General features: G+C 46.5%; 7 protein-coding genes across 10 annotated transcripts; 4 read left to right on the top strand and 3 right to left on the bottom strand.

The window, feature by feature from the left end:
• The first annotated feature begins 1,131 nt into the window (after nucleotides 1–1,131).
• On the top strand, nucleotides 1,132–20,682 carry ANXA5 (annexin A5). The gene is made up of 12 exons (XM_034063168.1): nucleotides 1,132–1,253; nucleotides 4,544–4,628; nucleotides 5,722–5,816; nucleotides 6,501–6,614; nucleotides 9,059–9,149; nucleotides 10,107–10,186; nucleotides 10,640–10,696; nucleotides 13,648–13,741; nucleotides 16,114–16,209; nucleotides 16,760–16,818; nucleotides 18,910–19,032; nucleotides 20,124–20,682. The coding sequence occupies exons 1-12, from the start codon at nucleotides 1,245–1,247 to the stop codon at nucleotides 20,184–20,186; spliced, it is 966 nt and encodes a 321-aa protein (XP_033919059.1). The 5' UTR covers nucleotides 1,132–1,244; the 3' UTR covers nucleotides 20,187–20,682.
• An 18,983-nt stretch (nucleotides 20,683–39,665) lies between these two features.
• On the top strand, nucleotides 39,666–44,992 carry RCHY1 (ring finger and CHY zinc finger domain containing 1). Its single transcript, XM_005143014.3, has 9 exons — nucleotides 39,666–39,725; nucleotides 39,812–39,931; nucleotides 40,052–40,167; nucleotides 40,261–40,339; nucleotides 40,949–40,993; nucleotides 41,096–41,154; nucleotides 41,890–41,916; nucleotides 42,494–42,614; nucleotides 43,598–44,992. Exons 1-9 carry the CDS (start codon nucleotides 39,669–39,671, stop codon nucleotides 43,724–43,726), a joined length of 753 nt encoding a protein of 250 aa, XP_005143071.1. The 5' UTR covers nucleotides 39,666–39,668; the 3' UTR covers nucleotides 43,727–44,992.
• An 8,988-nt stretch (nucleotides 44,993–53,980) lies between these two features.
• Nucleotides 53,981–67,745, bottom strand: PARM1 (prostate androgen-regulated mucin-like protein 1). The gene is made up of 4 exons (XM_005142998.4): nucleotides 67,632–67,745; nucleotides 56,745–57,392; nucleotides 55,427–55,505; nucleotides 53,981–54,556 (listed from the first exon to the last, which is right to left on the bottom strand). Exons 1-4 carry the CDS (start codon nucleotides 67,678–67,680, stop codon nucleotides 54,472–54,474), a joined length of 861 nt encoding a protein of 286 aa, XP_005143055.3. The 5' UTR covers nucleotides 67,681–67,745; the 3' UTR covers nucleotides 53,981–54,471.
• Nucleotides 67,746–71,777: 4,032 nt separating this feature from the next.
• On the top strand, nucleotides 71,778–75,983 carry BTC (betacellulin). Of its 3 annotated transcripts, none has more exons than XR_004549605.1 (6): nucleotides 71,778–71,887; nucleotides 74,705–74,800; nucleotides 75,028–75,145; nucleotides 75,250–75,392; nucleotides 75,682–75,789; nucleotides 75,878–75,983. XR_004549605.1 is itself a non-coding variant. In XM_034062707.1 (6 exons), the coding sequence occupies exons 1-5, from the start codon at nucleotides 71,815–71,817 to the stop codon at nucleotides 75,785–75,787; spliced, it is 540 nt and encodes a 179-aa protein (XP_033918598.1). In that variant the 5' UTR covers nucleotides 71,778–71,814; the 3' UTR covers nucleotides 75,788–75,789; nucleotides 75,878–75,983. The 3 variants fall into 3 exon arrangements, 2 of the variants coding, with proteins under 2 accessions (XP_033918598.1, XP_033918599.1); XM_034062707.1 differs by having other exon boundaries at nucleotides 75,250–75,396; XM_034062708.1 differs by lacking the exon at nucleotides 74,705–74,800 and having other exon boundaries at nucleotides 75,250–75,396.
• On the top strand, nucleotides 75,934–78,134 carry LOC115945481 (uncharacterized). Its single transcript, XM_031043608.2, has 6 exons — nucleotides 75,934–76,059; nucleotides 76,152–76,596; nucleotides 76,724–76,819; nucleotides 76,905–77,102; nucleotides 77,526–77,642; nucleotides 77,832–78,134. Exons 1-6 carry the CDS (start codon nucleotides 75,934–75,936, stop codon nucleotides 77,975–77,977), a joined length of 1,128 nt encoding a protein of 375 aa, XP_030899468.2. The 3' UTR covers nucleotides 77,978–78,134.
• Nucleotides 78,135–80,375: 2,241 nt separating this feature from the next.
• GSR (glutathione-disulfide reductase) lies at nucleotides 80,376–85,564 on the bottom strand. Of its 2 annotated transcripts, none has more exons than XM_034062752.1 (13): nucleotides 85,406–85,564; nucleotides 84,541–84,567; nucleotides 84,251–84,339; nucleotides 83,793–83,862; nucleotides 83,348–83,495; nucleotides 83,206–83,260; nucleotides 83,017–83,116; nucleotides 82,453–82,539; nucleotides 82,133–82,294; nucleotides 81,797–81,908; nucleotides 81,586–81,717; nucleotides 81,274–81,407; nucleotides 80,376–80,651 (listed from the first exon to the last, which is right to left on the bottom strand). In XM_034062752.1, the coding sequence occupies exons 1-13, from the start codon at nucleotides 85,532–85,534 to the stop codon at nucleotides 80,502–80,504; spliced, it is 1,395 nt and encodes a 464-aa protein (XP_033918643.1). In that variant the 5' UTR covers nucleotides 85,535–85,564; the 3' UTR covers nucleotides 80,376–80,501. The 2 variants fall into 2 exon arrangements, with proteins under 2 accessions (XP_033918643.1, XP_033918642.1); XM_034062751.1 differs by lacking the exon at nucleotides 85,406–85,564 and adding an exon at nucleotides 84,923–85,373.
• A 45-nt stretch (nucleotides 85,565–85,609) lies between these two features.
• Nucleotides 85,610–99,723, bottom strand: PPP2CB (protein phosphatase 2 catalytic subunit beta). The gene is made up of 7 exons (XM_005142997.3): nucleotides 99,457–99,723; nucleotides 90,621–90,830; nucleotides 90,191–90,364; nucleotides 89,544–89,633; nucleotides 87,883–88,044; nucleotides 86,910–87,028; nucleotides 85,610–86,353 (listed from the first exon to the last, which is right to left on the bottom strand). The coding sequence occupies exons 1-7, from the start codon at nucleotides 99,556–99,558 to the stop codon at nucleotides 86,281–86,283; spliced, it is 930 nt and encodes a 309-aa protein (XP_005143054.1). The 5' UTR covers nucleotides 99,559–99,723; the 3' UTR covers nucleotides 85,610–86,280.
• Between the last annotated feature and the right edge of the window lie 18,603 nt (nucleotides 99,724–118,326).

Genomic DNA, 118,326 nt, shown 5'->3' with positions numbered 1-118,326 from the left:
TTATGAGCAGCTCACTGTTCTCTTTGTGCATGTGTGGAACACCAATTCAATGGATTAGATTCAAATCACACTTCAATAAGTAAATCAGGCCATTTTAGCAAACCTTTTGATCCTTGGCCTTGCAAAGGAAGCCAGCAGGGTGGATTTCATATTTTTGCTGAACTCTGTGTGCACTTCTGGGCAACAATAATGGTCAAAATACTTAAACTGACATCACAATTTGCATTTCTGCTAGTGTTTCCCAAGGTAAACACAACTCACTTTAAGGCAGAAGTGATAGTTACGTGTTAAAATGCTCACACAGTGAGATAACATTCATGTGTTATTTTGGCAAAGGCACTTAATTCCATTTGTGTTGCTGTATTTTTTTCCTTCTTTCATCTGATGCTCAGCTGGATTGCATTTGTATGGCTGAGGGAGTGCATTTCTGCTTTAGATGAGTCAGTAAATAGCCATGCACGCCGCATCCTCCTTGCTCTCCCAAAGTGGATGTATCTTCTCTATACCTGTGTCAGTGAAACGGTCCTGCTGTAACATGTTGAGAACTAGAGAGTATCATCACACTTATCATCAGTCTTATTGTACTGATAGTCTAGAACTACAGCCCTTACATTCTGTTCCAACGCTGTGTTTATTTTACTGATGTTCTTAGTTGGAAGCTCACCTCGGTCAGCTAAAGAAGGGCTTGCTTTACAATTCAGTACTGACTTGCCCTTTGGTTACAGGATAAGTGGGCTTGAGCCCCTGCCGGCCGCTACGGGTCTGTGAAGCGGCGGGAGGGAAGGCTTTCTTTTTGCTCCTCTCGAGCTAGCCCAGTTCATTCGCAGGGAGCCAGAGGTGCCCCGACCCGCACGGTTCCCTTCGGCAGCCAGCGCAGAGCTTGCAGCGGGCTCGCAGCGCAGGCGGGCGGGGTAAGCGTGTCCCGGGGCCTGGCTGGGTGCCTCTGCCGGCTACCCCGGCTGGCCTCCCGCCCGGGGTGGGGCCCGGCCTCGCCTGGCTCCCGGATGAGGCAAGCAGCGGAGCGGGGGGCTCCGCCTTCCCTCCCTCCCTCCCTCCGCTTCCAGTGCTCTCGGTGGCTCTGTGAGGCGCAGGCTCAGCGGATCGGCTGTCGGTGAGGGCGCTGCCCGCGGCGAGGGGGCGCCGGGAGGGGCCGCGGGGTGGGACGGTCCGGTCCGGGCTGGGCGCTCACTGTCACATCTGCCATTGCAGGGTTGGATTCGGACTCGGCCCCGCGAGTACCAGAGATGGCGAAGGTGAGGTGGGACGGGCTGGCGGCCGCCGCGGCCCCTCGGTGGGCTCGCTCCTGCCCAGCCAGGCTGGTCCCGGGACATTCTCCTCTTATCTGCCTCCTTGCTTTTCCTCCTTACCTCAGTTTCGTCTCCCTTAAATCAACCCATCCCTACGTGTGGGGAGACGCGGAGGGGAGTGGGACAGGGAAGACAACTCATCATGTGAGGCACACGTCAACCAGAACCGGGGTTTTTTCCTGCCTGTTTCCACTAGTTTGGCCAAGTTTTAGTGCCTGGGTGGAGGCGCCTTCCACTGGAGCAGGAAGAAGAAAGTACAGCCGTGGCTGTGCCCTGCACATACAGGGTCTTGGTATCCCCTATCGAACTTGATTTCTGTCTGAAATCCTTGCAGCTGTTGTGCAGTACTTCGTGGGGTTTTTTCTTCCTTCGCAGCCCTTGTGTTGCTGTGGTTTGAGCCTGGATTAAGGCTTGGAAAACAGGGTGGACTCCAGCGTTTGTTTCTGTAGTTGCATCAAATGCAGTTGGTGGTGTTTTAACACTCCTGTGAATATTTACTCGTATCTGGATTAGTTTTAAACCAAAAAAAGGGTACTTAATTTAAAAAAAAAGTTTTATTTTTAACAGCATTATATTTAATCTTTAAAGTTTTTGGACACACTCATGGGTGGCTAAAGAGTTTTCTTTTTTTTGCCTTTAAGCATCAGGCTTTGTTTGTAGGATGCATCTTAGGAAGAACCCAGGCCAGTGCAGGGCATCTGACCAGCCAGATCTTAAGTTGACAGCCTTTTATTATGGTGTATGTAGCATTGCTTACAGGCTTGAGATTAGCTTCCTTTACTGCTTCCTTTTAGTAAAAGCGTGAACATTTCAAATTGTCTTGTCTCTTCTAGAGAGACACAGACTTTAATTCTTGATCTTTGTAAAAGGAACATTTAATTCTTCACTGGGGCAAACCAGTTGCTATTGTCTTCACATGGTAGAATTTTCTACTGCCTGAGGTAACACTTTGAGGCTGGGTTACAGACTGTGATCTCTCTCGTACTAGGTAAGCCTTATCCTCCAATTTCCACCTTGTAGAGTGCTGCTTTCCACTTAAGTAGCATTCTTTGCCTGTGTGATTATGCAGCCATGAAAGACTGGAGTATTAAATCTTTGTAGCCTGGAACTAATTTTATAAAAATAAAAGTTTGAAGAGTGAGCTCTGTTCCTTATGCCAGGTGGCTGTTCTTGTGCCATGATGTAGTGGTGAGAAATGAAAATTCCTAGCAATCATGAAATGTCAAGTGTCAATTGACAGTAGTTATTCATATGTGCAGCTAAAGGTTCAGAATTCACAAAGGCTGCACAGCACAGTGTACTGCAGTTCAGTTTAGTCTAGATACAGAATAAAACCTTTGAAGCAGGTAAGTTATCTTTAGAGTCTTGGTCACTGAAGTATTTGTTCTTGCTCTGTTATGGGAAGATTTTTTTTTTTTTTCCTCCCAGAAAGACCTGAGGGATTTTGTGTTTTTCATGTCTGGGACAAAAAGGTTCATTCATTCTGTAGGAAAACTACAGCATGCTGTAATGTGCTGTGCAGGCTGGTCTCTCCATGCCTGTGTTTACCTGCTTTCTTTGGAGAAACACTCTGACCTAACAAGCTGTCTCTTCTCACATGGCTGTACATCCAGTGGTCTTTATTAATGCATAGATGCACATGGTACAGTTTCTTCCTGCTCAATGAACAAGCAGCCTTGGAAATGCTGTTGCCTGCTTCCTGATTCAGAAATCTGTGAAGAAAGCAACAAAAAAGAATATAGTAGCTTGCATGCTGGGGACTTAACTGTTTTGGTCTACTACTCTCAAAATTTTCTCTGAACATGAAGTTGGAGTATTTTGTGTATCTGTTTATAAATGGCCAGGAAAGGGTTGCTTGCTGCTGGTGAAGGTGTGGCTGCTGTATGCTGTATCCGGAATTCCTGTTCTGCCAATGGGCATGTGTGACTTGGAGCACAGGAATAGTATTGCCAGCTCCAGTAAGGATTCAGAGAATTGTTTCTCATATTCTGAAGTACGAACACTTTTTCAGCATCAGGTCCTAAGGACCTGTTTGGCATTGTTGAGGTTACTTGCAAGGACAGGTTCTCTGAGTGCTTTTGCAGATGTCTCTGCACCGGTTCCTATGTTGCTATTATTCGCTCTTCTCCCTTTCTCCAGCCCCCTCACTTGCCTTTTTTTTCTCTCCTTCCTCCTTGTCTCCATGGTGTACTGGCTCAGAGTTCAACACAGAGGTTGTGTAACTCCATTTTTTTTTGTCAGGAGTTTAAATTTAGTGGGACAGATGTGAATATAGCCTGCTGACCAGAGCTTACTCCTTCCATTTAAGTGGACAACCTGAAGCATTACTAAGCTTAGAGAGGTTTCTTTTAGAGCCATCTTTGTAGCTGTGTATTTGCGTCAGCTCTGTGCCTGTATTCATCAGCTCACAGTGTAATTTGCATCCTGCTGCCCTTGAAATTGTGGTAAGGATGTCATGAAATAATTATGTATTTCTTCAGTTATTTTAGGTTTAAAGCACTAAACTAAACTAAAGTTTGAACTTTTGATCTCTGTGTGGTCTTCAGTGGCAGGACTTTTCCATAAGGGTAATGAATATCCTTTTGTGTTTGGCCCAAAAAGAAAATCCCATGGAAACCTAGTGGAATTGTTTTTGTGCTGGACGGGCTGATCTGTTATCCTTATGTTTTGAACTGTTACTTATTTTTAGCTGCAAACTATTATGAGAAATGTAGCTGAAACACTTGAATAAAGAGTTGCTTATGTCAAAAGAAACATGGTGAAAAAATCAAAAGCCATTGCAGTTCAGTAGGTCTCATTTGCAACGTGATGGAAAAAAAATCAGTGATAATGGCTGAGAGCTGCAGTTGTTTTTTCTGGAGGGGAGGAGTTTGTACCTCTAAACGTGTCTTGGATCTTTGTGCAGCTTTTCTAGCATACGTGATTTGTGCAATTAATTTCCTGAATTATCTGAACAAATAGTATTTTCTTAGTAATTGACATGCAAACTACCATTATGTAAATATACCTGAACTTAGCTGGTGTGCTGCTAAGTAAAACTACAGTAGTACCTTTTGAGGGAGCTGTCTTTAAGTACCCATGGATTGCTATTGAGTTAGACACCTGCAAGGAAAACAATATCATCTTTCAGATTATGGATTCAGATTTAATCTGAGCTGATGTATGGAGAGCTAAAAGAAGCTATCCTCTATTTCATGGCTTTCCCCCTTTCCCCCCCATCCCTTTTTTCCCTCTAGAACATGAGAGGCACCGTGACAGCCTTCTCTCCTTTTGATGCCAGAGCTGATGCAGAAGCTCTTCGTAAGGCTATGAAGGGACTGGGTAAGAATAATGTATTGCATGAAAAGGGAAGGGCTCTCTCTCATTTGTAAACATCCTTTCTGAACTCATTTCTTTTCTGGTCAGGAGATGAGGGTAGGGCGTGCATTTGTGTGCTATGGAATGACAAACCCAGGAGTGCGTGGGCCTGGGCATGGCCTAGCTGTGGCTCTGCTGCTCTCAAAGATGTTGATTTTTAGGTTAGCATAAGTGGGGAAAAAGAAAGGTGGTTTGCACCTTCCCTATTAAAAATTGATGCACCACAGGCTTCTCTGCACTCCGAGTTTTATTACAGTCAGCTAGACTGTGGCGACCACTCTCCACAGGCAACCAGTGTGGAGAGTTACGACAGTACACTGGAAGCTCTGTGCTTGGAAAATGTGTGACAACCCCCTTGGTCTGGAAATGCGTAAGCACATCGTGGTTACTGTGAATAAAGAATGCAAGCCCACAGCATGAGTGTAGGCTGGCAAGTGCTTTACAAACTCATACTGTAGCTTTCTGCCCCAAAACTGCCCTGCAGGAGCGAATCTTAACTTGCTGCTTTCTTTGAAGCTGCCTGCAGTAGGAAGCAGAGAGAAGGGAAGAAGGGAAATGTGATACGCCTCAGCCTATTGGCTAATTCCGTAGGGTTACTAAATGCTCCTATGGGCTACTTTGTGAGCTGCTGTATATGAAATGGGTCATATGCACTTCTGTACTCTGGGATGTTTGGGTTACTGGACTGAGTTTAGCTGAGAGTCCATAGATTGTTTATTCTAAAGAAAATATCTTGGTAAGCCTAAAGGCAAGTCTGCTATGTAGAATACAGGCTCTGAGTAAATGCTGTAGCTGATGCCTGGGGTGGTGGGAGCAGTGTCTGGAGCAGAGCACAGAGGGAGAGCAACACTCGTGTCTTCCAGTCATACTTTTACAACAGCCGGACACCAAAGCTGCCGCCTCAGCTTGGGGTATGGTGACATTTGTTACCTAAATGCTTCTGCTGTTTGTCAGTAGACTGTTATTTTCAATGTGTCTTTCATTGCCTTTTGAGTTTGTGACACAGCTGTTCGGTTTTTAGAGTGCGTTTGTAACTCTGTGTTCTTTCTAACTTCAGGGACTGATGAAGAAACTGTTCTGAAGATCCTTACCACCAGAAACAATGCTCAGCGTCAGGAGATTGCATCTGCCTTTAAAACCTTATTTGGCAGGGTGAGAAGAAGAAAAAAACCTCTAGAAGTGAACCAAATGTTACTTATGATATTTACTTAAACCTGTGAGGCACATTCATTGTGTTCCCTGTAAAAGGTTACTTTGCAGAAAATCTAGTTTTGCTTCTGTCCCCCCCTCTCCCCACCCTGCCATATCCTTAATTGCTGGCTAGATTAGAGTATTCCTTTTAGGCTAGCACAGGGAAATTGCTTTTTTTTTTTCTTCTGTATTTCAGTCCAGTATGCCCTAAGTAGAGTTTTGTGCAGAAGCTCCTGTAGGTTCCTCCTAGTATGCTTCTAGTACTAACCTCATTCTCACTATGAAAGGAGTTACCAAATATTTTGATGCAAGGTCTGCAATGCAAGGTGATAGCAAGAAAAAATTTTTCTAGAGCTAGAACATGTGACAGAAATAAAGCAGCCCAGTACCATAGGAGAGAACAAAACCGAATATGTTGGTTGATAAAACCCTAAGTGAGTTCGCACTACCTTTCAGGGTTTCCACATGGCCTTTTCTTCTGCCTGATCTGGCTACATTAGTTTCAGTTCAGATACCAGTTAAAACAGAAGCCCTGTCCCCTGTGCTTTTTGATGTGTCCACAGACTCTTCCAGCTTGCAGGCACACATGCATCCATTTGAAATGGTCAGTCCTTGTTCATCACAGCACTGTTTGTTCTGCGTTAGGATCTTGTAGATGACCTGAAATCTGAACTCACCGGCAAATTTGAAACACTGATGGTATCTCTGATGAGACCAGCATACATTTTTGACGCTCATGCACTGAAGCATGCCATCAAGGTAAGAGGAGTGAAGGAAGGGAATTCATCCATTAAATGAAATTTGTTGCTCTTTTGTTGTGGTTTGGCTGGTTGTTTTTTGGTTTTTTATTTTTAGAAATGAACATTTGGTAGGTAAGAGGAGTTCTAATAAAGTAGCCTTTTTTGTATATTGGTTGTAATTAGGAATGTTATGCTAACACCTGCTGTTATTGCTAATGCTGTGGTATTGCCTCGTTTGTTACTCATCCTAATAACTCATTAGAGGTAGCTTAGAAGTCTGTTCAGTGTAATGTTCTATGTGAAATTATTTTCATGAGAAACTAATCTTAAGAGAACACTGTGGCTGTAGTTTCAAATTAAAATCTACACAGCACAATTTTAAGGCTTGCTCTTTCTGATTTAAGTGCAATAAATAGATGTTCACGTTGCTTTTAAATTCTTTTTGCTGCTAAAGTGCAGTACTTAAAACCAGTGGACACCAAATCTTTCTGCTGTGAGCAGCCTAGGTTTTATAGCTGTACAGCTCTGGCTGCAAATTAGTTAAAGGCATTTCATTAAAGTGTGATGTTACTTGTTTGTCTCTTCTTGACTGTTACTTGAGGGAGTTGCACTGTAATCCATTAGGGGAACAACTCTCCCTAGTGTTTTTTCCCTCATGGATGTGTGTAACTCTAAATTTGATGGGCTTGCCTACTTGTGTAAACTAGTGTCACCAAAATTGTGAGGGGATATTATCTGTATTATTGAAGGTGTTCCAAAAGCTGCTTCCAAGGATACAGGAGGAAGAGTTGGTAACCCTGTCAATGTTACCTTTCAAGTGTTTCTCTTTAGTTGAATACATTTAGTGCCTTTCTGGGAAGGCCAGGTAAATAAGCAATTTGCAGTCTGTATGTGTAGATCTTTTAGTATGTTTTCTCTCATGTGGTCCTCATTTTCCCCCTGTGTCACACCTGTCTGATATCATAAGCCTGTGGGAATTGGATGTGCCTGGATTATTCACAGAAACTGTTGATTAAAGTAGGGGATGTTGAACTTGACTAGTGTCAGGTAGTGCTTGGTTGGGTGACACACAAACTCCCGAGGTCCTTGATGACCAACTGGTTAATATGTAGGCTTGAGTCAACTGTGCAAGCTTGGCGCTCATGAACCCATGACCCAGCAAGTAGTATCTCAGACAACAGAAACTTTAATCCTGGACATTTTCTGTGATGTCTTTATATGCAGTGGGGGAAGGGAAGATAACACCTGACAAAGAAACTGATAAGGACCTTACTGGCTAATAGGGAAAAAATGCATTCCCAAGCTGCTCTTGTTGACATAGGAGTCAAAGACTGACAGGGAAATGACAGAACAGATGAGTGTAGGGGGAAAACAGAGATAGTGAAATAAGAGTGGTTTTGTTCTCAACACTTACAAAAATGATATTAAACACAAGAACATGGGATTTCACAGAATGTGTCTGTACAGGAAAAGGTACTAGCTGCAGTTCAGCTGAGGTGGATAACAACAGTAAAGAAGATGAGAAAGCAGAGACTTTGGTGCAAGATAACAACTCAGCTAAGAGCCTTAAGTCTGTGCCAAAGATTGTCCTACCAGTTTTCACTGCTATTACATGGGTTAGAATTAATACAACTGTGCCTTTCGCACTTGCTCAGTGGCATGTTCTTGGAACAATGTGTATTTTGAAACGATTATGTGTAACCTGACAGATTTATATTCTATGTGTATCTATGTATGCACTTGAATACATTTGTATGCGGTTAGTATTCATGTTTTCTTTACAGGAAAAGTTTTAGATAACATACTGAAGCAAAAAAAAAGACAGTATTGTATTTCAGTATTGCTTTTTGAAATTGCTCCTTTGGAAGTGTAAAGAGCAATGGCTTATTCTTGCAGACAAAGACTCAGACTTGTGGAAACAAGATATTTGTTTGGCTTTCTTAAATCTTATCCTTGTAAAAGTGAAGAGTGCCTGTTATGCTTGCTGGAATGAGTGCAGCGGCTTGAACTGTCTGGGTTAGCAGTTCTGTTGTAAAATGTGTTTGTTTGCAGTGGAAGAGAGTGTGGGTTTAAAATAGCACAATTCATGGAAGGCTCTGTTTGTGTATTAGTTGATGAAAGAGTATATGAACTAGAGCTAAGATGGAGACTGTTAGTCTGTTCATGCACTTACCTTGATGTCATTGACTGTAATAGTGAATAACTGAGCCATACCTGGGTGTGCTTGAGCATGGAAGGACTCATGTGAATCTTGCAGCAGTGAGCCTTTAAGTGTTGGGTTGGTTTTGAAACAACCAAGCTGGGAGTGGAAGAAATTCTTTCCAAATCCCCCATAATATACCAGAAAGAAGAAAATAGTTTTTCTTTTTTTGGTCCAAGCTGATACTTGCTTTTGATTATCAAAGGGGATTCTTCTTTTCCTTTTGTTGTTCTATCAATTGATTTATACTTGCACCCCTGCAGGGAGCAGGAACCAATGAGAAAGTGTTGACTGAAATTCTCGCCTCCAGAACACCTGAAGAAGTGCAGAATATTAAACAGGTTTATCTGCAAGGTAAAGTTCTGTATGAAGTAAAGTTCCAGGGTCCCTCTTCAGTTCTCCTAATAAGATTTTAGTTCATCTTTCAAATAAGGTCTGTCTGTAACTGATGGATGTGTTCAATAAGTGGGATTTTGTTCTGCTGTGTTGCAAAAGTTCAGATTGAAAGAAACTAGAGTTTGGATAATAAGCTAAAATAGTTTTTATGTCAGGGTATGACTGCATGTTAGGGTGTTAGAATTCTTTCAAAATGCATTTCTTTCTTTCACCAGTGACCTTCGTCCCTTTGACTGAAAGGGGATTTTTAGTAATTGGAAACTAGGAAACTGGTTTCACATAAAAAAATGGAAGTGATTTTTTTTGCATTCTGGTCAGCAAATACATTTCTGCAAAAGCAAGTACATTTTTTCAGCTGTCCCCAGGGATACCTGCTTTTACCCTTTGATTGTGAGGCTGGTTTTTGTGGGGTTGGGGTTTCTGGGGGTTTTGTTTGTTTGTTTGTTTTCCAAGGCAGTGTTTAATTCAAAACATTCCTTTTACCCCTATGCAGATTCCCGCTATGAAAGAAATTTTTGTGTTCGTATGGTTCATGGTGAAACTTAAGGTCTCCAAGGGCAAAATTTATTAGCACTACCCTGGCCTCACAGTTGTACACTTGTGACACTACTATGTTTTAGCGTAACTCCAGATCTGTATCCTGTTTAATTCCTGAAAGAATTGAATCTCTGCGTGTAACCTTGTATTTAAAACTATTTTTGAGTAATCTGCTCTTGCTACTAGGTGTGAGATGCTATCTCTTTTATGATAATGTTAGCTTATAAGTGAAAGCAGACTGTGTCCTAGTTGTTAAAGCTGTGTCTGATAAATGTTTCTACAATCTGTGAGTCAAATTAACTTTTAGCTTTTCCTTGCTTTCTCCTCAAAATAGTGAGGAAGTCTGTAAGGTGGTGAACAGGTATTGCTCTTTTGCAGAGTATGAGGCCAACCTGGAGGATAAGATCACAGGAGAAACGTCAGGCTATTTTCAGAGACTGCTGGTGGTCCTGCTGCAGGTCAGTATCTCTTTGCATATGGGCATGTATGTATGAGTTTCACTTCTATTTTCCTGTCTGATGTGTATTTGTCACTTTCTGCTTATTAAGGTGGGATTCTAGATAGACCTGGTGATAGGCAGGGTCAGTTCTGAAACTGGGTCACTTCTGACTTACAGGGTCAGTTTTAAGCTCTGTTATGAGTCATTTCCACATCTGCTGAATTGAGAGACTTCTGTACTGCTCACAGATATAGCAGAATACCTGCTATGTTGGGTTTTGAAAGCAATAGGAGAAGAGAACATTTGTTTGCTGAGGACATATATAAGCAGAAGGTAAAAATAAGGTGATTTTGGAGGTGTATTAGGGGTTGACTTCTCACAGTTCCTCTTAAAGGCTCAGTATAACAGATAAGTTGTTCTTTGATTCAACTTTTGATTCTTCAGTTTAATAAGTTTTAAAAATTCTCTTTAGGCAAATAGAGATCCTGATGGCAGCATCAATGAAAGTCTGGTTGAGCAGGATGCTCAGGTGGGTGAATGCCTTGGGCTTGGGGGCGTTTATGCAAGTTATCTTGCAAGGAGAATATAGATCTGGACTGCAGATGTGACAGAGAAACTCTTAAGGTTCTTTGTGTGTGCTGCTTAATACATTTTCCTGGTTTTTTTTTTATAAATTCTGTGAACAAAACAAGTATCAAAACCTGAAAAATTGGTATCAAGATTTTTGGCACTTTGACGTTACTGTGTAAAGTGTGTCTTGTTTTGCTTATTACTTAATGAGGTACCTGAATGGAACAGTGATTAGCTCCCTGGAAGACAGTTATGGTTGCTGAGGCTTTGTGATGCTAAGAGACTGACTGCTGGAAAACTCAGAGATATTAATGGTTCATTCCTTAATGCCTGACTTGAATTTCTTTTTGCATTCAATCCATGTGTATCATGTCACATACGTGTTGTAGGGAAATACTAATGCTATTGAGTGAGGGATGCCTCCATAGAGGTTGGCATACTAAAAAGGTGAAATACACCAAATGTTCTGCTTTACTGTAATCAGATGGCAGCCTATGAATTGCCTCTAAAGTGTTTCTGGGGACCTGGGTATTCCCTTTTGCAAACATTGTCTGTGATGTTGCCACTGATCACTAAGCCTGTGTTCTACAAGAAGAGGAATCCCAGCAGTTAGTTAGCACCCTTGATGCGGTCTCTTGCTGGACGCTGTTGGCTTTGTTAGTTGTAGCGACATTCAGTATTTCAGCAATTTGATTGCAGAACTCATGTAATGGCTATTTCTTCTCAGTTATTTCAGATAACTCTGGGATAGACATTTTCCTCTCATAAATTGTCAGTTGAAATGAAAGAAAACCTATGGATTGTTGAAGGTGACAAGGAGAAAAAGCAGAATACCAGATCAGTAAAGCATTCTCCTGTTAGCAGGGCAAGATGAAGAGACAGACTGGCAAAATGCATTTTACTGTCACAGCCTATCCTTTTTTATGTGAATTCAGAAAACATTGTTATCCTTCTATTCCAAATAATAGTGGAAATTGCAGTTTGAAAATTGAGGCAAATGTTTGCATCATGAATTGGAGTGTTTCATGAAATTGTGTCAGTCTTGTGTTTAGCTGGGCTTACATAATTGAGGAAACCTGTGAACCACTGGCCTTAGTAGGTAGATGGATTCCTTTTGGTCTCTTTAATTGAGTTTAAATAAGCATGTAAATTTAGGAGGCACCATACCTAAATGTTGAGAAAGCCCGGTTTTCTAAATGGTTTCTGTGGTTTGTTACGTGCATTTGGCTCGAGCTGGGACCCAAACAGAGAGGTCTTCTCTCTCAATTCTGCATTCAACAGCCAGCATAGCTGGAACAGATTCAGATCATTTTGTAATTTCTATTGCCAGGTATAGATGGTCAGAATTGAGGTACATGACTGTGCAAATGTAAGACTATTTTTTACTTCCCAGTGTCTCTCTTGATTAATATGTTATTCTGGGAAGCATTTGATACATTAGAGGGCAACCTTTCTGCTCAGTGGTGACTTCTAATTTTTTTTGGTCTATGATTATTAAAAGTGAATTCAAAGCAGTTGGGGAATGGGCATTCATAGTACGAGATAGTGTGAATATGCATGGAACTTGCAAGACTGTTCTGAGAATGCTTGTAAGAGAAAATTCAACTTTTCAGAAGAGATTTTTGGAATATTGCTTTAAAAAATTAATGCAATTGACATATATTTTGGGTATTGCACAGCAGCAAGGCAAGTTAAAGCTTAGAGCTTGCACAAAATGTCATTCACAACTTCTGGTATTTCTAGAGAAATGCATTCCTGGTGTTCCTAAATGCTGTGCTGGAACATTTGATATTGGATGTAGAGTGCTGGTACTCATTTGAAGATCTTAGTATATATTATTTTAATTAAATATCCTTGCAATGTCTTGGTAGCTTTTCTTTCCCCCTTTTTGTAGTCTGTGCCATTAATATGAAGTAGAGGAAACAGCAGTCAGAAATTTGGTTTGAATAGGATGGTGGGGCAAATATAAATAGGAAATTCCTTAACATTCCATTCAGGTTTTATAGCATGGACAGACAGATGGCCAGCAGCATTGCTGTGCATCAGATTTGTTTGTGGGAATTTTCCTAAGAAATATTTTGATTGTCTGAGTATAGGTAGGTGGTAACCTGTTTGCCTGTCTTCTGCTCACGGAGGAGGGAGAATAGGGACAAAATCTTTCTCCTTACATGGTATTAGCACACGATTTGGAAAAATGCTTCCAAGTATCAGGAAAAGGAACTAATCTCATTTTCTGTGGGTGTTTTTTTGATTCCTCATTTCACCCCTCCTGTTGCTCATTCCAGCTCTTAGAAGTGCATTACTTTCCTGGATGCTGCTAATGGCCTGGTTGTTACATTGTAGAAAGACTTGCCTGAAGAGCAATGAATGTGTTAAAATGATTAAATAAATAAAATTTGGTTTTGTAGGACTATGAATTTAGCAGCCCATAAATTAATTTCCAAGAGTTTGTAAATGCAGCTTCCTGTCATTTTTGAAAAACTTCCTTCTGAGGCAAATTAGCTTGGTTCTCCCATTGATAGGAGTCATCATGAAATTTTGTTAGTCTGATTTGAAAAAGTGGAAGGAAAAAGTGAAAAGGGCAAGAAAAGCAGTATTGGGAATGAATTTTCTCCCGTATTATCACAGTTTAAGAAAACTCCAAGCTAATTGAAGGGACTGTGCACATAGTCAATTTTAGGGCCTTAAGCAGTATTACTCATGTAAAGGCTTTCACAATCAATTTTAGAATTTCTCATTTATTTCTTTCAAAAGTCAGTTCAGGCAATTTTGGTGTTGGGTTGTTTTGCACACCCCACAGCTATAGCTTGTTGGTAAGTTTAATGCTCCTCAGAGTGAGACAAAGCTTCTTGACAGGGTGTGTGGGCACATAACAAATGCTGCTGTTTTGATCTTTGGAATTTACAACAGGTTTTGTTTAGAGCTGGGGAGCTGAAATGGGGAACAGATGAAGAAAAATTCATCACCATCTTGGGAACCCGAAGCGTTTCTCATTTAAGGAGGGGTAGGTAGTATGGTTCATGTGTGCTTGAAAACTTTTGCCTGAAGTCTCAGTATTACTCAGCTGGGGGTAGTAATGGTAGAGAAGTTGTTTCTGGTACTGCATTTGTCAAGACGAGAAATCTCTAATAGCCTACTTCCTATACTTTTTGCTTTTAATTTTGTCCTCTGTAGTTCAGTTCCCCACTTAGCAGTGGTTATCTCCTGCTGGAAGGAGTAGTGCAGTAGATCTGAGAGACACTGGCAGTGGTTTTTTCCTATATGTTTTTTTTTTCCTTTTGAAAGAGGTCATGGCAATAGAAGTGATGCTGAGAGTCTGTTGTGAGTCATCCAGCCCTTTTATAGTGCATATTTTATTAGCTGTCAACAGAAACATAGACTCATAGAATAGTTAGGGTTGGAAAGGACCTTAAGATCATCTAGTTCCAATCCCCCTGCCATGGGCAGGGACACCTCACACTAAACCATATCACCCAAGGCTTCATCCAACCTGGCCTTGAACACTGCCAGGGATGGAGCATTCACAGCCTCCCTGGGCAACCCATTCCAGTACCTCACCACCCTCACAGTAAAGAATTTCTTCTTATATCCAATCTAAACCTCTGCTGTTCAAGTTTTAGCCCATTACCCCTTGTCCTATCACTACAGTCCCTAATGAATAGTCCCTCACCAGTATCCCTGTAGGCTCCCTTCAGATACTGGAAGGCTGCTATGAGGTCTCCACGCAGCCTTCTCTTCTCCAGGCTGAACAGCCCCAACTTTCTCAGCCTGTCTTCATATGGGAGGTGCTCCAGTCCCTGATCATCCTCGTGGCCTCCTCTGGACTTGTTCCAACAGTTCCATGTCCTTTTTATGTTGAGGACACCAGAACTGCACACAATACTCCAAGTGAGGTCTCACAAGAGCAGAGCAGAGGGGCAGGATCACCTCCTTTGACCTGCTGGTCACACTTCTTTTGATGCAGCCCAGGATACGGTTGGCTTTCTGGGCTGTAAGTGCACACTGCTGGCTCATGTTAATTTTCTCATTGACCAACATCCCCAAGTCCTTCTCCGCAGGACTACCATGAATTTCCTTTTTGCCCAGCCTGTAGCTGTGCTTGGGATTGCTCTGACCCAGGTGTAGGACCTTGCACTTGGCATGGTTAAAACTTCATGAGGTTGGCATCAGCCCAGCTCACAAGTGTGTCAAGGTCCCTCTGGATGGCATTCCTTCCCTCTAGCATATCAACCGAACCACACAGCTTGGTGTCATCGGCAAACTTGCTGAGGGCACACTCAATCCCACTGTCCATGTCAGTGACAAAGATATTAAACAAGACCGGTCCCAATACCGATCCCTGAGGGACACCACTCATTACTGGTCTCCAGCTGAACACTGAGCCATTGACCACAACTCTTTGCGTGTGGCCATCCAGCCAGTTCTTTATCCACCAAGTGGTCCACCTATCAAATTGATGTCTCTCCAATTTAGAGACAAGGATGTCATGTGGGACAGTGTCGAACGCTTTGCATAAGTCCAGGTAGATGACGTCAACTGCACCACTCCTGTCCATCTTTTCCATAGCCCCGTTATAGAGAGCCACCAAATTGGTCAGGCAGGATTTTCCCCTAGTAAAGCCATGCTGGCTGTCACCAAGCACCTTGTTGTTTTTCATGTGCCTTAGCATGCCTTCCAGGGGAAATCTGCTCCAATATTTTGCCAGGCACAGAGGTGAGTCTGACAACATTTTTTCCCCTCTTCCTTACCCGTTCATAAGCCTGTTTTATTAAGCTGTTTAGGCCATTGGAGATAATGACAAGGTATGTTTTGAGGTCCTTTCCAAACTGTTATTCTCGAGGCTGAACAGTCCCAACTATCTCAGCCTCTTTTCATAGGAGAGATTTACAGTTCCTTAATCATCTTAGTGTCCCTTCACTGGACTCCATATCTCTTTCGACCTGGGGGGCCCAGAACTTCAGGTGTGGCCTCACCAGTGCTGAGCAGAAGGGAAAAGTTTACCTTCCTCAACTTGCTGGCAATGCTTCTCCTAATACAGCCCAGGATTCCATTTGCTCTCTTTGCCACACTGGCATGCTGCAAACTCACATTCAACTTGGTGCCCACCAGGACCCCCAGCTCTTTTTCTGCAAAGCTGCTTTCCAGCTGGTTGATCTCCAGCAAGTACTGGTACACAAGGTTCCTCCCCAGGTAAAGGATTGTGTTCTATAGTAGAAATATGGTAGGAAATATGTATTAAAAATAGAGAGAAGAATGAGTGGATGATAGTATTTGAACTGTGGATAAGGAGATAAAGGAAGCATTCAGTTGTACTGGGGATGATACTGGGAAAAATGCTGGCTATACAGGGGACTAAGCATACTTTCTGTTTTGCAGTGTTTGACAAATACATGACTATTAGCGGCTTTCAAATTGAAGAGACCATTGACCGTGAAACCTCTGGTGATTTGGAGAAGCTGCTCTTGGCAGTTGGTAATAAAATCTTAATCTAGATCTAGAGCTGGCCTTCTTCATTATTCCCAAGTCTCCTTACACTGAAGCTGTTGTAGGAAGTCCATGAAGGCATGAAAACATGGTTTATCTTTTACAGTTAATCACCCGAGATCCATTTTGGTATCTAGAGAACAGGCCTTTATTCTGCCTTTAATAGATGGGGAAGGCGGGGATAAGTGGACCAGGAGGTGGTGGTGAACAGTGTTCTGTGTGGTCATGTGCAGCACTGTCAGAAAATGAGACAAAACTGCTTTTGTATTTCTGGTATTGCACTCAGGACAATGTAATAGTAGACTTCTAACTGGGAGTAGAATTTGACTAGCAAAATCTGTTTTCCATTAGCAATACATGATGCATTCTAAGTCTTGGAACCCAAAGAGTTGTAGCAGAGGAACAGACTAGCTGACAGCTGTATACTTTATTGTCCACACTGGGGAGAATGATGCAGTAACACGCACCTTGTCTTGACAGTGAAAGATTGTTCTGTGTTGAAACACAGTCAGTAATTTAATCCTTTGCCTTCTCTCAGTGAAATGCATCCGAAGTGTACCTGCCTATTTTGCTGAGACTCTGTATTATTCCATGAAGGTATGTACGTGTTTTCCATGCATCTTCCCATCTCCCCCAGCTACAAATTCTCTCCCTTTTGCTTGTTCTTCATTTCTTCTTTCACTGTAAATTCCAACAGCATATACTAGGTACCTGCAAAAGGTTTGGGGAATGCAGATCTAGGAGAGGATACAAAAGATTAATAAATTTGTCAGACTATGAATGTTTTACAGGAAATACTAGTCTTATCAGCTATTTTTGGACTTGGTCTTGTTCCATTGGGAAATGTCAGGCTAGATCCCCTGGGAACTTTCAGCTAAATAAAGCCTACAGTGTTCTGTATAAAAATATGGTGTTCTGTGTAGGTGGTTGATATATTAAGGAAGTAAAGATGACCAAAAATTATATTGCAGCTTGTGCAGATTTAGTGCTTGTTGTTTTGGAGATAAGGTGTAGTTATCTTTCAAACACAGTTTGATGACTGTCCATCCCATCTTGAGAAGGAAAAGAAACTCTTTAGAAAAAAAGGAGAGAGGCTTAAATCACTACAAGTGATTCTGCAGGGGAATCCCTTCAGCAATGCAGCTGTGTTTCTGTTGGCTTTGCCTCCTCTTGGATGGGAAGAGGAGGGGAAGCAGGGGAAGCTGCATTTTTAACTCACAGTGGCTAATATTAATTAAAACAAAGGTAGGTAGTCTGTTGTTTTCAGATTATCAGCTTCCATGAAGAGTTCCTCCCTTCCCCTTGCTGGAAAGCCCTGTATTATGTCACCAGATGGTTGCATTGAGGTGTCAGTATGATAATAAGTACAAAAGAAATTAAATGATAGCTTAATGTTTAAAAGCTGCTTTACTGCTTTTATAGATACTAATGTAAAATAAGGTTCAGGTGGAAAGCACCAAATATTATACCAGTATGCTAAGCTGAATGAGGAGGATTACTTTTTTCTTATCTATTTGTTAATTTTTATTCTTTAAAGAATGCAATAGAAGATATTTTCCTTTAGGTTTTAGACTCTTCTACACTTCTATTACAAGAGGTTTGATTAATGGCTGCTGGTGAGATCCTCAGTTGTTTTTAATATAAATAAGAATCACCGACCACTTCAGATAAGAAAGATCTTCATCAATTATTGCATTGGCAGAAGAGTTTGTACTTCTAATTAACCAGTTTGGCATGACAAAATTCTACAATGAGCAGTTTACTTTCATGATTGGGTGTGGAGAGCCTGACTTTACCGAATTCTAATGTCAAATCCTAATCAGAAGCCATTGGACTCATGGCATAACTTTTGAGCAGCTTTAGGGCATTTTTAGATGTAATTCAAGAATATTACATCCAGTCGAAGGATTGAATGACCGTGGACATTAGGCTGAAGATGATCGTGGGGACTCTGCCAAGTCCTTCCTTCAGGTGCATTAGCAGGTCAGCATGTGAAAGTTTGTATCACTTCAACTTGTGTTCAGTCTGACTTGTTTGCACAGGAGGGGTTGGGATGCGAGTCTGGCATAGCCTGCCAACGCAGAACTTGAAAATGTTTAAAGCAATAAAGTTAGGTAAGAGTGGGGTGTATCTGTGTGGTTGGAAAAGGTTTATGAAGGTGCCTTCATAATTAATCAGCTGGATGAGTTGAGGAATGAGTTGCACTGCCTATGTCTTGTTGTATGATGTTACATGGTTTGTATTAGTCATTGTTAGGGTTTATGTACCCGACTCCAGAACTAACTGCAATTCTGAGTCTTGGACTATGTTGAAGGAGTGATTTGCATGTGGTGATGGTCTGTACTACTGTGTATTCTTGGAACTTGGTTATTTTATATTTATATGGGCATTCACAGTGAAGCCTGTGAGATGTAATATGAAATAAGATGTCTGACCATATGGTACTTCATAGAAGTCCAGGGATTAGAGCACCTTGCATGGCTAGTCCTCTGTTCTCCGCACTGCAGTGTGAATGTCCCAGATATCCTTTGTTTTGGAACAGAAATGTAATGCAGGAGTGTTTTGAGACACTACTTGTTGCACTTGGTGTGTCCATGTTGCACCCTAGTTGTTTGTATGTGTTGTTTTGTTACAGCATCTCTCCAGAACAAACTCCACTCTTAATATTATTTAAACTTTTCTGTTTAGGGGGCTGGCACTGATGATGATACCTTGATCAGAGTCATGGTTTCGAGGAGTGAAATTGATCTGTTGGATATTAGACAAGAATTGAGAAAGAATTTTGCAAAATCACTGTATCAAATGATTCAGGTAAAATGACTGTTCTGTTGTCAGGGAAAACGGGTGACTGAGATGTCATTGTTTCCACTGTTTATTGTTATGGGAGGGGGCAGATGTGAACAGTACACTCTGAGAGCAGTGGTGGTTGGTCTGTAGTTTTGTGAAGTACCCATGTCATTTAAGTGGGGCATACTTCCTTTGAAAAGCTAAAACTTTGTTTCCAGTGTTCATTAGGAGACAGTTGTGGTTTTCTGAAATCACAATTGCTCATACACCATTTTTAGCTACTGCTTCATTTTCTTTTTCTTGTTTGGGTTCCTTCTGATTTTCAGTGCTTCAAAGATGCCGGCTACAAATAATACTGGGGTTTGGAGTCTGAATTACCACAGGGTTGAAGTTTAAATCTTGGATTGTGGTGTGGAATCTTTTGCACCATTTCAAAGTGGAAAGCATTTTACTGTGGAATCAAGTCTCCTTTGAGTGGGTAGAGGGAGCAGGAAGGGAAAGAGCCAGTAAGAAATCCAGAGGCAGCTGTTGCTGCAAGGTTGAAGCCAACATGTATTTATTTCCTAGGTTTTTTGGGGGTATTTTGTTGGATTTTGGTTTTGGGTGGTTTTGGGTTTGGAGTTTTTTTGTGTGTGTGTCCTGCTTTTTAGGATTTTATGTTATCATTTCCTGGCATCATTTTCTCTTAATTGCTTTTGACACTGTTGGTTGGGCTCATACAGCTGTCCCGTGAGATCTGTAGCAAAGCTTCCCATCAATTACAGGGAACAGGGCTGGGGCCTTCCCAGTGATGGGAGATACACTTGGCACATTTGAAGGTTGCTGCTTTTGGTGCTGCTTTCAGCATTTCCTTTGGACTTCCTCACTTGCAGACAAATACATTCTAGTATGCAATGGGTAGTTCAGTTCTAGTAAAGCTTTCGGAGGTTTTTTTGTGTTTTCAAGTCTGTGTAAATACAGCTCTAACGTAAGAGACAGAGAATTTCCTTGGGTGATTCCTAACTGGAGGAGAGTCATCAAAGTGGATTTCCTGTGGGTGGGACAAATGCTGGTTGCTGCTTTTCTTCAGATTTCTGTGGTTGTGACTCATGGTGACTGGTCTGTTATATTAACAGAAAGATACATCTGGGGACTACAGGAAAGCGCTCCTGCTCCTTTGTGGTGGAGATGATGACTAATGGTGGCAGTAACATGAAGGATTTGTTGTACTCCAGCTTTGCAGCCCTTCAGTTAGCATGTTTAGCTACATTTTTGTATCTCAGTGCTTTCTGGCTGTTTGAATTTATACTAGTATTGCACTTACTAAAAATGAGGGTATTGTTACCAAAGTGATAGCTGATCCCTCCTGCTCCTGACATCCCAACTTCAAGGAATTTAAGTGGCTTCCGTGATATGCGAGAGTCATGTTCATGGAAGATGGGTAGTGAGCACAGAACCTGGTTCTTTGCAAGTATTCTGCTGAAATAAGAAAAAAAAAATCATGTATTTCACTAACAATTTGAAGATTATCTTTTTTGCTTTAGTTCCTTACATTTCCACTGAATGTTAAGCTAGCTCTAACATTGCCAATGAAGAGAAGATATGTTTGTATGTAATATTTGAATGAATTTGCTCAACATAATGCAAACAATCATTGGAAATCCAGAGGACCAATAAATTTTTTCCCTCTTGGCAGAGTTGTATGTGGTTTTTAATGGGCAAAAAAAGCGGTTTTCCCTCTGGTATGATTCCACTGCTTCAAACTTTTGGTTTATTTTTCCTTCTATTATGCAGGCTTCTAAGTATATAATGTTTTGCAGCTGTAGGTCTTGATGTCTAGTCTAGTATATAGGTCCAAAGCCCGCTTTGGCTCATCCCCAGAAAAGTCTGAACCCTCAGAGGCCTTTCTAGGTATTGCTGGCTGGCCCCTGCATCAGAATGAGTGTGCAGTTTTATTAGTATAAATGCCCGAGCCTCAGGTGATGTGAGGAGGCAGACCCTCATACCACCCAGGTCAATGTTGTCTGTGCGGGGACACCCGCTAAGGTGGAGCCTCCCACCTCACACTGCCATGAGGATTCTCAGAGCTGGTTTCCTGATCACAGGGTCCTTGGGGTTGGTGAGATAACCAAACATCAGAAATATCCTTTACTGTATCTTTTGTTACCTCTATATTTTCCCTGTATTAATAAACTAGTTACGATTCTTTACTGTGTTGCATTTCTCTCAACCCAGAATCCTCAAACTCTGTAACAGCTTTAAAACTTTCATATTGAATAAATGTAAAGTTTTATTTTTTTATACTGTAATTCTGTCTCTTGCTAATAAGTACTTGGTTTCCAGTGTGAAATGTGAAAGCTCTTTTTATAAGTAAATATGTTAACTAAAGCCTGCTCCACTCTAAACTTTGTTGTCCATTCTTACACGCATACGTTCACTATTTCCTGCTCATGCACTCTCACTTTATCTGTTTTCCCTGCTGCTTTTTTTTTTTCCAAATGTAAGAGTTAAAGACTTAAAAGCAGCACAATTTATACATACATATATATATATATATATATATATATAATGTGACAGTTAAATGGTTTTCTTTGATCTTCCTGGACAGTTTACTGAACTCTCTCAATCATTGCTGTATATGGTTTGCATTTCCACCATAGTTCAAACTGATATACCTGGTGCTGCTGTAATCCTGCCCTGCCCTCTTCAGGCTACGTGTTTCCACCTCTCTTGACAGGCTGGCACTGAAGCTCTTCTGACCCATTGGGTGACATGATCCAGGGCCCTGGGCTGGCAGAATCCAACCACACAGCTACAGCCCAGTGCCCTGAGTAACTCCCAGGGGCAGCTGTGAGGGCTGCTGCTGGAGGAGGGAAGGGCTAGGACCATGTGCAGGGTAAGAAGACATTTTGTGGAAAGGGAGATGGGACTCAAGATGGGTTGCTCTGGATTGGTGTCTTCTGGCACAAGCTGCACCTGGGATTACAAGAGCATCATAAAATTAGCAAAGGGATTCTTCAAATTGTTTTCTCCAGGTACAGACCCAAAATAAGAAATTCATATTGAATGTGAAGTCAAAGGTGGTGCTTGAAAGCCAACTGCATGACACTCATAACTTTGCCTTAATTGTAAGGTTTCCTCTTCCAACATTTTTTTTTTTGGCTATGAGGGAAACTGGGGCAGAGCCCAAATATCCAAAAGTTACTTAAAAATGAAACCCAATGTAATAAAATACATTTGAGATGTTATGCATAAAACCTTAAATACAGTCACTGTAGATGTATCTAGGCTGTTTGTATGTTTTGTTACTGTACCAGTTGCAAACTTTGTCTGTCTATATTGTGTTTACCAGCTTGTCAGAGTATTGTGTTTTGGAATATAATCAAATGTTTTCCAAATAATATGCTATAATGGTAACACTATTCAAGCAGTAAGATTTTTATTTAGGTATTTCTATTTAGATCTTTAGGTGTTTGGCAGAAGAAAAAAACTGTGTTCAGATTTTGTTTTCTTCCCTTTCCTGGGATTAATTTTAGCATTTGTCAGTTTTGCTTTTGCTCAAGTCTTTACAAAATGTGTTAGCAAGGACTGTTAATTTGCAGTTAGTCACCCTTGAGTAACATGGCCAGCTGTACACACTACAAGCCTAGCATATAACCACTGCCTAGAAATATCTTGTGATGACAGAAAGCTTCTTTGGGCTTGGGTGTGTATTTGGGTTGTTTGGTTGGGTCTTTTGTTTGGTGGTTTGTTTTTTTTTTTTATTTGTTTCATTTTTGTTTTTTTTGTATTTTGGTACTTCTAGTGAATTACTATTTACTGAGGTAAAGTCATGCACAAAATAATTGCTGCTGAGCAGCTGTGAAAATAGCTGTGTGCAGTCAAAGCCACCTAGAGATAGTTGTCTTTTGTGTATGCTTGTTGACTTATCAAAAAATTCAAATAGGTTTAGGAACAAGATTTCCCCTACACCTTCCCACAAAAGCTGTGCTGGCTCTTCTGCAGGGTCCTCACCCCTGATATTCGTGATTATGTTTTTATCCCTTTGTTCAGTGTGGATGTCAGAACCACTGGTCTGCAGCTTCAGCCCAATAGATCCCTCTACAATCTTTGCTTGAAATTGAATCCTGTTGGTTTTGCCTGGAGAGCCTTCTTTCCCTCCTCCTTTGTCTCTCTTTGCCCTCCCAGAAAAGTGTTTTAGGAGCTACTATTCTGCTACTAGGAATATGATGCTCCTTTATCTATTTGTTTTAGCCACAAAGTGTTTACCTTAGCACTATTGCATACAATGTATTAGACAAAAAAAAGCTAGAGTTACTAGCATATTGATCTATTTTTTCATCTTTTTTTTGTTGATGCATATAAAATTACAGTTTTGATTTATCTGAATTCATGATAAGAGCTTGTTAAACTAAATCTAGCTGCTTATTTTCTTGTTCGGTAATTCAGTAGTTTAGAGAAAATATTCTGGCTGCGGCCCTTTAAATCTAAAACCAAAATAGAAAAAAAATTACATGTACTGAAGCATAGAGGTAATTTTAGGAATTAACAGGACTTTGTGGACATGTGTCATTGGATTACCCAATGTGGTGCTGTTCATATGTTTCTTTATCCCACTTCAGCTCTGGTAGCTGAAGTTGCTGTGAACATTTATTTACTTCAGTCTGGTTTGAAATCAGTAATTTAAGAATGAGTCAATGCCATGCCCAAAAAGCCTAAGCAATAACTTTTGTTTTCTTCTTTTGATTTAGTGTACAGTACATCTGAAAGTCCTAGATCAGGGTGTCCAGTGCATTGGTGAATTATTATGTGGAAGAGGGTGGGTGACAGCTTTTGCGTTTTGAATAGGTGTTTTTGGTATCTTTTAGAAATGCCACCTGATAGCATTCAAAGCTGGTGTTTTCTTCCCCTGACCATCCAAAGAGATGGGCTGGGGAGAGGTGGGGCTGCTCACCTGTGACAGGGTGCAAACTCTTTTACTGCATGTTCATTCCCAACTTGTTGGAGAGTTATTGAGCATGGAGAAATTAGATTAGAGCCATCCTTAACTAATTCAGATGTTGGTTTCTCTGCTGAAGCTGTTGATAGAGATGCTGATTTTTTTTATCTTGCCAGAAGTATAATACAGTGCCTCAGAAATTAGACCTTTTCAGATCTCAATTGATGTTATGTTTTCCCATTTCATCCATGTGACCATAGCTATACATTTGTCCATTCTTTAAAGAAATTAATTACTCTGTGTAATAGCCCTGCTCCAATGCCTAGGACAGGAAGAACAGGCAGACTCTTCTTCCACCCAGCATTTAAGGAGAAGAGAGGCAGCTGGTGCAGAACATACAGTTGCCCTGGATTGCTTTCATCAGAGATAGTAACTTTCCCCTCTGAAATGAATCCTTTCTGTGTCTTGCATGTTTTAAATGGAAGAAAAACCCACCAACAAAACACCTTCAAACAGATGTTAAAAATTATGTTGTTGCTGAAAAGAATCCATAGCCTGGAATAGGCACATGGAATGTGACTAAAAAGCACTTTGTATATAACTTTACGATCAAGTGCCTGTAGTTCATTACCACTGACACTGCATTTGTGACCTGTAAATGAAAGACTTAATCTCTTTGACCTAATAAAGCTTTTAATTATATGGTTACTTTTGTCCGATCATCTGCAGAAATGTAGAAAACTCATGGAGGGGTCTCTGGACTAGTCATCTCATTGCTGTAAAGGGTTCATGTGCTTTCTGCAGTCAGGGTCATGGCTGGTGGCACTGCACAAAGGCAGACTTGTGGACAGATTTGTTTTCTCCACACAGTTTTCAGTTCACTAGTTATCTTCAAACCCACAGCCGCCTGAAGAGAGGCCCAAGTTTTGCATCCCAAGGACTGATGATTCTGATGTTCGTGTCTGGCTGGGTGCAGCACTTGTGGGTGTCCCTTTCTAAGCTGAGCTTGGCACCCTTGGCTGAGCATCCCTAGGCTACTCCCTGCCTGGCCAGCAAGAATTCCCTGCCTGCCTGTCAGTGCACTTACCTCCTTCAAAAAGCAAATAACAACAGAAGATTTAGTTGTGGTTTCAAGAAGTATTTCCTGCTATAATCAGGAAAAAGAGAATTTGAAAGGCTTGTTTCTAGTCTCTTAGTGTCTGTAGTAAATTCATATAGTGAATGAGTTCAGTTCCCCTTTCCCAAATGCGTCAGGAGTGTCATTTTCTCCAGGTGGTCCCTGTGACATTCACCATGTGGGCAGTGGATGATGCTGTTGTTCCAGGTATTCTCATGCAGGCGATGGTGCTGCTCAAGATTATCTTATTCTCTCTCAAATCACTTGTTTGATATTTGGGGGGGTTTTGGTACTTTTTTTTCCAAGTTGCTTTTTCTGGTTTCTTCTACCTAAATTCAATTTTTTGTTGTCGTATTTTCAGAATCCTTTAATATAATCATGGTTTTGCTATAAAATGAGAGAGCATTGATGTGTGGGAATAATGAACAATTAGATACAAAAGCTGGGTTTATGCACATGACATCTTTCTTAATGTTGAATGCTTACCTTGTACATACACAATATCCACTATTCCTCTTCAGTCACAGTTACAAGAAGTTAGAAAATAAACAATTGTTAAACTTATGCATTTACAACTTGTGAGTTTAGTGGAACAGATTTTGCTGTGCAGTATTTTATATACAGAGATGTCTAAATTCAAGTCCCTGAATTACTACCATGTTTAGTAAGCCTGTAGCATTCTTTCATGTCTTTCAAGCACTTGTGTAACTGCCCTGCACTGTCCCAATAAATTGAATGGCTATGGAGGATCTGATATCTTAGAAAGTAACTGTGTGATTAGCAGGAAAAGCTCATTACACTCAGGCAGTGAAAATGGGTAGAAAGATGAGGTTTTGAAATCTTTTTTAATTGAAACCAGTTGTGGTAACAGAGTTGGCACTTGTGCAATGTGATGACAGACTTGGAGCAGTGAAGAGGAAACCTGCCATAAGGTGTGGACTGATCTAGTCTGCTACCACAGGAAACCTTTGGCCATTTTGTTGTACAGGCTGCTGTTGTCTGAGGCATTGTATGTCTGATGGGGTTTTTTTCTGTCAGATCTAGCTTCTAATTAGCTAGAGCAGAGCTGCTGGTCTTTGTTCCAACATAACTTCTGAAGAGTTTTTAATGCACAGAGGAAAAGCATCCACCTCTTACCAGAAGGAGCAATAAAGTAATCATCCTCAGATTTTTCTGTAGTTTCTTAGGGGATGTTCTAGATTTAAAGGGTTAAGTGCTGTGATACTCTGGGTATGCAAAAGTTTTAGCCCAGTCCTACAACACTAATATTTAGTTAGCATTTATCTTCCATTGGTATCAAGTTGTTTCTATGATTTTATGATTCTATTCTATGTGAAATGGGCTCCTAAATCTTTCTGGATCTAGAGCATGTGCTAACAGAATTTCATCCACATAATTGTCTAATGGTTTTTAGCTGCTTCTAGCCACCATTTTAACAGGCAACAGTATGGTAGAACAAGAAGTCCCAAGTCTTGGTCATTCTTTTATACCCATCTATGAAGTCTGTCATGACAGTGAGGTAACCTGAAGGGAGGAAAAAAAAAGACAGCTTGTGTAGGTGGCTGTTTCCACACATCTTGCCATAAATGTACTTTACACTTACTCTTCCTGTTCTCAAAGCCTCCTTCAGTAATATCAGGCCACAGGCAGCATAGAATGAGGCCTGAAAGGCATAAAAGTATCTCTGAAATCCAGTGGAAATGTTACTGGAAGTCCCACTTTATATTATTTGCCAAGTATTAATCCCATTTTATGTTCTTTCATGCTGACTGCTTTATCTTTGTATGTGGAAATATTAAATCAGTGAAGTTAATCTGTGGATGCTTCTAAAGCTTCATTAACTATGTTTTACTTTTTTATCTGTGCTTACCCTGCTGGTATTTTATGTTTACTTTCAAAAAACAGTCCTCTGATGACAAGGATAGATGGAGGAAATTAAGGATTTATAGACCTGACTGTGCTGGCACCACAAAGTGAATACAGATACTAAAAGATAAAAAAACCCATTAATTTTTAGTGTGATTTAGCAATAGCAGCTTAGAAGCAGAATGATTTTAGTGTTGCCATCCACTGCTGCTAACAAATAAATTCAGCAAGACAGTATCTAATCACAGTTTATCTTTCATTGTATTCACCATCTCAACAGTACTGCTTGCATTTTATGTAGACTTCACTTGAAAATGTCTCTTGAAGTTGTTCCTTGCAAGGCACAGCCAAAAATTTCCTTCTAGTTGACATGACCTGTGGAAAGAATGAGGCTGGTGTTGTGTCCACCCCCTCTTCCCTGCTGCTTTATGTTAAGATTTTAAAACATTTTATGGATCCTGTCATCTTCAGGTAATCTAACTTGCTGCGTCATGAAGAGCATCTGCAGTGATTCTCCCATATAGCTGGGTATAAAACATTTGTTAGCCTTAAGGATATAGTGTAACAGCCGCCTCATAATGCCATTCACAGTGATATAAACTGACATTCTCTGGCTAGAGGAAACAAAAACCAGCCAAAATGATGGCTTAATTATTTAACCTGTTTGCATACCATTTTGCCTTGGGTCAGAAGCAACTGTGTCACCTTCACTTAAGGCTGGCATATCTTGATCTGTGTGTATTTGGAGCCTCTGATCTAACTTGCCAGATTCCTCTGTTGCAGAGTAGGATCCAAGCAGCCCTCCCAGCATGTGTGGTTCAAGATAATACTGCATTCCAACAAACAACTTGTCACAGTTTGCTTCAGTCCATGTGAAGGCAGAGCCTTGATATTATTGTGGCCTATCAGCGATATATGCTGCAATAATATTTTGAGATTGGTGTGAAATCAGGTGTCTGCAGGAGTGCCGAGAATGGTGGTAATAGAATATATCGAGTTATATATAAATTAAATATATCAAAATATTACTGCAAAAAAGAACCAGTTAAGGGAGCTATATAAATGGAGGCAAACACTCGAAATAGCACTCCCTCTCCTGAAGATTACCCCTGCTACTGAGGAGATGTTATCCCTCGTGGCTCGAAGCAACCGGGTCAACAAGCGAGGTAGAGAGGTAAAATACAGTGGAGAACTGACTCCTGTCATTGGAGCTACACGGGAGTACTGGAAGAACTGCCTCAATACTCAAAGGGATTTGAAAGTCCCCTACAGAAAATATACCCAGGGTTCTAATTGGAGGGATAATATTAGTACAATTAATCCAAAACTATTAACAACAGAGAAATGGAAAGGATTCCACCCTTTTTGGCACACCCTAGACACACTGCTTATTGTACTTATGTCTACCACAAATATGGGCTAAGGGAATGAACTACCAACCCCACCAACCTTTTAAGTGGACCCTACTCCGATTTGAAGATCAACAGGTTATTACAACCCAAATAACACCGGGAGAACCACGTTTTAATGCTACTCTATGTCAGCTTGTCCCGAGACCCCAGTGCTGGGAGTACCTGGGATTCTATATGTGCCCTAGTTCAAATCTGGAAAGGGATTTTGTAACTACCCTAATCAATATTACTGCAGTTATTGGGGTTGTGAGACCATAGCCCCTGGTTGGATACCGGATAGTGGTATAGACAAATACCTAACAGTTAAGTGGGGTCCATATAGGTACAGACCACCACAAGGGTGGGGAGGACGTGGAAACTGTAAATGCCTCTTCTTAAATGTCACCAACCCCGGAGATGTAGGATGGATAATTGGAAGAGTGTGGGGAGTGAGGTATACAGAACCAGGGATAAATAAGGGCAGTTTAATCCTCATAAAAAAGGAAGTAGTCCCAAATGATCCACTGCCAATAGGCCCTGACCAGGTATTAAGTGATGATTTGGCCGGAGAAACAATGGATAGTACAATGAGAATTCCTAAGATAGACAATATAACGATAACTCCTGAAATGAAGATTACTCGAATCACCCAAACTCCTGATGAAACCCTTGGGAATAACCCAACCCCTAATGAAACCCCTGAGAATAACCCCCTTTGGAAGTCAGTGCACGCTAGTTACCTGGTGTTGAACAAAACTAATCGAAATCTTATGGAACACTGTTGGTTGTGTTATGAGGTGAAACCACCCTTTTATGAAGCTGTGGGAGTAACCAGGAAACCTAGATGCATAAATGGTACTAACCTGGCACAGTGTATATGGGACACAGAAAAACCAGGAATTACATTAACTCAAGTGACGGGAAAAGGCTTGTGTATAGGAAATATTCCAAAACACAAAAGGTGATTATATACTAATACTGATAGGAAGGGGCCAAAAAGACCCAAAGAACCTGCAGAATGGTTATTTCCAGCTAGTAACACCAAGTGGGTTTGCTCTGCTATAGGAGTTACACCTTGCCTATCGTTAAAACATTTTAATGAATCCTCAGACTTTTGTGTTCAAGTAACAACAGTCCCTAAGTTTTTTTATCACCCTGAAAACTTTATTTACAATTCATACATTACTCAGGGACACCACCTGACTAAACAAGAATCATTTACTGCATTAACAATAGCCACTTTAGTGATCTTAGGGGGCGCGGGAGTAGGCACAGGAGTAACCTCATTGATACAACAAAGCCAAGAATTTAAAGCACTAAGGATAGCAGTAGACAAGGACCTGGTAAGAATTGAGCAGTCAATAACTGCTTTGGAAAAATCCGTTAGATCGCGGTCAGAAGTGGTATTACAAAACTGAAGAGGATTAGATTTAATGTATTTACAACAAAGAGGGGTATGTGCAGCACTTAAGGAAGAGTGTTGTATATATGCAGATCACACAGGAGTGGTACGGGATACTATGACCAAATTACGAGAAGGCTTGGAAAAAAGATGAAAAGAGCGAGAGGCACAACGCAGTTGGTATGAATCTTGGTTTAGTCAATCTCCCTGGCTTACAACCTTACTGTCAACAATAGCAGGTCCCCTGATATTGATCATATTGGGATTAACATTTGGACCATGTTTTTTTAATAAAATATTAGAAATTGGACAAAACAGACTCGAAGCAGCTCACCTATTGCTGATAGGAACTAAATATGAACCTATAGAACAAGAAACTTCATTGCTGTTAAGCCAAGATGTGTTACGATGATTTGATGAACAAAAATGATGAAAAAGGGGGAAATTGTAATGTGTGGGGTTTGTTCATCAAGAAGTTTAAAGGGAAATATTGCTTGCTACACTCTAAGACACTCCCTGTAACTGTCACTGTGTGGAACCATATTCCTTTTTTTTGTAACTATTGTACTTCGTGAGTTATAAAGGGGAAGTCAGTTGTATTATTACACAAGATTATGAGAAGGAAAAGGGGGGGGTTAGGTAGTTCAAAGTTATATCTTGTTGCAAAATATAAGGGATGGAGGTTGCGATAATAATGAGGCTGGTAATGGAAGCTTCTTGAAACCTCTGGGAACTTCTTGAAACTTCTGGACGATGAGATCCCAGCAACAAAGGGAAGCAATGGAGAAGAGCCACGTCAACATCCGGGCGAAGAGAAACAGCAGGATTGGCTGAAGCCTTGAACTGAGAAGTATAAAGGACAACCTCCCAAAGACCCGGTGTGCATCTTGGGCCGAGCGGGGACTCCCTGGCGCACCCAGCGCTGTTTTTTATCTGCTATCGCTTGCTCAATTTAATAAAATTTATGTTTTAAAACGAGATTGGCTCACTCATTGATAACAGTGGGTTTAGAGGCACTTGCTCTGATTCCTGTTTCAAATAAGTCTCTCTGTTAACACTCTTACACATGGAGTTATACAAGATCCAACAGCTGTTAAGACTCCTGCTACTACAATTAGAGGGGTAAAATTAGATACCACCATTCCCTTCCATTTTCCAAACCAAGATTCCAGCTATCCAACGAGGGAACTGTCTATCCCTGAATTTTCTGCTAATTCTTCTGCTAAGGTAGTAAGGCCTTGGAAGGCTCTGGTTACGGTTCCATCTGGTGCTGTATTATTTGAATAAACGTGCAAAACCTATTCCCTAGCATTAGGCAAGTGTAAGCAAAAGGCTCCAGTGTTGAATGGCTTCTTTGATGGAACAAGTGGCTCCAAAAGCAGTGGATGCTGGCCAGCTGACTTGTGAAATACCCTCTGGGTGTGAGCAGGTTGCATGTGGGTAGCAAGAAAGGGGATGTGCTCCTGAGGCAGAAAAGCTCTCTTTTAATAGTCAATACACAGCATGTATCTGCAGGGTTAGCCAGTGCCTGATGCAGACTCGTTGCTCAATAATGTTCATGCTCGGGAGAAAACAAGGGTTTCCCAAAAGCAGTTTTGGATGTAGTAGTTTTAGAAGCTCTTGGTGCTGATCTCTCCTTGCTTCCACTGGGATCTAATCCTGTCGAGATAGGAGATAACAAACTTCAGACAGAAAGCAAGTCTCTCTTTGAGAGTCCAGGTGAGACCTTGAGAACACAGGTTCTCCAGCTGCAAAAAGCATCATGTATCTTTGTGGAGATAAAGAAACTTTCAGAAACCTGAAGTAGAGTAATGATGAAAAAGCACTGTACTAACAAGGTTGCTATTCCTTTTACAGAGCCTTTGCAACCCTACCATTGCTAGATAGTGACATGGTTTTGTGGTGGACTTGGCAGTCCTGGGGTAATGGTCTCTTCCAACCTAGTTGATTCTATGGTTCCATCGGTAGCGTGCTCCATAACCTCGTGGCCTAACTCCCAGACTTCCTTCAGACCTCTGGAGAAGAGCACAATGAGCCATGCAAATGCTCCTGCAAGTAAAAAGTCCTGAGATGAGTTTAGTACCGGTGGTTCTGAAGAGGCAAAGTGAAGTTTAGTTCGTAGAATCATAGAATGAACTAGCTTGGAAAAGACCAATTTATGATTTGCCAAATTTGGGTTCTGCTTTCCTGCAGGTAAAGTATGTCGGTGTCTGAGATACTGTGATTAGCTCCAGTTTCTCAGGTAAGTACACTTGTGCTATTGGCTGCTCTTATGGTAGCTAAGTTCAGCAGTCTCAAAGGAGTGTTCTTCCTCCTCCTTCATCCCGCTGCTCTGCCTGGGGTAGGCATGTAGATGCTACCAGAAGTGGTCTCTGCTCTAGAAAAAGCTGATAGTATAAAAAAGGTGAGAAATAAACAGCAGCAAATACAGTGCAGAGTTTAAATGACTTTGACATGAAGCAGGAGGTCCAATTGCTATAAACTAAGTCTGTGAGCACAGGCCTGCAAAGCCATAACCGGAACAACAGTTTCCTTCTCCAAATTCTGTTAAAGAGCCTAATCTGGCCTTTCTGTGTGCAACTCTCTGGACTCAGTTGTGTGAGGGATTATAGTAGCAGAGCATTACAGTTACTTAGGGACTGTGAAGCTGAACATTTGCTGCCAAGTACTGCATATAGAGTGGGATACCAAAACCCACTGTGAGTCTGGTTCCCTGAAAGGAATTGGTAGATTCCTGTCCCTATTGGAATTCAGATTGCTCCTTTTATGATCTTTTTGAATGTGAAAACCAAAATTACCTTGTTTTCCAAAGAGAATGGAAAGCTAAATTCTATAAAAAGGTGAAGCGAGCGCATTCTAGAGCCATGCATAGTGTCTGGTGCTACTTATAAGACCCTGTTTGCAGAATGATGCTGTAACCATCAGGCAATAGGAAACTAATCTGTGCCTATGGATATATAATGTTCTCTTGCTGAGGGTAAGTTCCTAAAGTTTACAACCTGATGGGTAAGAAAGCATGGATGTGCCTCTTCTACCCTTCCCTTTCCTACCTCCACATTTTCTGGCCTTACCGTTTCAGAGATTTCATTAGCTGCTTTGAATGCTGACAGACACACATGTGCTGGGCTTGCCTAATGCTGCAGAGCGCATTCCCAGGTCAGGAATGAAAGCTCAGAACTGACATCATTTGCCCTGCCCATAATCTATCATTAAGGGAATTCGACAGAGAAGCAAGTCTCCCAGTGATGGAGTGCATCTTGGCTGGAGCTGCAGCTGGACTCATTTACACATCTGTCAGTTTGGAGGCGGCTCGGCTCCTTTTCCTCCCACTGCTCCTCTCAGCCTCCCCTACTTCTCCCCTCCTAAAAGCAAATCTCTGCCCTCTTTCCATGACTGGGGCACTGGCCTGAGCCAGCCCTTGTGCAGAGCAGTGTGCTGGGTACAGATTCTGTATCTGAAGGGAAGGGTTTCCCATTAGAACTTAACATGGCACCTTCAGAGACCTTTTTTACTTCCAGTACTACTGGTAGCGGGAAACTGGCTGTTGACATCTTTTGATGTCTGACCAGCAGGCTCAAGAGATCCACTTGGGTCCGAGGTCCCTTTGTGGAGAATGATGAAATGCAGCAAAGACAAGAGACAAGGCTGGATGCTATCAGAGCTTTTGCTGCCTTTTGCAGGCAGAAATGATGCAGAAATCTGTATTGTATACTAATCTAAGATATTTTTTATATCCCTATCAATTACTGCTAAGGAGCACAGGTATTCTTGAATTCCAAACAGATATCTTTCTTGAGATGAGCTACCTAGATTATAGAATCATAAAATTACAGATGGAGATGATGTCTTTGTAAATGTCTTTGTAATCATGCTGGGAAACCTATAGCCATGGGGAGGATGGTGCAACAAACTTTGCATTTACATTTTGAACCACTCCCCTGCATCTCATTCATCTGATAAGCTATGACAGTAAACTTCAATGTCCACAGTGGTAAAAGGTCAGGCACTGTGTAACATCTGCCTGTAGAAGAGTAGCTGAATGCTCCCCAGTGAATCCTTTGCAGGTTCTACTAAACTGCAGCCCCAGTGTGACTTAATTTGATAGAAGACATTGTACAGCTGATCAGCTGTGGGGTCTCTATAGGACCCTTCTTGAAGAAACCAGTTTTGTTTTAGGGTACGTGGGTCTCTTCTAACGTGGCTGTAGTGATTACATTTTCTGCCCTATTTTTATTCTTGCAGGCCTTGAAGCCATCCAGCCACACCACCATCCAACCATGCCACCATCCAGAGCATAGTGAGAGCTGTCAGTGTCATCCCAGGCATTCCTGAGCCTTGCTGCATTCCTGGCAAAATGTCTTTTCTTAGTATCTTATTCTTTGATGAAAATAAAAATGTGGTTCTTAAGGTGTACCCCAACATGACAGTGGAGTCCTGTGCATGCAGATAACATCTCAGGATACCCTTTTGAAATGCTGAGATGATCACTAGCTGTTGGGGAGGGCAGGGTGGGCTGGGGAGTGTTTCACAATATGTACTTTTTGTTTGCACTGCCAGTGCATTTTGTTTGGACAAAGAGAAAAACAGTATAAGGAAATCCAAACACTGGGGATGAAAATGGAATGGCAATTCCAAGGAAAGGGAGCACAGACTTCATTTGTCTCTGGATTTGACCAAGACACGAGTCTTGGGAATGGGAACTTTCTGTTTCTGTTGAAATCAGAAGATGGAAGAGGAATTTGCAGAAGACTCTTCAAGATGTTTGAGACTGTCAGAAGGACATCTTGATTTATTTTTGTACAGGGTGCTGGAAGCAGCAGCAGTAGCTGTTGATTTTTGTCTCTGTTCTTACAGTGACTAAACGGGAGGGAGAGTCAAAATATATTGGTCTGCATTTTAAAGCTAAGCTTTCTGCCTTAGGTTATTGACCAGTGCAGCAAGGATGAAAGACAAATCCAATATCCTAAGAGCCTTAGGTAATACAGCTTAAGACATGTATTCCAATGAATATACACTGACTAAATGTGTGTATTGTTTTTCCTAATTCAGCCACAGATCTCAGTGCCCCCAGTCGGAATAACATAAAGTGCATTATGGCTGACTGCAGAATTGGGGTATCTCAAAATCACCACATCTTCCAGAAACCAGAAATGTCTTCCCAGCTGCTGTGGAAGCAGCATGCCAAGGGTGTGAATATATCCCACTCAGTGAAGTGGCCAAGGGACTTGTTCTAGAACACAGTTGCAAATAATCTGTGAGTAAATCATGGCAGGCAATTCCTGACGTGAAATTATTGAGTCTGTAATTCTTATCTGTAGGCCTTAGCTACAATTATTTGACCAAAATTGCCTCTGTTTTGATGGTTACATGAATCAGTAGATTTTTTTTTCTTTTTTCCTTATCTCAGTTCTCTGACAATCAAATTGTCCATATTTATGCTGTCAACTTAAGATTTTCTTCTAAAACTTCATTTGAGAAACTATGACCAAGAAAGAAAAATCTAATTGATCTCAGTCACAGCTGCAAAGAGTTTGTTCTGTTACAGAGTAAATGCTCACAGAAGTACTTTAGACAGAACCCTGGTTCTCTTTCCAGCACCATGATCTGTAGAGGATGATGGTTTTAAAAGCGCTTTTGGCTGATGAGAGCAATGTTTTAGTTTGCAATAAATGTTAACCATCATTTTCTGTAAGTTACCTCTGTAACTGACTCTCTGAAATAGTGTGCTTAGGAGCCAATATTCAGAGGGATTATATTAATTCTCCGTCACCATGAGAAATTCTCTACTTGGGAGTGAGCAATTCCTCAGTGGATTGAAAATGACAACAGGAAATGACTTTTTGCATATTCACTCCTATTGAAGACCAACTTAAATGCTTGGTCATTGATTTCTGTATGTGGTCACTGGTGCTGTCATGTTTACCAACCTGAGTAATATGCATGTGCAAAACCAAGCACAAATTGTGAAGCTCTGTAGGTTAGGGTCAAGGTTCATTTGATCCACTTCCATATGCAGGAGAAAAGCCATATTGTCTGTGCAAATCGACTTAAATCTTTGCAAATAGACTTAAAAACAGGAGGAAAAAAAATGGTGCTTTTCTCCTGGCTAAGCAGACAGTTGCAGGCAACCACGAGCTTTTCATAGCTGTGTCTTGGTAATGGAAAAGAACCTGCCTGGTGCAGGGCTATGTGAGCTCCTGTCCTTAAGGACAGGCAAAAGAAGTGATGCACACCACAGGCTGCCCTGTGCCACTGGCTAAGCTGGAAGCAGGCTGGGATTCTCAATAGCTGTTAGGCCTGGCAAGCAAACCCAGAGGCAGCAGTTTCCAATACCTATTCTTTGTGAGAGCTGCACAGATAAGTCCATAATTTTTAACAGTTCAGCATGACAGTGGCTGCTCTTAAAAACACAGAAGCTCAAACAGTAAACCAGCTCAGCCTAATCTTCAGTTTGTAGAGAGCTTGTGGCAAAACAGGTTTTATAGAACTTGACAAGGCAACCTCACCTTTGTGCAGCATGTTCTGTTTCTTTGCTCACAGTGAGCTGGCTGGTTGGTGGTAAGTAGCTGTTACTCGCAAAATAGTTTCCTTCACAGTGTTTTTAAGGCTCTTGAGGTGTCCTAAGTAGAAAGGTGGGAACTGCTTGGTAGCCCTCAAGGTCTGGATTTCTCCCCTCATCACCCAGTGCTAGGATTACAGAATGGTTTTTCCAGACTCCACCTTCCCCAGTGCAGCACAGCCAGAGGAGGCAGCTTTGTGACTCCTCACAGGAGGGCTGGGGGGGGCCTCATCCCACTGCAGATGAGACTGGTGCTTCAGAGAAGGATAGTCGCCTCCCCAGGAAAAAGCTGGGGAACACAGACCCTGCAAGGTAAGGAGCTTCCCACTTGCTGTGGATGAATTGGAGCAGAAGATGGGGACCAAGCCAAGTCCCCCTCAGTCTGTGAATGGTGTCTGGCATGAGCAATGCCAGGAACAGAGCTCCTCAGAGGAAAATGCAGAGTTCAGATGCACCCTTGCCCAACCCTTGGATGGCAGTGGAGTTCCTCAAACCAGAACAGGGTGTTTGCAGCCAAGCTTCCCAACTTATGATCTCTGGAACAGAGGCACTAAATAAATACAGGTAGTGTATGTAACTTTGTACTAGCAGGGACTTCAAAATGATTCCCAACTCATGCTATTAGCATAGGAGGTGAGGGGGCTTTTCCCACCTGCTCTGTTTGAAGTACTTATTCCTCAATAAATGGCTCTGCTTCCCATCTAGTTATGTGGTATCTGATGCCTGGATGTTATTTTAGTGGCTGGCTCATAAGATGGGCAGGAGAATGTCTCAAGCTATTCTTGGTCTCTCTTCAGATTGGCTCTTTGGAGAGCAAAGTCCTCAGTGAGGAGCAGCCCATGAGGAGGCTGCTGCAGGAAGCTCTTGAAAGTGGCAGTGACCAGCTGTCTGCCACTGGGGTAAAGGACCAGGAGAGGTTTTGTACCCTGTAGGGCTGCAGTGGAGCCCAAGCAGCTGTGAGCATCCTGGGTTGGGGTGCAAGGGATGCCCCTGAGCAGCTAAGCCTGCTCCTGAAGGCAGCTGCAGGAGCAGGTGAGGTGTAGGGGGAACTCCCACCACCCACTGGCTCTGTGGGGTGGTCCTGGCAGGGTTTCGGCCACATCCCCTGGCAGGCTGGGGCCATGGAGCCTCCACAGCACCTGGGATTGTTCACTGCACCCATCCCATTGTCTGAGAAGAATAGTGGCTTTTGGTGTGTGATAAGGGCAGATGCTGGTTTGGAGGATTTTCGGAAAGCTGCACTTTCTTTTGTTGAACTGCTGCCCTCTTGGAGGTTTCTTTTCTAGATGAGTAGTGAAGAGAGTGGATGGCTGCTAAACTTGCCTTGGTGTGCTACCAAATATGTGATGGAAAACACCTTGGCCTTAAAGAAAACATTTGTGTAAGAAATACAACGTTTAAATGTGGAAGTGTTCCCAGCTATTCCTTTGAAACCCTTGCTAACACTCAGCAGCGTGTGTGACCTAGTGTTCAGCAACTTCCCCCAGTGTGTTCATTTGGATGGCTGTTTTTTGGGTGTTCAAGTGGGCCAGCTGATCGGCTGCTCTTAGTAGTGAAGGACACAGCAGCAAGCAGTGGGTGAGATGGGTTGCTAGTGGCATGGGAAACGGCCTCTGTGAGCACTTCACAGCTCAACGAAGTGCACAATCCCTTAAGGAACATGGCATTTATGTGTAGAACTTGGCATAGCAGGCTGTGGGGAGAGACGAGCACCACTTTTGTCTTGGGACTGCCAGGAAGACTATTTTTGCTTAACTGCCCATAGTCAGATCTGCAGTGTCCCTCTGTTGTTCGCAACTCTGTTTTCAGCTGTCAGCGCTTACCCCACTGCATGGTATAGTCGATTTTGGAACTTTAACTGTCTTTCCCATCAATGTGGAATATCGTATGGATGTCATTGTCTTTAGAGCTTTGTGGGTATCCTGCGGGTTGATGTGCATGTTAAAACTTGCAAATAAAAGGATATTTACATCCCAAATCCCTTGGTACGAGTACAAATGTAAGCTGTGCTCACTTGGTCTTCCCTGGAGTCAGTGTTGTGTCAGCTCACTTGTAGTGGCAGCATTACCTGCACTGAAAAACAGGACTTTTAAATCCATTTTTATTTAATAGTTGATATCAAGTTTCTTGCAGCCATTTACAAGTGCAGGTTCCCCTCAGCAGCACTTGCACAGCACATCGCTGACCGTGCCCAGGGCAAACATAACCACTCTGCTTGCCTAAAGTGGACCTGCTGAGGATTTCCCAAGCTGAAGATGGACAGAGCAGCACCTAGTCAGGACACGGAGCTTCTCACAGCATCACGGCTTAGCACTCACTGGCTGTGGGTCCTTCCCTTGGACATGGCAAACAGTCCCATTCTCTGCCTGTGAGCTGCTTCTGTGCTGCATCAAGATGTCGGGGTTTGTTATTTGCGGAGGGGGGACCAGGGAAGACAATGGAAAAAAGGGAAGTTTTAGTGGAGGAGGGGAAAGGAGAAAGTTTTTTGGGGAAAAAAGGAAGTTTTCTGGCAGGTGGGAAAGGAAGGCTGGGGTGGGGAAAGGGTTTGGAGAGGGGAAAAAAGGTGTGTGGGGGACAAGGTTGTTGGGGAGAAGGGACAGCAAGGAAGGTTCTAGGGGAGGTGAAAAAAAAGGAAAGCTTGGGGAGTGAAGGAAGATTTTAGGAAGGAGGGGAAAAGAAAGTTTTATGGGGAAAAGGAAAATTATTAGGGGAGGGGGGAAAAGGAGGGCTTTGGAAAAAGGTTTGGGGGGGAGAAGGAAGGTCTGGGAAGAAGATTTTATGGGAGAGAAGGAAAGTTTCAGGGCAGAGCGGGAAGAAAGGTTTAGGACAGAAGGGGGAAAGGTTTTAGGGGGAAGGAAGCTTTTGGGGCAGGGGGAAATGAGGGCTTTTTTAGGAGGAAAAGGAAGGTTTAAGGGGGGAAGGGCTTTCAGGGAAAGGGGAGGAAAAGGAAGGGTTTTCTGAGAAAAGTTTACGGGGAAGGGGGAGTAGAAAAAAGCTTCTAGGGGAAGGAGTGTTTTGGGGGGAGGAAATGAAGGCTGAAGGTGGAGGAAGCTTTGGGGGGTGAAGGAAAGTTTTAGGGGGAAGGAGATCGTTTTTGCAGGATGGCAAAAAATAAACCAGGAGGTGGTTTTGGGGGAAAGGAAGGGTTTAGCAGAGGGGGTAAGAAGAAGGGCAGGGCTTGGAGGAACCTGCCAGAGGCAGGGGATTGGAGGTGGATGAGCTTCCAACACAAACCATTCTAAGGCTTAGGAAGGGGGAAGAAGGAGTTCGAGGAGAGCAAGACCCAAAGAGGTTTTTAGCGAGACACCAGGCTGCGGGAGAGACGAACTTCATCTGCCAGGAGGGGGCTCGCTTGCGTCCGCTATTCCGGCAGTGGGCGGGGCGGGGCGGGGCGGGGCGGGGACAATATGGCTGCGGCCGGGGAGAGAGGCTGCGAGCACTACCAGCGTGGCTGCTTGCTGCGGGTGAGGTGGCGGCGGGGCAGAGGGAGGCGGTGGGTCTTGGCGTTGGAAGGTTCATTCCGAGCCGATCCATTCTGTGCCGTTCGTAGGCGCCGTGCTGCGGGAAGCTGTACGCGTGCCGGCTGTGCCACGACGGCGCCGAGGAGCACCGGTTAGACCGCTTCCGTGTGGCCGAGGTGAAGTGCACCCGCTGCCGCCTCCTGCAGAAGGTGGGTCCGGTGGGGAAGCGTGCACCGCCATCTTGCGGGGGCCGCCATGTTGTGTGGGGCCGGCCGCGTTGCTAACGACCCTCTTCCCGGCTCCTCCTCATCTTCCCCGTGCAACGGCAGGCCCAGCAGCGTTGCGAGGGCTGCGACAACCTCTTCGGCGAGTACTACTGCGGGATCTGCCACCTCTTCGACAGCGACAAGAAGCAGTACCACTGCCCCGAGTGTGGCATCTGCAGGTACGTGAGGGGCCGACGGGACTGGTGCACCCTGCTCGGGTGAAGAGCGGAGCGGGGAGGGAACCGGCCCTGACCTGATGCTGTTCTCCTCAGGATCGGGCCAAAGGAGGATTTTTTCCACTGCTCAAAGTGTAATTTATGCCTGAGCTTGAGCCTTCGAGGAAAGCACAAGGTAAGAATACACCTGTTAACTGTGTGTTCTGAAAGGAAAACACCCTGAAAGTGAAAGCTGACAGTGCCTTGTCTCCATCCGGGGCCACACAAGCAGGGGGAGCAACAGGTTCTCTTTCTCTGAAGTTCTCCTAAGAGCAACACAGAGCACATTGGGATGGCTTTAGAGCTACAGGAAATAAACACCTTGATCTCTTTCTCTACCTGTTAAAGGAGCTGGTCTGAGATCTGATTTGATTACTGATCTCAGAGCATGTCAGTTTGAGCTACTCGTCCTGCTGCAGTATAGGTAAAGCTAGGCTGCTTGCAGAAGTTCTGGGACCCCTTATGTCTATGTTCAAGCTGTTTGGTGTTTAATATGGTTAGCCACCTGTTAGTTAGAATTGTAGAATAGTTGTGGGTTGGAACGGACCTTCAAAGGTCATCTAGTCCAACCTCCCTGCAGTGAGCAGGGACATCTTCAACTAGATCAGGTTGAATTCTCACAACTTCAAACATAAATTCAAACACTAATGTTTCATACATATTTTCTTATAATTTTTAAAGTATTTTAGAATTTAGGAAAAACACTAATGTAGTAGAATAACTTTTTTTTTTTTCCTTTGCAAAGTGCATTGAAAATGTCTCCAGGCAGGACTGTCCAATATGTTTGGAGGTGAGCAGCTGCTTTTCATCTCACGGGTTTGTGTGTGGCTGTGTTTTTTACTCCAACTGAATTAATTTTTTTGGCTTCTGTCTGATGTTTGCCTTGAAACAGGATATTCACACATCTCGTGTTGGAGCACACGTGTTGCCTTGTGGTCACCTTCTGCACAGGTGAAGCATTGCAGATACTTGAGAGAGGGGAATAGCTGCTGCCTAGTCCTTGGTGTTCTTTTGGCAGCACTACAGGCCTGGTTAGTCTGCATCAGCTACAAACAGCTGGTTTCGTAGGGACCCACATGGTAGGGATCAGTCTCTGTTTCATTGGGAAACTCTTTAGGAAGGTTGTCTTCCTCACGCAGCAGACTTTGGTGGTGGCAGAGGGACCTGTGTACTGTTCATTCTAAGCTCTCCTGTGCCGAATTTCCTTCTGTTATTACTTAAATTTCAAGAAGTCCCTCCTTGGTGCAGGAAGCAGTTGCATGATAATTCTTAGAGGTTGGTGGCAGCTCATCCATGAAGTTTTAGATTATTTCTTTAAGACATCCTTGTCTCATCCCCCACCCCCATTTTCTCTGTGCACTGAGTGAATGGCTTCCCTGTTTCATGTAGGTCTCTCCAGACTAAGTCTTCCAACTCCTGAACTTACCTTGTGATGCACCACGTTCCATTTTTTAAGCAGACTTGAACCACACAGACTTTTTCATAGTATTGACTCTTTTCCTTCATGTTGGAAGACCTTAGAATGGAATCAGATGTGCTGGGAAGCTTTCTGTTCACTTGGACTCAGGCTGTTTTTTTAACTTCTGGTTTGGGGCACACTTCTGTGTGCCTTTATTCAGTCCAAGTGTGTTACTAGTCAGTAATTCCATTCTTCTTACTGAACTTCTCACTGTGTTTTCTTTTCAGAACATGTTATGAGGACATGCTGAGGGAGTAAGTGTTTCTAAATGTCTCTTATTATTGTTGTAGTCCAAACAAATTGCTTAGAGGCAAATATCATGATGCCAGTCCTGTACTAAATACCTTAAAGCAAACTCCTGAAGGGATAAGGGGCTTTTAATTTCCAGTTCTGCTTGCAAGAACTTCCTGATTTCGTAGAATCAGAGTGGTGTGGGTTGGAAGGGACCTCAAGGCTTATCCAGTTCCAACTTCCTGCCACAGGCAGGGACACTTCCACCAGACCAGGTTGCTCCAAGCCCTGTCCAACCTGGCCTTGAGCACTGCCAGGGATGAGGCAGCCACAGCTGCTCTGAGCGCCCTCTGCCAGGACCTCACCACCCACACAGTGAAAAACTTTTTCCTAAGATCTTACCTCAATCTCCCCTCTGCCAGTTTAAAGCCCTTCCCCCTTTTCCTGCCCCTACATTCCCTTGTCCAAGTCCCTCTCCAGATTTCTTGTAGGCAAATTTGTGGTGTTTTCCTTCAGTGTAATATGAAACTTGTCCTTTTGGGTAGACTTGTTTTATGACCCCTCTCCATCTTCTGATTTAGCCTTTTTTTCTCCCTGCAGAGGTTATAGATGTCCTTTGTGCATGCACTCTGCTTTAGATATGACAAGGTACTGGCGCCAGCTGGATGATGAAGTAGCGCATACTCCTATGCCCACAGAGTATCAGAACGTGATGGTGGAGGTAAGAGACGAGACTTGAAACCGTGCCTCTACTCTTAGCAGGTCTGTGTCTTCTTACTGTTGGCAGTAGAGGGCAGTAGGACCTTGTCCTGGATCAGAATTCAACTGGGTGCTTAAGAAATGATGAAGAAATGTCATGCGTGGGCTTACAGTATTCATTTGCTGGCTTTATAAACACCAATAAAAGAAGCAGCCCCCACCTGCACTCCAAAAATACCAGCCCCAGAACTACAATCTCAGTGGTGTAAGATCACACAGCAGAGAAACAGCTTGGTCTTTGGAAGTGTCTTGCTTTCTCTGGTAGTGTTATGCGATGTCTTAGTGAAAAGCAGGAACATTTTGTTTTTAACAGCTTGGAGCTTTGTGTTTCAGAGTAAGATTGGTGGATTTTCTGTAAAAATCTGAAGCTGTTGCTTTGTACAAAGCTAGCACACAGAGACAACTTTGTTTTCTTTTAGCTTCTTTGTGTTAATTCAAAACCATGAAACTCATCACGTTGCAGCTAATGCTGCATTAAGCAGCCTAGGTCATTAATGTTGTAATTGCATCTGCTATGGTTTAGGTGACCCATCCTGCTAGAATTTTTATTTTTTTTTAAATCTCTTTCCTGTCTCTTTTGAGAAGGGCACTTGTTTGCCTGCCTTCAGTTGCAGACCAGCTAATGCTGCTAGCTGCTGTTAATGTGCCCTCACTTCACCTGAGGGCTTCTCAAATTGTTTCTGACATCAGGAGAAGCCAAAGACTGTCTGTCCCTGAACTATGCAAGGAGTCACCTAAGGAGTAAATCCTCTGTGATTACACAGTGTGATCTGAGTGTTACAAATGGAAAAGTTAAATCAGCCCCACTGTCTTTAAGACATTTTCTGCTTTGTCCCCACTAGCAAAGGACTTCTGTGGTTGCTGGAATCATGGTCATGGTGGTCATAGTACTGCTGAGCGTCCTGCTGGTGCTAAATCCTCTCTCTGTCTTTTCTGTATGCTTAGATCCTTTGCAATGACTGCAACGCCCGCTCTACAGTGCAGTTCCATGTCCTAGGCATGAAGTGCAAAAACTGTGAGTCGTACAATACCACCCAGTATGGAAGATGCAGCCTTTCTTTGGAGGAGCAGTGACTAAGACAGGCTCTGGAAAAGAAACATTCCACCTTGGAAGAGATTATTTAAAGAAAAAAAATTAACAATAAGCAAATAACCTACTTGTCAGTAAAATTTTATTCCAAATCATCATGGCACAAGTGAAGTGGTTACAAGATTTAATTCATGCTGGTGCAAAGGAGTTCTGATACCTGCACCCCCTCCCCGGTATGTGAAGCACGGCGTGGGCAGGCCCTTGGGAAGCTCTCCACCAAGTGGTTAGTTTCTAGGGAATGGCACCCTTCAAAAAGGCTGTTTGCTGCATTGGGGACAGCCTGGAAGAATAACTACCTGGGAGAATGAGGAAGGACAAGCAGCTGACACAGCAGATGATGTTCTGGGGTGGCTGAAGGTTGTGAATGTAACAGGAGGTGGAGGTACAGCTATTCTGGTGTCAGCTGTTGGAGAAAATGAACTTGTGAGAGTGGCCTTTTTACATAAAGCTGACATCCACAAAGTTTTATGCCAGTACATTTTGTTCCTTCTAAATCATGTGTTTTAGTGCCTGTGAGCAAGTGGCTGCTGAGGATGAGCTGTCAGAAATGGCATCTTTGGGTGATGAGTACCCTAAAGACCTAGCTGCAAGGCCACCCTTCTCCCACAAGCACCCATTTCTTCCTCATTTTGCTTTATTCCCTTACAAAGGCTGAGGTGCTGTGAGGTTTAGGCAGTCACACAGTGTGATGTTTTGATGGTTCAGTAAACGAAAGTGAAGCACATATATTTGTCTTGTTAGGACTGGCATCGAGCTGAGCTTGAGACATTTGCTAAAGCAGCAGCAGTTCATAGGCACTTGAGCAGTGCAGGGACCAATTTTTTGTGGTTTTGTTTTTTTGGGTTTTTATTATTTTTTTACAATGGTATCTGATTTCATTTGCAGGGAGAGGATGGAGGAGTGCTTTTAGAAAACAAAACCCAACAAACCTTCTGACCTTTCCTCATGTAATATCCTGCCCAAGGTGTTTTGCAGCCTAAATGTTACAGCAAATTCTTGGCTTCTGAGAACTTCAGAACATGCAAATAGTTTCCAATAATAAAATAGATTAATCAAGTTACTCTTCATGTAGCTACTTTTTCTAACCTATAAACCAGCAGCTTTTCTTCTTCAGCTGATGGTGCCCTTTTGTGTATGAAATAGGAGTGGTCTGGAGCTTGCCTTTCCTGGAGTCTCTCTTCTGAAGCACTTTTCTCTCTGCTGTAAATCAATGTAAACCAGCATCTCTATTAAAACAAGTCACGCCATAGGCTGTGTGCTTGCTCTCTTTTTACTCTGTGAGTAAAACCAACTGAGTTTAAACTATGATTCAGTACTGAGAAGTAAGGGGTTGATGAATGGCTATGTGAACCATGGATCTCTGTTACAAAAAAGAATGGTCTTAATAGCCCAAATACTTCTGTGGGATGAGAGGATGGTGTCCCCCCACCACTGAGGCTGAGTTTCTCCACCCTCCATGTCATTTTGAAGCGTGGCTTGGTTCCATGTTGTTTTCCCATCTGCATGAGTGGGTTTGGGTTGGATGTTCTGGGAAGTGCCTCTCTGAGGGGATTACAGGCTGGGAAGGGGCTGGGTTGGCTATGGGACTGTGAGTCGCTGCCATTGACTAATGAGTGAGGTGTTCCTTGGTGCTGCCATCTCTGCTTGACCTCAGGCTCCTGCAGATGATAAGAAGGAGTCTCCTCTTGTGCATGGATGCCACTTTGGTTCCTCAATTGAAGCTGCCAGCAAGACTCCCTACTGTACTGGAGCACCATCTAAATGTGTATTGTCACCTGGGGACTTTGCTTCCTTCCCTGGATGGAGATCTGCTCTCAGGTAAGCCCTGACAGGGCTCATACCAGCCTGGAGGAGTTGTCATCTCAGAGCTTTGGGGTCTTGAGACGTGCCCAAGGGTTTCTTTAATCAGGAATAAGCAGCAGCCCTGAGCATGCAGGGGAATTTGAGTGTCTGCTGCCAGCTGAACTCACACCACCACTATCACCACCAGTGCTGCCTAGGGCTGGAGGACATGGCTGAGGGCACTTGTCTCCTGCTCTCCAAAAAGCTCCAGTCCTGTGTTGACAGCCAGCACCTCAGCACAGTCTGGCTTCTCAGAAGCAGGATGGAAAGGGTTTGGGTGATGACACTTAAGTGTTTTCAAGGTGCTTTTCTGTTGCTGTCCGGTAGGTGACTTCCCTGTGACAGTTAAAGGACAGGCAGGATTAAATGAACTGTAAATGGGATAAAAATGTGATATCACAGGATGGTTTTGAGATAAATCTCAAAAAAGGGATGTTGAGGTTTCTGTATTATTAAAGCAGTTATAGAATCATAGAATGGTTGAAAAGGACCTTAATATTATCTAGTTCTGATAGTCCCTTGAGCATACTCCTAGCTGATGCCTGAGAAGCAAGTGGGCTTCCATGTGCTGAGGTTTAGGTGGTGGCTGGAGAAGTAGAGGTGGTGTGAAGATGTGTTGGGGGCATCCAGCATAACTGGGAAAAGAAACAGTCAATAAATTCCTGTTTCTATTTAAAAGCCACTAGTGGATGGATGCTCAGAGGAAGGTTGGGAAGCTCTGTCTAGTCCTGGTTTTGGGTTCCAAAACTGGGGCAGGCTGTCTCTGCAGATGACTGTCCCCAGCTAGGTGATTAATGAGTGCTTTGAGATGATGGCAGAGGTGATAAAGCACTCTTTTGGGTTGCTCACAAGCAAGTCATGCATGACATAGGGTTGTTGAAGGTCCCTGTTCCTGAGAGAGTTGGTGTAGTTCAGCCTGGAGAAGGCTCTGGGTAGACCTTTTAGCAGTCTTCCAACACCTAAAGGTGCAAGAAATCTGGAGAGTGGCTTTGGACAAGGACATGTAGTGACAGGACAAAGGGTAAGGGCTTTAACTGCCAGAGGGGAGACTGAGATGAAATCTTAGGAAGTTCTTTACGAGGGTGCTGAGGCCCTGGCACATGGTGCCCAGAGAAGCTGTGGCTGCCCCATTCCTGGCAGTGTTCAAGGCCAGGTTGGACAGGCTTGGAGCAGCCTGCTCTAGTGGAAGGTGTCCCTGCCTGTGGCAGGGAGTTGGAACTGATGAGCTGTAAGATCCAACACAAATGAGTCTCTGGTTCTGTGATTAGTCAGCACCTGGTAGCTGTTGCCTTTAGAAGGTGAGGAGATGCTGAGCACGTCTGAAGTGCTGGCATAGGACACAGGCTTTAACTTTCCTTTTGCGTGTCTCTTAAGGATTTACACTGGCAGGTTGGAGATATGGAGGCTGTAAGGTCCACACTGTGCTCTTGGAAGCTGCATTGGCAGTCCAGTGCCTGTGCTGATGAGCCTTGGGGCAGGGATGCTGTTATCCCTCTGGGTCCATCACACCTCATACTTCTTCCTGGCAGGCCACCTCCCTCTGAGAGGAGCTCTGTGGCCATGAAAGCCTCTGTGGTGGCCATGTAGGACATGAATTTCTGCAGCTAGAAGCAGCAATAAGTCCTTAATAAAGAAAACAAAAAAACCAAAAAAAACCTCAAAAAAAAAAACAAAGCTGGAAAATTCTCCCTTCGAGCAGCTGCCAGGGAGAAACAGATGCAGCAACTTGTTCATTAACTTGATGAAATACATGTTTAAAAAGATGCATTGTTCCAGGGCTGCTGAGTTCCTGACCTGGAAAATCCAAGTGAGGACAGCTAAGAGAGGAGTGGATTGGTTGGGGTTGGTGAATATACACTAATGGTGGGTGTTGCTGCTGGGGAGCACAGGGGAACAACACAGGTTTGTCACTTGCCAGAGCTGAGGCTGAATTTCTGTCCATCTTGTAGCTCCCATTTCCAGAGTGTTCTGCTCATTACCAGCATATCATTTCCTGTTTGTGGGATGGGGTTTTGGTGGTTTGTATTCTTTTTTTCCCTGCAAAAGTACTGTTCATGCAGCTAAAAAAAGACATGGAGCAGATGGGAAGCCAACTTTGGAAAACTCCAAAGTGAAGTAGCCTTTGAGTGTGTTGCTGGTTGTAAAACCATGCTGGTCAAGTCCACAAGCACACAGATTTGATGATAAGTGGCAAGTTAGTCTTATCCCAGCTGGCAATATGTCGATTTGGATTCCAACCACAAGAGGAGGCTGAAAGAAAACCCCTAGTTGAGCTGAGCTTTTGGGAAGCAGCTCCCTCTGCAGCTGGACTTCAGTTGAGAAGGAAAATGATCTTGGGGGTGGGATCTAGCTGATTTTGACCTTTTGCTGTCTTGCTTTTGGAATTTGCCTCTACAAAGTGAGGGGGGCAGCTGGGGAAACTGATGCCACCAACTGAACCACTTTATTGTGCATTTAACTTGGCAGCAAGCCCTGAACTCCCTTTGCCAGGGAACTGGTGTTGCACAACAGAAAAAAGAATGGCTTGCAGAGGTGATAAAGATAAATGTGGTGTATCAAGACAGTCAGAGAGCTGTTGTATGGGGTATATGTTGTAAGGTGGTGCACTGAGCTTTGCTGCCCTGATTTATGGAAATGCCAGATACAGTCTCTTCTCAGAGAGGATAGGAATGAGAGGCATGGAATCCTGGAATGTTTTGGGCTGGAAGGGACCTTAAAGCTCATCCAGATCCAACCCCCTGCCATGGACAGGGACACCTTCCACTAGACCAAGTTGCTCCAAGCCCTGTCCAACCTGGACTTGAGCACTGCCAGGGATGGGGCATCCATCCTGGGTAGCAGTGCCATTGTGCCAGGTGGGTTTAATTCCCTCATTCCTGGGCTTCACTTCCACCCTCCCAGAGTCTAGCGCATCTGGGGATACTGGTCCCCTGCATCCTGACCCCTCTGCTTTGATGGAGAGGGTGTTCCCAGTTTTGGGTGGAAGGATGGGTGTAATGACAGTGGTGTGGTTTTGTCTTGCTGGCAGGAAACAGTTAAGTGTGCTTTCATGGCCTTGGGTCCAATAATACCATTCAGGGAGGGAAGTTTAATTGCATATTAAACCTCGTGTACAGCCTTCCTTTCCTGTGGGCTCTTCTTGCAGTGGTTGAATCCCTGGGGAATGGGTTGTGGATGCAAGGCTGGAGCTGAAGGGGTGCTGGAAAGGTACCCCAGAGTGGTGAGTGCTCAGCTGGTGGCAGTGGCTGTGAAACTCAACCCTAAGCTCTATGGAAGCAGCAGCAGCAGTGTGTTTTCAGTCTGCATCCCTGGGAAGTGCTTGGGGAAAGGCAGGGAGAGCTCTGCAACTGGCCCCTGCCTCTTGGGTGGGAGAAGAAACTTCCCAGAAGCTCTGACTTTCCCCAGGAGCCAAGGCTGAGGTCTTGCACCTGTCTGGCTGCAGAGAAATTGTCTGGCTTTTTCTTTCCAACTGGAAGCAACACTGTTAGGGAAAGGCTCATAACGTTGTGCCCTTTGTAACTCATACAGTTAGCAGAGCATCTGCCTTTCCGCCTCCAAGTACGGTTGGCTTCATCCAGGGCTGTGCTGGGAGCTCCACACCTGAAACATGGTGACTTCCTTGCATTTTCTCCTTGATGGACCCTGTTGGAGTTTGGAAACAGTTTGCACATGGGACTTATAACTTTTTACACTGCTGTGAAATAGTTGCTCTCTGGCACTGGAATGGATTTCTATATCTTTAGCAAGGAGCTGGCTCTGTTCTGGGTGGCAGAAGCTAGAGCAGAGCCTCAGGGGAATCTTGGGGTACTGGTACCCCACTTTCCTCCTCTTGCTCCTCTTCTACAGCTTCTGAAGACAGGAGTCCCTTGGGGCGGGTGCAGTTGCAAGTGCAAGTCATATAGAATCACAAAATAGTTAGGGTTGGAAAGGACCTTAAGATCATCCAGTCCCATGGGCAGGGACACCTCACACTAAACCATATCACCCAAGGCTTCATCCAACCTGGTCTTGAACACTGCCAGGGATGGAGCATTCACAACCTCCCTGGGCAACCCATTCCAGTACCTCACCACCCTAACAGTAAAGAATTTCTTCCTTATATGTAATCTAAACTTCCACTTATTTAAGTTTCAACCCATTACCCCTTGTCCTGTCACTACAGTCCGTAATGAATAGTCCCTCCCCAGCATCCCTGTAGGCCCCCTTCAGATACTGGAAGGCTGCTATGAGGTCTCCATGCAGCCTTCTCTTCTCCAGGCTGAACAGCCCCAACTTTCTCAGCCTGTCTTCATATGGGAGGTGCTTCAGTCCCCTGATCATCCTCGTGGCCTCCTATGGACTTGTTCTAACAGTTCCATGTCCTTTTTTATGTTGAGGACACCAGAACTGAACACAATACTCCAAGTGAGGTCTCACAAGAGCAGAGTAGAGGGGCAGGATCACCTCCTTTGACCTGCTGGTCAAGCTCTGCCCTTTGAGCAGATGGGATATGGTGAGTGGAAGAAGTCTGGGTGCTCTTTGGGAAAAAGCACCTTTTTAAACCTGTGAAATAATTGCAGAATATTGCATCATCTGAAGCCTTGTGAGAAATGGTTAGGCCTTCAGCACTTTTTCTAGTTGTGGTCCATTGAGATCCATGGGGGAGCTAGCTCTAGGCTGGCTGCTGTGGCCCTCATGGGATGGGAAACCCCTCCCAGGCTCTGGTTTCATAGAATCACAGAATGGTTTGGGGTGGAAGGAACCTTGAAGCTCATCCAGTTCCACTCCCCTGGCACAGGCCAAGGACTGTCCATCCTGGCCTTGAACACCGTGAGCTTTAGCACAAGGTTTAGCAGGAGAGGGTGAAGGTGTTTTGCCAACAAGCTGTTGACTTATAATTTTAGGGGGGAGTTGGAACCTATATTTTTCTCTATTTAAGCACTGGGAACCGCATCATCATCACCACTCAACCAATCCAAACAGTAAAAGGGCTAGAAACAAAAATGTACAACTCTTACTATAGCATCCATGAAGGTGAGTTGGATGGGCTGAAAGCCAAGTGGTTTTAGTGGAGGTAGTTGTGAGTCATGGCAGCTGAAGGGAGAGGGTTTCCCTGAGCTGCCCAGCATTTGTGAAATGATCTTTGAATAAGAGCAGCATCCAAAGGTGACTGCAACCCATTGGTGTGCACTACATGGATGATGGAAACAAATCCAGGAATGGACGATGGAAACAAATCCAGTGGTCCTAGCACTACCAACTTTGAAGTGGGTTTTGGATGGGAAGTTGCTTGTTGGAAGCTGGGGTGCAGTGCAAGGACAAGGGGATGCCTTCAGCTTAGGTCTGAGCTGCTGATGTGCCCTGCTCTCACCCAGGGAGTAATTACTTCATCTAATGAGCATTGTTGCTCCTGGAGGCTGCAACCAAGAGGGATTACCTATCATTAATCCATTAATTTTACGAAGAGGCTGAGAAGATGACACTTGGAAACATGTTGATGAGATATTTGCATATTCATAAATGAGCAAAACAAAAGCACAGGGAGGGGAGAGGGAATCTGGAAATGGGGGTGGTGAAAGCAGCATGTGGCTCCCTGGTGAGGGCAAGGCAGGAGACCTGGGAAAGGATCACGTTACCCGCAGTGCTGCTTCCCCAGCAGCTGCGGAATGGGATGTTCTGCACAGAGCTATGTGAACTATGTTTTTCTATATAAATAAAATATCTCTGAGATTAAATTGAGCCAAAGCAGGGTGGAGGAGGGGTGGGAAGCCTTTGGGGAGAATGGGGCTTGCTATTTTTGTAAATAAAACAAGTTATTCTCATCTTTCTTAAAAAGAGAATGGAAAAGGGGAAGTAAAGGCTTTTTGAATAGCATGTTCTGGCTATTTTTTTCCCTTCTTCCCTGCCACAGTAGTATGGGAAGACAGAAATCCCTGGATAAGCTGGAGGGTCTGAGGTGAGGAGAGGAGTGTTTGCAGCCCTCACATGGAACACAAGCATCCTTCCTTTAAGGCCATCATCCCTCACCATAAAGTGCTTTTTCCGCATGGCAAGTGCATCTAGGATTTCTGCCCTGCACCTGGGCCCTGGCCAGCATGCAGTGCTGTAGCCACAAATGCATTATCCATGTCACAAGGTGGATGTGTTACAAATAAATGGAATATAGAGTCTGGAGTGGTCACCCAAAGAAGCCCCTTGGTGTGGTCTCAGCCCTGTTCCCCTCTGCTCTGTGTTAGAGCTGCCTGCACAGCATCCTTCCTCTAGCAGAACCCAGCTCCTGGTACCTCTGAAATTCCCCAAATCCATTTCAGGAGGGTGTGCCTGCCCGTCTGCAGGTCTGAGGCTTGGGTGATGGGCTCAGTGGCTTGAGGCACGTATGGAGGTGGGATGTCCATCCTTTATTGTTTTACGTACCTGTTCAGTTAGTGTGCTAGGGCAGAGGCTTTGCCTTGCTGCTTATACCACCCCTGGGTATAAGCAGCAAGGCAAAGGGACAGGGGGCAAAGAAAAGGCACTGGGAATAGTTTCTGGTTCCCAGGCTCTTGTGAGGAATCTCTGGGATATCCCCAAAAATACCTACAGCCTCTTCATTGCATTGCAGGCAAAAGAGATTCATCCATTTTAAGTATCCAAGGGTAGGGTAGAGCAGGAAAGCAGATCCCATGTGCCAGCCTTGTGGGCCTGCAACTCAGCAGTGCTGGGGATGAGATGGAGTCTTTGGGTTTTGACACTGATGTAGAAATGAAGTGTGAATGTGCATGTGGTTTTAGCCCATGCTAATGAGGCTCTGGGTTAATTCCTTGAACAAGCCTTCCTCTTAGAAGCTCTCAGTATCCTGCAGAAGCTGATGCTTGATTTGTGTTCTCCTTTGTAAATAAGAACTTTTTCTCCTGGGGATTATATTTCTTTTTAAGTGAAGGTGATGGCTTTTCCTCTCCCTTTATTCCCTCATTTGAGCAGAGTGATTTTCTCATAGTTCAGGGTGTTGCGTTTGGTTGTTTTTTTTAACGCCTGCTCTTTGCTGTTGTTGGACAATATTGAGCTGTAGTTCAGGAGAGGTTTAAAAGCTGAGTAAAGCAGATGGACTCCCTGATGGGCTACTTCTTGCTGGCAGGACCCTTTTCTGAGGGGGTTTTGGGGAGGACAGGTGTAGCACTGCACCATCCAGTTTATTTCAAGACAAGATTGTTGGGGGGGGCGTTCTTATTTTCTAGTTTTTCTTAGCCAAGGTGGCCTAATCTGCTACTTCTTGGCTTCCAAAAGGGTGAAAGGGAGTTTTGCTCATTACAAACATCCTCAGAGCCTGAGCCACTGCTGTGCTTGTCTCAGCACTGCATTCCTCTCTTTTCCACTACCTCCCTAATCACATCCTATCTCTCCACAGCTTGATGGGAATAGATGGCAGCATGGTGTCTCAGTGAAGAGGGCAAGTGGGATAAAGAGCAGTCCTACCATAAATCTCATCCCATATATGCCCCCAACCCCAACAGTTTCCCAAGCTGGCTGTGTCTTGAAGATGCAGCAACCATACACTGCTTTATTCTGTTTTGACCCTGGCTTCAGCCACATGACCAACACTAATATAATAAGAGAGATGAAAGGATGGGCTTAAAAGGAGTCTAATAAAAGGCCAGGAAGGAAAAGGAAAATGCATAACAATTACATTTCCTTTTGGGAAGTGGAGCTGGAGGCGATGTCCTCATTTCTCCTGACCTTCTCAGGTGGTTGTTAAAGTGCCAGCTGCATTTATTGCTCTTGCTTGCTGAAAATCAAGAGGTGATGCATCATGCAAATGTCCTGAGCTTTGATGTTCCCCAGGACTCTGAGTGAATGGCAAAGCCTGTTTTCCAGCCTGCACCATTGATTAACCCAAAGCAAACCATCGCCTGCATTTTGGGTGAGATCTGTTTGCATCCCATAGGGAATGATGGCTTCTTGCTTGGTTGCCCTCCTTCTAGCAGTAAATGCTGTGCTGCTTCAGATTTAGCAAGGAGGTATCTTGGAGGATATTCCAATGATCCTCCCTATGCAAGAAAACTGTCAGGAATAAAGAGCAGGGACATAAACTGCTGCAAAATGGTGCACCTCTACCTGTGCAGGGGTGCTGCTGTCTTCCCCACAATCCCTCCAGAAACTCACTTGTCCCACATTCATGCTGAAGGGCTGTGGGAAGAAGCTTATCTACAGCCTCTGGAGTGATGGTGACCAGCGCCGGGGGTCTGCTGGGGTGCCCCAAACCTTTGCAACGTTATTTAGTGCTGATTTATTGATCAGGGGCAGAAAGGGATGTGGGCTGAGGTGGTGATGTGTGCGAAATAGGGCATCTCTCAGCCCAGGAGTGTGCATGGTCAAAGGACCTTCCCACAGGCTCCCAGGCTGTGTTGGGTGGTGGAACGAACACAATTAAATAAAAAAAATAAAGAGAAATTATAAACTTGTGTACAGAAGCACCTGCAGGAAGAGGGACTGGTGATGGAGCAGTCCCATAACTGCTTCTGGTCCCTGGCAAGGTGAAGGATGGATTCCCCAGCAGGGTGACGAAGGGAGGTAGGAGGAAGGAGCACATGAGAGCATGGGAGACCCCTTCACACTGCTGGCTCTGGCCGTGGGCAGCAGCATTTCAAAGGATGCCATGGCACTGGTTGAACTTCCATCCTCTCCCTTTACTCCCCCCGTTCACTTGGGGAATTTGGGTTCCCTGCCTACAAACCAAGTGGCCAAAGTGTGCCATGACGCAGAGTTTCCTCCACAAAGGCCAAAATTCAGGTTTATTGTGGGTACTGCATGCCCGCTTGGGTGGGTCAGACCCACCATAATCCAGCCCATGGCAGTGGCATCTCTTTGACAGTGGATGCTCTGCTGAGGAAGCATTTATAAATTAAGGATTTATTCTTTCTCCTCATCCCTGCTAGGAGTCGTCATAGAGAGGGTTGTTGTAGTTGCCCCAGGAGCCGTAGTCATGGTCATCCAGAAGCCTGCCGTAGGAGGAGTGCCTGCCAAGAGAAAGCAAACCACCCAGTGTTACCAGTTCCTTTGCTGGTTTATTAGGTATTTAACCATGGGGTGAAAAAGAAATGCATGCGAGTCCTCACTAAGTTGAGCTGTGGGATATTTGAACAATAACAGCAGTACAGAAAATAAGTCCAGGTGAGATTTTGCCCCTGTTGAACCATACTGGGACATGCCAGGAAATTAAAACAGAGGGAACAGAGCTGACAGAGGGGACATCTAGATTAGATATAAAGAAGAAGCTCTTCCCTGTGAGGGTGGTGAGGTCCTGGCACAGGGTGCCCAGAGAAGATGTGGCTGCCCCATCCCTGGCAGTGTTCAAGGCCAGGTTGAATGGGGCTTGGAGCAACCTGGTCTAGTGGAAGGTGTTCCTGCCTGTGGCAGGGGGTTTGGAACTGGATGAGCTTTAAGGTCACTTCCAACACAAACCAGGTTGTGATTCTATGAAAACAAGACCTTTGCTGGTTTTGGTTGACAGCAGAGCCTCATTACAGATGCTCAGCACTGGGCTGTGCTGCTGTTTATTGTCTAAATCATAGCAAGACCCACGGCAGTAGCTTGCCCCAGGGATAATTACTGGTTACCACTGTGCTGAAGAGCATCTCCAGCATTTGAGTGAGGCTGTTGTAAAATGAGGAAGAAAAACTGCTTTTCCACATAGACAATGTGGAAAGCGGTAGTGGTAGTGGTAGACAATGCAGATGTGGCAGGTCTAGAGGCTGCATGTCACCCTGTGGGACTTGGGAACAGCATCTCAACAGGGCTTTGCCCCTGAGCATCACCCTTGTGAGTGCAGCCTCAGAGGGAAAGGGGCCACAGTTCAAGCCAGGCAGGCACCGCAAAACCAGCCTTACCTGATCTTGAGGTACGCTGCTGCCCCGAAAACCAGCACCACCACCACGATGACTGTCACGGTTATGGCCACAATGCTCCCTGTGGAGAATCCATCAGAAAAAGCAGCACTCACCCCATCACCATCGCAACCACCCCACACCCCAGATGCTGCAGTACACCTGTGCCAGCTATCTCTATTCCCTTACTGCTTCCCAAAAGGATGGTGGCACCCCTATATTTTTGCTTCCCATAAAGGCAGGGCAGGTGGATTTTGGCTTTGGGCTTTGGTTGAGGACTATGGACTTGCCTCTTGATGTTCCTCCCAGCCTCAGACAGCATTTACTACTGTGCCAAGGGTAGAAAGTGCTCCAGGTCCCTCCATTTTCTGACCTTATGAAGCACTTTCAAGCTCTCTGAGTTGCAGAAGAGGACAGCTGAAAGCTAGTGTCAGGTTACTGAGGTCTCTAGGAGGGAGAAGTAAAACCTACGTTTTCCTAACTCAGCCTGCACCCACTACCCAGCAGTTGTTTCCTCCCATCCTTAAGGGTTTCAAGTCAAATTTTCAAGTAAGAACTGTATTCACATCTCTGGGCAACTGGGTTTGGTATCTATCACTCCTTGTCTCCAGCAGTGAAGCAGATGACATAGACTACTCCAAGAACACTCAGCTATTGCTAAATGGTTCTCTCAAGAAGTTGGCCACCTCTTCCTTTCCAGTTCAGGGGGGAGGTCTGCTCCTCTTGTCTAAGCACCTTGAGGTTGACAGGAGGTGATCCTGCCCCTCTACTTTGCTCTTGTGAGACCTCACCTGCAGTATTGTGTGCAGTTCTGGTGTCCTCAACATAAAAAGGACATGGAACTGTTAGAACAAGTCCAGAGGAGGCCACGAGGATGATCAGGGGACTGGAGCACCTCCCATATGAAGACAGGCTGAGAAAGTTGGGGCTGTTCAGCCTGGAGAAGAGAAGGCTGCGTGGAGACCTCATAGCAGCCTTCCAGTATCTGAAGGGGACCTACAGGGATGCTGGGGAGGGACTGTTCATTAGGGACTGTAGTGATAGGACAAGGGGTAACGGGTTGAAACTTAAACAGCAGAGGTTTAGATTGGATATAAGGAAGAATTTCTTTACTGTTAGGGTGGTGAGGTACTGGAATGGGTTGCCCAAGGAAGTGGTGAATGCTCCATCCCTGGCAGTGTTCAAGGCCAGGCTGGATAGAGCCTTGGGCAACATGGTCTACTGTGAGGCATCCCTGCCCATGGCATGGGGTTGGAACTGGATGATCTTAAAGTCCTTTCCAACCCAGACCATTCTGCAATATGGAGGTGGTGGTGCTCACCTGCACTCAAGGCACGCGGCACCTCTTCCATAGTGATTCCAGTGGAGAGGGTGGTTTTACCGGTGGGCATAGACTCTTCTGCCACCATGGGGCTTGTCAGAGTCACTGGGGGGGACGTTGGCTCCACGGCCAGGCTTGACACCATGGGCAGTGTTCCCAGGGAAGGGACATCCTTGGTCAGCACAGGTGGCTGGGTTGTGGTGGGGCTCATGAGGCCAGGTGTTGGGGACAAGACTGTCCCAGGGTCACTGGTGGGGAGGGAGGAGGAGGATGCAGCTATACCCGTGGTGTTGGGAGCTGCTCCCACATCCATCGTGCCTCTTGCCGTGTCCGTAGTGTTTGCTGTCTGAAGACTTGGGGCTGTCTCCAAGGTCATGGGCCTAGAGCTAGGGTTGGTGACTACAGGTGACCTGTCTGCTATGGTGGTTGTGACAGCCGCAGTGATGGAGGCAGGAGCAGGGGACAGTGCTGCTGTAGGGGTGGATGACGAGGATGGCCTTTCTTCAGTGGGTTCCATGGACATGGACTGGCCAAGAGCTTGTGTGGGGAGAGCTGCATCCCTGGAGCTCGGTGCCACTGGGATCCCCTCTGAGAGGAAGGGAGGGCTGATGAGGGTGAGAGGTGATGCTGTGGAGTCATCACCCAGTCCTAGGAATGAGACAAAGGCATATGAATAACCGGGAAATCCTTGGGGCAACTCAGGGTTTTAGGATGAAGCTGGAAATATGTTTATTGTTACTTAAAATACCAAGAGCCATCTAAAAGAGATGTATCTGCATAGCTAGAGGTGAAGTTTAAACCAGATCAGTTCCCCAGCATGGGTCAGCACTGGTTTTCCCCAAGGTTAGGATCCCCCCATTCCCCAGCACCCCTTACAGCTTCCCAGCATCTCCTCCCAGTAGCCAGCACAGCAGCAGGAGAGCGAGCACCTCCTAGGCAGCAACCACAGCACAGCTGGGAATAATACAAGATGCCTCTTTCTCCTCTCCCCCCATTTCCTTGTGCATTCATTCATTTGTCTCTGTTTCTTAGCATGAAGATGAGTCATTTTTCCCTTTGACCCCACCAGCAGATTGCTGGGGCATTCCCCTCCCCCTGTTTCTGCTCTCCAGGGTTAAACTCAGCACCAGGCCAGTGCTAGCAGCTAGCTGCCTTGGCACAGCTGGGCAGAGGGAAGAACATGCCAACACTAAATGACATCAGGAAGGATTCTTATTCCCATGCATTCATTTATTTACACCCCCAGAGCATCCCAAGCCCAGCACTGGGAAAAGCAAGAACTTGCTCTGGTGCAAACAAGCCACAATGAGAGGGACTTCACAAGGGCTTGTAGTGCCAGGACAAGGGGGAATGGATTTAAACTGCCAGAGGGGAGATTGAGATGAGATCTTAGGAAGTTCTTCCCTGTGAGGGTGCTGAGGCCCTGGCACAGGTTGCCCAGAGAAGCTGTGGCTGCCCCATCCCTGGCAGTGTTCAAGACCAGGTTGGACAGGACTTGGAGCAACCTGGTGTAGTGGAAGGTGTCCCTGCCTGTGGTAGGGGGTTGGAACTGGATGAGCTTTAAGGACCCTTTCAGTTTTGAGTGTGAAGGACAAAAAAACCTCAGCAAAATCCTGGTTTGTGGGAATGCTGAAGCGAAACTCTCACTCCAGTTCTAGAGACAGCAGCTTGGTACTTATCTAAGTGTGAAACAACAGCACTGAGTGCACAGACAGCTATCATGGTAGCATTTTGTGAGCAGGAGCTTGCATGGCTGGGTACCACTGATTGACACATGAGGGTCTTCTCTCTGCCACCAAGCCACCTCCCAAGGAGATGTTGTCAACTACCACAGCCAAATCTGCTGTCCCCCAAAGTCAAACTGAAATGCTACCCATGCAGGTGACACCCAACAAGAAGTGACCAAAGCTGCACTAGAGATGTGTTTTCAATCTAACAGGGTTGCTCCTGCCCCACCACACAGCTGTTCCAAGAAACAGCAGCATGGGAGGGACTCAAATGTGGGAGCAGGGGCCGGGCAACACATGATTCCTTCAGCAAAGCCCCTTGCTGCCAAGCACCCAGGAGAGCCACAAGGCTCCCAGGACACTGACAGCACCTCATGCTGAAGGAGAGATGGAAACACTTAGTGCCTGTGTATAGAAGCAGTGGGATGAAGCATCAGTGAACAGAGACTCAGTAACTCATATTTTTGGGTGTTTTCAGCCATGAGTGCCAACAGAAGACTGCAGGTTTCTAATATGGTTTCACTCAACCTGCACAGCGTCAGTGGAGGAGGACAGCAAAAAGAACATCTCAGCTGAGGATCTCCAGCTCACTGCAGCAAGCACTGGGTATGCAACACCTCTAATGAAGATGGTTTTTGTCTAGGAACTGCAAACATGTTTGGCCAGGGATTTAAAGCCAGCTTTGGGGCATGGCTTCTGCTAGAGCCCATGGCAAGTCCCTGGCACGCTTGACCCCATTTTTTTTTTCTGGTGCTATAGAGACACTGATGGATATCTACATTTCCCAAGCAGCAGGGTCTAATGCCTCAAATGCTATTCTCCTAGGGACACCTACTTGGACATGCCTCTGAGCTTGTCTGTTGAGGCCCAAGACTGATAGACCTTAAAATAAGGGAGGGGAGATGGATGACAAGCTGGAATCTGGTTACCAAATAAGCCACCAGGCTCAGCACCCATGGTTTCCACACCCAGGCCAACCACAGCAGCAGGGAAGCACCCAGACATCCCCCTCCTCCTTCCCAAAGCACACCAGGCTCCTGCTGTCATCAAGGCACTGATGTCTTCTCATCCCAAGACCTCACATCTCAGACTTTCTAGTTAATAACTGGGAGTTACTGGCATGTGAACTTGAGCTGCATTGCTGTGATAATCCTGAGCTTAAAAGCCATTAGTGCAGATGAATGCACTGGTTTTCACAGCTTGGCTTCACCCACAGCATCTCATCAGGAGAAAGCCTGCCCACAGCACTGGCTCCCTCCAATAAACCCAGTGGGTCTCCACTCCTCCTGCCCTCTCCTTCTCCAGAAGCTGGTAGCTCCCTTGCTCAGTTCAGGCATTGCAACACCATAAACCAAAACCAGATGATCTTAATGCCCTTTCCAACCCTAACCATTCTATGTTTTGCTATGCCATATAGTGGCAGAGTATGAGGAAGGAATGATGCAAAATCTCCATCTCCTTTTTGAACAGAAAGAAAGTGCCAATGCCCTTTCTAGCAGGTAGTTAGTCCACAACATGGCAAGAGCTGAAAGTACCATCAGCCACAATCCCAGGAAAGCACAGCCTACTTGTTTTTATGGCCGAGGGTGGGACATGAAATCCCTGCCTGGATTCATGAGGAGCAATGAGCAACAGGGTCTTTCTCAAGGTTTTAACACCATATAGCCATGCTGGGCAATATGCAAGAGGAGGCATGGTCTCTGCTGGAGAGCAGGTCTGCTTTAGAGATGCATGGGTGGAAAGACATATCAGCAATGCATCTTGATATAAAAAGCTTCTGACCTCAGATAATCAGATTATTTCCCCTCCCAACACAAGCTACACCATCACCGAGTCAGCCTGTCCCACCAGCAGTGGCACAAGGCACCATTGCTGCAAGTGCTATTACAGCAGCAAACCCCTCATCCTCTGCAGTGCTGCCTGAAGGTACCCAGCTGACCTGGCATCCTCTTGCTAATGCTCGCAGCTCATGCATGCCCCAAGCACGGCACTTAACTGGTTTAAGAGGTCTGCATTGGAGATGGTTAAGCCAAGGCAGAAATCAGATGTCATGTGGTAGCAGAGGGTGCTGGAAGAGCTGAAAAACCCACACCAAGCATCCGCTTGCTCTTAATGTTCTGCAGATCAGGGCTCAACATGTTTCAAGGCCAGGCTGGACAGAGCCTTGGGTGACATGGTCTAGTGTGAGGTGCCCCTGCCCATGGCAGGGGGTTGGAACTGGATGATCGTAAGGTGCTTTACAACCCTAACCAGTCTGTGAGTCTATCTATCTGTATTTCCATAAAACAATCTTCTCTCCCCCACACTTGACAGTGCAGATGTGACTTGTCCAACAGGAAGCAGACAGCCTCTGCAGCCCATAGCACAACTCGCTGCTGTTACATCAAGCCCAGCAGGACCCTCCCAGGACTGTTAGCATCTTGAAAGTTTATTACCTGTCTAAATGTTGATGCTTCCAGTCTTTGGACACCAAGATCAGCTCTCTGCAAAGCCACCCTACAATCCCATGTTGCTTGCTTGTGCTTTGAGTCAGCAGGGCTCTCACGAGCTGATGGACATTGAAGGCAAACCAATAGGGACCTCAAAAAGCTGGCAGTGCTTCTAGCCAGGGTGAGTCAGGAAGTTTCCAATAACATCTAAGGGGTATAAACTGAGAAGGTGAGCCAAAACTGGATGCAGGAACAATCCTTGGCCACTGGCTGAGTGCTCCCAGCCAAGTCACAAATCACAGGGACATCTCCCAGGAAAGTAAGCACAGCCAAAGGCTACTCATCCTAAAGGCAATGCAGGCTGCTTCTACCCAGGTTAGGATGAAGGGACAAAGAGGACCTGGCTGAGAGCTCCAGATGTCCTCATGCCACTGCTCATGGGCATCCTGCCCCACAGGTTGGTGTTGCCTGTCCCCAGGAAGATGGATGGCCAGAAGAACACCCAGCTTGTCTGCAAGCCCATTCCTCTACAAACACATCTGCAAAAGGAAAGTAGAGCTTCTTTGTCCAGCACCTGGACCGTAGGAGGAGCAGCTGTGAACCAGAACAATGCACTGGAATAAGGGACAAAAAAAGCAACTGGAAAAAGTTATTTTAGAACCACATGGCTTCAAAGGCTAAAAAGGCCCCAAACAGGGGCAGTCAGAGGGACTGGAGGATGTTAGCTGTCAAAGGATGCCAAACGTAGCTGGCCATGGGGAATTTGCCCATTGCCTAATTCACTTAAGGCAGTTGACCACCCTGCTGGAATCCAGCTTAGAGGAGAAGGCAGAGAACTGCAAGGGCAAGGTAAACAACTAGAATAACAGTAGTGTCACACTTCACAGCCCCGCATGAAAGGTCCTTTTTCTAGGTTGTCTTCTCTAGGAGTATGGAAAAGAGCCAGGAACATAAACCCCAAACCCCTGTAATTCAAATACCTTGCTTTTAAGGAATATTAACCCTAATCACCTGCCAACCCAAGGAATGAACCCTCCACCTGATGGGTTATCTCCCTCCCTTATTTGCATGCTCTTTTCCTGGCTTCTAAAAGCCACAGAAAGGTGAAGGTCTCAGTCTTACAGAAGCTGAATGCTTGGGAAACTGCTGCCTAGCCTGGCAGCCTCTCCAGCAAAGCATTTCTTAAGCACTCTACAAGCAATCACAGCAAAGCTTTAAAATTGTTTTGCCAGCTGAAACAGCATAAAACCCCCCAGAATACATCTCTAGCCCAAGTGAATGACATCACATAGAGCAGTCATGCCACAGCAAACAAACATCCACTGATAAAGCAGAAATGGAGCTTTTAACAAGCTTCACTTCATAACTCATCTCATCTGATATAACTGTCAGAAGCACCAGATGATCTAACCCACACACCACATGCCGGCTGAATTAACTGAGGCACCCGTACCCCAGCTGCCAAAGGTGGTGCTCCTCTGAATACCAAAGCCCCAAGGATAAAGGTTTCTGTAACATCAGTATTATTCAGATAAACATTATACTATTCTCCAAATCAGAAATCCCCAGTAACCTCATTATATACCCATAAGAGCTATCTAGGTAAGATAAAAAAGGATATTGATACTACCCTATCCTCTGCTGTGTGGATATTAAGGAGCATGTTAAGTTTAAAATCAGCACAAGAAACAACTAGAAGCAGCATCAGAACATCAGCCCAAAATGAAAAAGAATGGATTAGAGACAACCTACACACAACACAGGTTCAAGACTCACCCAACACTATAGACACAGTTATCTACCACACAGTTGAGACAAGAAACTAAGCCCCAAGCCTGAGTTTAAACAGAGGTCCCAGCCCAATGGGCAGAGGGGTGTTGTGAGGGAGGGGGGAGGGATCCAAGGTGAGTCTCACTGGGGTGATTAGGGGCTCTGACAGAAAAGCTGGTGGCTGGAGTTCTGTCCTTTCTGTATCAGTAAGGTAATGGAGAAAACATGGGAGATAATTGATGAGCAGTGGTACCCATAGAGGAAAGCATATACAGAGGAGCAAGTTTCTCTTTTAACAGTTTTAGAGGAGCACCTGGACCCTAAATGCCAAGGTAAGCTGGTGTCTTTTACTCAGGGTGATGTTTCTGGTGGTGTGTAATCTTCTTTGACCTTCTCCAGGTCTTCCATTTTCCTGGTTCTCCCCAAATAATGATGATAGACTAACCCTAACTCCTTTGGTCCTGCAGCATGTGTTGGTTTTATTACTAGGGTCAATGATGAAGAGCAGTAAAACAATTTATATTTAAATATAGGGTGAGGACTTCCTGTTCATAACCTTGCTATCTTGGTTTTGGTTTCTGAGGCTGGGAATTCTCAGACCTTGTGCTGTTCTTCTGCAGTTCCCTTCCCCCTTGTTCCTGCTCAGGTGTAACTTGAATTGTAATTGCTTCTCAGCTATAAAATTGCCAGTATCTAGCTGTGGATGGCAAAAGGTCTTCTTGTAGTGACTAAGGTTAAATAAAACAGGTTGTTGCTTTGGGGTAAACTTGTTTTTCAAGCTGTTCAGCAGTGGGCTGCGTCACCTTCTCTATCACCATATGATTTGGGCTTTGGTGGCATTCACGTCTCTTCTCTCTAATTGAAGAGCCTCATCTGCACTACATGAGGGTCTGATTAAGCTCTGTACTGATAGGGGAGAAGCAACAGGGAGGATGTGGTGGTAGTTTTGGACTTTGACCTTGGGTCTGTGCCCTTTTAGGGCACTGTTGGAGAGCAGTGCCTTTTTATATTTGAGAAATAAGACTGATGGGGTGGTCTGGGAGCAGCTCTGCAGGGTCTAAGCAGTGTCTCAGACCCCACAAGCTTTCCATGCTATCCCAGAGGGAACACCTTGTTAGGCTCGTACTGGGAAATGGTAACTCTTGGTGACATCTCTGTCTGCTGTTGAGCTTCAGTGAGTAAATTAGGGGAACAAGGTGGGTCTCCGGGTCTGTAGCAAAGCTTCACCGCTGCATATGTGTGCTAGTGACCTATAATGCCAGTAGGAGCAAGAGCACCCCTGGGTGATGTTCTGCTTCCTTGCTGCCTGCTTGGTTCCTGCTGTATCCCCATTGGTTTCCATGCCAGGTTGTGTTGGTATAAAGCCAATTGTCAGAGGAGGAAGAAACCAAGTGAGAAAACCAGGGGCCAGAAACATCAACAAGTAAAAGGCAAAGCACTCCAGGAGCTGCATAAAGAAGCCAAGGCCATCAGATCAAATAAATCTGCATTTGCTCTGCTTTGCTGGCAAGCCAGGCTGGCTTCCTGCATGATTAGTTTTCTTTTGCTGCATGGCAGTTAAGTGGTTTAGGTCTAACTGCTCAGGAGCCTGAAGCTTTCTGTAGCCCAGAGAAACAGCTACGCAATGGAAATGGATGTGCTATCTCCATGTGTCCCTCACCATCCAGAAGCCCCATCCCTGAGGGTGATGCTGTCCCAAGCATGCAACTCACCAGGACATCCTGGAAATGTCCCTTGGCACCCTTCCTTGAGGGAGCAAACCCCCCCATGGTTGCTGCTGAGCAAACCATCTGTACACACGCACCTCTGTGGATGGTGGGGTTGTACCAACATCTCTTGTAGAAGTATGTCCTGCTGTTTGCAAAAGGCAAGAACAGAATCCATGTGGCCAAACATGTAAAGCTGGGGGCTTCAGGCAAGATGGCATGGAGAGGGTCCAAGCAAGGTCTTCACTGGCTGTTTGGTTTCGGCCCCCCTTGAGAATTACTCTTTTCCAGGCTATTACATAGGAGGAAGGAGCTAACATAGGGACCTGGCTCGCTCCTGAACACTTCCCTGAGGAAAGCCATGGCAGGCAGATTGCTCTGGACAAACCAGATGGACAGCTTCACCACCCTGCAGCCTCTGCTCCTCACAGCTAAAAATGATAATGCCAACTTGTAAAGTAAGGATGGTTGCTTGCATGGTTCCTATCACCTGCTCTTCCCCTGCTTGGGGTGAGTGTTCACATCCTCCTCAGGCAACTCTCTGCCCTAATGCCCAAACCCAGCAGCAAGGGCTGTTGCTTGTACAACAAACCCATTTTTTACAGCAGCTGTGGAGCTGGGTGGCCACACCACCCTCCACACAACTAAACCATTATGTTCCCATCTCAACCCTACGTGTTGCTTAATTATTCTATTCATTAAGTCCTTGATCCTGAAGCTGCAATGACATTATGGCAGAAAAGAAGATGAGGAGGAGTCTTCACAGCTTTTTCCTCCTTCTGAGAGTGACTTGTGGCTATCAGTCAACTGATGCAGCCAGAGGTGACTGACGAGGACTTGGGGTGGAAAGCCTCTGTGCTCCTGGAGAATGCCTCCTGGCAAGGCCTGTGTCCCCACTGGGGTGGGCTGGCAGGCTGTCACCTCGCATGGTGGCTTTAGCTGATTGCTGGGAGCTTTTTCCCTCATTAAGAGCAGTAGCTGACAGCACCAGCTCATTCTAAAATGACTTTTACTTGGTATAAATAAAACATACTTTAATACTGCATGTTATATTTTTGGAACATGCAGATATGTGTTATGCTGTGCTTATTTCCCTGGGATGTTACATCATAGGATGAGAAACTACTTGCCAGCTCCTGGGGCTGTTAACTGGCAGATGAACCTACATGCCCTTGGGCTTGGGCCCTCTCACAGTGCGTTTTCCCAAGTGGGTATCTTGCATATGATTCTTGAGCCGGCCAGCCCTGTGTCAAAGAGCAGCTCTGCCCAAGTGACAATGCACCAGCTAAATCATTTTCCTGGCTAGCTGCTAATTATTGCTTCTAGGGGCAGCTGTCAGCAGCATCAGCCCCATCCCAGCCTTCCTCAGGAGGGGAAGGAATTGGGTTCAGCAGAGGAACTTTTTAGTATCCTCTGCTATAGAGGCCAAAGCTGTAGTTTGCTCATTTAGGCTGGGAGAGGAGATAATTAATGACCCATCTCCCCTCTCCTTCAGCTCATATATTGGGAAGTGGGGCTGGGAGTGCTCAAAGCTCCATCTCCTTCACAGCAGCTCAGAGCAGCCCATGATGCCAGGCTTAGAGACCCTCAAGAAGCAGCTTTTCCTCCCCAGAGGCTCCTTGCAGAAGCACCCAAAGCCTTTAAAGCTGAAAGCTGCCTCTTGCAAGTATCTTAAAATGTCTCAGCTGCTCAGAGCAAAGCAAATTCCTTAAAGGGGAAAACGGGCCTGGGGCTGGGCATTATGTCAGGGCAGCAAAGCAGGTTTGAAATGACATCCAGAGTGAGAAGTAATAACAGGATGAAAACTTCCTTGTGTGAGATGCTATTATTTCATTACGTGGCCAGGCAAAGCCCAGTCTTATTTTAATCCTGCCCAGTGACGTCCTCTCTATCACTCAGTCCTGAAGAATGAGCTCGAAGCGTATTTAAATCATGCTTATTGTTTTCTCATGGGTGACAAATATAGACTTTAAGTCTTATTTATATGGAGACAAAAAATGTCTTAGAAAGCATCTGAAGGATCTGGGGCTTGGAGGGTGTTTGGGAGCAGCCTGGGAGCCACAGGGTTGTACTCCAGGGAAATTTTTCCTGGGTCTTTTGCCAAGCTTTGCTGGTGTTGGTGCTTTAGAGAGGGATGGTCGTGGGAACAGCCTTGGGTTTGGCCTGGGCGCTGGGAAAAACCCGCCTCCAACCCCAAAGTGGCCAAGGGCTGACTCTCAGCCGAGGCTTGTGAAAGCAGTGACCAAACTGGGGCCACTGTGAAGGAGGCAAGCAGCATCCCTGTGGAGTAAAATGTAGGCTTATCCCCCTCCCTCCCAAATGCACTTGCTGGGAAAGCACAGAAACAAGAGCTAGTGCAAAGTCCCCCTTTCTGAGGAGAAGGATATAGCCAGCTTGCCCTCCTCTTCCACTAGCGGGGTCCCTCAACAAGGGAAGGTGATATGGCCCAGGATGATGGTTTGCTGCTCCTATGGACGTGGCCTCCCCAGCTGCTGTTTTGGGGGCATGTCACGTCAATCTGCTGCAAGCCAAGAGCAATTTAATAACAACAGTTTTGCTTAATGCTTTTCTCCTTGTGTGTGTTCCCATCCCCTGGTTATGCAAGTGTGTTTTCCATGTTTCTGAGCAAGCAGCTCTCCTTGTTGTTTATTAAAACACCAGCCTGGACAGAAGGGATGACCTGTGCATGCTGTCATTTGAAAGTGGTCTCTGTCGTGCCGGCCAGGGACCAGACTGTCTCCTTTCTTAGTGGAGGAAGGATGTGGAATTGGGTGTTTCTGTGAGACAGGGGAGGTTGATATTGCGGGGGGGGGGAGAGGGGGGGGAGATGCCTTTAGCTGGGCGCTGGGTGTGCAGAAGCCTCTGCTCAAGGCCAGGGTGAGAGATAAAAGCTCCTTCAAAGCAGTGACAGTGTAGGAAGGGGGTCGTGAGGCTGAGGGAGGTTGAGCTCCAGCCGGGTGGAGGGGGGTCCCTGCGAGGAGATGCTGGGGTACCCTGAAGTTGTCCCCCTGCCAGCCGAGGACCTATCTAGCGGGCTGGTGTGAGGCAAAGAGGGGCGAACCCCCCTCACACGGCCTCAATGGTGTCGGGGCTCCTGTGGGCACGGGTGGCACGAATGGGACCGTTGCGGGGGGCAGCATCCTGCCTCCGCCAGGACGGTGTTCCCGGCGAGGAGGGGGCTGCCTTCCCCCTGTCCCTATCGCGGCGGTCCCCGGTTCCCCCCCGCGCTATCCCGGTGCGGCGGCGGGCGCTTACCTGAAGGGAGGAGGAGGAGGGCGAGGAGCAGGCGGCAGCAGCAGCCCATGGTGCCGGCGGCGCTGGCAGCCGCGGCGGGAGGGACGGACGCACCGCCCGCTCCCGGTACCCGCCCGCCGCCGGCCCCGGGCCGGCCCCCGCGCCACCGCCCCGCTCCAGCGCCGGACGGACAGCGGCACCTGCCGGCACCGGGCACCGCGCCGGGGTACCCAGTGCCAGGGCAGCAGCAGCGGTACCAGTGACAGGCTCCGAGCAGCCCACACTGGGATGCGGGGATAGGCTTTCTTAGGGGCCTGCCGGCTCCGGATGGGACGGGATGGGATAGGGTAGGATGGAATGGAACGGAATGGAATGGGGTAGTATGGAATGGAATGGAATAGGATATGATATAAATAATAGAGTAGGATGGAATAGAGTGGAATGGAATGGGATAGAATGGGACAGGACAGGATAGGAAAGGAAAGGAAATACAAGGATAGGACAATATATGCTGGAATGGGATAGGATAGAATGAGACAGGATAGGATAGGGTAGGATAGAAATAATAGAACAGGATGGGATAGGATATAAAAGGATAGGATAGCATAGGATACCACAGAAAAGAATAGAATAGAATGGGATTGAGTGGAGTGGAATGCAATTAAATATGATCAAATGGAACAGGAGAGGATAGGATACAACAGGATATGATAGGATATGATAAGTTACAGTAGGATACGATAGGAAATATCAGAACCGGATAGGGTAGGAAAGGATAGGATGGAATTGAATGGAATGGGCTAGAATGGAAAAGGATAGGGGAGGAGAGTGTAGAGAATAATAGACTAGGATGGGATAGAATGGAGTGGAACTGAACAGAATGGGATAGAATGTGATAGAACTGGAAAATATAGATCAGGATGGGATACAATGGAATGGGACAGGATAGGATAGGATATGGTAGGGTAGGATAGGGTAGGATAGGATAGAAAATAATATAATAGGATGGAGTGGAGTGGAATGGAATAGGATAGGATATAAAAGGATAGGATAGCATAGAAAATAATAGAATAGGATGGGATATCATGGAATTGAATGGAATGATGTAGAACACAATATATTAGATTAGCACAGAATAGAAGACAACCAGATAGAACAAAATGGGAATGGACAGGATAGGATAGGATAGGATAGGCTAGGATAGCATAGCATAGAAAATAAGGGAGAAGAGAGGAGGGAAGGGAAAAGGGAAAAGGGAAAGTGAAAGGAGAAAGGGAAAGGGGAAGGAAAAGGGGAAGGGGAAAGGGAAAAGGGAAAGGAGAAAGGGAAGCAAAAGGGAAATGAGAAAGAGAAGGGAAAGGGAAAGGAGAAGGGGAAGGGAAAGGAAAGGGAAGTGGAAGTGGAAGTGGAAGTGGAAGGGAAGTGGAAGGGAAAGGAGATGGGGAAGGGGAAGGAAGGGAAGGGAAGAAAGGGAAAGGAAGGAAAGAAAGGGAAGGGAAGGAAGGGAAGGGAAGCAAAAGGCACCCTGCTATGGCTGGATGGGGTGCCCCCATGCCCTCACTAAGCCACACCACATCAGGAGGGGTCTTGTGACTGTGGCAGGGGATACACTGGGTATGTGCATCAAGAGGAGCCAAACCAGAGCCATGCAGCCAGGTTCCTGCCCTTCCACAGCATGAACAGCACTCAAAATGCAGCTCACAGTGCCCACAGAACCCGTCCTGGGGACACCCTTGGCACAGCGGAGGTACAAGGGCCATGGTTCTACCTGTTTCCCTCTGGAAAGAGCTTTGCTGTGGGTGGAATATTTTCAGGCTGAACTTGTGTTCTCTATGAGCTTTCTCATGCTCACTCTGGAAAAGGATGTCATCAAAGCCAGGCCTGGGGTTACAGAGCCGTCCACCTGATTGAATTGTGTGGCCATCTCAGGATGGATGCTGGCTCCAGGCCTAAAACAGCAAGACACAAAATCCAAGTCAGCTGATGTTTCTGGAGCAGCCAGCATGCCAGCTGCCTTTGGCATACATTGAACAGCATCTCAGCTCCCCTTGAAACCTTTCCTCTGCCTGGGAGGTGGAAAAATAACTCTGGTACAGCTGCAGGAACTCAGGAGCTGCATGATTCCACTGCTGCTGGCCTCCCAGCTCTTGCTTCGGCTTTGTTTTGCAGAAGGTGCTGCATGTTCCCATGGGCAGGAGGAGGTTTCCGAGGAGAGGGCAGGGCTGGGCACAGACACCACTCCCCACAACGGCACTGGGTGTGGGGGTCATGCCTGCATGGTCACATGTGCCTGATCACCTCTGCCTGGTTCACTGGCATGGTGACATCTGTTGATCATCCTTTCTTGGTCTCATCAGTATGGTCACCCCGGCAGAGCCACCTCTGCCTGCCTGGTCACTTCTACATCATCATATCAGCATGGCCACCTCTGCCTGGTCTCTTCCCTGGTCACCATGGGATGGCTAGCTCTGCCTGGACACACAGGTCCCTGGACCTCCCAAGGGCAGATGTGATACTCAGGGTGGCAGTGAGGGCAGAGGGCATAGGGGCAGCAAGATGTCCCTTTTTCGAGATATCTTCTGCCAACCCTTCCTCATTCCTACTGGAGAAGGGAAACCACTGCCTCCAGTGACGTCTGCCTTGGGTCTCCTAAAAACTCTTTAAAATGTTTTTCCTCCCCAATTTTACCCAGATGTGAAGGATGACAAAGGAAGACCATTTGCTTTTTGTGGCCAGAAGGATTTTGCTGCCTGCTCCTTCCCTTCACCTGCCCCATGGGGATGAAGCTGGCTCCTCTTGGGTGTCCCATCTAACATCCCAGTGCCAGCTGCTGGTTTCCCTCATCTTTCCCATGTCGCTGCTATCCCCAGCAGAGCTTTGCAATGTTTCTCTAGTGGTTTATCACACCCTGCCTGCTTGTGGGGTGTGGAGACAGTGTTCTCACAGGAGAATGGATATTTGGTACATGAGCTCTGAATAACTCCAAGGGATACAGCAAGGCTGTGGGATGCCCGAGGAAGCCTAAGCAAGCAAGGTAAGAAGAAGCTGTAATTCACTGACTTATGAGAACTGTGGACTGTTGGCAAGCGTTCGAGGTCAAGTTCTCACACCTGTGCTTAACCAATTATATGTTAGTCACTAAGGGTCTTCAGGACAAGTATCCAATCATGATATGCCAAATTGCTGTAGGTGCGTGTAAGCAATAGTATATAAGGAGTTAATGCTTTGCAATAAATGGCTTTTTGTCTGATCATATTGGTCTCTGACTGGGTCCGTTCCGTGGCAGTGGGGGGCAGGGGTCTTCCCCTACCACCAGCCAGGAACTGGGGTGTCCACAAGCAAAGGGCTGATGGTGCTGGCATGCTGGAGTGTGCAAATGGTTTTCTGGCTGGCCACAGTGACAGGAGCTCACTCACCCCTTGGCCAGTGGCCAAATGGCATGGCTGGGTGGCTGCCAGTGCTTGCATTAACAGCTGCCAGCTTGTGGTTTGAGGTCACCCGTTCTTTCCAGTGTTTCATTTCCACTTATTTCATGCCTGTAATGACATGGAGCAGGCCACAGCCCCACCACCCCACCCTGCCTGTCCTCCTCTGCTGGGAGAAGCTCTCTGGCTTTCCCTGGGGCCTGGACAGCATCATCATAGCACCTCATCCCCACTGAGCGTCCCCGGATGCCAGAAGGGGATGTGCGAGCATCCCATCACCACTGAGGGCTTCTCCTCCTCCTTGGGACATCACTCAGACGACCAGACACATCGTCCCAAGGGACTAGAATCATCCTCCTAGGCAAAAAATAAACCACAAGGCCAACGTGCAGAAGGTTTGTGCCAAGGCACAGCCTCTCGCAAAATAATTTGTAGCTGCTGTCATTCTCTGCCAAGGGCTTGGGGAGGCTGTTTTATTAGCGGCTCGCTACAAATAAATCTCTCTTTTCATAGCATGCCAGCCAGGAGTGGAACGCCCGGAGCCACACTTGGGACAGGGAGGGATGGGGGGGTCTCTCTGGCTCCCTGAATCCCCAGGGATGCTGGAGTGAGGCTTCTGCTCGACGCTTCTTGTGCTCGCTCGAGGAGAAAGAAGGAGGAGGAACAGAAGGAGGAGGAGGAAGAGGAGGAGGAGGGCGGTTGTGCCGGCAGCGACCGCCTTCGTCCCGCCCCACGGCAGCCGCCGGGCATCTGGTACCGGACAAGCGGCGGCTGCGCGCATGGAGGCGGCGGCGGCCCCGGCCCCGGGCGGCGGCCCCGGTACCCTGTTGCTCTGCCTGGCACTCGCCTCCGGTAAGCGCGGGGCACCCGGCGCGGCTCGGCTCGGCTCGGGGGTCCCCTGCTCCGACACAGTCCCGGTGCTGCCCCTATCCCATCCCGCTGTTTCCCGGTGCCACGCTGGTCATCCTCCACCTACCTCCCGGTGCCATCCTGGTCCCCTCCTGTGTCTGTTCTGGTGCTACCCTATCCCGCTGCCCCCCCACCCAGTCCCAGCCTGCTGATCCCCCCCTGTTCCCCTGCCCCATCCCGACGCTGCGCCTGTCCCACCCTCCTACCCACCCTGGCGCTTCTCCAGTCCCACCACAGTGATTCCCCGTGTTCCCCGGACAATTCTATCTCAGTCTTTCCCCCATGCTCAGTCCTGTCCCTGTACTACCCCGTGCTTCCCTGCACGCACCCCATGTGCCTCCATGTCCTGTCCTGGTAACCCTCACTGTCCCATCCCAGCGCTCCCCTGTACAACTTGGCTCTGGATCTCTGAATCCCTCGGGGCCAGGATGGAGCCGGGGTGCCCTGGGTGGATCCTGGAGTAGGGCTGGAATGCGACACTGCTCATGGTATACCCGTGGTTTGCCTCCTTGGCAACGCCAGGGATGGGGAATATGGGGGGCTGCCGATACCTGTTCAGCAAGTGCACAAGTGTCCCGGTGTTAGTTCCCAAGTGCGTGGGAAGTGGGAAAAGCTGGATGCAGCTGCCTGCTCAGGGCTGTCAGGAGATAACCACAGGCTGAGCTGAACATCAGCCGGGCTTGATGATACCCAGGGCATCGGAGCACTTTGGGTTTGGCCCTTTGGCAGAGCTGGTGCCTGACAAAACCTGCCCAACCTGTGTTGGCAGGAGGAGCTCCAGGGTGGCCGACATGCTCTGGGGCGGTGGTGCCCATCAGACCAAGGCGATGCCACACGTGGTTGCTTTCCGGCAATTCGGGCTTTCCCAGGATGGTGTTGGGGGTGTTATGGCAAAATAACTTTGTGTTTGGGATGATTGTTCCTGGGTTATCTCTGCCTGCCTTACACAGCAGAGATGGGCTCTCAGTGTGTCACAGAGATGAGGCTGTTTGCACCCACTAGGTGCTAAGCTCAGGGGATTGGGGGTCAATCCCCCCCCCCCCCCCCCCACGCCCCCGGAGCTGGAGGTGCCATCGGGGCTGTCCTCTCCAAGGGGCTGCCCACCCAGAGGGTGCCAAAATCCGCATCTGGTTGCAATAAGGGTGGGGATCTCGTCTTGGTGGGGATCTTTCCATGCTGAGCTGTAAACTCGGTCACTGGGGGTGAAGTCAGCCTCCCTCCCTGTGCTGCTGCCTGCTGGTTCCCAGGGGAGGGGCAAAACCACCCCATGGCTCATCCCTAGCTCCCATCAGGCAAATCCCACTCAGCTGCCTGGTCCAAAAGGGGCTGCATCCCCTCCCCGATGGGATTCTTCAGCTGGAGAAGCCCTGGCAGAAGCTCAGCCCTGTCCTTGTTGCAGCTCTTACCCAAAGTGTGTCACTAGCTATATATAGCCAGGAGGGATGTGTGTGCTGGGAACATCTCTGCCGTGGGATGGGGAGGACATCGGAGCCTTGGCACCTTCTCCACTGATGTCAGGATACTGGATAGGAACATGGGAACCAGGCTATGCAGCTGCCCAGGCTTGGTGCCCAAAGTCCCCCTTTCCAGGAGACCTTGACGTGGGCAAGCTGCAAAGTACACCCACTCAGAACAGGAGCACCCATCACCCTGCCCCACCAGGCAGGATCTGTCCCCACTCCGCTGAGTGCCACAACAATGGAGTGAATCCCTGGGGAGGGCTGGGCTGGGAGCGGGACCGTGCTGAGTCAGTGCTGGTATGCCAAGATCTGGTTACCGATCCGGTTACTGCCGCTACTGTTGGGACGTATTGGGTCTGAGCCAGCCCCCAGCTTTGTCCCATTGCCACAGCAAACATGATTACCCATTTTCCAGCTCGATCCATGCACCAGTGCAGCAGTGAGTGATGTTGTGGTGGGAATTTAGCTGTTGGACACTGGAAACAACTGGGCTTTGGTAGGTGCTGACTTGCAGCGCTCACATCTCCCCACTCCCATGGCTAGTGTGCTTTTTAGAATCCCAGAATCCCAGACTGGTTTGGGTTGGAAGGGACCTTAAAGTTCATCCAGTTCTAATCCCCTGCCATGGGCAGGGACACCTTCCACTAGACCAGGTTGCTCCAAGGTTGCTCCAAGCCCCATCCAGCCTGGCCTTGAACACTGCCAGCGATGGGGCAGCCACAGCTTCTTTGGGCAACCTGTGCCAGGGCCTCAGCACCCCCACAGTAAACAACTTCTTCCTTAGATCTAACCTGAACTTCCCCTGTTTCAGTTTAAACCCATCACCCCTTGTCCTATTGCTACAGTTACCGACGTATAGTCCCTCCCCAGCATCCCTGTAGGCCCCCTTCAGATACTGGAAGGCTGCTCTGAGGTCTCCATGCAGCCTTCTCTCCTCCAGGCTGAACAGCCCCAAGAAGACCATGGTCTTCAGAAAGGGAGCTGGACCCCTCTGGGGATCCCCCCCCCCCCTTCATCCTCCCTGTGCACTGGAGCTGCTGGCTGCCCACAGACTGTGCTGTGCCCCCTACACCCCTCCCAGCTGGCTCCAGGATGCTGATGCTGACTGGAGGAGGCAGACAGGGACCAGCTTTCCCTTCTCCTCACCCTGGGGAACAGCCAAGCCAGTGCTGCTGGGGAAGGGGGGACTCTTTGCCAGTCCCCTCCCTATGGCCAAGGCCAGGATGAGTGGCTGCAGTGGGTGGTGGTGGTGATGCTCTAGCCAAGCTTCACCCCCTGACCCACCTCCGTTACCTTTCAGGTTTGGCTGTCTTTGGTTGTGTGGGTGCTGACACAAATGTCACCACTGACCATGGAACAGAGGGATTTACCTGTGGCACACCCCGGAGCTGCATGGGTACGGTGCAAGGATGCTTAGGGGAGCTGGTGGCACCAGATGGGAGCTGAGCAATTTAAGGCAGAGGGCTGGGATAGAGAATGGATGTTATATCTACCACAGCTACGCAGGGAAGTGGCATGCCACAGCCAAGAACACACACTCCTGTGGCTCTGGATGGACCAGATGCTCTCTGAGGAGAACTGTAACCCCTGGGGGGGGGGGGGGGGGTTTCCTTGTCACCCCAGGGAATGTGACACACCTGAGGCGGCAGGGACACTTCTCCAAGTGCCCAGAGGAATACAAGCACTACTGCGTCAAGGGGAGATGCCGATTCCTCATGGCCGAGAAGACACCGGCTTGTGTGTAAGCCACCGCTGCTCGGGACATGGAGAGAGGGAAGAGGAGGGCACCATGGTGGGGTTTTGGACATCCAATCCATCTTCTGCCTCCCCTGTGCCACGGGGTAGGTGTGAGAGGGGCTACACGGGGGCTCGCTGCGAGAGGGTGGACATCTTCTACCTGCGAGGCGACCGGGGACAGATCGTCATCATCTCCTTGATTGCTGCCATCGTCACCCTTATCATCCTCATAGTCTGCGCCTGCCTCTGCAGTCAGTATGTGGTGGGGGAACAGGGCGAGACATGGGAAGAGGAAGCCCTGGGTTATGTGGAATGCTGCCCACCTCCAGTGGCTTCAGGAGGTTGGGTTTAGGGGTCCCTGTCCTGGCCTCTGAGGGTGCTGGGGGGGATGTGAGGCATTGTCTTGGAGCTGGACACCATGCACAATCCCACCAGAGCTTCTGTGGGTGAAAGTGGAGGGAGGAGGAGCAGCAAAACTGCCATGCCTGGTTTTCCTTTTGGGTTTTATGTTGGTTTTCATTATTCCACCCCTCATCGAAGCCACTGTCGGAAGCAGCGCAGGAAGAGAAAGGCGGACGAGATGGAGACATTAAACAAGAATTTGCCTTCCAAAAGCGAGGATGTGCTGGAGACAGGCATTGTGTGAAGGTACATGGGGTTGGTGATGGCAACTGGTCCCGGGATAACAGGAGGACCCCCACGAGGGGCAGCTGCTCTCCCTCTCCTCTCTCTGCAGGAGCTCCAGGTACCTGCAGGCGGGTCCCGGACAGATAGCAGCACCGGCTGGCTCGAATGGCGAGGGCTAAGACTAACGGCGGCGTTAATAAAGGGGTGAACGGGAAGGTGCCCATGTCTCGACTGGTCCTTGAGGGGGAGCGCCGCCGGGTCCGGCTGCGGGTGCTGCGCTGCTGCCCCGAGGCCGGAGGTGCAGCCCACCCCTCTGCGTCCGCCAGGGGGCGCCGCAGTGCGGGGCAGCAGAGGCTTCAAAACCTCCCCCCCGTGGCCAGCAGGAGGCGCCACCACCGCGGGAAGACCTCCCTGTGTCTGGGGGCTCTGCTGGGCTGCGGCGCTGCTGCCGCGCCACGGATCCTCCCCCGGTGCTGCTGCTGCCGAGCCGGCGGGTCCGAGGCGGAGCCCGGACCGGGGGAGCTGTTCTCCGGTCTCACCGGGGCGGTTCCACACACAGAGAAGCGAGAGCGACGCCGGCCCCCGCCTGCCCTGGGCAGCCTCGGCATCCCCGGACGCTGCCGAGCAAGGGAAACGGGGAAAATGGGAAGAACCGGCGCTATTCTTTGCTTCTTCCGCTGCTGGGCTACGGTGAGGGTGCGGCGGCACGAGCCGCTGCCCGGTTACCGCTACTCGCAGCCCCGGCTCTGTGTGTGAGACTCCTGCCGGGAAGCACGGCTGAAACGGGCAGGTACCGGGGGTCGGGGCTGCCTGCGCCCGCAGTCACTGGTGAGCGGGTTCTCTCCCTCTTCCCGGGGCGGGACCATCCATGGGTTCCCGGTGACTTCCCCGGATGCTGAGGGTCTCCCGGGGTGGCCGGTGACCCCTCCCGTTGCCGGGCTCCTTCCTCCCGAAGCGGACACCGGTTGTTGCTTTTCTCCGGCTCGTCTCCGCAGCGGCTTCGGCAGGACAGAGCTTTCCGTTCGTCCGGCTCTGGCGAGAGCTCGGACGGGTAAGTGTGGGAGCTGCTGGGGGAAACTGGTTTACACTGGGGCTACCCTGAGTGGAGCTGTGGTTTGACCTAAGCACTTTTTCAGCTCGAAAGAGCCTGCGGTGGAAGCAAAGGCCCAGAGCCCCGCACCGGTTTCTGGAGCCCCGTTGGTGGCTCTGTGAAGCCCGGCTGGACACGGGGAGAGAGGGCTGCCCCTGTGCTGCCGATCCCTCGGGAGCTGTCGTTGACCCCGGTAGTGCCGCGTGGGGAAAGCTCATTCTCACCGAGGAGCACGGCCCGAGGGGTGAGGACACCTCTGTGGGGTGAGTGCCCCGACCCTGTGCGGTGGGATCGAGGAAATGGTGCCGCAGGAGGTACCGGAGTCCCCGTTCAGGGTGTCTGGAGAGATGGGAGCGGGCGCTGTCGGGGTTCGACCCAGACCCTCGGCACTCACAGGTGCCGGTCCCCGTCTGAGGCTGCCGGGACCGGTCTGTGCCGCTGTTGCCGCTTAGGGCCGGAGGGTTTTCAGCCAAATCCTGGCACTCTCCTGCTCTTCCGGAAAGAACCGGGACATTCCTGGGGTCCCAGCCCCGCTTCTCCCTCCCCGGGTGTCTCGGGGGTGTGGGGCCGGGCAGAAATGCCGGGGTTGGCCGGGGAGCAGCTCCGGGACTCGCTGTGCAAGGGTGTGCTGCCAGGAACTGACTGTGCCACCTCTGTTCCTGCACAGGGATGGACACATGGATGGGCAGAGGAGCCCCAGCCACGTCGGGAGCTGTGTGTCGAGGCCGACCTAGCCGCCTGACCTGCCTGTGCCCGCCCATGACAGTGCGAGTGCCTGGCTCCAGTACGGACACGGCCAGAGGTTGAGGGTTTGGGGTAGCTTTTGGGTAGCTTCCGTGTATTTTTGGAAGCTTTTGGGTTGGTTTGGGTTGCTTTTCATGGGTTTTTGGGGTAGCTCTGGGGGGTTTTGCGTTATTTCAGGGGGGTTGTGTGCATGGAGTTCTGTGTTGGTTTAAGTCCCCGTTTCTTTCAGGCTCAAGCTCATTTATGGCTCGGGACACTGTTTCTGCCTGCCTTTTTTTTCAGGCCCAGCCACTGGATGGGTCTAGTTCCATTATGGCTGCAGTTCATGTCCATCTCCAGCCCCAGCTGCTGCTTCAACCTGCTTGTGCTTGTTGAACTAAGTCTGGCTTATGGCTAGGTCATAAAATCAGCCACTGTCACGATATGTAGATGAATATGACCTGTCATAATTGCTCACTCTCTAGCCCTGGGCTAATGAGTGCCCAAGACTCTTACAGTGGTTGTACATGCCTTGAGTAAATAGAGTTGGAGTCCAAACCCAGCGTGAAAAGCACCTTTCACCCCAGAGACTACCTCAGACACTGAATTCAGGCGAGTGTGAGACCAACGTGACTGGACACCCCCTCTGGTCGGGATCCATGCACCAGCCTATCCCGCTCCCACAGCCCAACCCCATCCAGCCCAGCCCTGGCTTTGACCCCAGAACCACCCGACAGGGTCTTGCTTCTGAGCCCAAAGGTGCAGGACTCAGGCCCTGGCCCAGCCCCAGGGCTCCGTTCTGCAGCCAGGAAATGCCATGTCCATGCTGCAGAGCCCCGACCCCAGGTCCCAAGTACCAAAGCACCCTCCTGAGCCCCCAAAAACCTGGTGCTGAGCAGCAAAAGTCAGGGCCTGGTCTGTGTTTCTGAGCCCCAGCATCAGCCCAGTGAGTCATGGCAAGACTTTCGTACATGGGAGTTTTGTTTCTAAGCTCTTAACCTGTTTCTTGAGCAGCTAAAAGCACAACTAGGGCTCTGCCTGAGCCCCAGAACTGACCGTCTGAGCCAGATTCTGGTATGTCAGGCTTGGTCTCCACTTCAGAGCAAAAAACCTGGTTTTAGTGACCCCGGTTTCGAGCCCCCAAACCACAGGACTCGGTCTCTGTTTCTGAACCCAAACCGGCCCCAGGAGCCGGTTGCCTTCCAGACTCCAGCTCTCAGGACTTTATGCCTCAGCTCCGAGCCCGGTTCCTGGCCAGTCTCAGCCCTCGGTCTCCGCTCCCGGAGCGTGTGCCGGAGCAAGGGGTGCCCCCCTCGGGGACCAGCCCCACGCCCTCGGGGAGCCTCAGGCGGGCCCCGGAGCCGGTGTCCAGCCCCGCAGAGCTCGATTCCCTCCGGGACCGGGGCCCGGACCGCTCCCAGCAGCCACATTCAGGGAACGCGGGGCTCGTTATGGATCCGCAGCACCGACCGCGGCCGGTCCCGGTCCCCGCTCTGCAGGGCTCTGCTGAGCCGCAGCCCCAAAGCGGCCCCAGTCCCGGAACCAACGGACGGCTCGGACGAGAGCGCCGGCACCGATCGGCCAGGATTCACCCCCGGCAGCCGCAGCACCGCCCCCCCCGAGCGCTGCAGGCAGACACCGAGCAGCCGCACGGGACAACCCTCAGGGCCTGCTCCGCGCATGCGCTCAGGGGGAGGAGTCTCAGAGGGCGGAGAGGCGGAGCTTGCAGGCTGAGCGGCCTCCTGGCCGCTGGGTCCTAGCGTCCGCCGCCCGGGGGACGCGGTCTCACCAGGGCTCCCCGCTCTCAGCATCCCTGAGCTGTTTTGTGGCTGTTGTTTTGTTGGGTTTTTTTCCCTGATTTCCTCCAAAAAGGAGGTTTCTTCGGGCACTGAGCCCCTGCCGATGGCTGGGCTTCCTTTTCTGGAAACTTCATTCATTTATGAAGCTTTCATTTAAAAAGAAAAGAACCCAAACCAAACCCACCACTCACCAAATGCCAGAAGATGCTGACTGCAGGGGTAAAGTCTCCATGATTCAAACGGAGCAATTAACTGAATTAACTGCAGCTGACACTCCTCTAATGTGCTCATCTGTAGCACAGCCAGGGGAAATCTCATTTGGTTCCCTTAGCAGTAAACCATGAAAATCGTTATTTGTTCACAGATAACTGAAGATACCGGTAATATTCAGCATTTTGCTTCAATTGAGACCAATATACTCTTTAAACACATACTGATGGTGTTAGGATGGGGGGGGGGGGGGCAAGGGGGGAGGGGGGCGGGGATTTTCCTTCCTCCTGGATGGAGAAAACATGGCAAAGTTTGGAGCTGCACACATGGGCTGAGCACCAGGAGCCACTTCCTTCAGCCACAACTTAGGTTTTGGGGAATTTTCAACCTCAGATACTTTGATTTCATGCACACCATTTATTTCCACTTCTCCTGGCCAGCTTTGCTTCAAGCTACCTCAAAGGTGTGGAAAGCTCAAGAGCCAGATCCACAATGAGCAGATTGAGCTGGGGCAGTGGATCTGCAGCCCCTTGGGTGCAACAGGGGCTGTTGGATGCAGGATGCATCCCCATCATCTCACATCCAACAGCAATGCTGATACGCCCCTCCACAAGCATGCAGCAGGGGACAAGAACCCACCTGGGGTACTCCAAGGGTAGTGAATGAGTACCCCAAGCAGCCAGGTGGTGCTGGGAATGGTAGAGGAAGAGCCCAGCCATGTGCAGCCTCCTCCTAAATCCTTAAACATGGCAGGAGACAGGTACCATAAACTGAAACATAGAGCCTTGCCAACATCACAGTATTTATTTTGTGTGCCAGTCTTACAGACCCCTTTCCACACAACCGTCTGACAGCAATGCATTCTTTAAGACATATCTAAAGGTTTTCCCCAGCCGCCTGTGCCTGCTGCCTCAACGCAGTGTCACCAGCTCTTCAGCAGAAGTGGGATGAATGGCAATGGTGTTGTCCAGGTCAGCCTTGGTGGCCCCCATTTTGATGGCCACAGCAAAGCCCTGCAGTATCTCATCGCAGCCCAGCCCTTGCATGTGCAATCCCACCACCTTTGGGGAAGAAGAGAGAGGCTGGATGGGACACAGCACTGGCAGACTGGTTTGGGCTGGAAGGGATCTTAAAGCTCAACCAGTTCCAACCCCCTGCCATGGGCAGAGACACTAGGCTAGGTTGTTCCAAGCCCCACCCATGGCCTCGAACACTGCCAGGTTCAAGGGCATGGAGCCTTGAACCCAATGGGTAGCCACTGGGCAAGCCTCAGCTTCTCTGGGGAACCTGTGCCACTGCTTCACCACCCTCACAGGGAAGAACTTCTTCCTAATGTCTAATCTCAGTCTCCCCTCTGTCAGGTTAAAGCCATTCCCCCTTGTCCTGTCCCTGCAGGTCCTTGTCCAAAGCCCCTCTCTAGCCCCTTTAGGCATTTGGCAGCTGCTCTAAGGTCTCCCTGGAGCCTTCTCCAGGCTGAACAAGCCCAGCTCTCTCAGCCTTTATCCAGAGCAGAGGTGCCCCAGCCCTCAAGAGGATCTTTGTGGCCATCCATGAATCTAGGGTGAATGCTGGGCTTGATGCTGGGGGAGCTGGATCAGGTCAGACCTGACCATGGGGATACAGCTGTGGTCCTTTCCATCCCCATGCACCGCGCAGTTTTCCCCCAACATCCCCTCCACACACCTTCTCCTCCTTGCCAGCACACACCACCTTCATGACACACTTCACCTTCCTCTGGGTGACAGCATGGTACAGTGGGTTGAAGGATGTACTGTAGATCTTCACATTCTCCTTCCCGTATGTGGCCATGGCTTCGTCTGCAGCAGAAGACAACACGTGGGTGAAGGGGCTGCGCCGTATGCACGAGGTACTTATAACAAAGGACTCAAAGCACATTTTGCAAGGCTCAGACCACTTGCTGGAGATCAGATTGTTTCCTTGAGCATCAAATCACCATCTCTGAGCCACAATGTACCCAGCCCCCTCTGTCCCTACCTTCAGTGAGACCCACGGTGCCAATGGGTGGGTGGCTGAAGACAACAGTGGGGATGTAATTGTAGTCAAGCCGGGAGTCCTGCTTGCCCTCAAAGAGCCTGTGGGCCAGCTTTCTGCCAGCTGCAATGGCCACTGTGGGGAGCAATGAGGATGAGGAGCCTGAACTGTGGCACCAACAGGCCAGGAGGGGAAGGTGGCACAGCCATGGTACCTGGGGTGAGGAGAGCTCTCCCACACACATCCCCGATGGCATAGACCCCTCTCCTGGTGGTGTTCTGGTATTCATCCACCACCACATGGCCTTTGGCATCCATCTGCACACCCTGCCATTGGGAAACAGCAGCTGCTTTTGGCAAAGCGTGCCGGGCGGGATGGGATAAGCAATGTCCGTGGGGGACCCATGCTGGTGGCCACAATGCTACCAGCCGCAGGGAGATCATGGTGGGAATACCATCCTATGGCAGGATCTGGAGACCCATGGGACCCCAGAGACCCGTGGGTCCCCAGAGACCCAAGGGACGTCCTTGCACCAGTGCTGCCATCTCACCACTCGGTCCAGGCACAGGTCCTGGGTGTTGGGTTCCCTCCCCACAGCCCACAGCAGACAGTCTATGTCCTGAATCACTTCCTCCGTTGGCTTGTGGCCTGGCATTGAGGAGGTCACTGTCACAGCCAGCAGCCCAGAAGGGGACTTGGTGACCCTCTTGACCTGTGGAGGACAATGGGAGCCACAGGGGAAGAAGGTGGCAACAGCTTTTGCCTTATAACAGGTGACAGTGGCCACACTGCAGAACCAGGGATGCCCCAAAATGCCAGCGTTCCCCCATCCCTGCCCCTCCAGGAGAGATGAGAAAAGCATGCCCATACCTGTGTGTGTTTCCAGACATCCACTCCGCTGTTCTCCAGCTCCTGGGTGCAGTTTGAGCTGATCATGGAGTCGAAAGTCCTCAGAACCTGGGAAAGGACCCATCAGATGAAGGTCCACAGGTGAAAGCACCACTGGGCAGCCCCCTCCTCAGGTATTCCCCTGTGCTCATGCCCTATCCAGGCCCAAAGAGGTTTGGGGTGTTAATGATCAAGTTCTCCTGTGTCTGCTTTTCCTTTAATTTGCCGGGTTATTTTATTTTCAAGTCAGGGTTTGAAATAAAGCTCCAGTAAGCAGGTGTGGCAGCAGGAATGCCAGGCACAGGCTGATGCTGCCAAGCTGCCTGGCAGCACACCTACACTCTGCTCCTCCTTACACCCATCCTTACACCCATTGGCATCACACCACCATCCTCTGCACCATCATTCCCACTCTCCTAAGCCTGCCATGGCTCAGATCCTCCTTTAGAAGCTCAAATGGGAGCTGACAAGCAAGAAACTCTGGTGAGGTGGGATGGGACTACCGGGTGACAAGCATGGCTGGGGACAACCGCTGGCAGGCACTACCTTGTCCTGGCGGATCAGCAGGGATGACTTTGAGCCCAGCGTGGAGAGGATCCCTGCGATTTCCACTGCGATGTAGCCGGCACCGACAATCACGCTACGCCTGTAGAGAAGGGGTGATGCCGTGTGCAGGCATGTGGAGCTGCTGGTGGTGGTGGCAAAGTGGTGGTTGTAAAATGAGCACCATTTTACCTGGGCAGCTCCTCCAGGTCAAAGAAGCCATCGCTGGTCATCCCCAGGCTGGCACCTGCAAAGCAGAGCCCCTTTCGCACCCCTTCCCACCTTGCCCTCCCCAAAATTCCACTTTGCTTTGACAGAATTCTGTCAGGCTCACCAGGAATTTGGCTGTCAGAAGGGACAGCTGGGTGCCCGCCTGTGGCTACAAGGATGTGAGGAGCTGTGTATCTTTTCCCATCCACTTCAATGGTAGGCTCAGGATCAGCAGTGAACTTGCCATAGCCCCGAATGATGTCAATGTGAGCCTTGGTGCAGTAAGAATCACAGAATGGCTTGGTTTGGAAAACGACCTTAACATCATCCTGTTCCAATCCCCTGCCATGGGCAAGGATGCCTCACACTAGACCATGTTGGCCAAGGCTCTGTCCAGCCTGGCCTTGAACACTGCCAGGGCTGGAGCATTCACTTCTGTGTGTGATTAACAGCAGGACAAGGTGTGAGAGCCAGCTATTGGAGCCAGAGGGAAGATGGGCTGGAAAAGTGGCTGAAAATACAACAGATCCTACTTCCCCACTCAGCTTGCAGGACAAACACATCCTCACCTTCTTGAGGTTATTCTCATAGATCTCATTGAGGCGCCTCACGTAAGCATCACGCTTCTCTTTAATGGTTCTGAAAGAGAACAGGGGCTTATTGCCACCATAAGCAAATGAACCTACACACCTCAGCAAGAAACAATTCAATCCCTTCAGTACATGGCACCCACACCACAAAATAACACAGCCCCCAGTTACCCAGTCTTCCCCACCAGTGAGATGTTTTTGTGCCTGCTTTTGCTGCATCCATCTTTTCCAGAGTCTTTTCCCACCCCTATTCCAAAATACAGCAGGAATCCAGGCTACATAACCACCTCATCATCCATCTACAGGAAGCCTCAAAGCAGCCAGGGACCCTTTGGGGCAGACTACATACCATGGGGTCAAGGTGCTGCTGTGTGGGTTCTTCCCCTGGGAATCGCACCAGGAGATGCTTGATTCCATCTGGCTCTTTCCATGCTTACCTCCAGTTGAACTTGATGCCAGATGTTTCGAAGCCATAGTCAGCGTGATCATGGACAAACTCCATGTGGACAGCCGCATTCCACATCACCTGCTCACGCAACCCGCAAGTCAGGATATGGGAAAACCGCAGCCACCCTTCCCAATGCTTTCCCTCTTCCCACAGCAGCCCACAAGACATGGATGTGAGTATATCACAGCATTCTGATGGCTCAGTATGCCCTGAGCCCCTACTTCCTCCCCACAATTCAGCAGGTACCCACACCAAAGCCAGCAATGAAAGCACCCTTACCTTCTTCGGCACACATCCGACATTGACCTAGAGGAGAGGTAAGAGTAAGTCTTGGCATTTTAAGGCTCAGTGTTTCAAAGGGGGTGCTCTGAAGAGAGCATCTCTCAACAGACCGGTACCGAATCCCAGCTCTGTGCTCAGAAAAAACGTATTAGGAATTATAGGTCTTTAGCAAAAGATGGTTGTAAGTGCCTTCAGTGCCTCAAGGGCTTGCAATTTGCCCGTTTATGCTCACTTCCTTGAAGAATATGGAAGGGGCAGAGTGCTTAAGTGTGTTTTTTTTCCACTGATAAAGAAGATTCACTGGGAGAAAGGGATTTGCCATCCCCTTCCTGTCCAGGAAACATCTGTACAGCAACTCTTTCATGGGAAACGCACTTACAAGCAGAAAACTCCATCCTGCCCCTGGCATTCCTGAGGAACAAGTTTGTTTTCTCTGCTCCCTGTGCCTGCCACATTCTGCTTTGCTGCCGTTCAGTTGTAACTGAGATCAGAGTTGTGCTGTGCAGCTCCTGACTCACCAGCATCCGTTTATCCTCCACAGAACAGGCAGGAAGAGGGGGATTAGAACTAGATGATCAAAGGTCGTTTCCAACCCAAAGCATTCTATTATCATCCTCACACTTGGGAGTAGTACTGGACCCTTCCTGTTTCCACGCAACTCAGCATGACACGGCAAATCCTCGAGCAACGCTCCGTGGCTGGAACAGTGCTTCCTACCCTCGCTTCCCCAGTGGACCGGGATGAGCCCCAGGGATACAGGGATGAGACCAGTGGGGCACCCAGTGCTGCATAACTCCGGTATCCCCATCCACCGCTCATGCTAGGAGCGTGTTCCCCCCCCCGCGGGTGCCCCCGGACTCACGCAAGTGCCGCCTAAGCGATGCGGCTCCACCAGTGCAACGCGGGCTCCCAGCTCGGCCGCCCGCCGAGCCCCTGCCAGGCCCCCCGATCCACCACCCAGCACCAGCAGCTCGTAAGCGGCAGCCGCCATGGCCCCCGCTCGGTAAGGCCCTGCCGCTCCGCTCCGCCTCCCCGGTCCCGCCCCGTCCCAGCACGGCACCACGGGTTGGGGCTGACAATGGCAAGTTTATTGGTTCAGGTACAGCGAGGAGGGTTGCAAGCAGCTCAAGGACAAATGTAGGGTGGGCGTGAGAGGGAGAGTAACAAAATAAAACAGCAGCAACAGAACAAAACAAAATAAAACGGGGGGGGGGAGAGCAGGATAGACACCAAAAGGGAACAGAGCTAAAAAGATATGGTTTTATCTGTGTTATGACAACATACTCCCAGCAGGAATTGCTTCCTTTCTCCAGTTAAGTCAATGGGTCTTTCAATAAAATAGTGTTGGGGGGCAGAAGTTAGTATGCATTTCCCTCACAAATAAACTCTAATTCATGCCAGTTAAACACTAGAACTAAAAATGTACAAAGAAGCCTCAAAGGAGATGAAGTGTTATTAGAGTTACCTTTTCCTCTCTGAACAGTCCAGAAGAAAAAACAATGACTACAAATACAGCAGGCAAACTGACTGTTGGGCTGATGGGGGTGGGATATACATAGTGTTGTAAGGAATTCAGTCTCAAGTTGTGCTAAACTCTCTTCATCCTCTGTATGGCACATTTTGGTCCATGATGGGGATTTTAAGTTGAGACGAACCCTGATTTCTTACAGAAACGTGTAAATATTGTTGCTCTTTAAAATGCCAGGTGTACTTCCTTCTACAAAGCTTAGGAAAGGTTTATAGGAAGTAGTCTGGGGTACGACGGGTCACATGAGGCTCTCCACGGCGAGGTGCTGGGTCAAACTGGAGGCTGCAGGAAAGAAAAGGGGATCATTTTCCCTCTGTCATCACAAGGTATTTTCAAATGCCACAATATATACTAGACTGGTTCTCCTGCTGCTGTCACTTTACCCATCCCAGCTGCTTCCACGTAAGATGCTCCAGGTGCCCAGACAAACATCTGTGGGAATTAAAACTTATGCAGCCCATCACTACTTACACACAAGCTCAGCTGAATGCAGAATTCAGACTATCTCACCCACCTTTACAAAGCCTAGTGCTACCAGAAAGAAAAATAAATACATAAATCAGTCTGTGCTCTCCATGAAGCTTGGGTGATGGAGGGATTAAGGAAATGCAGAAGCTGCAACTCTCCAGAGAGCCAGGAATGTAAGATACCGCAGTACCCAAGCTTTTAAAAGCTTAACTCCCTACTTATTAGATTTTCTTGCAGGTACAGCACACAATGTGAATTCCTGAGTGATCTGATGTGGCTTTTCACAAAAAAAGCCCTTTGGAAAGGATCCGTCATTACTCACAATACAGGATAGTTAGGAAGAAAGGACAGCCCAAGCCAGGTTACTCACAAGGAATATTTTAAAGTGTCATCTAGTTCCATAATAGCAGCCTGGTTCCCACAACGATAACAGTAATTAGGCGCACTGAAAATGGTAACCACGTTTCGGTCATGGCACCAGTTATAACCCTGCCAGGAAAGGAGAAAAAACAAAAAGCATCCGTTAAACCTCAACCCATCTGAAGTTCCTGTTAAGATCTGAAATGATCCAAGGCATTTGTGAAACCAGAGTTCTTGTAAGTATTTCCGACTTTGCTTCCTTTTAGTAGTACTCTCACTGCCAGAACAAGTGGTAGTTATCTAAAAAGAACAGCTCCAACCACTCTGCAAAGGGATCAGCCATTCATCACTGGTGTGTTTATCCATTCTGGACACAAACTACTGATTGTACCACAAATGAAACTCAAGATTTTTAGGTACGCCTTCAGCTTTCACCCACCACAAAGAGGAATGTGCCTGCTAGATGTGACTGCTGACACACAATGCTACTTAAGGGATCTACCTGGAATAGGTTTTAAAAATACAACTGCTCCACTGACCCACCTGGCGTTTTTACAGCATGACATATAAGAATAGCTTATCAACAGCCAAAATTATGGCTTAATTCCTGCCATGTCTGACTGCCAAGTATTATAGGACAGCCTGTAAAGGAGCAGCAGTTTAAGTAGAGCAGTCAGCGTGTAAGGAGGTTATTACTTCCACAAACAAGGTGTGACAGGGTCCTTCTGGCAATTTGCTTGGAGAATAAGGAGGTGGGAAAGGGCAGAACATTCCTTTATTTACATCACAAGTCAAAGCCCATTATTTTATGTTGCTTCTTGTTTCCACATGATTCAAGTCTCTTTCATATTTGCCTGTGTAACACATTTAGGTGTCCACTTATGCCAACCTAGTAGAAGGTCTCACTGAGGAGACAAGAATTGAGGAGACAAGAATTGTCATCTCTGTTTTGTTAGCTCCACATAGCAGAGTGTTTGTCCTACCTCCATGACAAGTTGGTGAGCACGGGAAACCAGTGTGAGACCATTGGCATGGTTAAATGTTTCGGAAATATCTTGCCCAAAGGTGTAGCCAGCACCACGTGGAGAGATACCCCAGCCGCCACGATCATCCGGATCCGACCATAACAGATCACACATAGGTCCCTTGAAAGAGGAAGTGTTCTTCATTAGATCACTAACAAGATTTTAAAAGTGTTTTTCTATAACAATATATTTTATTTACAATAAGATTGCCAGCAGGTCCTTCTCCATACAAGGTACACGGGTCCATTTAACACACGTTAACTACTCTTGCTACTTAGTTTCTCAGTCAGCATCCCTCCACCCACCAAGAAATTAATACTGACAGAGAAACGAATCCACGATACCAGAAATTTGTTCCAACCTCCTCTTCCATGTGCTCCCTTTACCATTTCACTTCAGTCAGAGATACACAGACATGGAGAGCAGCTTCACATTCTAACTCCTGGCTTTCACAGTGTGGTAAGAAAGGCCACGTGGGAATGTATGTAAATGCAAGGATGCGCAGTGGGTTTGCTGGTGCCAGCCAAGTTGCAATAGATTAAAGAAAGGGAAATAACTCATAGGAGGTTGAACTAACTATTCCAGAGACTGATGTTAACCCTGCAGCAGCTCTTCTGGCAAGGTATTAATAATTTAATTTCCTCTCTAAACAGTCTACTGTTGGACTTGATATATTATATTACACACATCTAACAGTCACAAAAGAAAGCTCAGCAGCTTTCCTTGCTGAGCTACTAAGGGGCAGTAAAGACACTCTTGTATTAATCTAACCTGCTGCTGCTTCCTACCCACAACTCTTGAGTTTTGTGGCAGGAATCACACTGACTCCATGTGGAGAACCTCAGGACGGACAGTTTTTAGCACACAGATATGCAGCACAAGACTGGGAAAACCCCAAAGCAACAATATCATTACACCTAACTGTAGGTAGATGTCCCATCAGGTACCCCCTCATTCTGGGAGTAACTCACATAGCTGATTAGTTTGTGGAAGGCTTGGGCAGACTTTGCTGAATTGTTCTTGCTGTTATACCAAAGACATTGCCAGACAAGCAGCTCATTTTAATCACGGAACATTGAACTCTATTTGTAAGCCCCAACCACTCCCAACACAGAAGAGCAATTTGCTGCCCCTGGAGCTCAGAAGTTGGTTTCTTCAGTTGTGATCTCAGGACCCCAGCACATGATGAACATGGTGCAACACCACAGTGGAAAGGATTGGCTGGGGAGAAAGGATGGTGACACAACATGGCTTCACATGGTAGTTGTTTGTTCACAAGCAAGTCTGTGGGTGAGGCTGAAGGTAGTAAGCATCTTCGGCTGCCAAATACTATTCTTCAAGTCAGCATGACAGTGAAAAAAATCCCATGATTCTGTGCCAAACAGCTGTGAAACTCCCATCTCTCTCCTTCTGTATACTGCTGTAATCAAAGCATATTGACCTGTGTGTGTCCGGCCCAAATCTATGTTCATCTGCTCCTAGCTCTTACAAAGGCAATAACCTGCTTTCTAACTCCATGTGTGTGTCTCTCATAGCTTAAATGGATTTCAAAGTGAGGCTACATTTGCATTTTCCACCAACAGATATCTAATTTTATGATCCATTTCCTTTCCTGTTACCTCATGTGGAACTTCCTGCAGGCGGTCCAGAGCCCTGATATGATCCAGTGTATCTATGGACGGAGAGAGGCCACCATGGAGACAGAAAATCTGTTTCAGAAAGAGAGCAACCCATTCAGTGCATAAATTTATGGGAAGACTCAGAAATAGCTGGTTTTAACTGTTACCATTCTTGTACAATTGCAGCCATCTCACCCTCACAGCAGAAAAAAAACAAATCTGATTCCTGCAGAAGGAAACAAAACTAAAAGGGTGCACCTTGCATATAGAAATCAGGGGAACAACAAGGGAACAACAAAGACATCAATCCTTCCATTTTAGGAATATCTTGCCTCATGGCCACTACTCAGCTCACATGTGATATATCATGAGGGATCCCCACTTCTTGAGCAGTCAATTAAAATGATCCACACATGCAGTACCCTGCTATTCTTTCAGCAGCAGAATCAAAAGCTTTCCCACACCATCAACTTACATTAAAACCTCACTAAATCCATTCCCAAACCCACAATAAGTGCATCGACTTTAAAAAAAATTCAAAACACAACCTAAGCAAGTTTCTCTGAGACTGTCCATGCAGAGGTCAGACAATACAGTCTACATGACACCCCAAAAGAGAGCATTTTTCTTACTCAACATTTACTTACCTGGCCATCTACTAGAGCTGTAAGTGGAAGATAATCAAACAGATCTGTGAAGTACTTCCAGACGTTGGCATTGCCATACTTTCGCAGACATTCATCATAAAAGCCATACACTTGTGTGATTTGTCTGCTCTCATGGTTGCCCCTCAGTATTGTGATGCGTTCTGGGTAGCGCACCTATTGACAAAGAAAATAGTTCTTTAACACAAGGATTGTACCATCAATATGGAAACAAAGAGCAATGGAATATTTCAAACAGCGTTCAAGCATTCAGCTCTGTTACAGAACAGCGTGTAGACATTAATGCTTTTCGATTTACATGTGTCTAGCTCAAACCAATGGCAGCATCAAGGGGGAGGAGTGATTCTTTCCAAACTCCCACAAAATGTGGTGTTTTGCCCAAGGCTGCTATAGGAAAGCTGTCAAACCTTACCTTCAACGCTACTAGAAGAGTCACTGTTTCCACCGAGTAGTAGCCTCTGTCCACATAGTCTCCCATGAACAGGTAATTTGTGTCTGGCGATTTCCCACCAATTCTAAAGAGTTCCATGAGGTCGTGGAATTGACCGTGGACATCCCCACAGACGGTGACGGGGCAACGTACCTCTTGCACGTTAGATTCCTTTGTAAGAATTTCTTTAGCCTAGCATGAAAACATGTATTTAGGACAAAAAGGTAGGAAGCTCCTCCATAAGCAAGTGCAGATGTTATTCCACTGCATGTTATTCACACTGGAAACCCGATTTCAGTCCAGTAGCTCAAGCTGACTACTGGAAAAATAGTGGTTTGTTGGGGAAGCATTTTATAAATCCCTGTGCAGGAAGACAAGCAGGTTTGCTCGCATGAGGCCAGGTTATTAAAATCTTACTGTAACACAAGTACTGACAAATTCAAAGGAGTAATTATCAAGTTAATCGCCAGCCTCTCCTGAAAGAAAGCAGTGTGAACTTCAAGCCTTGCATTAGATATACCACTCACATCACCACTGGGGTTCACCCACAAATTCTGTGCTTCTTCCAAACATTTCTCCAGTGCAGACAAGACAAAGCACTGTTCCAGTCAGCTTCATCAGCTTCACAGGCTGACATTATCTTCTTAAGCACAACTGGTTCATTTTTTAACCGAAAGATTATGACAGATTTCTCTCTGTGTTCAAAACAGCTCAGGTCTGTTAATCTCACCTGTGTGATCAAGACCTATCAGCCTAATCTGACTGCCAAAGTCAAGCACTACCCAGTTACATGATACTTAGAAGCTTTCACCTCAAGAATCCCAGCTTTCTTCTCAGTGTTGTGGCCCTTCCCATGTCCTGTCAGCAAGAGTTCAGTGTATGAAAACAGATGAGGTTGTATTTTTGCTGTCTGCTGGTAAGGATAGAAATACCAGAAGAGCTAGTGCATGCCACTTGGGTGACTGTCATGGTCTTCTGACCAACCTGATTTTCAAAAAGCATGTATCAAGCTAGATATTATTTGATATACCAGTAGGAGAACTATGGCCTCCTAGACTTCAGATAGAAGGCATACGAAACATGATGACATGACTTACACATAGACTCCTTCCTGCCATGTTTCAGTCTGCCTACCATTTCAAGGGATGGCTCTCAATCTCACACCGCCATGTGGAACCATTCACATTACCACCTTTGCCAGCACTGACAGCTCCTCCTCACCACCTTCCTCCTCTGGGATCGGATCCCTCAGGTTTCCCTCCCTTGCTGCACACTCATAAACCTTAAGTGCTTTCCCAAGACCAGGTTTTCACAGCAGCGGATCCATGCCATGGAAACAGCTCCACAAACAGCCTGCTTCTTCCATATTGACAGAGCCAGCTCACCGTATGATTGCTGAGCAGAGATGACATTAGGAAAGGCTGCATGTGACAAAGGGGCTCATCTGGCAGAAACACTGGGCAACCACTATGGCATCAGGTAAGCAGAGCTGTGTCTCTCTGGCAAATAATAACCAACACGAGTACCAGTGCCAGCGCTGCTCCAGCTCTTTCAGATTGCATTGCAGTGAGACTGAAGCTGCATGTCAGGAAAGGGAACCTTCTCTGCACATTCCCGGAACACGTGGGAACTCACAAATCCATTTCCCTTGCAGAGGGACAGATTCTTCTTATTCTTGCTTAAGCTACCAAGGAAAACAAGTATTCCTACGCTTCCCTTCACTAACCTGGCACAGAACATCACTGTATAGGCAAGAGGCACTTCTCTCTTGCACAGGTCATTTTCTCCTGCCAGATTTCCAATCCTTTTCAGAGAGCAACAGTTTAACAGTTCTAAGGGCAGGTCACACACAACTGGAAAAGCAAAGTCAGAAGCAATTTGAACATATGGAGCCACAACCAGCTTCCCCTGTGGTACCCAGATGGCAACAAAATGACCACAGATGGAGGGATGGCATCCCTGGTTTTAGTCATCTCTTCCTCTACACCCAACAGTTCCTCTGCTAATTACAGTCACATAATGCAGCCTATCTGCATTACCTCATTATCATCAAATATCATGTTTGTTTTCCTGCCTCCAGCTCATCAACTAATGCAGATCAGTGCTCCAGGCACATATGAAGCACAGGGGACACCCACAGATATGCTCAGTCCAATCTGAAGACAAGGGATGAAAGATCACCAGTGCTGAACAGTTCCCAGCAGGGGGTAATCCAACTACTTGTGGCCAAGTCCCTTAGCTCAGGATGGTGCAGCTACCACCTGCTGCAACCAGGAAGAAGCTGCTTACTGAGGACATCCTCAGTGGGCTCTCTGAGGACACCTGCATTCACATTCAAATATCTGCTGCTTTGCCTCTTAGGGAAAGAGGCATATTCAGAAGGAATAACTAAAACCCAGTAAGTCTAGGGCTTGGACAGCATCTAGCATGCCCCTGGGATGTTATTTAACTTGAGGGATGTGATCCTGATCCTCAAAGACACATCCTGCACATGGACTTGATGGTGTAAGGTCTACCTTGTAGTTGTGACTGGAACTGCTGAACATGTGCTTTTGAGTGCAACAGTAGTACTTGAATTCTTTTTCCTTATCTTTAAAAACATCTATAGCACCTTTTGAGATCATCTATCCTCTGTGAGACAAATATAAAACAAACCCGCTCAGTGTGTTCTGCTTGTTGCACAAAGCAACAGACAGGGTTTCATTGTAACCTGGAGCTAACTTAACCACAGGAAGTGGGGGGTATTTGTTGCCCTTTCTTATAGTGCATAATGTCCCTTCCCAGATGCGTAAAAAGATGGACACTGTACACATGTCATATGTACTTATCAGTGTCTCAGCCACATCATCACTCTCCACCTCTCTGTTCTGCCCAGAAAACCCACGCACCCATCCGAAGATCCACACACAGGTAGAGCAGCACAGGCAACAGAGAGGAGGAGCTCCTTCTGCACAGTAATTGGGCACAATGACATCAAATGCATCCTTTGAAGGTGGAGCAGCCCAAGTCCTGAAAGCTTGATACTAGGAGAACCTAGAAGTTTCCCCTCATAAGAAAGGAGGAGCTAACTGCTGAAAAGTGGCAGCTTCTTTAGCTGCCTACCATGCAGCCTATTTTAGCTTGCTAGGTAGACAAAGATACATGCACATGAATAGATTAAGCCTGTCATCCCAATGCTGCAGAGCTGGCTCCAATCATGCTCAGGAACTGGCCACAGAAGTTTGCCCTCATGTGGCTTTCTAATGCCAAACGGTACCTGTAAAATTTTAAGCAGCATTAAAAACATCCCAGAAAAGTGGCAATTAGCCAGTACACTCTGCTTGCATGTTTCAATGGGCTGAGCTAATGGTGAAGTAAAATGCTTTAAAGTAACAAGAACACCATTACAAACCAAGGATAAAAAAAATCTGATGCAAGTAAACTGCCCTAAATTATCATAATTTGCTTAAGAAGGTTGTTAAATGACTATGACTTAAAGTCATATTTTAGCTACCTTTGCTTTAGAAAGCCGTGACTAATACTATTGGCTTCCTAAGCATGTGTCCCAACTGCTCTGGATGAAAACCATACTCAGGTCAGAGTAAAAAGCAGCAGCTTTTAGGTATTTTTATTTGATAAACCTCAATTAAGCACAACAATTACCACACCTGTGCTCAAAATTACTTTGAGAAGAAGACTACTTGGCAGCTGTGGGCTTGCCCATTGTCTCAACCCCCCTCTCTTTCCCAGTTTTAGATCCCGTAGATCACCTTTGTAGACTGGTACACCAGCTTGGCTGCTGTCCACTCCTTAGTCCATGTGGAAGGAGAATGAAGAATGCACATCCCAATAATTTACTGTGTTTGCCTTGAAGAGGAAATAGAGTGGTCTCAGGGCTTGAGAACAACCCGCTGATGCGCTCCTCTGAAACCCAAGATGCTTCACCAGCTCTGAGACGACCATCAGGATCACCAGGAGACTAATCCCTCTGTGAGAGACTTAATCAAATCCACATCTACTATCACACAGTTCAGATTTGTCTATGCTAACTGTGTAAGCTGATTCTAGGTGTGAGGAGATTATGATCCACCCTAGGAGGCAGATTTTCAGCACTGTGCTTCCCCTAGAGAAGGCCAAAGACCCCAAGCACCTGCTTTGCATACAAGATCCCTTGAGAGCACAGAAACTCAGGTCCTTCTAGGAGATTTATTTACTGCACCACAATCTTGGTGTGACCCATAGAGGCTCTTACATGGAGTTTCTGATGCAAATGCAACTCAACTGTCATTCTATCAACTGTGACAGACCAAACTATTATGTCAGCAAATATGCTGAGGATATTAAAATCTCAAGGAGCTTGGCATGAACAAGAACCAGCTAGATTCTCCTCAAATGAGATGGAATCCAGAGGGATGGAGCTGTCCTGCTGCCCTTCAGCAATGAGGCAACAGAGGACACCCTGAAGCCTCAAGAGTGATGGACACTGTCACACATGCTCCTAGAGGTACCTGGGCCAGCACATCCCAGGATAAGCGTCAGTACTAGGGAGATGAAACATTCCTGGCCATGACTCAACACTGCACTTGGAATCTCATGGTTTGAACAGCATCCAGGTTGCTACTTGGCTCATACCAATTTCACCAATTAGTGCCCAAGAGGTTGCTAACTCATCCTCCTAAAATCATTCTTAGATGAAACAACCTCAGAGGGCAGAAGCGTCATAGGTTCATGTCAGTAACAGCAATACTCCCTACAGCCTCAACTGACTCCTGCTGCTTGGTTTGAAGAATCAGTTTACAGTTACCACTCAATAACTGCAAGAAATGCATGTCTTCATTAGCGATTAAAATCCTTTTCCTCCTACCACTTCGCAACACAAAGCTCTCAAGCTGCTCACAGTAATGAGATTGTAACCCTTCTTACACATCCAAACAAGGACAGAAAAAAGAAGCTACCAAGAGAGATGGTTATGGATGGTTGCTTGCCTATGTTTAAGAGACAGCCTTTTACTCACCTGCTTTCATATGCCATTTTATTACCTTTGTGAAAACCCCGTCTCCCTAGGATAAGTACTAACTCCTTCATCTACAGCAGAGTTCATTAGCTGACCTGACTTGAACTTCAAAACCAGAGAATTCCTCTCCAAACTTGGGAGTGCTTCCTACCAAATCAAATGAACTTTTTGGCCTTTTAACCTGACTTCAGATGTTCAAAATACAGGTTACAACCTGTTCAGGTTCAAAGGCAGTTCGATGCAGTCAGTGCTACACTGCCTTCAGTACCCAAATTAACAATTTCAAAGCCAGCACCAGCACAGAAAGCTGCCATGGCACCTCCAATGAAAGAGGACACAATCCAATGCAGACATCTGTAGATTTTCACTGCTTATTTAGTGAGAGTGGAAAAAAGTTTCAACTGCCTTCTGCCATAAAGGGAGTCCAACACCATGGTGTTAAGAGTAGCATGAGATGCAAGGCACCCGATGTACATTTCCCCAACATGCTACAACATTCTCGTGTCTACAAACTCTAGCAGTGATCATAATTGTCTGTCCTTCTATTATCCTTTAAATGCTGCATGATTTTAGCTAGATTTCATTTTAAAGACCAGCAGAATGGTAATCAAGTGTTTTCATGCTGTCTTGAGATGACATCTTGATTAGCTGCATGAAGAATACAAGATTGATGAGCTGCCAAAATGATGTTGCAACTGGGCAGGTGAAGACAATGTGATTTCTACAGGTGCAAATTTCAACAGCTTTCAGAGTGCAGAATAATTTGGCATGCCCTGAACAACTCTAGCCATGTGCAGTCTTTCCCTCTTTACTGTCCGTTATGCCAGCACTTAAAACCAAGAATGACCCATACAGGCAAATCTGTGATTTGTCTCTTTGGGGTTTTTCCCTCACCTCGTTTTGATTTTTTTTAATAACTTATCAAACTCTTTCACAAATTTAAACCCAAGGCAAGAGGTACTATTGTGCTTGCCTTCTTAGAAATTTGTCACAGAAAAGGGAGTGCTAAGAAGTGAGACAAGGTTGGTAAAGGCTTCTCCAAATATTATCTCAAGGAAATAAACTGAACCAGCTTTCTGCCAGGGCTACTTCACACCAAAAGCAAGCCTGCACACCCAAAAGCTTTCTGAAGCCCCTTTCCACTACAAGATGGGGAACACAACCACTCCCCCAAAACTTAGTAAGCCAAATAAGAGCATTGCAGAGTACTTAATTCATACCCAAGTCATTCTGACCAGTTACCAGCACCCTTGAAGAATGAGGTGCCGTGAGAGATGACATTTGTTTCATGCCATGCTCCACAGGTTTAGGCCTCCTACCTGTTGTCTGGATAACACCCTCCCCACCTCCAGCTGCCACTCTCCCTATATACCATGTGGGCCCTGACATACAGCTGCATTCTGCTGGCACTGTCTTCCTGCTCCTCAAAATACTGCAGCCACAGCTACTTAACAATGCAGCCAGAGAAGAAGGGAAAAAGTTTTCTGTAACAGCTTGTGGGTCAGAACAGTGGTTCCCAAACAGGAACACCTGGAGCAGGGTAGAGATCAGGCTAATAAATTCTTTCAGGGTTTTAGCTGAACCTCACACACAAGAGAACACAGTCACAGAGAGCTCATCCTCACTTTTCAAGATCAAGAGGCCCTACAAGAAATCTGGAGAAAGACGTTTAACAAGGTCATGTAGGGACAGGACAAGGGGGAATGGCTTTAAACTGACAGAAGGGAGATTTAGATTACATATTAGAGAAAAAGTCTTCCCTGTGAGGGTGCTGAGGCCCTGGCACAGGTTGCCCAGAGAAGCTGTGGCTGCCACATCCCTGGCAGTGCTCAAGGCCAGGCTGGATGGGGCTTGGAGCAACCTGGTCTAGTGGAAGGTGTCCCTGCCTGTGGCAGGGGGTTGGAACTGCATGAGCTTTAAGGTCCCTTCCAATCCAAACCAGTCTGGGATTCTAATGATTGTATGGTCTCTCTACTCGTCGAGCCACTGCTGTCACACCCTGCTGCAGCACCAGTCCTTCTCACCACGCTCCCTCAGAACTGATGGAGAAAGCCATAAACCAAATGGACAGCTCCAGCACGGAGTCCTTCACAGTCTCTGCCTGTGGCATTAAAATAAGCAGCTCCTACCTTTTTGATGAGCATTCCAGCACGTTGCAAAGCTGCAGCACAAACCCTCTTTACTGTTCAGACCTCACCACTGCTGTAGTCTACTGAGGATTCAATAGAAGAAAATAGCTGCATCTTTTGAAGCTGGCACCAAGATGTTTATAGTCACTGGTCAAAATGTGCTGCCACGAACAGGCATCAGAAAACATGTTCCCCATCTGAGAGATAATATCTAAAGACAAGTCTAAAGACTGGTCTCCTGATGGCAAAAAAATAATTAAAAGGTATGGACAGTATACACTGAACAAGTGCAAACAGAAATTTGCCAAAGGACTGTCCAAACCCCAGTCCAAAATAGCAGATGCTGTCCTTCCTCCAACCATTTCTCATTCTATTTTAGTCTCAACAGCTTGTAAGCTTGTTTAGGTCAACACTACAGATCATCTCTTCTCCCCCTTTGCCTTCCTAGATTTCACACTGGATGTCAAAAGGTTTTCTCTTGGATTTAGGGTTGACTTTTTAGTGTGAAGCTGCTTCACATTATGAGACACAAGGCACAAGTGCAATGTGACGCCCCTGAAAAACAGAAGGGGTTTTCCCCTGCACACACAACCCCGGTCCTCTACCACAGCTTAGGTGAACCCAAAGCCAAAAGGTGAAAAGCAGACTATTGAGATGTGAGTGGAAAAAAAAAATATATATATAAAAAAAAATCACACCAGACTGGTTTGTGTTGGAAGGGACCTTAAAGTTCATCCAGTTCTAACCCCCTGCCACAGGCAGGGACACTTTCCACTACACCAGGTTGTTAAGGTGCTCAGTCGAAAAGTACCTGGGGATGGCGATTTAACAGAGCTGAATATGAGTTTGTGCCCAGGCAGCCAAGAAGGCCAACAGCATCCTAGCCTGTATCAGCACCAGTGTGGCAGCAGGGCCAGGGCAGTGACTGTCCTCCTGTACTTGGCAGTGGTGAGAGTGTTCAGTTTTGGGCCCCTAACTACAAGAGGAACATTGAGCTGGTTCAGAGAAAGGCAACAGAGCTGATGAAGCATCTAGAGAACAAGCCTGATGAAGAACAGCTAAGGGACCTCAGGGGATTTAGTCTGGAAAAGGCTCATGATGGGACCTCATCACTATATGAAACCCTACCTGAAAGAAGGTTGTAGTGAGGTGGGGTTGATCTCTTCTCCCCACAGGTAACAATAAAGCAAAAGGAAACAGCCTCAAGCTGCAGCAAGGGAGGTTTAGGTTGGAGATTAGGAACAATTTCTTCACCATGAGGATGATCAAGCATTGAACAGGCTGCCAGGGAATCGTGGAGTCACCATCCCTGAAGTGTTCACAAGCCATGGAGATGAAGTTCTCAATGACATGGCTCATTGGCAGTAGTGGGGTAATGGTTGGACTTAATGATCTTAAAGTGGTTGATTCTACATTTCTGTAAAGCCCTCAGTTGCACACAAGTCCTATAACTATGGCATTTTTGACGCCAGAAAAGCACTGGCACTGCGAAAAAGAGGCCCTCCCATTTCAGACACACCACAGGGCAGCATCACAGCAAGCAGGGGGAGAAGAGGGAAACCTGTTTCCCCACCACAGCACCACCATGCAGGGACGCTCTGCTCGCAGCATCCCGGTACCCCCAGCCCCAACCAAAACCCTCCAGTTCGCAGAGGGAGGACGAGGGGAAGCCGCCCCCGCCGTGCCCCGCACTCACCTTCTCGCAGAGACTGCGGACCTGGCTCTCGCTCAGCTGCCGGCACTCGTTCAGCTGCTCGATCCACTGGTCCAGCTCCTTGGCGAACCCCTTCTCCTCCATGGTTGCGGGACAGGGGACCGGGCAGCGCAGGGCAGGGCCCAGCCACGCTGGTCGCCCCGCAAAGGCCCGGGCCCGCCTTAACGGCGGCGGCGCAACAACTAGGACGCGCGGCCTGCTGCGCTCCGCGTAATGGCGGGTCCCCCCTCCGCTTCCCGGTCCTGCGCACTTCCGGCCACACCCACCCCACGCAACGCACGTCCGGCACCACCCTGACAGCCCTACCCCTTGTCCCGAGGGTCACTGTCCCCCGTGAGGCGGGGTGGGGGCTGTGTGTTGTGTGTGACTCCATAAACCCACCCGCACCCCAACGCGCGGGTGGAAGGGGTGTTAAAACTCACCCAGTTCCACTAGAGGAGGCTGCTCCAAGCCCCTGTGTCCAACCTGGCCTTGAACACTGCCAGGGATGGGGCAGCCACAGCTTCTCTGGGCACCCTGTGCCAGTGCCTCAGCACCCTCACAGGGAAGAACTTCTGCCTAATGTCTGATCCGGGATCAAACCTTCCACCCTTGGCTTCCCTATTCAAATTCAGGCTTTTACCTTCGGGCTTGCAGCCGGCCATAATCATTGCCACAGCATGGCTGGGCTAAGGGAGAGCTTGTTGCAAGGTGGGCATTAACATTAACATTAATGTAACATAACGTTCCCCTATGTGAGCATAAGGGAAATGGGACACCTGCTGTAAAAATAATCCCCTGGTTTGTCTAAAATGACCCCAAAAAGTGCATCCTGCGTCTCAGAGGTTATGATGAAGCATTAAAATAAATGCTGAGAGGCTTTTATTTATGCCTTTCAAATTTGGAAGGTTTCTTCATTATTTAATAGGTGGAAGCACTGTAACATATTAACATATTTACTTACAGTCTGGTGCTCCATGCACCTCATGGTCAGCCCAAAACCGCAGCTGACCTGTGAGCGTGTCTTACCTGCTGCAGGATACACAGCTCTTGGTTTGATCTTCTGTACGTTTTGACTTGCTTTGCTGTAACAGCATTGTATAGTGTCAATGATATAATAAGCAGTTATTAGATTGATGAGATATGCCTGAGTTAGGGGCCCAGGCCCAGGCAGCAAGGACTGGGATTTTAGGAGGTCATTGGTGGTAAACATTCCTGGGATTTTTAGCAGAGTAAGATAAGTGAAGCCACTGCAGTAGGGTTTTTTTCATGTCAGATGGAAAACCTGAGAATGGCTGAGGAACTACTCAGGTGGGGGAAATGTTCTACTGTCAGGAGCACTAAAGCTAGACTTGTGGGCTTTACCCGGAGGTGAAGGAGAAAATTAAAGGGTTCAGAACATCACACTTCTGAGGCAAACATTCCAACTAAAATATATCCAGCAAATTAAAAGAAAGCAATATATATATATACAGAAAAATTGTGGCTACTCTTAAAGATTGCCCATCATTTCCTACTTCTTTACCCAGACAAGATGCTGGCCAGGAACTGTTCATATATGCCTGAAGTTTTATTTGCTCATTTGTTTCCAGCAGATTATTTTTAACAAAATTGTCAGCGCTTGTGATGCTACAGCAGAGAACGTAACAGCCCTGGGATGAGGCAAAACCTCCAGCATGGCAGCAGACATGAAATCTTTCCAGCTCAGAGCTTCCCACGGACAGCACACACTGTGTGCTGACCATAAAGGAAATGGACATCCACTGTAAAAATAATCCCCTGGTTTGTCCAAAATGACCCCAAAAAGTGCATCCTGGGTCTCAGGAGGTTATGATGCAGCATTAAAATAAATGCTGAGAGGCTTTTATTTATGCCTTTCAAATTTGGAAGGTTTCTTCATTATTTAATAAGAGGAAACAAAATCAGAAGGGGAGCTGTGTGTTAAGATGGAAACCTCACATTACTCCTGCTGGAAGAAATACCCTGTAACTTGAGGCTTGCAGCAAAATCCAGTAACGGCATTAACTAGCTGTTAGCAAGCTCATTAAGCGAGTTAGTTATGTACTTGCTAACTAGTACATAAGTAGCAATGGGGGATTTTCCTCCAGCTCCTCAGCATTTGGTGAACGGGCAGTGAGAGCACTGACTGCCCTTTCCTGGCAAAGACACACTCCATGTGCTCAGTGGTCTTCATTGTTCATGATATGAGCCATTTTCCCCAAATCTTTCTGGGTGGATGACTTCAAATGTCCAAGCAATCCCATAAATTGGTTGTGGCCTAGCTGGCTACTGGAGATAACAAACACAACTTCTTCCCAAGGTCTTGAATGATCTTTTCGTAATGAGAAAAAGAAGAATTTCCTTTTGGCAGTGAAGTAGCGCAGGGTGAAGTGATGAATCAAACCACAATAAGCTCTTAAATCTTTCTGTCCCTACTCTTTTTTTTTTTTTTTGCTGTGTAATTCTTTCGGCAGCAAAATGTTTCACACATCACAACTACCTCAACATGGGTCTCAACAGTTTCAGTGGCAGTACGCAGGCTGCCTTTCTTCACTGCACCCAGTGTGTTCTCGACAGCTTACACCTTCCTCCTTCTGTAAAACCTGAAAATACTTTTGCAGGGTCTCAAAAATGTCCCCTACATCTCCCCGTTAGCGTCTGCAGCATCCTGAGATCCACAGGGTGGGCTTCTTCCAGCATTCCTGCTGGGCAGCAAGTATTGGGATGTGAAGCTGCGATTTTCTGGGGGTTGACTTTCATAGCTCAGCACAGGGGCTTGGTGTTTCTTATCCATCCTGTCAGAGGGCTTTCCAGTGTTAAACTGATAGACCTCACTGGTTTGGGCAGGAACTCCTGGTCGAGTTCAAAGAGGATCCAGCTCTTTTAAGTAGTGTTTTCTAAAGGCATCCTTCTGTCTTTCCCAACAGACTGTGGATGCACAAGTCATGGTGAAGGTAGCCTCTGCAGAGAACATCTCTGTTAGGAGATGCAGCTTATTTTACACTACCTTCTCTAAAATACAATTTCTGCACTAAAACCTGCTGAAAATGTGAAAGTGGCTTAAAAATCAACAAAATAATAGATAAATGCTGTCTCTGTAACACTAAACCGGTCATAGGGCAGTGTTACTTTCTTATTTTTGTCATTTTCTCAATTGAAACTCAGTCTTTTATGGAACCCAAATCAGAAAGAATTATTTACTGCCACTGCTGCTTATGGAAGGCATTGTCTGGACTTACCCTTCACTTCCTAAAAAGCAGTGTCTTATTGATGGCACACCTCTGTTTTAGGTAGGAAAAAAACCCACAGAGTGAAAAAATGGATAAAGCCGTAAAGTCCTTTCCTCTGATATCAGCTGAGGACACATCCTCAGACTGGAGTCACTGCTTGTCACCTGAGCAGAGCCCACCACCCCCCAGCTTGAGGCTAAAAGGTGACAAAGGAGCATTTTGGGTTGCAGACTGAGGTTGCATTTTTGCTGGAGGTGGGATGCAGATGTATCTTAACACACCCTCCACAAAGTCAGGCTTCTTGTCCTAGCTTCTACCCACGGGATTCATCTCTGTTCCCTCCTTCCCATGCCGATGTCCATCACCATCCTACTGTGAGAAAACATCCACAAAACCTTGATAAACTGTGAGAAGAAGAGCTGGAGAGAGGCTGGGAAAAGGCAAAAGGAACAGGGAGGTGCCTGGAGAGGGGGATAAATAATTGACAATGTACTCCGTGATCATAACATACATACAGGAACATATTGTGCATAGATAGAGATATGGGGGAATATACAGATAAAGGAATATAAAATGCCCTCCTGCAGCAGCCTGCAGCATTTTGGGGGGAAAACCTCAAAACATGAGAGTCTTGTGACACGTTTCCTTTGCAAATGCATGCAGATTTGGAACATTTGCTTATTCCTCTTATTGAAGTGGCTGGCTGATTTGATTACATCCGGGGAAGCACATGTGCAAATGGATTTTCTAGCCTTTTGAGGGCACTGCCTTCCACCGCCACGTCTCCAGCAACTGATGCCAACCTCCCTTTAATGCAACATGCCCTAAAACTGAATGGCGTTACAGATGCCAATGCCCACAGCTTTCAACCAAGCTCATAGCCATAAATCCCTTTATTTTCAAATGCAAAATGTTGCAATTGGGAATGACTTGCCCTCAAGAAATGCGTTAGCAACAATTTAATCTCCTAAATGAAGCGGGCTGAAGCACGGCCACTCTTCTGTTGCGCACTTACCGGATAGAAGGATCTGATGATGAAAGCCTGGGGGAAAAAAACAGAGCATCAAATTGAAAAGCCCCTGGGAGATGAATGCGAGATAACTGAGAGAGGAACATTTATAGTCTGGGTCTCGGCTGAAATGATTTCCCCTTCTAGGCAGGCAGATTTCTTTCACAGTACCATGGGAAGTGCCCAAAGGAGAGCTGGCACCTTGGAGTGGTGACAAATCCCATTATAAGAACCAGAGCAGACAGTTAAGACTACACAAGTAAGCAAATTTATTTTAAGACAGAACAAATATTGTGGCAAACAACAATATGCAAATTCAGTTGAGAATGGGGGTAAACATCAGACTTCATTTTCAAATAGATATAAAATATAGTCAGGTTTTATTTTGTCCAAAAAGCAGCTCACATCAGGGGAAGCAGGGGGTGGAAGAGGATGGGTCTGTTCAAGCCATCCAAGGTGTGTGTCACCTGCAAAACCTCAGGCTCCACCGTCAGAGATGAGCAATGCCAGGAGGAGATGGAGGTGTCTTTGAGAGCTCTGGCTCCCCTTGACTCCAATATCCTGCCTCCAATTTTCTTCCTCCAATTTTCTGCTGCCAATTTTCTGCCTCCATTCTCACAAAAAGCATATTCTTGCTGCAAAGCAAGGGGCAGGTTCATTCCCTCTCAGACCTTCAATGCACACCTACCGCCTATGTACAGATGGGGTGGTGGTCATGGGGATGCTGGCTGCTTTTTAGGTTCAAACATCTTTGAATGCACCTGAACCTCCTCTTCCTCGCTGGCTTCTCATGGATTGACCTCCTGTGGCTGAGCCTGAAAAGCCAGCGAGGGAGCAGCTCACCTCAGATGCTGGAGGAACTGCCGTGGCATGAACAGGATGAAATCCCCTCCCAGTGTAAAGGTGCTCGTGTGCTGCTTTCTAGAAAAGCCATCCCAAATAAAAGCAGACATAGAAAACATTAGATTGTCAATGATGCTTTGAAACAAATTCAAGTTTATCATTAATTTTCTGTGTTTGTTTTTTTTTGTGAGTGTGTCGACTGGATACAAACAGACAAGAAAGACATTGTGAACTTCAAGCTCTGGATCGGCATGTCGTCAGTTAGCATCCGCAGAAGCACCATCGGATACGGAAGAGTTATAGCACCAGAGAGTTTGGAGGATCTAACTGATAACATGCGTCATTTGGAAAATCTGGAGACAGGTTGGGAATGGACGGTGGAGGGGGTGACATGGTACAGTCCATTAGAAACAATACAAGGCAATTCATGAGTTTTCATACAGTACAATACAGTCACGGATCAATTAACCCTTTCAGTACAGTACATGACAAGTAACACTTTGCACCCTGTTAACACTAGGAAAGGAGGCTGTGGGCTGGAGGAAGGTTGCTGGGAGTTTAACCCTTCTGCCTTCTAATTTCAGGGTTTGCTGATTGCTTTGCTGCTTTTTAGCCACATGTCTGTCCCGTCCCACATCAGACAGCCCATTCCCAGCCTGGCACCCTGGTGGGACATGCTGGTGGACTGGAATGGACCATCCACCATCCACCTGAAAGTCTTCACCCAAATCCTCATGGTTTGGCCAGGGGGGTGGAGACCCACTGCCCCTCTGCCCCACAGCAGCCACCAAACCTATGAAAAAACATCGCTTTCACCAGCCCCACCCCCCTGTCCCTACCCCTAGCCAATTCGGGTGCTGAAGCATGCAGAAGGTATGCAGAGGTTGAGTTCAGACAGCCCCAAGCCAAACCCACTTCTTCCCTCAGGTGTAGTGAGAACAGGGTCCACTGGAAAAGTGCTAAATTACAGTACATTGGCATTTCCATATGTCAACTATTGAACAGCAAAACAGATTGTTTGAAAACAGAATCAGTATCGTACAGCAAGTTCACAATTCTTCACTGTTTCTACACTTGTAACACATGCATTTTATTTCCATTAGTTCAATGCCAGTAGGACCAACATCCTCCAGAACAATGATCAAACATTAAACAAAACTTTCTAAGAAAAATTTTAAGCATCACAGAAAGTTTCAGAAAAAACCTCTTTATCAGCATCACAAGGTACTCAGATTTACATTTAGGAGTTTTCATGCCATGATTTTAAAACACCTTTTGGTTAATATCCTGGGGGGAATTTGGGGGGGGAGGAGGGAAGGGGAAATGAACCCCAAAACCAAACCAACATCCTCTCCCCCCCAAAAAAAAGGAATAGTTGGGGAAATAATGTATCTATCTCTGCACACACACACACATGTACCTGGAGACTGGTGCATGGGTGTGTGCGTGTTTTGAGACTGCTTCCTGCAATGCACAATTTGCTTTGATAAACTTGACTCATTTCAAGGGCATTTGCATGGGTCCAAAAGCCTGTTGAGGAAAGGAAATCTAAACTATCAAAGCAACTTAAAAAGTCTCTCTTGGAGGAAAAGGAAAGGTTGGTAAAACATCGCCTGCGTGCTGTTACCATGTGCTTCCCATGAACTATCTGAAACCGCAAGCAACTAAAAATTCTTAAAGAGCTCTTTTTCCACCTAAGAGATCACTCCAAAGTGAGAGGTGCTGTGCTGGGCTTTGCATTCCAGCTTCATGTGTGCTGTGCAGGAGAAAATGCTTACTTTTACTTTCTTGAAGGACGAGATGCCAACTCCAAAGGGCAAAAAAACACCAGAGGGGAAAGATAAAAAAAGAGACCTGTTCCACATCCCCCTGCAAATGCTTCATTTCCAAGTACTTGAGGAGACCAGTGAGCTGACTAGGGGGTGGATTTTCCAAAGGGTTCACCTATATCCTCATGACAGTGAGCAGGATGTAGGCTCTGAGTCACTGAGAAGAGGCTGTCCCCTTGGCTGCTATCATTTTGGGGGGCTCAGATGTAACAGCAACAATGCTAGGCGCTATTTCTTTAAACCTAGACTTGCAGGGTTAATTTGGAGGGGGAGTGGAGAGGGGAAATAAATCAATCTGGTTTCTATTCACATTTCCATACTTCCATCTTTAAATCTAACAATAGGGGATATAAGAGCGTAATATTCTGGGCTGCTCAAGGTTTGTGTGTTTTAACCACCTTCAAACCCCACTGAGCACCCAACATCATGAAGGTCTATTGAAGAAGGAAGCTTGAGCTGAACCCAACAAAAAGCAGACACTAAAGCTGGAGTTGATCAGGAAAAACACATCTGCTGCAACAAGCAAACCCAATACAATTACTATATTTTGATGTTGTTGCTGAAGTGTATTTCTGTCATGTCCACTTGCTAGCAGTGAAGGAGAAGACCTAATTCACTTCTCTCCATTCAAACTGACCATGCTGTAACAGTGGGGTTTATCCATCAAGGGTCATCAATACTCCACCAAGGAGTATTGCCAGAGAAGGCCTTGGATCAACTATTCGACTCATTGTCAATGAGTCCCAAGTGCAGGTACCCCAGCAAGAAGGGAACATAGCACTCTCACAACCACCATGATTTATTTGCTGCTATGGAAAACCCACAAGGGCTTTTAAAGAAGCAAAAAACCACCAGTTGGTTGAGAGTGGCTGGTTTGGGACATCAAAACTTAGACTATTCTGCATCCCCAGGATCATCGCTCCATTTCAAATCCTAGAGATTTGTGACTATATTTACTACAAACTCTACCCTACTGATTTCTTGCTGGCAAGGGAGCTCTAGTCCCTGACCATCCGTACTGAAATACTGGAGGAATTTAACAAGAACAGCAATGCACATCTGAATTGCCTCCTAAAACAAGACCTGATCAACTCTGAAAACTGCTTTTCAAGTTCAACAGCAACCTCCATGGTTATTATGCTCCATCTTCTATATCACCTGTAAGAAATTTTACTTTAAAATACCTTTTGTAGTTCAAGCCCACAGCTGATCTCAACAACACTTTCAGTACAGGCACACTTATTGCTTTTATTGCAAGGGCTTGAGCATGGTCTTTATTGATACCAGTGTCTCAGACTGGTTTGAACTTCACTGTACTGTGGACACATCCTGCTAATGCAGACCTGCGTCTTTGAAAACAAAAGCATGTGCCCTATGCTTCTCACTCCTGGTCTGCTTTGCATCCTGTGGTCCACTCAATTCCAAGTGTAAATCAGATGATCTTGCACCATTCCGATCCCTTCTGAGACTTCTGTTATCTTTGGTGCTTTTAAAAGCCATGCGTTTGGGTCTCTGTACAACCTCAAAGCTTACAACAATCATGTCTGCCTGGACATCAGTGACTTAGATGTTGGTCCTGTTGTATAAAATGAGCTTGGATGGGCTTAAGTCCTTAATTTATAAAATTGCTAAAGGGTATGTAATGGAAGTCAGGCACCAGGCAGTGGTCACATACACCTGGAAATTATCTTCTGATGGCCCCATAACACCGTACCTAAGAGGCTTAAAAAGACTGTGGGAAATAGTTCAAAACTCAAGTGCTAATAGTACTTACAAAAGTGCAGTGCTCAATAGAGTCAGAAACAAAGTGACTACTAGTACTTAAAGTGCTAGTTTCAAAGTTGGTTTGGTTCAGTGTCCAAAACACAGGTAGAACATGGGTAAAAGTGAGGGGTGAAATCAAAACCAGACAGCACTGCAACTGCACATGCCACACCAAAAGTGCTTCAAATCACACCATTGCAGAGAGGCATAAAGCTACGGCTCAGCTTGTGAACACGGATGAGCAAATGACTGACACCTTTCAGATTACTATAAAGAACAGTTCCATTAACGTCATCACTACAGACCCATTCAGAAAGCAAGTGGTTACAGCTTATGGAAAAAAACCCAAAACACCAAAAACCACCCCAAAACCAAGAGTCTCTCAGAACATTTACGAATCTTTGCAACTATCATACTCAAAATCTAGCAAAAGCAACCCTGACCAGTGTCTGCAACAAGCTTCGCTGATGCTTATCATGCACATTACAGAGGAGTCGTGCCACAGACTGCCTCCTTTTACACACTATCTTACAGTTAGCCTATTTACCTATGTATTTGTGGTTTGCTTGTTTTTTAGCTTTCTGACTATGCATTAAAGCTGGCTTTTTTATCTTCACCATCCTACCAGTCAAACAACAATTAATGCAACAAGACAACAAAGGTGGTCTAGTAAACACTGATGTTACTAAAGTCCCATATTCATTTTCATGAAAGAAAACACCCTGGAGAAAGATCAGCACACTCCTGGAAAGAGGCTGGAAAAGGATTTGGACGTCAGGCACTTCTGCTTTCTCTCTTTAAACACATGCTTTCCACTGACTGCACGTTGCCTATTCTAGCTGCTATCTGCTTTTTTGTTCCCTCGTGTTGAGCTCCAAGCCCAACCCTACCTTTATATTCGTGCTGGAAAAATTACTCCCAAAGCAAAAGTGGGAAATGAAAAAGGGGAAACCAGACCTTCAAGTCTCACTCTGTTTCAGTAGGCACCCCAAAACCGAGCCACTGAACAGCTTAAGTGGCTCCCCAGGCCCTGCACGCATCACCGTCAACTCTCCCAAGGCAACATCTGGTGCATCTGAGCTGGCTACAAATCTTTTTTATGGAGAAAGTTCTTTCTAGAACAGAAGTACTGACCTGCTGGAGTTGGCTGGGTATATTGGGCATGTGTCAGGTACAGCAACAGTCATTTTCCTAATCGGAGAGTAGGAGGTTATTTTTCAGAAGCAGGTAACACTAATACCATAGGGCCAAAAAAAAAAATGTGCAGACCCAGGTCACTTATTTCTACTAATGCCACAAAGGCCAAAAGGAAGGGCATGCATCCAGGTGCTATGGATGCAGATCCACCTTTACAGACATACAAGTGGAAAGAAAGGAGCCTGGAAAAGATATGAAAGGTAGAAAAATACCGGAGATTGGCAGTGCCCCTCAGCGAGGAGGGCCTGTGATTCCTGCAGGCAGATGGTGGGGAAATGCAACCATCACAGGTAAGAAACTGCAGACTTGCTGCCGAAGCCAGCACGGTCTGGGGAAAGCCCACGACCTTGCCATGCAGCAAGGAACACATCCATCAGTGAAGGACGGTGACCACTACAGGGGAGGAACATTCCAGTTGGCACACCGTGGCTTTATTGTAAATGATGGTGAAGTCTTGCAGGATGAAAAGCAATTGTTGAGCGTTATGCTGGGCAAAGAAGGATCTTGCAGGACTGGATTCAAGCCTGATCTTGCAAGACTGGCATGCATCTCCATTTGCTATATGTAGGCACTAGAGTAACATTTGGTTTAAGTACTGTTGACCTCAACATTGAGACCAAACCCAAACATTGGATGTGTGGAAAATTTATCAGCCTGAAAAACAAATTCCAAAACTGCTTGTTTTCCAGGTCTTTTTATAACATGTTCTTTCCTGTCTTCCGATTGCAAGGGTTATTGGGCAAATTATTTGGAAGTGGATAATAAATCTAATACTAAGACAGCAAGTCAAATTACACAGTAATTTCCTGCACTGCTCTCACATGCAAGTTTTCACATCACACTGTATTTTTGCTGCTTTAGTTGGTCTTAAGGACACACACTGTTGACTGTATCTCCATGTCTGAGACCCTCTGCAATTTTGCCTCCTCCTGGACTGACAGCCCTGTTGAATTTTTAAGAAGAAAAGCTACTACTACAGGTTTCCTAGGAGAAAAGGCTGCATTCTGCTAGCCCCTGACCTCACTTGGATTTTAAAGGCATTTGTAGAATCCCACTTCAGCTGGCACACTAAATTTCCATCTAAATATTCCTGGCAACTTTTCCAGTCTCCACAAAACAACTCAATTGAAAGTTTATTAGAAGCAGTGCTTTATTGTTGCAGGCAGAGATTTTGCTGCAGATATCTGTGTGCCACAATTAAATGCTGATTTTCAGTGGTGAAAAAATTGATTCCGAGGCATAGCCTATTGCTGCGTAAAATGCGATCCCTGATCACTCCGTATCAGAGGCATAGTACAAATGGAAGATGCAGGGTCATTTTTAATTCTATGCTAATTATCACAACAAAAACCAGATCCTGCAGCAGAAGACTGATGCCAGGAAGGAATAATCATCCATATTTTGTAGTTCTGGCTGTGCTGCTCAAGGAGAAGCTTATTTACAAAATGGCAGTCTCCAGAAAAAGACTGTTGTCCTTGCCTGAAATTGATGTATATTCAGATACGTACTGCTACTGCTCTGGGGGTGCTCTGCCTGGGAAATTACACTTTGGAATGAAACATTATAAACTTGAAGTATGGGAAACCACCTCCTGTTGAACAAATACAAGCTGCGGGGCTAATGCAACCCACTGTACCCCACAAATGATGCTTGGAGATCCCTGCTTTGAAATTTATGCTTTTGCTTTAGAGAAGAAAAATCATACGACCTTTTAATTATTTATAGGTGAAAAGATGCTTTCGATAGAAGCATCGATGATGTGTCAACCAAAATGAAATTCCAAATGCAGGCTTTCTGTGTTCTGTAAGCTTACTTAAATACAGATGAGAAGTACCTTTTTCTCTCCCTGCACAAAAATGACATAAACCCACCCTTTTTTGTCTGCAAGAAAGAAAAAAACCCAAATCAACCAATGTGTAAAACCATGAACCTGAAGAGTAGTCGTGAAAGGGATGAAAAAAACCCCAGAGAGCAGGCATGCAATCTGCTTCTGTTCCTACAGGGATCACTGTAGTCCCTGAGGAGGCTCTCAAACAAGATCTCATTGCCAGAGAGAATTGGAGATGGAAACCTGCACCGCTGGGAAATGGCCGAGACCAAGTGGCTCTGCGAGTTGCAGCAGTTTCTCCTTGATGATCAAGATACAGTCTTCATCAAAGAGCAAACACATCCAAGGTGTACCTGACAATCTATTCACAGGGACTTTGTGACAACAACTGTTGCTCCTACCTGGAGATGTCACCACCACCACCAACTCACTATGGCAGAAAAGGCTTTGCTCAGTGTCTTCCATCTCTCTTTGTTGGGTATCCACATGCATTGCTAGACATCAAGGCCTCCCATTCGAAGACAGGCTAAGAAAATTTGGGCTGTTCAGCCTGGAGAAGAGAAGGCTGCACGGAGACCTCAGAGCAGCCTTCCAGTATTTGAAGAGGTCCTATAAGGATGCTGGAGAGGGACTCTTCATCAGTGACTGTAGCGATAGGACAAGGGATGATGAGTTCAAACTGAAACAGGGGAAGTTCAGGTTAGATAACAGGAAGAAATTCTTCCCTGTGAGGGTGGTGAGGCCCTGGCACCGGTTGCCCAAAGAAGCTGTGGCTGCCCCATTGCTGGCAGTGTTCAAGGCCGGGTGGATGGAGCTTGGAGCAACCTGGTTTAGTAGGTGTCCCTGCCTGTAGCAGGGGTTGGAACTGGATGAGCTTTAAGGTCCTTTACAACCTAAACTAGGCTGTGATTCTATGATGCCCATGTCCAGCATTACGAGGCACATTCCTGGAGGGAGTAGAATAACTCCAGTACATTGCCCTGCTGTAATGATGATGCCTGAAGATGGGAACATTGGACCACAGGGACTGCATGTTGAAAGCAAAACATTTTATTATTATCAGCTAAGCTTCATAATGCACACCTATCAGTAAGATAGAGGTTATATGGAGATCACTTTCCTTGCTACCAACTATAGCTTCTGGGATTAAATGCAGCAGCTGTTGAGCAGTGCCTAACAGGACCAGCAGAAAGGAAAAGAGAATAATGTACAGTTGTAATGGTGTGTGGGGGTAGCTTGGCAGAAAACTGTTGAAATTCAACCAGAAATATTTTTTTTCCTGCTGTACCAAAAGCTATAGCATCCTAAACAATAGCTGGTGAGTAAGTACTGCCCTCAAAATGCACCCCTCCAACTCAACACCCACCTCAGTATCTACCACCTCCTATGGGCCAATACTGCAAATTCTGCATTGACAGAATCATAGACTGGTATGGGTTGGAAGGGATCCTAAAGCTCAACTAGTTCTAACCCCTGCCATGGGCAGGGACACCTTCCACCAGCATGTTGCTCCAAGCCCCATCCAACCTGGCCTTGAACACTGCCCTGTCCTGTCCCGTCCCTACAGGCCCTTGTCCAAAGCCCCTCTTGAGATGTCTTGTTGGCCCCTAATTTAGGCACTGGAAGCTGCTCTGAGCTCTCCCCAGAGCCTCCTCTTCTCCAGGCTGAACAAGTCCAGCTCTCTCAGCCTGTCTCCAGAGCAGAGGTGCTCCAGCCGTTGCAGCATCTCCATGGCCTCCTCTAGACTCACTCGAGCAGGTCCACATTTCTCTTGTGTTGGGATGTGTGTTCTGCCATGAAGTCAGAAAGATGGATTAGAACTTGTATTTAACCTGAATTTAGTGTCATTGATTAGCTCAGCAACAACATCTGGTGTTGATATATATGTGTGACTTTTGGTTTGCTCTCCATAAGTTTCCATGCAATGTTTTTGACAGTAAGTGCTATCCTGAGAGGATTTCTAAAGAATGTAAGTCTCTTCCAGCACAAATGGCACTTTCAATGTAAGATCAGAAATACAGTTATCTTTCTTAGAGGTCAGAGGTCAAGAAAAAGCTATTTTGGACTGTCTAGTAAAGAATCACTAACATAATTTAACAGCACCAGCTTTTTTAGCACAAATCAGTTTACCTTCCAGCCAATCTTCTACAGGCAGCTTCAAATTGCATCAAACCCTATCCAGAGGAACTCTCTGTTCCAATCACTCCTTTCAGCATTACAACTCTTATTTCACATTATTTTTGCATTCATACAAGATTCAAAGGGGAGGGAGAAAATGTCTTCACTAGTAAAAGAGGAATCCAGCTGTTGCTAGCACAAAACTACCGATTTTTCTTCTAGGAAACAGAAGTGCTTGGCTGGAAAGGTGGGAAGCTCTTGGAAGACTGAAAGCCTGGAGGAGGCGGCTAGTGTTTAGGTTGAGGCAAGTGAAAAATTCCCATGTTTATGCCGCTTGCATGTTTTCTTTTGCACAGTATCTTCAGTCTCGCTGAGAGGACGAGGTTAGCGCAGAGTTTTTGAGCAACCAGAGAGAGCACCTCTAGGGCTTACCGCCACAGCTCAAGGGCTGCAATATGAAGGAGGAGGGTGAACGTGTGGAGAACCTGAGAAGGTGAGGAACTTAAGAGGATCTTCTGGCCCATCATTTCTCTTTCTCCTCCTGTGACAGAGGGAATGAGAAGGCTGCACTTCCCTGCAGGAGGGCACTTCAGAGCCTATCTCAGGGGAAGGTTTGGAGACCAACAATGGGGATGATAGATCATCCACCCCAGAGAGCTGCTGTGCTCTCCAAAACAGCCTGCAAAGTCCAAGCAGTAGCTCAGTCTTCACTCGTTTTATCCCCTGGCTCATGTCTCAAGAACTTGCTCCTGTACCTTTCTGCTCCTCTTTTGGGAGGGCTCCCAGATACACTTTGTGGATGACATCTTCTCCTTTACAGGTTAGCCAGCGAAAGTGACCACATCTTTGCCAGGTTTGAGTTGCAGTCCCTTCCTGTTCTTGGATCATCTCGGAAATGGCAAGCAGGTTTTGGAAACCATGGGCTGCTGCTGAAAACTGTGTGTTGTCTAAAAGGGGATAAGCAAATTTAGGGAGGTTACCCCTACTTTAGAGGATGTCTCCTAAGAGCAGAAAAGAGATGAGAAAAGCAAATTTGCTGCTGCAGGGAGGAGAAAGCAGGCAGCATATCTGCCTTGTGCTCTGGATTGGGGTGTTTCTTAGGGTTGCACACATATCAGCACACTGCCAAATAAACTGACAATTTAAGCTGTTTTTAAAAGAAAAGTCTCTCTAATATGCCTTCATGAAGACAATCCACAGGTAAAAGCTGGCAGCATTCATGAAAATGTTCCGCTTTGATGGTGCCTGGTCCTTGTGTCTCCTTGCATTATCCAGAGCCAACACAGGACTGTAAGAGAAAGGAGACCTGGCAGAGGCACAGCTCTTATCTCAACATCTTCACATGCAATTTGCTGTGGGTATGCTCATCCCACGTATCCTAATTTACTAACCCACATCAAACCTTTGGGTCGATTTCCAAACTGATGTGGAAACAGGAAAAAAGAACTCTAATTATTCTGCAACCAATTTAAAAATCCTGGGGAGGATGAAATCCTGGCAACATTTAGCTGGAGATGCATAATTCCAGACTGCATCTTGATTCTGCTGAAGTAGAAAAGAAAGAAATGAAATTAAGGTTTCACATCACAAAGGATCCAGGCACAGCATCAAGTTGTGGTGAGAAGTGAAGAATCAAAGCTCAAAGCAATACTTGTAGCAGATGCAGTAAAACTCATCCATGGGGAAGCTGTTGTATGTTGTCTACAAGTGAGATGCTGCGTGCTAGCTGCTTGGAGGAAGCAGCTAGCCTACAACAAGCATATGATCAAAACTGCCCTAGGTAACTGGTTCATGCAACCCTACTTGACATGAGAATGATCACAAAGGGAATGAATGGCTGTGAGGTTAAATAACTACTCCTTTGCTGCAGCATCACTCCAAGCCCCACAAGAATCTGCTTCAGCATAGAGTTAATATCTCCCAAAGCCCCATTGTCCATGCAATGGCTACAGAAGCAGATGAGAGCTGCAGGACAGGATGCCTTTGTGGTCCATGGAATGGTTAAGGCCAAAGCACACACCACAGAGACACACAGAAAATGACCACTTGGGAAAAATATAATCAGCTATGTATCTTTTTGTCCTATATTGGTTTCAAAATGCAAGGGGATGGAGGGAACTGAGGCCCATTTGTGCTTTGATAACAATTCCAGATAGGTTCATAAGCAAGGGCTTAAAAAGAAGTGGTGAATTTCTGAGGGAAAAACAGATTTAGAGCTCTTGATGTGAACCAGCCTGATAAATAACTCTTAGTGGTCAAACAGCTGTCAACAGAACGAGAACAGAACAACCAGGACTGGGCCTGTGAGCAAAGCAAGAGGAAAATGTCTCTATACACTAAGCCATATAAACATCTACAGGGGTTGCTACCCATGTTGTTTTAGTGGCCTTGATGTTTTGCAACCAGGTGGAGCAAGAAATAAAATGCCACTTTAAAGGATGTGCTCTGAGATAAGAGGCACGATAGGTTCACCTCGTGAAACACAGTGCCTATTCTCAGCTTTTAAGTGTTTGAGCCAAAAAACTTTCTCTAATTTTACCAGGATTGGGGGATTATTAAAAATGGTTAATTTAAAAAACTTCACCACTAGCTACAGTGATGTGTACACAAACTTCAGGAACGGCCTAACAAAACCTTTTCTACCTCAGGGAGAAAGGAAACTGATCACAACAACAGAAGACACTACAGCTTCACAGGACTTAAAAGCAAAATAATTTTCTATCAGGGGTAGAACGGGAGACAGACACATTAAATTAATGCCAGCTGACAAAATCCCCTTGCCAAAGAGCTTTTAGCAGCTAGAAAAACAGATATGGATGGTTTAGTCAAAGTTTTAGGGCTGGCCCTTGGGTTCAGTTCTTCCCCCCCAGTATTTACCATTGTGAATCTGCAAAAGCATAAGAACTGAAAAGGAACATAGCACTGTGCTCCCAAATCCTTCCTGGACTGGCGGACTAATTACTGGACACAGGCAAACTAGTATAATCCTGAGCCTGCCACCACGGGTAAAGAGAGAAGAAAAGGTTCTGTATGTATTAAATGAGTTGTAGGATGTAGGATAAATACCACTGCAAAGCACTGAATCAAAGCCTTGCCCTCTGTTCTTAGCTGTTAATGGCCTCTGCTCATCTCTGCTGTGATGCCTAGCTGGGAAGAACTCTTTTAAAAGCAGCACTGGCACAATGCTACAGTTTTCAAATTCCTTTCAGGGTTTATTGGTGTCTCAGCAGAGACTGTCCTTGGAGGCCACTCAGTGTATCCCAAACAGAAATACATCTGTTGACTGCATGCTGAGTTTCACTTCATCTAGAGTACTGCTTCATCACCTCTCTTCTGTCTCTGTCCTTAGATTCCTCTGTCTCTGTACTGTCTCTGTCCTTAGAATCCCCCTTTGACCTTCCCAGAGGAAGAGATGGTCTTTTTACATTAGGCAGTTCCCAATCATTCAGCAGCACAAGAAACTTCTCCACACCAAGCTCAAAGCAAAAATGACAATTTGCAAAGCAGCAACAGTCAAAGGGGAATTTCCAGAGACAAACCAGCTCCTGTTCACCACCCGTTATGGAGGGAAGTGATGCAAAAGCCAACACACAACATGCTTCAGCTCACCCCTGTTATCGCAGAACAGTGGGGATAATTAATTTATGTTAAAAATATCAGGACTGCACTGGCACATTCAGCTTTTCCCCTAGGAAGAGGAGGGAGGAGCGCACAAGGGCTGCTTGGCAGAAGTTAGTCATAGGCTTAAATGCACAACTGGAAGGCACTCAGATATACGCTAAGTGATTATAGGGCAGTGTGCAAACCTACATGGAACAGGAGGAACTCCTCTGTAGTTTTCTTACATAAAAAATGCCAGATCTCCTCACAATAAAAGTGTTACTAAGGAAATTCCAATTAACTTTCAGTGAAGCCAGAGCTGCTGGGAATTGGGGAAAAAACTCAAAGCCAGGGTTCTTCAGGTTATTATCCAGCATAGCTGGGTGGGCTCTGATTGCAGCACAGCCAGGACAATGGCGACACAACCATGTTAAGACAAGGCAGCTAAAAGGCTGAGTGAAATAACATGCAGTTCCCCACCTGGGAAATCAATAGAGGGGCTTAAAACATCTCTGAAGGGAGGAAGGACATCCCTGTGGAAGACAGAGCTATCTGGGACTCAACTCAGCCAACGCTGAGTCTCTTGCTCACCTGGGGATTATTTTTTTCCAGGTCCTGGTAATGACCTGATGCTCTGACTCTGTTCAAAAGCAGAATGAGCTCTTCCACTATGGAGTGTTTTACTGCTAGAAAGGTTGGGAAGAACTGAAATACAAGTGCTGGCTGGTTTTGCTTTGGGATACTAACTTGTAAGAGATGAGTAACAGACATATTGAACTAATACTGCAGGAAATCAGAAAGCCCACAAATGTGAAAGGAGGGAAAGATGGAGCATGGGCATGGATGTTGATGGTAGGAGAGGAAATGGGAGAGACAGAATGAGCAGAGAGGAGGGCCAGTTCAGACAAAAATCTTAGCTAAAGCTAGCAAAGTTAATGTAAATATTCTGGTAACTATTCACATTATTGCATGATGAAACTACGCTTTTCTGTAACAATCCTTGGAGATTTGGGAACACAGAGGAAAGCAGGTATTTCCAAACCAACTGGCATATTTGAGAGCTTATACTGTCACTAGATGCATTCTTTACATTTGCATTTAAACAGGTATCTTGATAGTGCAAGAGTTACTGCTTATATTGTGAAGACTGGGAAAGTGTCATCATCTTTAATATTTAGGAGGGTATTTAATATTTTGGAGAATGCCTGTTGATGGGCTATTTTTCCTATGTGTAATTCAGAGATCAGCGGAGACATGAATGATAGTGCTCTGCTGCACCACCATGTACAGCAGAGTTTCTAACAGGTTTCTATTGCAAACGTTTGTAGAAAATGCATGGTCTGTCATTTTAATAGCCCAGATTTTCTAAAACTATTAAAGGGTGATAACAGTGAGAAATGTCTGAGTTGGTAGTGGCTTTACCGAAGAGGACCTTGGAGGACACAGAGTTACAAA

The sequence above is a fragment of the Melopsittacus undulatus genome, chromosome 5 (genome assembly GCF_012275295.1).
Source record: "Melopsittacus undulatus isolate bMelUnd1 chromosome 5, bMelUnd1.mat.Z, whole genome shotgun sequence".
Lineage (NCBI taxonomy): Eukaryota > Metazoa > Chordata > Aves > Psittaciformes > Psittaculidae > Melopsittacus > Melopsittacus undulatus.
Note: the sequence above shows the minus strand (reverse complement) of the source record. Positions and strands in the feature narration are given on the sequence as shown.

Excerpts from the sequence above, each read along its gene's own strand:
- PARM1 (XM_005142998.4), bottom strand. The coding sequence starts at position 67,680 with ATGGGCTGCTGCTGCCGCCTGCTCCTCGCCCTCCTCCTCCTCCCTTCA. Across the intron at positions 55,506-56,744 it reads GCCGCGTGCCTTGAGTGCAG|GGAGCATTGTGGCCATAACC; the intron begins GTGAGCACCACC and ends GATTCTCCACAG. Across the intron at positions 54,557-55,426 it reads GCAGCGTACCTCAAGATCAG|GCACTCCTCCTACGGCAGGC; the intron begins GTAAGGCTGGTT and ends TTCTCTTGGCAG.
- LOC115945481 (XM_031043608.2), top strand. The coding sequence starts at position 75,934 with ATGGCGAGGGCTAAGACTAACGGCGGCGTTAATAAAGGGGTGAACGGG. Across the intron at positions 76,597-76,723 it reads GCCTGCGCCCGCAGTCACTG|CGGACACCGGTTGTTGCTTT; the intron begins GTGAGCGGGTTC and ends TTCCTCCCGAAG. Across the intron at positions 77,103-77,525 it reads CGAGGAGCACGGCCCGAGGG|GGATGGACACATGGATGGGC; the intron begins GTGAGGACACCT and ends GTTCCTGCACAG.
- ANXA5 (XM_034063168.1), top strand. Across the intron at positions 4,629-5,721 it reads TAAGGCTATGAAGGGACTGG|GGACTGATGAAGAAACTGTT; the intron begins GTAAGAATAATG and ends TTCTAACTTCAG. Across the intron at positions 16,819-18,909 it reads CTCTGTATTATTCCATGAAG|GGGGCTGGCACTGATGATGA; the intron begins GTATGTACGTGT and ends TTTTCTGTTTAG.
- PPP2CB (XM_005142997.3), bottom strand. The coding sequence starts at position 99,558 with ATGGAGGAGAAGGGGTTCGCCAAGGAGCTGGACCAGTGGATCGAGCAG. Across the intron at positions 89,634-90,190 it reads CAGCTCTAGTAGATGGCCAG|ATTTTCTGTCTCCATGGTGG; the intron begins GTAAGTAAATGT and ends TTTCTGAAACAG. Across the intron at positions 86,354-86,909 it reads GACACTTTAAAATATTCCTT|CCTCCAGTTTGACCCAGCAC; the intron begins GTGAGTAACCTG and ends TCTTTCCTGCAG.
- BTC (XM_034062707.1), top strand. The coding sequence starts at position 71,815 with ATGGAGGCGGCGGCGGCCCCGGCCCCGGGCGGCGGCCCCGGTACCCTG. Across the intron at positions 74,801-75,027 it reads CACACCCCGGAGCTGCATGG|GGAATGTGACACACCTGAGG; the intron begins GTACGGTGCAAG and ends TTGTCACCCCAG. Across the intron at positions 75,146-75,249 it reads GAGAAGACACCGGCTTGTGT|GTGTGAGAGGGGCTACACGG; the intron begins GTAAGCCACCGC and ends GCCACGGGGTAG.
- RCHY1 (XM_005143014.3), top strand. The coding sequence starts at position 39,669 with ATGGCTGCGGCCGGGGAGAGAGGCTGCGAGCACTACCAGCGTGGCTGC. Across the intron at positions 39,932-40,051 it reads GCTGCCGCCTCCTGCAGAAG|GCCCAGCAGCGTTGCGAGGG; the intron begins GTGGGTCCGGTG and ends GTGCAACGGCAG. Across the intron at positions 41,155-41,889 it reads TGTGGTCACCTTCTGCACAG|AACATGTTATGAGGACATGC; the intron begins GTGAAGCATTGC and ends TTTTCTTTTCAG.
- GSR (XM_034062752.1), bottom strand. The coding sequence starts at position 85,534 with ATGGCGGCTGCCGCTTACGAGCTGCTGGTGCTGGGTGGTGGATCGGGG. Across the intron at positions 81,718-81,796 it reads GAGAGCTCTCCTCACCCCAG|TGGCCATTGCAGCTGGCAGA; the intron begins GTACCATGGCTG and ends TGCTCCCCACAG. Across the intron at positions 81,408-81,585 it reads CACCGTGGGTCTCACTGAAG|ACGAAGCCATGGCCACATAC; the intron begins GTAGGGACAGAG and ends CTTCTGCTGCAG.